At 36.0% G+C, this 123,681-nt stretch overlaps 13 protein-coding genes across 21 annotated transcripts in view; 7 read left to right on the top strand and 6 right to left on the bottom strand.

Annotated features, from left to right (window-relative positions):
• Positions 1-4,890: 4,890 nt before the first annotated feature.
• LOC137729960 (APO protein 1, chloroplastic-like) lies at positions 4,891-8,109 on the bottom strand. Of its 2 annotated transcripts, none has more exons than XM_068469011.1 (5): positions 7,954-8,109; positions 7,469-7,554; positions 7,300-7,373; positions 5,988-6,352; positions 4,891-5,856 (listed from the first exon to the last, which is right to left on the bottom strand). In XM_068469011.1, the coding sequence occupies exon 5, from the start codon at positions 5,571-5,573 to the stop codon at positions 5,019-5,021; it is 555 nt and encodes a 184-aa protein (XP_068325112.1). In that variant the 5' UTR covers positions 5,574-5,856; positions 5,988-6,352; positions 7,300-7,373; positions 7,469-7,554; positions 7,954-8,109; the 3' UTR covers positions 4,891-5,018. Both variants share the same exon structure in this region, with proteins under 2 accessions (XP_068325112.1, XP_068325113.1).
• Positions 8,110-9,332: 1,223 nt separating this feature from the next.
• Positions 9,333-17,001, bottom strand: LOC137727795 (uncharacterized). 2 transcript variants are annotated; one of them, XM_068466616.1, is made up of 9 exons: positions 16,851-17,001; positions 12,292-15,435; positions 12,117-12,197; positions 11,215-11,367; positions 10,697-10,860; positions 10,454-10,601; positions 10,163-10,285; positions 9,944-10,031; positions 9,333-9,756 (listed from the first exon to the last, which is right to left on the bottom strand). In XM_068466616.1, exons 2-9 carry the CDS (start codon positions 15,358-15,360, stop codon positions 9,554-9,556), a joined length of 4,029 nt encoding a protein of 1,342 aa, XP_068322717.1. In that variant the 5' UTR covers positions 15,361-15,435; positions 16,851-17,001; the 3' UTR covers positions 9,333-9,553. The 2 variants fall into 2 exon arrangements, with proteins under 2 accessions (XP_068322717.1, XP_068322718.1); XM_068466617.1 differs by having other exon boundaries at positions 16,897-16,959.
• A 3,688-nt stretch (positions 17,002-20,689) lies between these two features.
• Positions 20,690-31,907, top strand: LOC137727751 (protein CHROMATIN REMODELING 4-like). Of its 3 annotated transcripts, none has more exons than XM_068466568.1 (12): positions 20,690-20,951; positions 21,537-21,649; positions 21,813-22,040; positions 22,846-22,947; positions 23,066-23,875; positions 24,108-24,215; positions 24,345-27,215; positions 27,690-27,838; positions 28,031-28,145; positions 28,522-28,601; positions 28,983-29,601; positions 29,724-31,907. In XM_068466568.1, the coding sequence occupies exons 3-12, from the start codon at positions 21,822-21,824 to the stop codon at positions 31,731-31,733; spliced, it is 7,083 nt and encodes a 2,360-aa protein (XP_068322669.1). In that variant the 5' UTR covers positions 20,690-20,951; positions 21,537-21,649; positions 21,813-21,821; the 3' UTR covers positions 31,734-31,907. The 3 variants fall into 3 exon arrangements, with proteins under 3 accessions (XP_068322669.1, XP_068322668.1, XP_068322670.1); XM_068466567.1 differs by having other exon boundaries at positions 21,738-22,040; XM_068466569.1 differs by lacking the exon at positions 21,537-21,649.
• A 9,928-nt stretch (positions 31,908-41,835) lies between these two features.
• On the bottom strand, positions 41,836-43,608 carry LOC137729333 (uncharacterized). Of its 2 annotated transcripts, none has more exons than XM_068468253.1 (2): positions 43,503-43,608; positions 41,836-42,902 (listed from the first exon to the last, which is right to left on the bottom strand). In XM_068468253.1, the coding sequence occupies exon 2, from the start codon at positions 42,791-42,793 to the stop codon at positions 42,146-42,148; it is 648 nt and encodes a 215-aa protein (XP_068324354.1). In that variant the 5' UTR covers positions 42,794-42,902; positions 43,503-43,608; the 3' UTR covers positions 41,836-42,145. The 2 variants fall into 2 exon arrangements, with proteins under 2 accessions (XP_068324354.1, XP_068324355.1); XM_068468254.1 differs by having other exon boundaries at positions 43,508-43,592.
• A 123-nt stretch (positions 43,609-43,731) lies between these two features.
• LOC137729650 (urease accessory protein D) lies at positions 43,732-46,453 on the top strand. Of its 3 annotated transcripts, XM_068468644.1 has the most exons (8): positions 43,737-43,858; positions 43,991-44,056; positions 44,158-44,232; positions 44,487-44,531; positions 44,697-44,930; positions 45,314-45,396; positions 45,547-45,715; positions 45,957-46,453. In XM_068468644.1, exons 1-8 carry the CDS (start codon positions 43,757-43,759, stop codon positions 46,068-46,070), a joined length of 888 nt encoding a protein of 295 aa, XP_068324745.1. In that variant the 5' UTR covers positions 43,737-43,756; the 3' UTR covers positions 46,071-46,453. The 3 variants fall into 3 exon arrangements, with proteins under 3 accessions (XP_068324747.1, XP_068324745.1, XP_068324746.1); XM_068468645.1 differs by lacking the exon at positions 43,991-44,056 and having other exon boundaries at positions 43,739-43,858; XM_068468646.1 differs by lacking the exons at positions 43,991-44,056; positions 44,158-44,232 and having other exon boundaries at positions 43,732-43,858.
• Positions 46,454-47,161: 708 nt separating this feature from the next.
• LOC137728806 (UDP-N-acetylglucosamine diphosphorylase 1-like) lies at positions 47,162-52,239 on the bottom strand. Its single transcript, XM_068467578.1, has 15 exons — positions 51,964-52,239; positions 51,648-51,702; positions 51,415-51,566; positions 50,282-50,321; positions 50,062-50,154; positions 49,875-49,987; positions 49,681-49,755; positions 49,372-49,411; positions 49,191-49,273; positions 48,895-48,972; positions 48,255-48,398; positions 48,019-48,086; positions 47,798-47,912; positions 47,546-47,702; positions 47,162-47,432 (listed from the first exon to the last, which is right to left on the bottom strand). The coding sequence occupies exons 1-15, from the start codon at positions 52,111-52,113 to the stop codon at positions 47,335-47,337; spliced, it is 1,461 nt and encodes a 486-aa protein (XP_068323679.1). The 5' UTR covers positions 52,114-52,239; the 3' UTR covers positions 47,162-47,334.
• A 4,971-nt stretch (positions 52,240-57,210) lies between these two features.
• LOC137728474 (serpin-ZXA-like) lies at positions 57,211-58,079 on the top strand. The gene has a single exon (XM_068467253.1). It carries the CDS (start codon positions 57,211-57,213, stop codon positions 58,069-58,071), a length of 861 nt encoding a protein of 286 aa, XP_068323354.1. The 3' UTR covers positions 58,072-58,079.
• Positions 58,080-59,269: 1,190 nt separating this feature from the next.
• Positions 59,270-63,834, top strand: LOC137729124 (phenylalanine--tRNA ligase, chloroplastic/mitochondrial-like). The gene is made up of 10 exons (XM_068467960.1): positions 59,270-59,548; positions 60,100-60,290; positions 60,545-60,751; positions 60,846-60,963; positions 61,216-61,292; positions 62,010-62,189; positions 62,347-62,391; positions 62,874-62,978; positions 63,443-63,556; positions 63,643-63,834. The coding sequence occupies exons 1-10, from the start codon at positions 59,341-59,343 to the stop codon at positions 63,691-63,693; spliced, it is 1,296 nt and encodes a 431-aa protein (XP_068324061.1). The 5' UTR covers positions 59,270-59,340; the 3' UTR covers positions 63,694-63,834.
• A 12,310-nt stretch (positions 63,835-76,144) lies between these two features.
• Positions 76,145-79,403, bottom strand: LOC137728473 (protein RGF1 INDUCIBLE TRANSCRIPTION FACTOR 1). Its single transcript, XM_068467252.1, has 4 exons — positions 79,197-79,403; positions 77,792-77,866; positions 76,903-77,052; positions 76,145-76,487 (listed from the first exon to the last, which is right to left on the bottom strand). The coding sequence occupies exons 1-4, from the start codon at positions 79,401-79,403 to the stop codon at positions 76,152-76,154; spliced, it is 768 nt and encodes a 255-aa protein (XP_068323353.1). The 3' UTR covers positions 76,145-76,151.
• A 13,220-nt stretch (positions 79,404-92,623) lies between these two features.
• LOC137729283 (thioredoxin O2, mitochondrial-like) lies at positions 92,624-95,070 on the bottom strand. Of its 2 annotated transcripts, none has more exons than XM_068468158.1 (7): positions 94,799-95,070; positions 94,623-94,688; positions 94,478-94,528; positions 94,288-94,367; positions 94,004-94,048; positions 93,683-93,777; positions 92,624-92,842 (listed from the first exon to the last, which is right to left on the bottom strand). In XM_068468158.1, the coding sequence occupies exons 1-7, from the start codon at positions 95,043-95,045 to the stop codon at positions 92,833-92,835; spliced, it is 594 nt and encodes a 197-aa protein (XP_068324259.1). In that variant the 5' UTR covers positions 95,046-95,070; the 3' UTR covers positions 92,624-92,832. The 2 variants fall into 2 exon arrangements, with proteins under 2 accessions (XP_068324259.1, XP_068324260.1); XM_068468159.1 differs by having other exon boundaries at positions 92,671-92,901.
• Positions 95,071-102,849: 7,779 nt separating this feature from the next.
• LOC137727979 (copper-transporting ATPase RAN1-like) lies at positions 102,850-108,931 on the top strand. The gene is made up of 9 exons (XM_068466842.1): positions 102,850-103,281; positions 104,629-105,243; positions 105,506-105,935; positions 106,114-106,439; positions 106,673-106,731; positions 106,840-107,182; positions 107,512-107,712; positions 107,800-108,057; positions 108,344-108,931. The coding sequence occupies exons 1-9, from the start codon at positions 102,982-102,984 to the stop codon at positions 108,818-108,820; spliced, it is 3,009 nt and encodes a 1,002-aa protein (XP_068322943.1). The 5' UTR covers positions 102,850-102,981; the 3' UTR covers positions 108,821-108,931.
• Positions 108,932-116,903: 7,972 nt separating this feature from the next.
• Positions 116,904-118,009, top strand: LOC137730136 (VQ motif-containing protein 22-like). Its single transcript, XM_068469199.1, has one exon. It carries the CDS (start codon positions 117,191-117,193, stop codon positions 117,893-117,895), a length of 705 nt encoding a protein of 234 aa, XP_068325300.1. The 5' UTR covers positions 116,904-117,190; the 3' UTR covers positions 117,896-118,009.
• A 4,119-nt stretch (positions 118,010-122,128) lies between these two features.
• The window catches only part of LOC137729615 (glycine-rich RNA-binding protein 4, mitochondrial), a 2,142-nt gene continuing 589 nt past the window's right edge, over positions 122,129-123,681 (top strand). The window contains exons 1-2 of the mRNA XM_068468593.1: positions 122,129-122,341; positions 123,519-123,587. Coding sequence (XP_068324694.1) covers positions 122,197-122,341; positions 123,519-123,587 — 214 coding nt within the window. The 5' untranslated portion in view covers positions 122,129-122,196. The remainder of the gene's footprint in view (positions 122,342-123,518; positions 123,588-123,681) is intronic.

Genomic DNA, 123,681 nt, shown 5'->3' with positions numbered 1-123,681 from the left:
GGGATTTGCGTATTGGCAATTGTGATTAGAATTGTTTCTTGTGGAGGATGACTGGAGGAGACAATAGTCTTGTCTTCTTTAAGCCAATTTTCTTTGGTTATTGCCTCTGATTTCTTTTCAGACTCGTAATACTTTTCAACATAATCAAAGAAAAATGCTTCAAATCTGTGGGTTTCCATGAAATTAATCCATTTATGGTAAATTTCCAATTTTTCATCTTGATTATATTTATTTCTGAAAATATTCTTTCTGGGAATATTCTTTTCAACCTCAATATCATCATTGAGATGTTTCTTGTTTCTTTTGAAAGGTTTATTTAAAATTAAAAGTTGATGGTTAGTCTGACCTACTTCGAAATCAGATTCTGTTTGAGAAGTTTGTTCTCCTTGATCCTGGGTATGAGGTTGGTACCTAGGATGTGTGACTTGAGAAGTTGTTTCAACTAACTTTAGCTTGATGTTAATTAAGTCATTAATTAACTCTTGCTAAGTGACAGATGAACTGGTTTCTACTGATTTTAATTTCTTATTAGCTAATGAATTGATTAACTCTTGATCTTGACTCATCCTATCATTTGGCATGGATCCAACAAAAGAATTTCTGCTAGGAGCAAATGATTTGTGCGAATGGGTAAACTCACATTATTTTCTGGTCAAAATTGATTTTGACAGTTCCGTCAAAATATTGTTCTATGTTGTCTAAATTGACTAGACTGTTTTGGATGGCTATTGGCTTGCTTTCATTAATCAAACACCAATCTGAAGGTAGACTGATATTTGACCAACTAGACTGTTCTGGGAACTTTAATATTTGCATTTTCTTCGTTGGTTTGGATTAAGAGTGTATGGTCTCTATGACTCTTAGTTAAAGCTTGAAAATTCATGTTTGTACCAGTGACTTTGTAGTACACTAGGTATATTAATGCCAATGGTTGTGTTTCTTTAAGGACTTGATATCCTGAAGTTCTGATATTTAAAGTGAGTGCTTTCAGCATATATGGATCTGAAAGACTTATGGTGAGATCGAAAGACTTATGGTGAGATTTGGGAAACAATCAAAATGGATAGGTCCATTATAAAGACTGGATTCGATCATTCCAAGTATGCTATCACTAAAGTTAGTGAATCTAGCATCTCGGAGACACAACAAAATAGAGGTATTAAGGCCTCTACGTGTTAGTGGTTTTACCGCTATTTGAACTTAGCCAATATGGATGTAATTATGACCACCTTTTCTATGTGTTTTAATCTGTTCTGAAGAGAACAATTGGCAAGTTTCATGTTCTGTACTAAGACCATAAGCTTTTTCTACAGTTTTAATATGGTGTTCACTTCTAAATGAGGCTACTGATCATTTCTTTTTGTAAATATTTTTACTGGAAACTCTAGGGATATTCCAATCTCCAAAGTCTACACTATCATCAGTTTGAAAATCAAGTTTTTGTTCTTCATGAACAATGTCTGGTATCTCACCTAGACTGGATTTAGAACTAGTGTTGGCCATTGAATTAGATCTAAATAATCTACTCATAAAGTTCACAAATCAAGCAATCAAAATACAAAAAACTTATATTGATTCACCTTCCTCGCGTATCTGCTAAACTCTTTCCCCGCTCATGTGATCCGTTCATGCCTCTCCAGGAACTTATTGTTTGGAGCACGCCTTATTGTTTGGTTGGGGAGTAGAACAAACAACTTAAAGGACTGACAGATAAGTTAGATCGTAAATCGAAAGACTAAAAAATGAACCTGACTTGCAGATTAAGAAGATGCTAATTCAATTACCACTCACTTGGCTCTGATATCAAATGGGGGCGGAAGCTTACCTTCTATTGAAGATGGAAGAAAATATGAGGACAACAATCAAGACTATAGTCATTATGATGAGGAGGTGTGCAGATATCAAACCAAAGGCCATAAACACAAAGAAAGAATTAAACAAATGATTGATCGGTGTTTACCTTGAACTTGAGAAACTCAATGAATTGTCTAGGAGTAAGAGAATCAAAGTCAATGGTGGTGAAAATATTCTTCATAATGAAAATAATAAATTAAAATTAATGATGCAGATATATTTGAAAATAAGTTTTATTGAAAACTTAACTTGAAACTTGCAATTTTGTTTATTAACAGTTGATAAAAGAAACAATGGAGCTCGCATGCATCCTTGATGATGAAATTGTATATATAGTAAACTGTCGATTTACCCCCTGAACTTTCACCTAACTTTCGATTTCCCCCCTGAACTTTTCTATTGGAAAATTAAGGACTCAAACTAATCTTTTTAGCCGATTTGCCCCCTACTGTTAGTTTTTCATATATTTCATCCATATTTCTGTTAAGTGAGACCATGTGCACAACATGTCAACATGTGAGGGTAGTTAAATCATTTCACTCTTAAAAATGATTATAAAACTGAATATAAATAAATAAATATATAAACTTTCCCTCTATTTTTTCCTGCTAATTCCTATCCTCAATTTTATTTTCCCGTCTCATTCCTATGCATGAGAAATGATATATGTTGTTATTGTCTTCATAAGTAGCTAAGTTAGTCTTTTTCTTGAAGCATGCACTACCATTTTTATTTTCTCTAACAAATTAATAATTTGACAAATGTTCACGGAGTTATTGTCTCCAAAGCAGTGTATTAATATAAGAAACATGTTCATAATACTCAAAAAAAATGCTCAAGATAATTACATATTTTTCATAATGTCGTAATAATCTCAATACAATTCCACAAAATGATCCTTAAGAAGTTGGAAAACATAAGAGATTTTACCATCCATAAGGTATATAACCCATAAAATCTCGATTACAAAATATGGGCATTCCACTTAACCAAACACAAGCAAAATAAGGTTTTAGTTATCAAAACAATAGCACAAACATTATGCTTGAAACGCACATGACACGTGGAGATCAACTACACTTTCCATGGCCTTCCTCGTTTGGTTGGAATCTTGTACCTAAACCTATTTTCATTTCTGATGCCTGAGTAAGGTTGAGGGTGTTATGTTTTCCAACTTCTTAAAGATCATTTTGTAGAATTGTATTGGGATTATTATGACATTATGAAAAGTATGTAATTATCTTGAGCATTTTTATAAGTATTATGAACATGTTTCTTATATTAATGCACTGCTTTGGAGACAATAAAATCATGAACATTTGGCAAATTATTAATTTGTTAGAGAAAATAAAAATGGTAGTACATACTTCAAGAAAAAGACTAACTTAGCTACTTATGAAGATAATAACACCATATGTCATTTCTCATGCATAGGAATGAGAGGGAAAAATAAAATTGAGGATAGGAATTAGCAGGAAAAAATAGAGGGAAAGTTTTGTTTTTTTATTTATTTTCAGTTTTTTAATCATTTTTAAGAGTGAAATGATGTAACTACCCTCACATGTTGTGCACATGATCTCACTTAACAAAAATATGGATGGAATTTATGAAAAACTAACGGTAGGGGGCAAATCGGCTAAAAAAAATTAGTTTGAGTCCTTAATTTTCCAATAGAAAAGTTCAAGGGGAAAATCAAAAGTTAGGTGAAAGTTTAGGAGGTAAATTAACAGTTTACTCATATATATATATATATATATATATATATATATATATATATATAATGTGTGTATGTATAGGTACATGAGAGTACTCATACGTACGCAAACTCATCATTGGACCAAAAATAGTGTCATGCATGCATGCATGTTTCTTTTTTAGTCGAACCAAGTTAATCACCAAATATCCAAAAATATTATTCTTACTGTATGTTTGTACCATCATTCTAATAAAGGTGGGACCCCAATGGGATGCTTATGTATTGTGTCCTCTACTTTTCTACTTTTTCTTTTATGTGTTTTTTCCCCATGTAGTAGGCTAATTACTTGAAACTAAGAGTATAATATTGATGACACAATTCAATCTACAAATGACTGGTTTCTTATAGCATGCATATCCATATATAGCAAGCAGAGTTTCACTTCATTGGTTCTTAGGTACTAGGCCATCTTTTTAGTTACTTTCTATAGAAATTATTCATGCATGTTGTGGATAATGATTTCAAAACCAGCAGTAAAACGTGAGCACGTTTTCTAGTATTTAACTATTGTAATGTGACAATCGGAATTGAAAATTAATGTCAAAATCAATCTATATATATATATATAATGTGTATATATATAGGTGCAAGAGAGTACTCGTACGTACGCAAACTCATCATTGGACCAATAATATTGTGTCGTGCATGCATGTTTCTTTTTCAGTGTCCATTAATTCGAACCAAGTTAATCACTATTTTGATATCCAAAAATACTATTCTTACTATATGTTTGTATCATCATTCTAATAGAGGTAAGACCTCCGATGGGATGCTTATGTATTGTGTCTTTTACTTTTCTACGTTTCCTTTTTTGTGTTTTTTCCTCATGTAGTAGGCTGATTATTTGAAACTAAGAGTATAATATTGATGACACAATACAATCTACAAATTAATAACATGCATATCCATATATAGCAAGCAGAGTTTCACTTCATTGGTTCTTTGGTACTAGGCCATCTTTTTAGTTACTTTCTATGGAAATTATTCATGCATGTTGTGGACAATGGTTTCAAAATCTGCAACAAAACGCGAGCACATTTTCTCGTATTTATTTATTGTAACGTGACAATCGGAATTGAAAATTAATGTCAAAATCAATCTGATGTTCATTTGGCTTGCTAATTAGTAAATTGATGTGGGACCAGATTTAAAGTTTGAACTCCCCTTCCTCATTGATAAAAAAACACACTTTGTACCATGGATGCAAAACGAAAGATTTTGGCTGACTAGACCTATGAAAGAATCAAAGAAATAATATGCCCAAAGTGATGAAGAGGGGGTGATGTGATAGGTCTAGAACAGGTCCAGGGTTCGAAACCATCCAAATGTAACAAAAAAAAAGTTTATATACATGTTTTAGCATATTTAGAGCTGAAGGTACGTATATAACTCATTAGAAACTTAATCCTCAGGCAACTAATTGTGCCTCCTCACTTTCTGGGACTACAATGTCAAGCCTCATCATGGGTTTATATTTCTCAGGGATCTGTGCACCTGCCTGCAAGCAAACCTCTACCACTGCCGGAGCCTTCCCGTAGAACTTCCTGAGTGCACCGCCTTTCAGTGGAGGCCCTTTGGGGTCTTCGACGTGCCATACATAATTTGGAGGGAAAACCTCGTCCACGGTAGCATCCTGCCAGCCATGCTTCCCATCCCTCCATTGGTGCTTGAATTCCCCACAAAGCTTTGCATTGTGACCCCAAGGTCCCACGTGAACCTCGGAGCAATACCCGCATGCCTTCACAGTGTATTTCTTCATCAGCCTTGTCACCCCCAACCTAACAGTTTCATATGCATCCATTGTCTCCTGTGCAATCCTGGGAATATCCACTGGCAGTGGAGGTGGAAACCGCTCACAAGCCCCATGTGTGTCGAGATCAATAAAGGAAGATGGATCTGCAGAGCACCCTGGTTGAGGCTCCTCAAGCAATCCACCTCGATCTATCACTTTCCTTCCAATCATCCGGATGGGTTTGGTCCTTCGACGTGAAGGGTACTCAGGGATCTCAACACCAGCTTGGATGCACAGCTCCACAACAGCTGGAATCCTGTCGTATTGAAATCTAGTTTCATGCTTAATGCGTCGACCAAAAGGGTCAAAGAGATGATATGCCTCGATGGGTACAAGTACGTCATTGATGGAACCCTTGATCCAGGAGTGGAAGCTTCGGCGTTTAGCACTGGTTGAACCAAGACAGTCCTGTATGTGATGACCAGAGTGGCTTACATGAACCTCAGAGCATTCACTGTAAAAGAACAAAACCAATTTAATATTCCAATTTAAAACCTAGATTGCTAAAAGTTTTTTTTTAAAAGGTTAGTACAAAGCCATATACAATCTGAAAGATGGACACCCATATAAATAAAGCATACTTACGTGCATCCGTATACAGGAACGATGTGCAACAGCTGCGCAATGCCTTTAATTAAAACTTTCCAGGAATCTAGTACTTGGCGAGCAACAGGAATCAGATCAGTGGCAAGTAATCCATTTTTTGGAGGTTCAAGGGGCTTCTCTATACCCAATTCTGCAAGTTTCTTGTCCTCCTTTGCGAACTACTTGATCTTCTTTAAGGGAATAGGATACGGTTTCTTCTTATTCTTAGGTAGTACAGGTGGAAGATCCACATTCTGGGGATATGCTTCTTGCTTCCTAGAAGTTGGTTCTACTCTGGTCTTCCTACTGGCAGCAAAGAAAGTTCCAAATATACTTCCTCCTTTATGAAGTTTTCCATGCTCAAACTGCATTTGAATAAAAGTTCAGTGTGAGATTTAAGGATGAGACTCGAACTCACGAGTACAATATCTAGTTACAAATACGAAGATATTCTCAAAGCACCTGTACAGTCATCAATTACAGTAAAATTAGCCTCAGATATTCTCAAATCACAGTAATACCACTAGGACACATGTAAGAAACTAGTTAATTAGTTGCGAGAAGCACAATGTTTCTCAACCACTCCAGCTACTCCAGGAGCAATATTATTGTAATTTTTTGATCTCTTGTACTTTATATGTATCTACTTTGTTGTAAATTTCAATTGCACACTCACAAGGAAACAATTATAACTCGGTTGTGGGTTACCAACTACCATAAATGACAATCACGAAGTTGTGAACCCCAAGAAAATTCCATGAAAAATGTACAGTACAAAAACATTTTTAACCATTTCCAAGAGTTACATATGATCATCCACTACACTCCAGTTTTTGCTGCAGTGCACCACATCATGGTGAAGGACAAATGCTAATCTCCTAAAATCATATTAGTAATTTACTACTCAGAGGTTTCAAGGTATTTCCATAGTCCACAATGAATTTTAAAGACTTTTGGATGAATTTATCAATGGCTGCCTGCAGATGCAAAACTGATTGGTACAGTTCACTAAGTTATATACCACTTAGATGACTGATAAATCGCAACCAACATTGAGTAGGTCTAATAATATAATATATAAATAATGGCCCTCAAATTTTTCATAATTATGATGAGGAGTGGTTTGCTTGCTCTCGTATGAACTTGTACACAGCAAGCTCAAACAAAAAAGGTGATGGCATGGTTAAGGAACTGGCTGGATAAGAATTTGTGCATAATAATTCGCCAGATCTATTATGCATATTTGTAGTACAGTTCCATAAAAAGCAACAAACAAACAAGACCAAAAGGAAAATAAAAGAGAGAATCAAACCTTCAACCCAAGACTGTACGATCTTGCAGCTGATAACTGAGGCAACTTGAACTCAACGGTACAGAGGCAAGCACCTACAAAAGTTGAGCAAAACCAACACATGTTATCCATAAACTTGTTTCTAAAAATCCAAGCTTGAAGATCGAAGATGAAAGAAGAAGTGGATCACCTTTCGGATATGGCTCCCGCAAAGCAGAGGATACTGTTGGAGGATTCTGGAACATCTCACCAATATTAATATGATTCTGCAGTCTCCTGGTAAAACCAATTACCCAATAATCATGATTCCATTACAAAGCCAATATATAACACTTGAGAAAAATTGCTAAAGAAAGAACATGGGAATTCTACCAAAAGGGAAATCATTTCCGGGTTGGAACAACATCCCCATTCCCCACCGGAATGCAAAGCTTATTTGTTCTTGGTTGGAGGCCAAGGTTAATACAAATGTTGTTACTTTCACACCCCAAATCCCAAATTTCAGCCCATCTCACTCGGTGGTAGATTTCTTTGGGACTGTTGAATCTACAGAAACCATTAAATTGACATTTGAAATTTGATGTGTTCTCTGAGGGTTTTCCTCAAACACTCGGCGTGCACCAGCAAAACAACAACCCAATTCACAGTTATGCGTACGTGAGAGAAAGAGCTGACCTTCAGCAATTTTGACAAGGAGAATACGCAAGTATCGCAACTGCTAGCCTGCTACTGTCAAGAGCTTCATTATCTCTTGATGAATGGACATGGTTGTCAATATCGCATTTATACAAGGGCATAAATATGAAATAAAAAGGATGATTTTGTTCCTCGTACATCGAGCCAAGTTCCATTTTCGTCACGTTTGCTATGTAGTCTCAGTTTTGTTGGCGAAAACAAAAGGTGTCAACTTCGCTGGGTACAAAAGAAATTTACATTTCAAACTTCATCCAACATGTTTAAACATGATTAACATTCTATTATAATACCAGTTACAAAGTGTCGAAATATAACGACATAACGAACTCACAACAAGCATTACCACAATAGGATTAGACGTATATAGTTATTAAATTCAAAAAAGATGTATATTGTCATTGCATTCAGTGAAACGAACTTGATATCTCCTTCAACTAAGTGGAGACAACTATTGAGAAATCAGAAGCTAGTTGATCTTTCTTTTTTCTACTCTCACGTATAAATTTTTTCGAACTTAGTTCTCAACAACGAAACCTTACTCGAGTTTAACCTCAAAAAAAAAAAAAGAATTAAGAGATGGATTACTCTTAAACAAATGATGATTCAAGTTAAAATTGGTTGGCGTGGCGCCAAGGGATGTCATGACCTAGCATATCCTCCAAAACCCTAATCCTAACATGGAGACAATAGCTTCACACAACGCTTGCCTGATGTCCCCAAGTCCACATGTATTTATTGATGACATGAAAGTGATTTGCTTTTTATGTTTTTCATACAATCGATTTTGAGAAAGATGGTTTTCAGGGAGGTGAATTAGAGCACAAAATCTCGCAACTTTAACACGTTAAAATGTTGGAGTAGGAAATTTTTACTCTGTTTTTGTCTGGTTGAGAATATATTTTACTACACAATTGTGGTCTGATTAAGATGCAAATTTGAGATGTAACAACCACGTTTAAATTTCACCTTAAAACTTCGGGAGACAGAGATATTAGTTCCTCTCCTATAAAAATATAAATGTGAGAATTCACTATTTTCTCTCTTCGACTAGCAGAGCCCACATTCTAAAGATGGTATACATATAAAAATATATACAACATAAATTTTTTTATTTTTTTTGTCACATATACATATATATACAATATACATACATATATATGGATTAGGGTGGAGACACATGTTTCTAACATACATTTTAACACACGTTTTTGTTTGGTAGACGTTTCAGAATGTAATCAAATAGACGAGCAAATGATCATGAAACAATTGCCTTTCACAGCTTTTTTTTTTTTTTTTTTTTTTTTTTTCATTTATTTCGTTGAAATTTGAAAAATAAAAGTTCGTGCAGCACTATGAACACAAATAAAAAAGATTTACATATAAACCCAGTTCTTCCCTTTTATGCACCTAAATACACAATCATTCCGTTCTGTAAAAAAGTTCGTTCCACAATTACACTGGGAGCCCTTCTCCCCAGTCGTCATATAATACACACAACCTATACGGAGTATAAATAATTTCTTGTAATCGGCTCTCGTGCTAAGCCAAGATTGAACGAGGGGATCATCGTGGAACCCTGCTACTTGGGGACCTGGTTCTGTGGTTGAACCTGTGGTTTGGTAGGTCGGCAAGCTGCAGTCATCACCTGCAAGCGTTTGGTTATTTCGGTAAACGATGGGCGAGCAACAGGATCGCCGGCCCAGCATTGCTCCATCAGCAACTCCCATTCAGGATCACAATAGGGTGGCACATGTGGCCTCAATGTGTTGTTCACAATGCCTCCTGCAAGCAACAAAGTGTCAGTACAATTTCCGGTTTCTGTCTCTATTCTCGACTCCATACACGAAAAGTCAGCAGGTGAGCAATGACACATGCAAAGCCAGTAGGACTAATTAACAAGATATTAGATGTGCTTGAATATCGGACTGAAGCCCAGTTAGACATCGTGAAAAGAGAGCTTAGTACGCACCTATGATTGCTCCGTAATGCATGTTGGCATAAGGCTCCTCACCAGTTAGAATCTCCCATAAGACAATACCAAAGGAGAATACATCAACCTGTCAACAGGCATAAAGTGGCTCTATGACATTGCATCAACGTGTGGGGAAAAAAATAATCAGCAGAAACTGTGCGGCAGTAACATTCTTTTTCTGCCACTAAGCATTAGATATGAATTGTAGCATCATACCTTTTCAGAAACCTTACTGCTGCTACCATTAAGAAGCTCCGGAGCCATCCATGGTAGGGTTCCCCTAACACCACCAGTAACCAAGGTGTTTCTTTTGATTTTTGACAAGCCAAAATCTCCTACCTGTAAATTACATAATTCTCTGCTAAATACGATGTTTGATTTGGAACATAGTAACTGTTTGGCAATGAAGAAAGGACGATAAGAAAGGCCCACATAAAAGCAAGATTCTATCATGAATTCCTGCTCAATTATAAAATCTTATATAGACAACAAGAATTATACAAATACCTTGCAAATGGGTCGTTGAGGGTCTTTCAAATTTACAAGTAAATTGTCGCATTTCAAATCAAAGTGCACTATGTTTTTTGAATGTAGGTATTCCATTCCAAATGCTGCATCCATCGCAATAATGAGCCGCTTACGACGATCAAGATGTCTGGGAGTTCATAAAACCAACATAAGGTGAAGGTTGGAGTGCCTGGACAGTGCTAAGGATTACATCATTGACATAACTAAAGAGAGCAATGTTACCTTTCCTTGCTAAGTAAAACATGCCTCAGAGAGCCATTCACCATGAACTCTGTCACCGTGGCTAGTGTTCCTCCTGGTCCATTCTGAACAACACCATAAAACGCCACCACATTCGGATGGTGAAGCTTCGAAAGAATTTCAGCTTCGCGCCAGAACTCATTAGTCTGAACCAGATTAGGGGGGGTGGAAGAAATAGGATCAATGGTTATTGTTATTGATATGTCACACAATGACAAGTTAATGAGCACAATGCTGTAGGTGAATGCTACCCTCCACCAGCCATGAGAGGTTACAGTAAATATCTGAAATAACGATCACTACCAGACTAGACGATGGAGGGATCACAGCCATCTAAATTTGAATCGATGGATTGTTTATAGCCTTCAATTCCAACTTGCTTAGTATCACAATATAAATATTCTTCACCTTTGACTGGAAAAACATATTCACCTGACATGACTCACTCTAACCTCTAGCTTAGTGAACTATTGAACAAGAAAACTGTGTGTTCTACTCACCAGTCTTTCTTGCTCTGATGAACGCCCCGTGAAACAGCTCTTTTTTATTCGTTTAATGGCCACATCTGTTCCCCTCCACTTTCCATGATAAACGGTTCCAAATGTGCCAGAACCCAATTCCCTAAGCTCTTCAAGATCTTCATTCTCTATGATCTGCAATGAAATACATACATGGCCAACAAAAGAATCAACAGACTTCAAACATCTCCAATTTGCATCAACTGAACAAGGTACGGATGATAACAATTAGGAATAAACGTATGTCTGACACTACATAATGAACATGGCAAGATGTTCCATCAACAAATTTTGCTGTGCAAAAGTTGGGATGTTTGATATTAGCATCAAAATGAAGCTTCTACTAAAAAAATCAAAGTAAAAAAATAACCAGGATTCATGTAGCATACACACAAGGCAGAGCTTGGATGCAAGATATTCTATTGGGAAGTCATTTAGGTTTAACAGTTGTAAAATAAGAGTTGGCAAGATGCCAGAAATGGTATGAAGAGATTAAACTGTAAGTTAGTAATGGCAGTGCCATGGTAGTTAGGGAAGTATAATACCATATATTCTGATGTTCAAGTGATTGGTGGTTTCCATAAAACAGAATTACAGAAAAGGAACATGGTGGGAGTGGCAACACCGCTAATAAGCAGGCTGTGCAGGCAGAATTCTATGATGGAAAGGTAAAATTTTGCTTCCAAATGCAACCCAAGTACTACTAGCTTTACTCAAATAATTCCTTGACTTTAATTGAACAAGAATACCAAAAATTCTTATGCTTGGAAGAACAGAAAGAAAAGAAAAACAGATCCATATAGTTTATTGATAGGTTACAGAGAAGAGCACTAGTTAACGCCTCCGTAATGCAGATAGAAATTGTAATAAATAAACTATCATACCTGCAAAGTACTAATATCAAATTCTTCCAGAGAAAGATCGACAAGAGGTACACCTGTGTTCTGAACATTTAGCTCACCATTCTGCAAGAAAGAGCAATCGAAAATTGGTCAGAGGCAATCAATATGATACGTTGAGAACAGTGTGATTTACTAGTAAAAGATACAGCAGAAATACCTCATACTCTGATTCTCTTACTCCATGATTTACCCCATCCAGCTGCTCACTTTCAATTCCCTTGAGTGGCGTATGATTGTAAACTGAACCTAAATTCACGGCGTTTGGTCCAGCTACACCAGGCAACCCTTGCCGAATATCTTCATCAAAATTTATTTGGGAGTCAGTGTGACCAAAAATAACTCCATCAGACTTCAAAGGTGGAAAGCTGTAATCTACTGGAGTCTCTGCTCCAATATCGGTCGGTGGGGATGAGAAACCCAGATGGTCCTGATCCATAAGGGAAACATCTTTTCTTACAAATTCATTCTGAGCCAAATTTCGGAAATATGACCAATGCTTAGGCTCGGGATTCTCCATGTTCAAGCTCAAGCCAGTACCATCGCCAGGAAGTGAAGGAAGGTCAGAAAGATCCCCTGAGATTGTAGCTTTGGAAAATATATCAGACAGGAAATCACGCGGAAAGCGGTCATTAATATCAATGAGAATGTCTCCCTGCTCAGGAGTGCCAGCACCAGCAGCAGACTCCTCATGAGCAACACCTCTGGGGTTCTCTGCCCTAGCCAATGGTTGTCCATGACCCTTGGCATGATTCTCATTGTCCTTACTGCCAGCAATCTCAGACCATTTAAATTCAGGTGGAACTGAAGCAGAATCATGTGTAAGCTTCCCAAATGTTTCCGGATCAGCAGTTTGTTGAGTCAGCACTACCGCTTCTTTATCTTTGTTACTTGGGTCTTTGTAGTTATCTTTTGGCCGGCCCATTTCCTGATCCGATTTTTGTACCTTTGACTCAAGCCCCTCATGATAAGCATCAGAACTCATTTTACTAATATTTTCCGCAAATTCTTTATACTTTCCAAATTGTGCCAGTCCATCTTCAACGTGCAATAGTTTTGAAGGTAAGCCAGGCTGCACAGACTGCTCAGGCTGCAAGGGGACATTCTCACCATGCAATTTATCCAAAGAGTCCGTGATTGGTAGTGAGTGATCTGACTGTGCTTGAGTTACCATAAACTGGGAACCATAAGAATCACCAGATTTTGATAAACGGTTCAATTCTGCTTGTTCCCTGGGGATCCGCTCAGAATGATAGACACGCTGAGGAGCCACAGGTGGGTCAAGGTAGCTAAAGTCCATAGAATCAACCTCAGAGCCACCATATCTAGAATCAACCTCAGAGCCACCGTATCCAGGATTAGACAGTCCACTGGCTGTGTCAAATCGGTCATCTTCATTGATCTTTTTCCCATCATTTACATCTTCAGAGGTCATTGGATTTTGTCGAGGTTCCTGGAGCTTTTTGCTGCTTCTTGTAGCCAACAAAGGTGACCCTGTCTCTGCAGCTGAATTGGCAACTGAAACTTCATCCCTAGAAATATGATTGGGAACTGAACTGTCAGATGGAGGTAGAGAAACAGTGTTGTCATTTACTAAATTCCTAGGCTTATTGCTTTCATTTATCTTCTGGAGAGAGCTCTCTCTCTTCATTCTTGCTTCCTTTGGTGGAGCTTCCTTCTCTGAGGATCGAATTTTCTCAGGTTCATTTATCTTTTGTGCAGAGCTGTTTCTTTTCAATTTCATCTCCTTTATGGGCAATTCTGAACCTTGCCCATGCATGCCACCACATAGCTGCTCTTCAATCAATCCCCCCTGTTGAGTGGATTGACCGTATATAGGCATTGAATCTATATTTCCTCCAGGTGTTGCATAGTGAGAAGGGTGAGAACCAGAATCATATTGCAATGGAACCGATGAAGGCACATGAGTCAGACCATCTTTCCCAGGGACAGGGTGGAAAGTTGACACTGGATGCTGTCTGGCTTCCACACTATGCACCTTCTGCCCCTGGTATGGTTGTGAATTGGATTCATAAGCCCTTGAAGAACCTGGAAGTACTGATTGAGAAGATTGATTAGCGGAAGGCACATTTGGTGCTGAGGGTGCTGCGCCAGCACTAGCTGTATCAGGCACTGCTCGAGTGCTCTCCCTTACAACATTTAGACTGAGCAACTCTTCCAAGTTGTTGCCTGAAGAACTTGCCAAAGCAATAGAATTCTTTCTTGAACCTAAGTCAATACCATTTACAGCAACTACATACTGAACCTCAGAATCACCGTCCATGCTTTCTACACCATACTGAGAGTCCTCCAAATCAACATGAGAAAACAGGAACATCCTAGGTTTCTGTGATCCCCCGTCTTGTAGCACATTGCATTCATCCATCATGTTTTGCAGATCTTCATCACATGAAACAGAAACAAGTGCATCAAGATCCTCACCAGGAAGCTGATACTTTATTGCACGAGTTTCATCATAAATTGTCAACATTTTCTGCATCAGATCCTGCCAAAAGATATCCCTGTTTAACCGTATAATACGTGTTTCACCTCCAACGTATCTAAGCCTTCCATCACTCGGACGCGGCAAAATTTTACCACCAAAGCTGCAGAGAAACTTCACTTTCCTCACTGAGCTATCAGACATTCCTGAAGAAGCATAATGAAGTCCTCGATTGCTGTCATTTCTTGATGAGGTTTGTGGTAATTGTACGGAATCATAGTAACTCTTATCTTCATGTGCATAAGATGCCTTTCTTTCGGATTCCTGGGCACGCCCTTTATCTACCGAGTTCAGCAACGAAGTATCAGACCCACTTTCTGAACCTGTATGGCTAATTCCCAGTATGCCTTTTAGATCCATATAGCTAGGCGCACTATTAGGATCCCCAGAAGCTAAATGCTGCCTTGGGTTCACCCTTTCCCTCATGAATTCAAGAGCAAATTCCTCACCAGTCTGAATGGAGTAATTTAACACAGGCCTGGCTCCAACAGCAACACTGTAATCTGGAGGTCGCATGTTAGTATTCGCATTACTTGATGGATCCTGGAAGTACCTTTGATTGGATGACCCATTTCCGTCGTTTCTAGTTTCAACATTATTGTAGCGTACACGCTCATAGTTTTTATGTTGATCCATTGTACCTTTACCCAGATTTCTATCCATGCAGTCTAAATTCACATGGATAAACATCCAAGCAAAAAAACAGTAAATAAGGCACGTGGGCATGTTCCCATGGGTAGGCAACTGCAATCTTTGCCAACAGCAAACATTCTTCCAACAAAGCAATCCTTAACTAGTAACCTAAGGGAGTAAATGAGGCATCACTAGATCAGTTAGCCGTAAGGATAATTTCTAAGCATGAGCAACATATAAAAAAACAACCTTCTCCAACAAGACAGCAGTCAGAAACTTGAAGCACCCTAAACAAATTACAAATTTGAATTCAAATGCATCTATGATTTGTGAAACAAAAAGAGTAAATCCATACATAAATAATCCAAGTCTAAAGTGCAAACTACATAATCAAATATTTTAACCTAACAACCTCTCATAATTATCCAATTTTCAGAAATGCAATGATATGCACATACATACTTGAAGCACCTTCATACACTTTGAAACAGGCTTCTCTATAAACAATACAAAAGTTGGAAAAAGTCGCTTATAGGATTTCCGAATTGCTCAATTATTTAAAATTACAAAAATATTAGCTTTAAGTCCTATTTTCCTTCCTATTCCCAGTGACCAAACAGGCAATAAATCAACATCCCTAATGACATCCTACAATTCACATTGTTTCGATGAACTTGAGACTGCACCATCGATGATCAACGCGGTCTGTATCCATCTCCTCATCTTTTTCAATCATTTTCTCATCATGCAAACAGTATATAGATGTCCAACAAGCACACGGCTAAAACTGTTCGGTTTCGCTACAATCAATGTCAGTAACACAATCTTAATAAAATTAGACAATCCATGAAAAATTAAACACTTTGTGAAAGTGACTAAAGGCTGGTTTGGTATTGTTGTGCTTTGAATAAAAACTGTTTTTGCTGTGCTGTGAGAATAAGCAGCTGAGAAATAAAGCAATAGAATGTTTGGTAAACTTTTTTTGTAAAAGTGTTTTTGAAAAAAAAAAAGTATTATAGTGTTTGGTAAACTTTTATGTAAAACAGATGTGAAAAAAACCGATTTTTTAAAGTTAGGTTTTGCAGCTTCTTGTTTTTTGCTTTTTTTATCCAAAACTGTAGAAAAAAAGCTGAAGCTGAATGTTTACCAAACACAAAGACAGCTTCCCAACTTTTTTTTATGCCAGCTTTTTTTCAGACCAATCCAGACCTAAATCAGAAAATTATTGGAGTAGAAAGGACTAGAGGAGACTTCAGATAAACTTGAAGGGTGCCGGCATACAACTCAGACTCAAGATCCTAAACCCACAAAATCAATCCCCAAAAAACCCTAATTGAGTACACAGAAACACTATAAAAAACGAAAAACCAAATTTCACAACAAAAACGTAAGATTCAGCAAACGAACTCCGACCCAGTCAACCTCACACAAAATTAGCTCAAAATTGAACATCTAATCCCCAAATTAACAAAAAAAGACAAAATCTTTCCAGCGATCCAGCTGAAATCAGTACAATAATCGGATAAACAAACACAAAAACGATCCGAAAAATAAAAAATAAAAAAGATTAACATAATGATTACCTCCGAAAACACTAACAATCGATCAATCAAGAGCATGAACACTCACTGTGATGACCTCTCTGATGATGATAGTTGAACTCTCTGTGAGCTCAAAGACTCCGACCTTTTTTTTACCTTTTTTTCTTCTCTTACATCGTTTTTTAAGAAGATTTGGGAGTCTCTCAATTTTTGGCCTTTTCAGCACGGTAACGATTTTTTATTTTTCACGGCAGAAAAAAAAAATTAATTAAGAAATTAGAAAAAAAAAACATAAAAAATGCTGTGTTTAGAAGGTATTGGAGAGGATATCCCACGCTATTTATGGCCGCGTGTCTTACACTGTCCAGTTGGAGGTGGAGGTGATGCTGTCACATATGACCCAAAATTGGGTGGATTAAAAAGGGGTTCTCTCTCTTTTGTCAAATATTCTAATTAAGACGTTTTGTTTCACGTAATTTGTCGTCTAAGTAAATCGAATAGGAGAGATTTAATTTCAAGTAAATAGAAAATATGACTACTTATAATTATTGGTTTGATCCTAGTTAGGAAGATTTTTTTAAAATGATTGACAACGTTTTTAGAGAAATTATGTTCTTTTTTTAGAAAATACTTAAGTGTTTTTCAATAATCTACTTACATTTCTACTAAATATTAATTTTAAAATATTTTCACAAAAAACGTTTTCAACAATTTTATAAACAATTTTAAAGCTCACATGTTAGGAGTGACTTTGAATCGTCAACTTTTTAATAATTGTTTCTAAAAATTCCATGGACTTATGCTTGGAGGGGTCAAAAACTTTAATAAGGTAAATAGGTAAATTGTCAAGCAACTGCCATCTTGTCGAATTGTTCCTTCTCACCCTTCAAAACTGTTGCTTCTTTTTTCACAAACTTCTGCAGAATAAGTATTCATCGTACGATTTTTTTTTTTTATTTAGAAAGAGATCAGTTGGTGGTTTTGCCTTGAGCCCGTAGTTCGGCTGTCGATTAGGGTGCCTCACCTCGAGCGACATAAGACGTGAAACATTATGAAGGCCACCCCACTTCTCCAATCCACGAGCAATGTGGTAGTGCCCTGTTAAATGTTTACAACAAAATTGGTTTAGTATGAACATGCAGTGATTAAGCCATTGTAAAACGTCTAAATATGAGATCATGATCTCCTTCTAACTAGTACAAGCCATGCCCGAGGCCCCAAATGACAAAACGATTAGTGGTTTGAGATAAGTTTTACGTTTAAATGTTGTCTAGTTACGTGAAATTAAGAGAAAATTTACCACATAAAAGAGAAATGAATATGTTCTATAGCATATACAACAAATTTCAAGTTGTTGGCGATCACTCGGGATTATCAGGATCCTCTCCTGATTTAAGGATGAGGATCCTCCTGACCAACAAGTATGGACTGTTGGATGAAAATCCAACGGCTACAAATAAGGAGTCTCTTTAAAGTTATAATAATTATAACCGTTGAATTTTCATCCAACGGTCCATATTCCTTAGTCAGAAGGATCATCATCCTTAGATCAGAGAGGATCTTGATCCTAGAAGTTGCAACATTAGTCTTACTTCTTCCTGCATATTCTCGAGGCTGTCCCCATCATTTGGTTTTCGATTCTTGTAAGCAAGAGAGAGGTTCATCGATGATGTGATCCTTCCGAACAACGTAACAAGTATTTCACAAACACTTAATTGGGAGAGATGGTTTGAAAAACAAAAAAAAAAAAAAAAGGAAAAAGAAAAAGAAAAATATCTATAATTCGATTTGTATCCATATCAGTAAACGAACTGCATATAGTATATTTGAAAGTCCAATCTATTGGACACAACATTTCATCCTTAAGGCTCCGTTTAGCGGGCAGGATGAGATGAGTTATTCTAATTAAATTAGACTTGTAACCAATTAATATTTAATGAGAAAAATTTCAACTGGAAAAATAGTTTAACGATTTTTTATAAAAATGACAATGGTGTGGTGAAAATGAATTTCTATAAATTAATAGTTGTTGAAATTCTATTTATGTTTGAGGTTTGAAAGAAAGATAGACATGTTTAAGATAATGACAAGAATTAGATATGATTAGCTTTAAACAAATAGTGGAGTACAAATTTAGTTAGTTTATGGTAATACTTTGCATTTACGTTACGTTATAACAATCGCTTTTGTCATTATAAAAAGTAAAAAAAGATACTTAACTCTACAATCATGACAAGTCTTGTCACATTAAGTTTTTGTATTATTCACGCTCTTTCAGTGTACTCCTGCACTTTGAAACAGATATAAACAACATACATCATAAATACGATCCAATGTATAATGTAAATGCAATTCTATACCGAATCTCAAAAATAGTTAGACAACGAAAGATGTGATTTGAAAACCAAACAGGAAAGTATCTATAATTGGATTTGTATCCATATGAGTAAACAACCACCACCATAACATTTGAAACTCCAATTCCATTGGACACCATATTCATCCCTAAACTTGTCTATTTTTAGTTGTTATCCCTTACCATTTGTCTAATCCTTATAATATCCTTCAAAATTGTAACAAATTAAATTTTAACTGAAACAATAAGGAAAGGTAGTTTAGTGATTTTCTATGACAATGACAATGGTTTGGTGAAGATGAATTTTAATAAATCAAATTGTCTTTGAATTGTACCTATGTTTGAGGTTTAACAGAGAGACAAATGTTTAAGATAAATGACACGAACTGGTTATAAAAAATTGGAAAACCCAAAACCTGTTTTCCTTTGGTTTCGTCTTTTTTTCTTTGTCATGGCAAAAATTGCGTGACATTTAATTAGTAAAATTGCAATCATGGTAAAATCTTGGTTTATTTAATAATTAATCATCAGACCCGCTCATATCCATTTGTGAACGAAAAGAGTAGAATGAGAATGAATAATAAATATAACGAATTTAAGATTTTGTTATTACGATGTGTTTGACATTATAAAGGTCGCTCTTGTCATTATAAAAGGGAAAAAGAAGATAAACGTTCGACAAATAACAATAACGACAAGTCTCGTTAACGGTAAGTTTTGAATTATTCACGTTTTTTTAATGTATTCTTGCGTTCCGAAACAAATACAAGTGACGCACATCATAAATATGACCGACACCTAGCATAACCATACTTTCACACTGAATCTCAAAAGTAATTTGAGAACTGTGAGCTGTGATTTGAAAACAGAAAGGGAAAGAATCTATATTTCACAGTTCAATTCCATTGCACAGAAATATTCATCACTAAAACTTGTCTGTTTTGGTTCAACATCCCTAATCTTGTTTAGCTCCTCAAACAAGCATAACCAAATCCTAGCTAATTGAAACATGCTACGGAGTTGATTGGAAAAAATAGAAACAAAAAGCCAAGCAAAAAAGAAAAAGTATGAAGCAGAAGAAAGCTGCAAATGAAGGAAGATAAAGGAAGGAGAAACAAAAAAACACACTCCCTCTCCCTCTCCCTCTCCCTCTCTGTAAGCACTCTCTCTCTCTCTCTCTAAAAAAATTACATAACACAAAAGAGAGTGAGTCGTGGAGGTGGGATGGAAGAGAAGGAAAAAAGCAGAGAGAGATGATGAGGGAAAGAGAGAGAAAAAGGGAGGAATATGGGCAGTGAGAGAAAGTGCTGAAGAGCCTCTGGACCCGACACGTGGCGATTTATGATTGGTGGTGAGCTTTCAACTACATCAAATAAGCTACTACAACAACAACATCACAAAACCAAAAAGCAAGAACAAGGTGAGAAGAGGAGAGAGAAAGTACCCACTTCTCTCTCTCTCTCTCTCTATCTCACTCCTGCCATGTCAGATTGTAACCCCGTTCCTATGACCCCGGCGAATCCGTATTTGTATGCTTTCTCTCTCTAGAAAAAATATTTAAAAAAGGATAAATGAGTAAGATTGGAAAAACCAAAAACTCTCTCTTTCCTCTCTCCCTATTTATATCCTTTGTCACCCATTCGCTTTCTCTCTCCTCCTCGTATCTCCCCACAGCCTGCCTTCCGTGCCCTAAACCTCTTCCCCCTCCACCTCCCAGCTCTTCCTCCCAATTCAGCTGCCTCATGCTGCTGCTATGTTTCTTGGGTTTTTAAACCATTACTTGATTGGTAAGCTTCTTAATTTACCTGGGCAGTCTTTATTTCTCTGTTTTTGCTCATTTTTTGGTTGTTTGTTCTGGGTTTTTTGAATTTGTGTGAGTTGAAATTTGCCCATGTGTGTTTTTTTGGTGGTTTTGATGTGGGTTTTGTTTGATTATCGAAAGATTGTGTATTTTGAGCTTTAATTGCGGTGGAAAATGGTGGGGTGTTCTTGTTTAGTGGAATCTTGGTTATTGTAGAATCTAGATTGTGTAATAAATTTTTAATAGGTGTTGAAATGGGGTTTTGTGTTTAGCTGCAGCTGAATGTGTTTGCATGTTTAAGTTTTTGTTGATTGGATTGTTAATTTTATCATTGTTTTGGTAGATTGCATTGGGCATTTGAAAGTGGTAGATTGGAAAAGATGGTTAAATTGTTCGATTGTCAGGTCTGTAGTGTGTCGGTTTTGCAGTAATGTTGCAGTATATATGCTAGTTTGCTTGGCGTGTTAAGATTATCTTGTTATCTCATGCTGCTACGGAGTTGGTGTTCGGCAATGTACCTTATAACTGTTAATCCAATATCATATTCAAGTGACTTATGCTTTTGTACCAGGTGCTGAGGTTGAATTATTTGAGAGCCGTCACTGTGGACCGTGGTAGCTGATAAAGATTTCATTTTTAGGAATTCCAATTTGCTTAGCCCTACCAAATCTAAGTATTATTCTGGTAGATCACTTGCATCCATTATCCTCGATAGTTTTGTGTTTGCTTCAAACACCTAATTAAATAAGTTTTATGACGTTTTTGCATGTAGAACCTCTGATGTGTTGACTAATTCATGGTTCCTGACGTGCTTGCTCTCACTCTTGACTATGTATGTATGACCCAGGTCTAAAAGATGAAGGAAGACAGTTCGTCACCTAGTAAAATGATAAACAGGAATTGGGTCTTGAAACGAAAACGTAGAAAGCTTCCTCATGCACCTGATCAATCTAATGGCAAAGAAGACGCTTCAGTGGCCTCAGAATCTCCAGGGAAGACTTCTTCATCTAAGCGCAAGCTGAAAAATGAATTAATTTCTGAGCGGTTTCAATCCAAGAAGAAAGGAAATGACGGGGTTAGTTTTTGCATAATTGAAATTACTCAACTGATTTCTTTAATCTGAAAAGTTCATGAAGAAAAACGTCATTGGAATAATTTTATCATTGGGTGAAATTTGTTTTCAATTTTGTTCATTTTATATTATTCTTCAGTCACTCTAGTATGTGCTTTGTTTGCGATGGTGGTGCTGATGTTTTGATTCAAACATTTTCAACCTGTGGTTTCTAGTTCTTCATATAAAAGTTATTCTGCAGCCTACTTAAGTTCTTTGTGATTCAAAACGCTGTACTTGTTCCACACACGAAGCTTTTAAGTGGAATAGTGGCTTAAAATTTAAATATACTCGAGTCTGTTCAATTGAAAACTAGAGATAGGTATAGACAGTTAAATTGATTCCTGGGTAGATGGTACGTTGATGATAATCATTTGAGATTTGATGGACTCAAGAGTGAAAGTTAAATTCTGACGGAAATGGAAACTTTTATTTTAGAATAGGCAACTGACAAGTTCACTTTAGTTGCTGAACTGTGAGTTCCTGGTCTGCTGAAGGGTTAGAAAAACATAAAGAATGGGCTCGTATTTTTTTGGGTTTAGTATTCCTTTTGAGTTTGTTGGCACAACATATTGTCAGATACAGTAACAGCATTTGTACTGCAGTTTATCGTATCTGCATGGAACATAATATTTTGCTCGTTAGCAGTCCGATGTTAGCTTTGAGCGATAAGTAGATACTTATGTTTTATGCCTACTCTGTAATATTAGTTTTTTTAGTTCTCTGACTTCATGCAACTTTTTGTCTAATCTAATTTTCTCTCATCCAGTATTTCTATGAGTGCGTGGTCTGTGACCTTGGCGGTAACTTGTTATGTTGTGATAGCTGTCCCCGAACCTATCATCTCCAGTGTCTTAATCCACCTCTTAAGGTAGATATATTTTGACGGTAGTACGATAGCTTGTTTTTCATGATCCCCCTTTTTTTATTGCAATTATGGTTTTTCCCTTTCTTGTAAAATCTTTAATTGTTATATTCATTGCGTGAAGCGCATTCCCAATGGGAAGTGGCAATGTCCAACTTGCTGTCAGAAAAGTGATCAGAAAAGTAATCTGCTTGAACCCAGAAACTTTTTGACGGATACCATTTCAAAACGAGCAAGAACAAAACTTGTCACTACGAAGTCCAAAACTGGAATGAAGTCATCTGACAGGGAGAATGCATCACATATTTTTGGAAACTCCATTGTTGCAAAGAAAAGATCCTCAAGCAAAGGAAAAGCTGTTTTAACCCATGGAGTCAAATCCTTAGAGAAGAACTCACAGATAGATATATGTAGCACCAAGCCGACTCATTCAACAGTTGGTGGTTCTGCAGACGGTATTTCATCTTGTGTGAATGTTGATGATGAAAAGAGATCCAGCATTGTCCCAGAAGAGGATTCCACAGACAGAAAGTCGAGCTCTCCTGCTAAAGAAGTTTCATCTCATTCTAAAGTTATAGCGTCAGAGCAGAAGGAAGAAGCTCCTGAGGTATCTGCCTCTCCTGATGTGAAGCCTGATATGTCTTGTACTGATGGATCTCCACGCAAGACCATTGTTCTTGCGATCAGTGCTACAACTGACAAGGCTAAAAAGAGAAAACACAAAGGAAATAATGATAAGAGTAAAAAGAAGCGCAGGAACGATAAGGGGAAGTCTGTTAGTATTTCTGAACAATCTGGATCTAAGGCAAATACTGCAAAACTGAGGGTTGGTAAAGCTCCTCGTAAGCATAAATCTATTAACCATGGGGTTTCTGCGTCTTTGCCAAGAGAAGAAATTGGAACCAAGAAGTCAGATATTAAAAGCAAAGACGAGGTATCATTAAATTTTTTTGATTTTATATTGGACCCATGTTCATATGTAGGAACCATCAATAGGCTTTTGATGACTTCTTAATAGTTTTCCAAATCATGCTGGTTTTTATACTGTTATCACTGTTATTTCCATCAAATAATTTCATGTTCTTGATGTCCATAGGCTGGTGTTATCGGGATAAGTCCTTAGTTATGTTTATTTATACGTAGTAAACATCATTGATTTGTTTCAGGAGCTTCCTGAGGGAGCAAACGACTCAGCACATAATGCAGATAAAGCTGGAAGTCATGTAGTTGAAACACCAATTTGTAGAGATAGTTTTACTGCTCAACCTCTGCAGGTAAATGAGTTTTCTAGAGTGTCAGAATGTTTTTATTACTGGATGTGGATATATAGAAAATATGCTCTTGTTTTGGTTACTTGACGTTGCTATACAGATTAATTTGTTTCTTGTATGCCCATGTCACAGGTTGATCGGGTTTTGGGATGTCGAGTTCAGGGTGACAATGCTGAATCTTCTCGTCAGATATGTGTGACAGCTGCTCCTGACCTGTGTCCTGATGATTTGCAAGTTTCTGAGACTCAAAACAGACTAGCAGATGGAAATTCTGTTTGTGATAACGACATGGATGTCGGAACTGCTGACAAAATTGTCAATGGTGGTGATGGGGATGAAAATCTTACTGAGGGTTGTGAAAATGTTGTCAGTGGTGCTGATGGGGATGAAAGCATGAAGGATGATAATCTCGTGGAGGGTTGCGAAAATGTTTTCAACGGTGCTGATGGGGATGAAAGCACAAAGGATAATGTTATAGTGGACAAAATACATGTGTACAGAAGATCTGTGAACAAAGAAGGTAAAAAAGCTAGTTCCATGGATGTGTCGAGGATGGGTGCTAAGGATTCGATTCCTGCTAACAGAATTTGTAGAGATCAAGAGGAATCTGCTGTAGCTGCAGATGATTCAGTAAAAACCCCTGAAAAAATAGTGACTGCGGAGAATACCGAAGTTAGTCTGAAAAGTCCTGATAATGATGAGGTTCGTGAAATTGAAATGCATGTGTCCCTTGACACCGAAGACAAAAAAGATGCAGATACAGAAACTGGACTCAGTAGCAGCCCTCAAACCAAAATTCAGGGGCCCTCACTGGCTGATCTTGCAGGTGGAAGTGATGGGACTGTATCGTTTGAATTTTTAGTTAAGTGGGTGGGTAAGTCTCATATTCATAATAGTTGGATCTCTGAATCTGAGCTAAAAGTCTTGGCCAAGAGAAAATTAGAAAATTACAAGGCTAAGTATGGAACAGCTGTTATAAATATCTGTGAGGAACGGTGGAAGCAACCACAGCGGGTGATTGGTCTACGTGGTGTTGAAAATGGTTCAGGTGAAGCTCTGATAAAGTGGACTGGTCTCCCGTACGTCGAATGCACTTGGGAAAGATTGGACGAGCCTATCATTAAAAATTCTCAGAATTTGATCGATCAATTTAATCAGTTTGAGCGCCAAACACTGGAAAACAATGCTTCTAAGGATGGTTCGTCAAAGGGGAAGGTTAGTTGTCAGCAAAGTGAAATAGTTACTCTGACAGAGCAGCCTAAGGAACTGAAGGGTATATTGTTTCCTCATCAGCTTGAAGCACTCAATTGGTTGCGTAAATGCTGGCATAAATCCAAGAATGTAATACTAGCGGATGAGATGGGGCTTGGTAAAACTGTGTCAGCTTGTGCTTTTATTTCATCATTATACGTTGAGTTCAAAGCCACTCTGCCTTGTTTAGTCTTGGTTCCACTTTCCACAATGCCTAATTGGCTTGCTGAGTTTGCATTATGGGCTCCTGAATTGAATGTTGTGGAATATCATGGGTGTGCTAAAGCACGAACCATAATTCGCCAGCATGAATGGCATGCTAGTGATCCAAATTCGTTGAATAAGAAAACATCTGCGTATAAATTTAATGTCCTTTTAACTACATATGAAATGGTTCTTGCTGATTCCTCACATCTCCGTGGGGTTCCTTGGGAAGTTCTCATAGTTGATGAAGGCCATCGTTTGAAAAATTCAGGAAGTAAGCTTTTCAGCTTGCTCAACTCCTTGTCTTTCCAGCATCGTGTACTGTTGACTGGTACCCCTCTTCAGAACAACATTGGTGAAATGTATAACTTGCTTAACTTCTTGCAGCCGGCATCATTCCCTTCCCTTTCTGCATTTGAGGAAAGGTTTAATGATCTTACAACTGCAGAAAAAGTGGATGAATTGAAAAAACTTGTTGCTCCACACATGCTTCGGAGGCTTAAAAAGGATGCTATGCAAAATATCCCCCCCAAGACTGAACGGATGGTTCCTGTTGAGCTGTCCTCTATCCAAGCTGAATACTACCGTGCAATGCTGACAAAGAATTATCAGATATTGCGGAATATTGGAAAAGGGGTGGCACAACAATCCATGCTGAACATCGTAATGCAGTTAAGGAAAGTCTGCAATCATCCGTATCTTATACCAGGCACTGAGCCTGACTCTGGGTCTGCAGAGTTCCTTCATGAAATGCGGATAAAAGCTTCGGCCAAGTTGACTCTGTTGCATTCTATGCTTAAGATTTTGCACAAAGAGGGTCACAGAGTCCTCATCTTTTCACAGATGACCAAGCTGCTAGATATCCTCGAGGATTATTTGGCCGCAGAATTTGGACCTAAAACATATGAGAGAGTAGATGGCTCTGTTTCAGTGACTGATCGCCAATCTGCAATTGCGCGTTTTAACCAAGATCAAAGCCGATTTGTCTTTTTGTTATCAACACGCTCCTGCGGCCTTGGTATCAATTTGGCAACAGCTGACACTGTCATTATCTATGATTCTGATTTCAACCCGCATGCTGATATTCAAGCTATGAACCGAGCACATCGAATTGGACAGTCAAAACGACTTCTGGTATATCGGCTTGTAGTTCGTGCTAGTGTTGAAGAGCGCATCTTGCAGCTTGCAAAAAAGAAACTTATGCTTGATCAGCTTTTTGTGAATAAGTCGGGATCACAAAAAGAAGTGGAGGATATTATAAAATGGGGAACAGAGGAGCTTTTTAATGATTCTCCTAGCACTGATGGAAAAGATACCGATGAAAATAACAGTAGCAAAGATGAGGCAGTGGCAGATGTAGAACATAAGCATAGGAAGCGGACTGGTGGCTTGGGAGACGTTTATACGGATAAATGCACAGATAGCAGCAACAAGATTGTATGGGATGAAAATGCAATTTCAAAGTTGCTTGACCGTTCAGACCTTCAGTCTAGTTCAACTGATATTGCTGAAGGAGAAATGGAAAATGACATGCTTGGCTCAGTAAAGGTGCTATTAAATTTATCGAATGCATTGAGTTTTTTTTTTCCCGATTAGAAGTCTTTAAAGTGATTTTATATCTGATGCCACTTGAAAGCATGACTGATAAGCCTCCCTCTCGCTCACTTTCGGATTAAAACTAAAACTACAATTTTTTGACCCAGATTGATATTATTTGTCCATTTTTCCTTCCTTCATCGGGTCAGTAATAATTAGTTGACTAGTTTTTGTGTCAGTTTTGTTATTGATTAGATTGGATGTGATCACTCTAGTCCGGGAAATTTTTTCGTTTCTCTCAATTTGCTATGTGTTCAGTTGAACCTTTTTTGGAGACCCTATTTTGGTTTGATGCTTCTCATAGTTGTAAAAGAAAGCAATCATTCTTTTCATCTTTTGTTCCATGCATATTGTTTTTGTTATCCTACTTTATGCTGCCTTTATCATTCTTTATCTCATAAAGTTTCTAACTAAAATTTTAATCAGGCCACCGAATGGAATGAGGAACCAGCTGAAGAACAGGGAGCTGAATCACCTCCAGGTGCAAGTGATGATACCGGTGTACAAAATACTGAAAGGAAAGAGGAAAACATGGTTACTGAAGAAAATGAATGGGACAGACTTTTGCGCCTTAGGTAACAAATTCTTCTACTTCACCCATGTTCAGTGTTCCATGTGTTATTACCGCTGCTCTTCTAATCTGCTAATTCATATTATCTACATTCAAACATTAGTGTTCTGATGAGGTTTTCCTGTGTACCTTTTGCTTTCCGTCTCCCGTTTTCTTGATTTATTAAGGACTTATTTGTATTTTGATGGGTTTGTAGGTGGGAGAAATACCAAAGTGAGGAGGAAGCAGCTCTTGGTCGTGGGAAGCGCCAGCGGAAAGCGGTTTCGTACAGAGAAGCATATGCTGCACACCCAACCGAAACATTGAGTGAGGTACTTCAGTTAGACATGATTGAATGAAGCATGTTGCTTTTTCTAGGCTACCTTTCTTTTGTATCTGCACTTTCACAGTGCTGCTGAAATTGTCGCTAAGAAAAACTTTCGTTTTCTTTTTCAACTGCAGATAGACTTTCCTGAAAATTACTGAACTCCTTCTATAACTGAATTCTATGTGGTTGTAGATTGGCTGAACTTGTTTCAGGCCTTTCGCTTCTAACTTGTCTTTTGACTTGCATGAATTCATATATGGTGCAGATAATTTTTTTTTTTTTTTCCTTAGGCTCCTGGACTATCTGGGCAGGAAGTTACTGCATAATTAGTTTGGTTAAGTTGCTTATCGGCAGTTATCTAATTGGTTGCATGTAAGCAGGGTGCTGACGAGGAGCATGAGCCCGAACCAGAGCCAGAGAGGGAGTACACACCTGCTGGACGAGCTCTAAAAGAAAAGTTGTAAGTTCAGATTTCCTTCAAGTAGTTATACTGTAATTGCTTTAGTTCAGCATTTTTGCGACATACCTAGTTGTGTTTTGTAAAAGGGATATACGTGTGTACCTCTCACATTTTCTGATTTGAGTTTAATTGATTTTAGAACTGGAGCCTTAATATATGGATTATCAAATTTGAACTTAATCTCTATAAATAATTTGGTGGATTTTGGAGTATTTAAATATTTCAGATATTTAGGCAGTAACAAATTTATTGAGTTGTAGGCATTTAGATTTGGTCGGTAGTCCTGAATAAATGGTTCGTGTATAATAGTGATAAGTTTTTATGCATTGTCTAAATTTTTGATTGTGGATGTCGTTAATTACTTATATTTTTACTCTACAGTGCTAAGCTCCGAGCTAGACAAAAAGAACGACTTGCTCAGAGGAATGCAGTTGAAGAACCTCAACCTAGTGAGGGACTACCTGTTGAGTCACTTCCTCAGGGTCCTACCAACACTGCTAAAGATGGGGATCAAGCGACTGAATTAGTTCAGTTTCTCAGAGAGAGGCCTTCTGTAATTGACTTGGAGGACGATAAGTTAGATCCCCCTAAGGCCAAGACTGATTCTCCTTTACGATTGGCCCGGCTATCGAAGCATAAAAGCAGTCACCTTGATCTTTCTGTTAATTCTCTTGACTACATGTCACCTGATATTTTCCTTCCCAGTCACCAGGTTCCGGGAACAAGCTCACTGCTCTCAAATAATTTATTACCTGTTCTGGGACTCTGTGCTCCCAATGCTAGTCAAATAGGATCATCAAATAAGAAATTTTCAAGGTCAAACGGTAGACAAAAAGGAGCTCGGCCAGAGTTTCCATTTAGTCTGGATCCTCGGTCTGGGACTGTGAATGAGACAGAAGTAAATGGTGATGACATGAAACTATCAGATGCACCAGCTGAAGTATCACGTCTCAAGAATAAGTTGAATAACATCCCAAATGGTGGTTTTCCATTTAGGCCGGTAAAAACTCTCTCCCTCTCCCTCTCTCCCTCTCTCCCTCTCTACATATATATATATATATATATATATCTGTGGGTGAAATTTTTTTTGATACATGATCACTATGCTTGGTCTGTTTGCAGTATCCTCCGCCTGGTCAAGGAAGCAGTCATGATTGTCCGGAAAGTTCCGGTGCTTCCTTTTCTGATTTCCATGAAAAGATGGCATTGCCTAACTTACCATTTGATGAGAAATTGCTACCAAGATTCCCACTTGGAGCAAAGAACATGCTGAGCCCCCATCTAGACTTCTTACCTAACTTGTCATTGGGTAGCAGACTCGAATCTGCGAGTGGCTCCTTGCAAGAACTTCCAACAATGTCATTGTTTCCGAATTTAAAATTTCCGCCAGATGCACCCAGATATAATCAGCAAGATAGAGATGTGCCTCCCTCCTTGGGTTTGGGACATATGCCAACTAATTTTCCATCTTTTCCTGATAACCACCGGAAGGTGCTCGAAAACATAATGATGAGGACTGGTCCTGGATCGAGCAACTTATTCAAAAAGAAATTTAAGGCAGATGTGTGGACGGAAGATGAACTTGATTTTCTATGGATTGGTGTTCGTAGGCATGGAAGGGGCAATTGGGATGCAATGCTGAGAGACCCGAGGTTGAAGTTCTCAAAGTTTAAAACTTCAGAAGATCTGTCAGCTAGGTGGGAGGAGGAGCAACTCAAGATTTTAGATGGGTCAGCTTTTGCTGGGTCAAAGTCAATAAAAAAGACTGCCAAATCCTCACAGTTTCCAAGCATATCAGATGGGATGATGGCACGGGCACTGCATGGAAGTAGACTTGTTACACCGCCAAAATTTCAATCCCATTTGACAGATATAAAGCTGGGTTTTAGTGATCTTTCATCTGGCTTTCCGCATTTTGAATCATCTGATAGACTTGGTTTGCAGAATGAGCAATATCCCCCTATTCCATCTTGGTTTCATGATAAATTCAGGACTAATTTTTCTGAAGATTCTGCTGCCGGAGCTTCTGACAGAGCAGGTACGTCTTCCAGTGTTCCCGCTGAGCAGCCATTTGTTGTCACTTCTTTTGGTACCAGTTGCTTGGGTTCATTAGGCTTGAATTCCGCTAGCAACTATGATGTACAGAAGAAGGAAGATGAACAGGGTGCTCATAGGTACGGCAAGTTGCCTTGTGTGCCCGATAGGTCACTGAATGCTTTACGTGATATGAATAATAATTTGGGAAGAGGTGAACCCTCCAGTTCAGGATTGCTGCCTAATCTCAAGAGTGGGATTTTAAAGGGAGAAGATGTTGCTGGAAGTAGTTCTTCGAAGGACACGCTTCCCCATTGGCTACGGGAAGCTGTAAGTGTTCCTGCTAAACCTCCAGTACCTGACCTGCCACCCACAGTGTCCGCAATAGCTCAATCTGTCCGGTTGTTATATGGGGAGGAGAAGCGAAGTATTCCTCCATTTGTGATTCCTGGTCCACCTCCTTCGCTACCAAAGGATCCAAGGCGAAGTCTAAAGAAGAAAAGAAAGCAGAAATCACGTCTATTTAAGCGGGTTAAACTAGACATTGCTGGAAGAGGCCGGGACTTTCATAGCAGGCACGCTGGCGACAATGCTTCAAGCTCCATTCCTATGGCCCCATCATTTCCATTGCTTTCACAAGCAATGGCTGCAACTTCAGGCCTTTCACGGATTGAGTCCGGCCTAAGTGCGCCTCTGAGTATGGTAAACCCATCATCCTCAGCGCCACATCTGAATCAGCAGAAGAAAACAACCATGGGATTGTCACCTTCCCCTGAAGTGCTTCAGTTGGTAGCATCCTGCGTTGCGCCAGGTCCACATTTGTCAGCAGCTTCTGGCATGGCAAGCACAAGCTTCCGTGACGCAAAGCCCTCATTGCCAAACTCCGTTGACCAAGTAGAACTCTTGGACTCGCAAACCGCAACTGCTAGGGTAAGAACGATGGCTAAGCAGGGATCGCCTGTTAGAACATTTGATACTGTCAGCGGGGATTCCAGCAAGACACAGTCGGATCCCCCTAGGACAGAACGACCCGCTGTAGAGGAAATTTCTTCTGAGGGCACTGTCTCGGATCATCCCGTGAATGATCAGGAATCTTAGGTGTAATACGCGGAGCGAAGATTAGAACACAGCTATTCTTTTGTGTTGTTCATGGCTCCGACGTGATTGAATTTTTGTAGGTTTCGTGTAGTGCATGATAAACTAGGGTTGTTAGGATATATTGTGTAAAGCTTATGTAAGAGAATGAAAGTATAGTGTTGTTTCCTTCTCATTTTTCCATGTGTGTATCCATGGAAGCTTTCTTCTTCCTCCTTGTGGTCTCATCAATGAGGTCTGATCAGCGGCTCCGAACCGATTGGTTTTGCTGAAAAAATGGCTGGTTTGGGACTTAGAATTTTCTGGTGGCCGTTTCCGTGTGGCGGTCTTGTGAACTGTTGATTTGTTTACAGTTGAAAGAGGAGTTCTGCGTTGAGCAACCAAATCTCAACTGGTTTTGTGTAAGTTTGTTTTGATAGTCAAAGATTTGGTTGTTTTAACTTTTAAGTGATTAAGGTTGATGCAGATGAAATTTGGTCCAACTAGAAGTTAAAGCAGTGTCTCTTACACACTTTTTTATTTATGGTCATCCAAAGAAATAAATTAAACGAAAACCACAGAATTTACGGTCATCTAAAAAAATGAATTAAACGAAAACCAAAGAGTGTGAGGAGAAAAATAATGTGCGGTTACCATTTTCCTTTCTTTATCATGACTAATTGTGGACAGTAAGTTATTTCTGCATATTTTGTCGTCTCATTTTTGTTTTGGGGGTAAAGATTTTCATGTCCCAGGATAAAATTTTAATTTGGAACCTTGCTGTCTTTTGTCCTTGTAAAATGATATTCTAACATCAGCGATATATCATAAAAATAACAAATATATCTGAAAACAAATAAAAATATAGAACGAACACAAAAAGAAGGAAGAAGAGTTTTTTTTAGCCAAAAATGATCCCAAGAATGGGATAATTCATCATTTTAATTTTTAAGATTTAAAATCGATGGAAGTGATCTTGAGTTTGTATACCATCAATCATTTTGATCATTTCACGAAATTTTTTGTTACATAAAGATCAAAATCCCTTCAGTTTAATAAACAATAGACCAAAATAATTTAACAAAAATTAAAAATATTTTTAACAGAATAATTAAAATAATTAATGATAAACAAAGACCCCTTCTCTTGATTATCATTTTGAATAAAAAGCCAAAAAAATTATGAAGAAGAAAATTGATAGTCAAACTATTATCTATTAGTCAGCACAATAATTAACCACTGGTACAAAAATGTATTAGCTTAGCTTGCTTCCCCCATCATATCAACCTCTCACTCTCTCTCTCTCTTTCTCTCTCTCTAGAAATCTCAGATGCCAACCTCTACCAGACTACCACTATACAAAATACCCATTGCATCCTAATGAAAGATTACAAGCTCAACATAATATATATATATATATATATATTTTTTTTTTTTCCTTTTTCTTTTCTTTTCTAGTGAGGAGTGGTGGTGTCTAGCCTGGGAGTAGAAGCTGCGTTTCCTGACGGGTTGGCCACAAACCTGGAGGAAAATGCACAGAACTTGAAGTAATCTTGGTCATCCAACAAGTTCCCACACCCACTGGCATCAAAGTTGAGAGAATAGCTCAGTGGATCATAGTGGGACTGCAATGAACTTTGCCTGTTAGCTGCAGCCCTTACCCTTCTCCTATGTTTCCTAATTAGCTTCCTCACCAGTTTGGTTAGACAAGTGCAGTGGGATGATAAACCATTCATACACCTATTGGCGGCGGTTGTGGTGGTGGTGACACCTTCAGGACCACCGGTCTTGGTGGGGCAAGTGGTCTTCGGCCAAGAAATAAGCCACATCGTGGAAATATATAGGTAACTTCTCTAGCTTTTTTTTTTTTTTTCGGAGAGATTTGGAGTGAGTGAATTGAAAATGATTACAGCAAATGGTCTGGCGATGGAAGTGAGTGTGGAATGTGTATATATAGGAAGTGGAGGGGTGAGGGAGGGAGGTGTTATCTCACCTTTAAAAGTGAAAAAAATAAGATAAATTAAGATTAAAAGTTGCATGCAATGCCAAATTTTGAATGCTTTTGTTTGTACTTCTCAATGAATAAAAAATGTATCATCCACATGACAGAAAGCCAATGTGAGCCTTTTTAATTTGGTTTCAAACATTATTTCTCGAGCACACTGTCTAAATCACAATTAAATTCTTATTTTAAAATTTATTAATTTTCTTGTTTTGTTAATTTAAAAAATAATGATATTTAAATACGAAATTTGTTATTTTTAAATTCTCATTCATAGAAATTATGAATAATACTTATTTACATGGAATTTAGTACTGGTTTGGTACTGACGTGCTTTTATAAAAAGTGGGTATAAAAAAAACTGAGTTCAAAAATGTGTTTGGTAAGTACTTAAAAACAACTTATGTTTACAGTTTTGGGTGAAAAAAACTGAAAACGTGAAGTAGAAAAAATAAGCTTATTCTCACAGCACAGCAGAAGCAGTTTTTTTCAAAACACAGCAATACCAAACTAATTAAACTTCGAAATAAAACTTCCAAATTTCTATATTTATGAATTCAAATAAGGAATTAGCGTAAACATTTTTTTAGTATAAATGGAGAGTTCGTTGGTGTATATTCGGTGTCAGATTCATTTAACAAAAATACAGTTAAATTGAGAGAATGCCTAAATCTATTGATTATAAATTTATTTATGTAGAGTAATGTTTATTCTCGTGAAAGATAGTAAACTCGACAATCTAATGACTACAACGTGCTTATCTAAACTGTGTTGTAGAGAATGTGTGTTAACTATATTTTGAAACTACTGTCCCTATTTTGAAACTGAGGGTTTGGCAGCGATGAGAACGACAGAACTTGTGAATGCATAAAAATTCTGTTGAAAATGAATTCTAATGATTCATTGAATAAGATGGTGGAACGAATCAGAAATTTCTTTGAGCGTAAAAGCAAGGTTAAGTTAATTAGATCACTAACCACAATGATTAAGAGAAAAATGATTAAAGCAAGTGCAGGAAGTGACGCAGTAAGGCAGTGGCATCCCAATCTAATCTTTGTCAGAGAGCAGAGAAATAATTTGACTGAAAAGACCCAAGTGGCCACCCGGTTGGTATAATATTCTTTGCATATGTCCCACACCTTTCAACTAAACTGTCAACGATCAATGATCTGAATATGTAATTTTATACTTTGATACTGAAATTAAAAATCAATAGAAATGGTCTTTGAAATTGTTTACCATTCATCATTTTGATCATTCTGTTAAAAACTCCGTTAAGTGTCCCAGAGTTCTTGGTCGAAAGTTTGGCAATTTTCAAAACTTCGTAACTCAATCGTTTCTTAACCAAATTCGACCCATAACATATCAAAATGAAGATAGAAAAGTGTAGAACAAAATTATACCTATTTGGAAGCCCAATGGTTGCCGGAGATGACCGGAAAATAGCCTCAAAGGTGATTGGTCCGCAGGAAAACTGGAAAATTTGCAGGAAATTAGGTATTTAAACGTTCATAACTTCTTCAATACTCAACGAAATTGAGTGATTTAAAAACGAAACTCATACTACTCGACGAGATGAAGAGAATGGTATATTTTCTTGATGGCTAATTCGCCGTATATTGGCCGGAAAAACGGTTCGAAAGTGGCTAACTATTTTCGAGTTAGCTACTTTCTAGCCGTTTTCCGGCCAAACCATGGATATTTAGCCGTCGAGAAAGGTGCCTCGTTGAGAAGTATGATTTTTGTTTTTGAATCACTTGATTTCGGTGAGTATTGAAGAAGTTATGAACGTTTAAAGTTGACATAGTTTTCGGCGAGTTTTCCAGTTTTCCCGCAGACCAGTCAACTTTGAGGCTATTTTCCGGCCATCTCTGGCAACCATTGGGCTTCCAATTAGGTATAATCTTGTTCTACACTTTCCTATGTTCGTTTTGATATATTATAGGTTGAATTTGGTTAAGAAACGATTGAATTACGAAACTTTGAAAATTGCCCAAACTTTCAGTCAAGAGCTCCAGGACACTTAACGGAGATTTTAACAGAAATGCCAAAATGATGGATGGTGGACAATCTCAGGGACCATTTCTATTGATTTTCAATCTCAGGAACCAAAGTGATATGTTATGCAAATCTTAAGGACTATTTTGACTATTTAGCCTAATGTTAGTAAAAAAAATAATTTATAATTATCAGAATTATAACTGTTTGATTTTACACATAAGAACTATCTTTATCGGCTTTGTAGAACAAATTGTTATATATGCTTTCAATGGTTAATTACAATCCCATCGGAAGAAAGCCAGAAAAAAAATAGATATTAACTTATTGATGTGTATGTAAAATACACATTTAGCAACAGATATTGTATGCAATTTGTGCATGTGAATTTTTCCTCTCGTGGTTCTCATCTCATGAGGGACCTCTCGTCATTCTCTTCTCTCTTTTTTGACCTCTTGTTATTGAATAATGGAAAAGAGCATGTTACCAATTCATTAGATTCTCTGATTTTACCTTTGTTTATGCCAAATTATTTTGCCTAATTAATGTTAAACTTATATCTCTCTCTTCAAATATTACTACAAAGTTGAAAGTTGATGACACAAAAATCCAAAAATCCATTGAATAATGGAAAAGAATACGTTACCAATTCATTAGATTCTCTGATTTTACCTTTGTTTATGGAAAATTATATTGCCTAATTAATGTTAAACTTATATCTCTCTCTTCAAATATTACCACACAAAGGTGAAAGTTGATGACACAAAATCCAAAAATCCGTGTCATATACAAGTGTGTTTAGTTTTTAGTTTTGGGTACACACCAAAATCCACATGTCAGCGGGCATGCAAGTCAATGCGCATGTGTGTAAAGACTAAGACCAAAGAAGATGGGTGTTTAATTTTTAGTTTTGGGTAGACACCAAGATCCACATGTCAGCGGGCATGCAAGTCAATGTGCATCTGTGTAAAGACTAAAACCAAAGAAGATGGGCGACCAGAGAGACAGAGACAGAGAGACAGATACAGAGAAGAGCTAGGGCGTCGTCGATCACGTGGTGACCCTGATCAGCCATCGGTTTATACAGAAAAAGAAAGAGGAAAAAGTCGAAGAGCATGCAAAGCCGCACATGGCCCTCCCTTTATGGGTACGTTTTTTTTTTTTTTTTTTTTTTTAAAGAAGGATTCTCTTTTTTTTCTAATCTCTCTTTTATTTTATTCTTTTTTATTTAAACGATCACGGTTAAATCACGTTAATATTTTATATTAATTTTTTTTAAAAATAATAAGATAAAAAATAATATGTGAGAAAAAGAAAAAAATAAGATGGGAAGAGGAGGGAAAGAATCATATTCCCTTTTTTTAACGCATCGTTTCTGCTTAAAACCTATTTCCCTGCCTTTCTCTGAGATCTGAGAGGGAACTCTGATCACTTGGCCACTATGCACAGTAAGATTTGTGTAGTATCAAATCTAAGTGTACTTTCTGACCTCTGTTATGGACCTTAATACCCGGGCATTGTGGTGTCCTGAGCATTTCTTAACCTGATAAGATTCTGAGATCAATGAGAATCCTACTGCAAGAGTAGTGAATTGTGCAATGGGTTTGTACTTTGTAGGTCAAGTCCTAAGGAAAACTTATTAGGGTTTTGTGCACTCGAAGTTTTGTATTCTTGACATTTACATTCTCAAATATGGCTTACAAATTTGTATATATATAGTTATTTTGCGTAGTGGTTAAGTACCATTCGCAGATTAATTATCGACAATTTTAAGTTTATAATATTAACAAATGCTACAAAAATATACTACCATGACAACATATCTGCATTTTAACTGATCATAGAAATACTATAAACACAATATATAAACTTAAGCACCAATCAATGAAATAAAAGTCTAGGCCGTACTCGTCGGTATTGTAGATATAATAACCTACCAACGGCTGAAGTTCTTGTTTTGTTAACTTTTACAGCAATTCCCTTGAATTTTTTACCTTTCGACAAATGATAACAATAGTAGGTTAAATTGTTAAATTTTAAGATAAAGAAAGATCGGTAAGAATTAAACTCGTACCAAAATGCATATGCATTATTGATTTTCGCTATTACGATGAAGTGTCATGTGCTATTACTAAGGATTTTTTCGAGTGGCTATATATGTCTAGGGTGTTAGACAAATAAGGAATATGGTTGGAGTTCTTGTGTAATTGTATATAATATTATTATTGGAAGAATAAGTCGTCCTACAATCGTCAAGCCGTCCTACCTTGTCCTACCTACACACTAGCCGTCCTACAGCCGTCCTACCTTGTCCTACCTACACACTAGGACGGCTACCTTGTCCTACCTACACATTTGTATCATGTATATATATCCTTGTAATCTTGTAGAGAAAAATTAATGAGAAAAAGCATTCTCTTCCATATTTTCCACAAAGCATTCTCTTCCATATTTTTTACATAGGGCTTCGCAAAGTTTATGTGGCCATATATTGTAATCTTCTCCACATGCCTTGGGGTAGGCCAGCAGCGCGCGCGCATATATATATATATATATATATATATATATATATATATATATATATATTTATATTTATATTTATATTTGGTGGTACCAAATTCAAATGGGAGTATACTAGTTATATAAACTGTGTGGAAAATTTCAAAGATTCACATTCCAAGCCAACCGACCACTATTGAGTAGGGTAATATATATTGACCCTTAATGAGAGGGTATATAGGTGCGTCGTGCATGCCATACTGACCCTTCCCGATATAGATTTTTGAAATCCATCAACTGCTTCCTGCTTCCTGCTTCCAGGAGAAATTCAAATAACGTAAGAAATAAATTAGGTTGCTCATTGTCGATATCAAAATTAAGTTATTCATTGTGTAATTTAGTAGAACTCTTACTCTTCTTAATATAAAAAATTTTGATGTATTAAAATTTTTTGAATTTCCTTAAGGTTAATGCAGCATTTTATTTTTAGAGCAAAGTTTTAGGTAAGATAATGATATCAGTTTTGTATTTAAGTTGATATTTTACACAACCATGTTGCCTAATAGAGCAGTTCGCCATACAGAATATTTGTTTTATATCACTTTAATTAAGTTAATAAATACAATGCAAACAAAAACATATTGGTTAAAATGTGATAGTTGCTGAAAAGCATGGTATAATAGGGACATTATTTTGGTGGTCCAGAATACCGAATATTCTAAGTATTTTAATCGTCAGATCTTAATTTTTATATTTTAAACCATTTACACATTTATTTTTATATTCTAAACATCTTTGTTAATTTTTATTCATTGATCTTCTTCAATTCATTCGATCCGATGATTAGAAATTAAAAATAAAAATGTGTGAAAATTAAAAACAACTATGTAGATAACATCATCCTTTAAATAAAAATCTGACAGTAAAAATATGAATACACTCCAAAGTACCAAAGAATTTTTCGACATAATAACACTATCAATAGGCAATACCATGCGAGAGGCTAGCTAGACCATGGTATTAGGTTTCAAACCCATAAAAAATACATCAATCAAACGTTCAAAACTGATGAGACCCAGCAGCAAAACATAAAGAGGCAGAATAGTATATGTATATGTGAGTGGCGACAGATATATATTCTTCAACCTAAACAATCTTACTTTAGGAAACAGTACATGAACATCGTCATCCATCTTGCTAGGCACTAGACCAGTAGACATATTAGTTAATGGGTTATTTCATTTCTAGGGTTTGTAAACCATGTTTATGAAAGATAATCATCCTAATTAACGGTTAAGTTCTTCAATATAATTGGATGCCGGTGGAAAACTTTGAAACCTATGCTGCTACGCAAATGCACATGTCTTGGTTTGAGTCGCACCTTGAAAAGTGAAAACAAAACAATCGAACCCCAACCCCTCTCCCTAATTGACTGAAAACTATTAGTTAATGATTTAGGGTTCAATTCACTTGGAAGTAGGTTAAACCTTCTGCAAACATCCATGCAACTGTGCAATGCATATTCATTGATCATGATATTATATAACTTCAATTCAATGAATTTGCTTGAATATGATCTTCAAACACAATGTATTGATCATGATATAATCCCAATTAATCAAAGGAAAACTCATGACTCATCATGCGGTTTTACATTAATCCAACTTCTCTTTTCCTACTGCTTGTTCAACATTTGGTTTGAGTTTATTTTATTTAATATAATATCGATGCCAAACCTTTCGTCACTTATAGCATGTGGACTAGTTTTATCAAGTGACGATGTTTAACCATATATAACTTTGTATGGTTTTGGGGACAATGAGATGAGTCATGTAGTAGTTAATTAATAGCACCATGTTCAAGGTAGCCAAAGAAATACAATGTAAAACAGGGGTGATGAGTCATGAGTTTTCCTTTGATTAATTGGGATTAATAATTTGATATCATGAACAATGCCTTGTGTGTGAAGTCATTTCAACCAAATTCATTGAACGGAATTGGAGTAATATAATGATCAATGAATATGCATTGCATAGTTGCACGGATGTTTGTAGGAGGGTTGACCTACTACTCCAAGTGAATTGAACCCTTAATAATTAGAAAGATAATGATCAAATTGCTCTCAAGGCATTCACATTTTATGCATGTAATTATATTTGGAGAAAATTTAGGCGAAATGTGGAGAATAGACAACGATGGGAAAATTAGCTAAATAATTTAATTTGAGTTCTTAATTCTATAAAAAAGAAATTTCGGGAAATGTTTAGATTTACTCGTTCCAATAAGTAAACATAAGATAGTTAACATAGTAGCAAGTGACCCTCTACCACAGTGATGGAGAGAAGTGTTGCTCTTGCACCATGGTGTGGGTTTGAACTACGTCGAATCCTTCATATAACATCTAATCTAATAAATCTATCGTCTCACAAAAAAAAAAAAAAAAGTAAACATATTATATTAAAGTTTATAGTTATGAGATATTTTAAGTGTTTTAATTGCTAGATTGTTTTAAATATAAAAATTAAAATTTAACAGCTAAAAGATCTGAAATATCTCATACGCTCTCAACAATTTTTGTATAGTTTATATGTGAGGTGAATAAAGATATAGTTACTACTTACTAATATAGGAGACGACCAAAATCATCTTTTGGTTTACCGCAGTGACGAAAAACAATAATGCATATGCACTTTAGTACGAGTTCTATCTCCACCGATTCTCTCTTTACAACATTTAACTATTTAACATTTGCATTCAAAACACCCTTCTCATCAGTAGTGACTAGCGAAGCATTAGCTCCTGTCCACCAAAGGTGAGTTACAACTTACAAGGGATTTGCTGCCTGGTCGCAAACGTTCAAAACCAACCGTCCTTGGCCTATATTCCATCATAGTTTAATTGTATACCAACATCAGTTCGTAGTGCAGACTTTTCTTTGATTTCTATTTTCCAGAATCATAAGATAATAATGTAAAGCAAATCTATTATTTCACAGGTTAATAATCTGGAGATGAAGCAACGTACTCCGCAGCAAGGGTGAAATCCAAATGGAAGGACTCAAACAACGTTAATTCTTTCGGAGAACAAGGAGTGATCCGACCTTGATCATGAAGACAGAAACATTGTTGGTATTTGTCCCAGTTCTTCTCTTTTTAGCTACAGCTATTCTGTATGGGTGATCATCTCCCCCTTGTCAAAGACAGATGTACAATTTCTTCAGTTAATCCAAATTCCAAGTTGTACTAATCAGCCGAGTTCATCATTTTCTTGTGTATCTTAATTCCATTTAATAATTTAGATTTCTAATTATCTTCTTTTCGGTCAATAAATTAGTTTTCAACCTCTAAGCATTAACATAAATCAAGCATTAGAAGCTTAGAAGTGCAAACGGTTGCTGATTTCAGCTTGGCAATGTGTAGCAAACCAGTACCATCCATGTTCAAAACACGTGACTAAGCGCTATCAGGAGTTGAGGGAAGTGATTTCCGCACTCTACTACTTTCTTCCAATGCACTCATCTCTTTTTATCTAGTTGTTGAATTGAACAAATCAAGGAGGATTGAGCGAGGAGCGCATAGAGAAGAAAACAGAAGGGAAATAATTTCCCGTTATTATAAACGCTATGAATGGCAGGCACCATGCTAATAGAAATGATTAATAATGAAGAAACTAGACAAAGGTCCAAGAATTATGGAAATCGGCCTTCGTCTGCGGACCATTCTTAATCAAAATCTCAGCTTTACCAGAATCGATATCAATAGAGTAAAGAAATCAATGGTGAGCAAATTTCTGAACATAAAACAGTTGGAGGAAATCTGAGATGCGATTCATAAGGATTGATAAAACTCCGAAAAGCTGGTCACCTGGTATTCCCAAGGAAACATTGACTAATCTCGCAATATCTCGAAGAGGAGTACATCTGGATCGTCTTTTTATTTCATTCAAGGGAAACTTTTGCGCCAAGAGCTTTCAGCTTCTCTACCAGTTGCTCTCCTTCTTCCTTTGACACTCCTGTCTTTAGCACCGATGGCGCCTTCTCCACTAAATCCTTTGCTTCCTTGAGTCCTAAGTCGGTGAAGCTCCTTACCTCCTTGATCAGTTTTATTTTAGAAGCTGCCTCAAATGACTCCAATTTCAATTCAAATACAGTCTTTTCTGGTTTCTTCTCCTCCTTAGCTGCCGATGACGGCCCCTTCATTGCCAATCCTAATCCAGCAGCTCCCGGCTTCATAACTCCCACAACTGGTGGTTCCGTCATTCCCTTTTTTCTCATCAAAATGGAACCCAGCTCAGAAACTTCAACCAGTGTGAGTGACGATATTTCATCTACGAGCCTAAAAACCCGATCAGTTGGAGGACTACGATGCTCTGTGGGATCAAATGTTGCTGGATCATAATCAGCAGGGAGTCTCCTTTGGTCAATCTCCACTTCTTCCTCCTCTTCCTCTTCTCGCCTTGCAGGTTGACCAAAGTTCCGACAAAACCCATTTAAGCTACCAGTATTCAGTCCTCCAAGGGATGAAATAAATGGTCTTCTGCAAAGCCCATTAGGCAAATGATTCCGTAATCTCAAGATCAAACTCATCTTTTCAAGGTTTGCACAAGAGTAGGTTCTCTAACAATGGAAATCAACCTATGACAAACCCATTTCAATTCTCACAATCGCTTATCTGGATCCGGAATCTACACAAAACCTGTCAGATACAATTGTTAAGGTTAGTCGAGGTACGTTAAAGCTAACAAAACAAAAAAGGCTTGCATCAATACACTTATGGAAACAAACGAGAACTATCATTCCTATACTTGCACATCATCTCCTAATTGAAAAAATTCATCTCCGCCGACTCGTTGTAAATTTCTACCATTGGGAGGTAGTGATATCCAAATTTTTTGTCTTCAACATCTTCACATTAAGATTCAACAAAAAAACTAAAAAGGGGGTAGGGAGGGGAAATGCTCGGTTTCTGAGAGCAGGGCAGAAATTCGAATCCCTGAATTCAATCATTTGGATTCCGAGATTGGTTTTGTGTTTTCCAGGTATGTTTAATCACAAGATTCAGACTTTGTCTTCAACAATCAAAAGCAGAACAGACAGGAAGCAAGAAATCATTAAGGTTTGATATTTTCTGATCCCATTTTCTCCGCAACCAAACAGAAGGTCAATAAAACTAATAAACAAAGAAGAGCCCAATTTCGGAGCTCGATGGAAATTCAATTAGGCAGACAAAAATACAACATTTCTGATTCACAAGTACCAAAATCGATCATAGAGAGAGAGCGGAGAGAGAGAATACCTTACAAGTTCTGAGCTTGTTGAAGCTTGAGGTAGAACCCTAGAGAGACTGAGCGACTGAGAGAGAAGGGTTTTTGTTTTATGATTTTTAAAAGGAAAAGAAAAAAGAAAAAAGAAAATGGAAAAACCCCATTTAAACACGGTTTTGACCCGACCCAATTTGTGAACACGTGCTCCCTATTCACTATTCAGCCTTTCTTTGTTTTGTATACAGGTTACAGCTCGACACAGAGAGAGAGAGAGAGAGAGAGAGAGATGGAGAGGGAGGGAAGGGTGGAGGTGGAAAAAGTTGGAGGAAGGTCAACAGTGACAAGATGCTTCTCAAAGTATCCTCTCAAGTTCATCATCCCCAGAAAGGTCTCATCTTTTTTCTCCACTTCATTATTTTTTTCCTTCTGTTTTTGTCAACATTTTCAGATCAAATTTCACGTTTTGATGATAATAATGTGAAATGGTCCAATTGGGGTGTTAATTTTGATGTTTCCTTAGGTGGGTCCCTCCAAAACTGATGCTGTTTGGGTTTACAACCTCACCTATGGTGGTGGTATTGTTTCTGTATGTGCTTTCTTGTTCATCAATCTGTATTTGCTTGTGAATTGTAATCCGTTTTGTTTTCTGGGTTTTTTTTTTTTTTTGAACTTGTTCTCTTGTTTTAGGGAGATTCTATTTCATGTGAGTTTAACATTGGAGATGGCTGCACCACTGTCTTAACAACCCAAGCTTCCACTAAGGTTACTTAAAAAACGAAATCTCTTCCTTGGATTTTAGGGAACTGTTATTAGCACTTCAGAATAGTCATTTTGTGCGTCGTTCTTACTTTTTTTTTATCTAAGGAGGAGTGCAAGATAACGATTGTGGAGTGCCAATAACATCTCGTGGATTCACTATCGTCCTTCCCTTTTTCGTATGTGGAAGATTGACTTCAAGGAAATGTACTTTGTCTGGATTATATGGATTTCTCAAATAGATTTTGGTTGTTGCATAGGTTTACAAGTCTGTGGGATTCAAGTGCTGTGAACAAGTCTTGGAGGTAAGAATCTAGCCTAATCAAACATATAGCAGTTCGATGCCGCACATTTTGGGGACGTTTTTAACACGCAGTTGAAGCTAAATATGTGTTGTTCGGATTAGTTCATGCTTTCTGTCAATGGCTACATTACATGTGAATCCTGGAAATCACATTTCTGTGCAGTAGGCAAGAGTTGGGAGCAATGCCCTTTTGGCGGTCATTCCTGATCCTGTGACATGTTTTTCCACGGCAAGATACTCTCAGAAACAAGTCTTTAGGGTAGTTTCCAACTCAAGTTTGGTCATTGTGGATTGGATTACCAGTGGGCGTCACGAAAGTGGAGAAAAATGGGATTTCGATCTTTACAAGAGCATCAACCACATATTTATGGAAGATGATGAACCTTTGTTTCTTGACGCGGTAATCTTTTTCTTTTCATTTCATTTTTTGTATGTTTCCAGTCTAAACATCCAAATGCTTAGTTCTTAGGGATGGTAATTCTACCAATAAGTTTTCTTTTCCCCAAGGGAATTTGTGAGCTGCATATTTCAGGTTCCCTATATGTTTGAGGACTAGATTTAAAGATGGGATGCCCTGTTTCAACCTCTAAGCACAATATTTCAACCTTTATCAACTTGGTAAATTTAAACGCCTGAATATGCCCAGTGATGTAATATGTATTGCTCGTCCTTCATTTCATCCCTATGTACGCGTGCACTAGGATTTTGAGAAATGAATGCTTGCGCGAGTCCTGTTGTCTTCCCTTCCTCTTCTTCTCAGATGGTTCAATGTTTTTAGGACAGGTACACCTCGAGCGTGGAAATGTCTCTTCAATTGCAGAACGAATGCAGGACTACCAAGTAATTGCAATGGTTGTACTCTTGGGGTGAGTATTTCATGATTCATAGACCATTTGCATCTTCTCCTAAACCTTTATCGAATGTTTTACAGTGGTTTTAATTTACTCATTTTAATACGGAATGGAAGTAATTACGTGAATAAATCAATGTTACACCTTGCGGTTGCTTCATTATAGGCCAAAGATCAAGCACATTCAGAACCTAGTTCAAGAAAACGTGAAGAGGATCATGTCTGACCAATTACACATTCCTTCCACCGTGTCAGGTCACCAAATAAAAACACATTCCGATAATCGATTCGCCAAACCAAGCTTTATTGCTTCTTCAAGTGTTTTTGGTCCTAAGGTATATTGGTCAGGTGCTGCTAAGGGGCCTGTTCATGTTCTGGTGTAAAACCAATGCTTGCCACATATTGTGCATTTCATATTTCCTCAATAAGATAAATCTAGTAATTTCTATGACTTCTTGCTTCAAATATGTTTTCGATTTTTAGAACATTGGAGTGATCATATGATGCTGCATGATTCTCTACTGTATTTCGCAACCATCTGAGGTAAATGCGAGCTAATGGTTCTTTGTTCTGCAGGGAATCGGGGTGGTTGTTCGTATAGCTGCTACAACAACTGAATCAGTTTATAAGTTCCTGCAGCATCAATTGGCCGGCATGGAGCCACTACTTGGGGTATCGCCATATCACTGAACCTGCGTGGAGAATACGAAACTTCAAACACTTTGTTTTGGTCTTATACCCGGCGACCTTTGTCGGAATCTAGCTCTTGCTTTCCTTGCCCATCCTTTCCAATGACTCAGTGGCTCGATGGAGATGGTTTAACTGGACGATAAGCTTCTCGGAGTAGCTGGATAAAAATGCATTGTAACCTGGACGGTTCTTCCAATCCATGATTAAACTACATTCCTAGTTACAATCGTTGTCCGTTAGAGTGAATATTGGCTGATTATCCTTGACATTTTGCTAAACATTTGTTATGCTAGATATCCCACATTGGAACGCTTGTAACTAAGCAAGTTAGCAACGCAAGAATAGCTAAAGTTGACGGGCTCGTCATGTTGTTTTGAGGTCAAATTGAGCACGTTATAAGCCCTCGGTTAGTAGGGCATCCACGTAAATCCAAAACTCATAAAACCCTAATTATTCAGGTTATCTACAAAGGGAATTGTTATTAGCACTTGAAAAATCTCATTCTACACTCCAAACTTTCTATATTAGGAAAGAAAAATACATTTGTGAAAAGTATGCAATGAGATTTTTGGAGTGCCAATAACACTTTCCATCTACAAAATCGGTTCCAATTGAGGCTAATCAAGCTTTTCAAAGATAAAATAAAAACAACCAAATAATAGAAGGGGAGTAAATTTTGCGCTGTCTGTTTTACCTTCCACACTCTTTTCTCTTAATTTTGTTTTTGGTTTTCTTTTGATTTGTTCAACGTATCTTAACTAAGCATTCAAAACTCAACGAGAGAAGTTTGTACCATCAATGACTATTTTCATGCGTCAAAAAATTAAGAGGCTAGAGTCCCACATGGGAAAAAAGTTGATTGACTGACTTTGCTAATCCTAGTAATGTAGGCTTGTAATTAAGTAGGACATCAAAGTAATTCAATGTACAAGAGTGAATGAAAGTGGGTGAATGATTTAGTATCCTCACGAAAGGTCAAATTAAGCACGCCTTAAGCCCACTAGTTAGTAGGGAAACCCCACCACCATTATGTGGGTAGCAATTCACACCTTGACAAAGCAAACAAAGGTGGCCGCCGAGACATAGAACTGAAGCGTGACAAAAATACGTATATATCTCAAAGACCTTCATATTATACACAGAAAATCATCCACTAATCAATCACAAACGTTGAAGATATAGGCGGAGCCAACTCACACTCTAGGTTTTAGTACAATACAGCCGCACAAATTAAGGGTAAAAAAACCACGATTCTGTCAACTGATTAGAATGTAATCTCGCAAGGGGCATGGAAGGTTCGTCCACGGCAAATAGCTTCGAGGTTTTCTCCGGCATACGAACAAAGAGGTGACACCTCCACACCTGCATTCAACATCAACTGTGTCAGTGCAACTTTCCCTTATTTTTGTTTCCTTCCCTTGCGTTTATGCACATACTCGAACGCAAATAAGAAACGAAGTGCGTGTGTGAGTTACCAGTTGCATATAAAGGCACTGAATGTGTTAAGAATCCACCAGCGGCAACTACCCAACGAGCGTGGAGTCGGAGAACAAGAAGCTTGGCACTATCCGGAGTGTCATAATTTGACCCGTTTGCATTTTTTACCGGTGCAAACTCTTCTTCGCGCAATACCTGAATATTTGGCAAACAAATGCTATCCTTAGCACTGGAAAGTCAAGAAAGGAAATTGTTGGGATTAGAGCAGACACAGGGGGTAATGAAGTCACCTCAAAAAGCGCAGTTGAGGGTGCATAAGGAAATGCATCGAATATGAATTGCTCTAGTTTGAATCCCATCGACTGTCCATGGATAGAAGGAATTTTCTTCTCAGCGAGATGGTAACTGCATTCACAAAAGCATGTTTACAATAATATTGTTAGAATATCGAAAACTAAAGATGAGAAATTCCAAACGTAAGGCAATTGGAGGGGGAGAGAGAGAGAGAGACATGCTATCCTTCTCAAGGCCATTAGCCACTTGGTTTAGAAAATCCAGGGTGAACATGTGCAAACACACCTGAAAAACACAATGTCGCAAGAGTTTCCATAACTTAGAAAGCACGAAGCTGCCATAACTCATAATTCAATCCACTAAAGAAAAAAGCATAGAACTTAGAAGACAAAATATTTATTTCAAAAGAAAGAAAGAGTAGATGATGAGATCAGAGGTAACAATAGACATTACATTACTCCAACAAAAACGAAGACGTCCAGTTTCTTGATTGATTGCAGATGCCAGAGATGAGTCCATCTCACTGTATTCAACCACAGTAAGAGGTCCTCCTTTTCCTCGACGTACAAACACACCAACCTTTTCTTGTGGGTATGCCTGTAACCAAAAACCCGAAGTATATCAAAATGTGATATATCAGAATAGTTCTAAAAACTCAATATGTATGGAACGACACAAACTTTCGGAATTCATGTGTAACAAACACAGGTGAAAAACTGATATCAGTAAAATAGTTATGCAGAAAAAAGGTATATTCGTCCAAAATATCGTCCATCTTTTTTCTGGCTTTACCAATATAGCCATACCCATATGGATGAAGATGAGCTAGTTCTGATGAGTTCTCCCCTACAGATGCATAGGCTGCACAATGGATATTTTGAACTATGAAAGACTCTGACACATACATTAAAATCCGCTATAAAACGGTAATATATCTTTACCCGAGCAAGCACCATAGCTCGTATCAAATCATTTGAGTTCTATCAGCCTATCACTATCCATACACTTCAGATACAAGAGCAGGAGCAAATGTATGTGTGTGTGTGTCAGAGAGAGAGAGAGAGAGAGAGAGAGTTAAATTCTTGTCAATTACCTTACGAACAACTTTTGCAGCAGCTGAAACACCTTTATCAATGAAATATCCTAAGAACGTTGGATCAGCTACACGAACCTGCTTTCAACAACCTAATCATTATAAGAAAAACCTTCAACTCTTTCTAAAAAAGAACATTTAGACTCCAGTTGATTTAGGCAGACATGAGAGGAGAAAAAGATGAGTATTTTCTTCCTTGACCAACCACATAATGGAATAGAAGGAATTTCAATTTCTGCCCTTCTTTTTCCCCTCCTTGCAGACTACACACGCCATCAGAAAGGAAGAAATCTCACCAGTGCATTGTCAACTCCATAGCAATCCACGTATTTAATTCCTCTTGTAGCCATATCTTCTAATAATCTTGATGATTTTAAAGCTGATAAAATATATGGGCCCAATTTATTAAGGAATGTCTTATCAGCAGTTAAGGAAAATTGAGGAAATTAAGCTCAGCCAAATCTAATGGGAAAATACCTGAATATACTCCTCCATTCCCATCCGGAGCCTTAGCTACCTGGTTTAGAAGAATAAACTGGCATTAATCATAGGCCTTTTTTGTTGGAGGCAGTATATCACAATCTTTATGGAATGGGAAATACACTGGCTGTGTGCTACACACACACACACACACACACACATGCATATAATATCGTAAAACAAAATTATCCTTTTGTTATATTCTGAGTATATCTAAGGTACGTAAGAGATTTATAAAGGCTTAAAAGAAGGAGGTAAAACAAAGTGAGGTTTCTGAATAAGTTACAGTTCAAATAGAAGACTTACTCTATACGGAGTTTCCATGATAAATCTGCCATCCTTTGAAACACAAGGTATGGTTCCTTGCTGAAAGAAGGTTATCTGCATCAAGGAAGTTTGAACTTAAGAAAAGTAAGCAAAAAAATCTGTTTTCTTCAGAGTAAACAAAAACACCTTGGCTATCCACAAAATATTAGAAAATAGAATATAAAATTTCTTACCTGGTCAGTGTCGAGACCAAAGTATTTATGACTTTCAAAAAATTTCCGTGTGGATTCATCAGTAAATGGGCTGGTCATGATATACCAATGTATTTGCAGTGAAGCAGCGTTACCTGAATAACTTAGCAATTAGTATGAAAACCCAAATTACTTGAGTCCATAAAGAACCTCTTGCAATGAAACATACCCTCATTTGTAGCTTGAGCAGCTAGTCTTTGGACACACAAAATCCGCTCAGCTTGGAGTTGAAAGAGTGACTTTCCAGATGGAAGCCCAATGTCTAAAATATAAGTATAAATACACACATGGGTAAACTTTTCCGGTAAATGTAAACATAAAGGTATGATACACACAATGCTTCACAATCAGGTGAAGATATGAAAAAAAAGGAAATGACTACTACTCACTGAAGCATCCCTTCGGATCTGAACTTCCAAGCCGAGTTCCCTACAAAATTAGCCAAGCTCACACTTGAAAAAAATGATAGAGCAGAACTGAAGCAACTCAAGTATGGAGAAAATGTCCTGAAAGAAACTCAGCCAGAAGCAGTGTAACAGATTCATTCCTGACTACATCCCCTCACATCACATCTTGATAGCCTCAAAACACAAACATTGTCAAACGGGTATAATCATTTTATTCATGACAAAAATTTCTAGTTGCTTGTATTACCCCAACATGTATTATCCAGAAAATTACTAGGCTTGAATAGTTTACTGTTACTATGACTTGTGCACACAACACTTCAAATGAGGTTAAGTGAGCAAGGAAGCTGAGAAAGATGGACCCCTGACATGAGCATCGAATTCTTTAAAAGCATTCACCTAGACGTGGAACCCAAAAATGTCGGTATTTCACGTTCCAAATGTGACAAGAGATTGAACTACAGTGTAAAACATTTTCACTCTGTATCATACATCCCCCATAACCCCAAAAAACAAAAACCAGAAAAATAAAAGAAAGAAAGAATAAAGATATTGGAATCCTACAAAGCAATTTTGCTGTAAATGATGCTTAAACACGGGGAAAACCATATTCCAATGCTTTTTCCATCACTAAGTGCCATCAACATTGTCCCAAATGAACATTTAGAAAATAACATCCTACCAACCAGAGAGAGGGAGAAACACATTATTCGTAAAACTACCAACAAATCCATAAAGCAACATCATAGCAAAATAATAGTTAGAGAGAGAGAGGGAGAGAGAAGGAGAGGATGATTAAATACATTATGGACTAAAAAAGTTTGCTTTCAACATTAAGCGTACAAACCCATCTGTAATCAAGTTGTCTTTATATACACAAAACCCCGAAAAGCAAATCGATCCCGGAAGTCATAGTTTGAAGGACAGAGAGAAAAAGGGACACCAAATGTAACACCCCACTTACAAATAAAGAAGCGCTATTAAACTTAAAATTCCCTTTTGATGCAGTATAAAGTTAAACATTGAGCAAAAGCAATGAGTGCCAAGCAATGCCACATTAAGCAAACATATCTATTAAAAGCTACAAAACATGATTGAAAAAAATTGGACCTCACCTGTCCACCGGACAAAAGTAGGACAGCCAACTTTCCCTCATAGATGGCTTTCAGTCCCATCTTCCACCACCTCTCTCTGTCTTCTAGCGTTCGTTCCTCCACCGCCGACACATTGCTCTCCGGCACCGGCTCAATCGCCGCCGTCGGCAGCCCTGTCAAACCAATCAAAATCCATCGGAACTACTAATCATAGTTTGATTATATTTTCTGCGTGTAAATAGCAAGATACTGACCGTGAGATCGAAGCGAACACCGTATGATCCGATCGATTCTCGAAAGATCCAAACTCTAAGCAAAAATGCAATACAACATGCATCAATCTCTTGATTCAGAAGCAAAATCAATAATGCAATCAATTCAACTGTACCAGATTGGCATTGAAATCCAATAAATTTATGAAAAATCAGATGAATTATCGTTACTGGTCCCGAATTCGATCACTGCCGAGCTCTGTTTTAAGAATCTTAACTGTTTGGTTGCCGAGAAAATTAAAACCAGAGGGGGTGAAAGAAAGAGAGAGATATATATATAGAGAGAGAGAGAGAGGACCTCGATTTCATTGACGAGAAGCTGGCGTTCGTCGGGGGAGAGCTCGTCCCAGAGGGCAAAGGCGTCTTCTTGGCCGTAATCCTTGAGCCTCTCCAGCAACGCCTGAGGCGGCGGTGGCGCCAACGACACATCGCTCGATGGCTCACTCATTTTCTCTCTCAAGAATTCTGAATCTCTCTCTCTCTCTAGATCTCCCTATCTCTCTCTCCTCTCTCTGCAAGCTTAACAGAGAAAACGAGGGAGTGAGCGTCAGAAGACAGCTAACAGTAGTAGTGGCGAGGAAGACAAGAATCATTTACCAGCGGGCAGAGTAACCACCCACTGTATCGGAATGACGAAAATGCCCTCGATTCCGGACTTACCAGTTGGGTCATGGTCCATTGGGTACTTGCGACTGTGCCAAGATTTGGGTTGTGGGGCCCGGCTGGGTGGGTCCCATTGGTTGTACGTTCAGTTTTACACTCTTATGTTGGAAATCTAGGACCCTAGAGATAAAGCTTCAACTACCGGTATGGTCCCTCTACCGATTTTGACCCTGTGACCGGGTGGGTGCGATCCGAACCAAACCGTTCCGGCAATGGGTTGGGTCTATGGAAGGAAAGAATCTACTTGGTATAAACAATGGAAATTAAAATTATGGAATAGAGATTTGTCTTTTCAAGGATTATAAAAGAAATTTTTGATTTTTGGTTTTTGATGAGCCAATGAATGAGAGATGACGGTGGATTGTAATCTAGACAATAATATCATTATTCAATTAGGAGTCCTTCATGACAATTGTCGATTTTCGAGGGAAATTTTTCATTGTATCCAAAATACGAGCGATGCACCATATGTAAGTAGAGTGAAGTTTTATTTTTCAATACAAATATCCCACCACTTATATAAAGGCACGTGATGTACCACATCGTGTTCTGAACACACTGAAAAATCCCTCGATCTCCAAGACATGTTGATCCAATCTCATATTGTTTTCATTTTTCTTATTTTTAATTGTTTCTGAGACTAAATGTGTCTATTCTTCATATAAACAAGCGATGCTGTAAACTAAACTAAAGTATAAGCAGCAAAAAGAATGACAAATTTAGGCGTAATTCGTACATACGCACCCTCTTATCTCAAGTTCATTAAGAAAGTATAAGGTGCATGAGGATAAGACTCATGGAGCCCTATTAACTTGAGAGTCTAGTATTACATAGACCAAACATTTATATAAGATGCTTACATACCAACCTTGCCAAACTCTGGTGGAAAAGTTAGGGCGATAGACGTAAAATTTCATTCATAGCCATCTTGCAAAAGTTTTGTAAAGAAAATGACATGGGAAATTTTGGCTTTCGCAACATGGAAGCATTGAATTAGGCACTAAATGGGAACACTAGAGTGGAGAGTCCTCTAGTGGTTAGAATTTTCGAGTCACACCGCATAACATTGGTTATTCTCTAATTTGGTAGGAAGGATCATTCTCAATTTCAATGTTGAAAAGGAAAGGTGGTTGAATTCTACGATATGGGTGAGTTTTCAATCCCTTGATATACTGTCATTTTGTCACATTTGTTGACATACTTATGCTAAGAAGACTTTCTCAAAGTGAGACTCTTTATGAAGTCCCTGTCACCTCACAATTTAACGTTAATTATCGTGCCAACATTATAATTAAGACATTGCGCAAAAAATATAAGATGACAAAAAGTTCATAAAGAGTCCCACTTTTCAAAGTCTCCGTCGCATTTATCGTAGTTATATATATAGGTCATATATATAAAGGTAGGACTCATGCGACATATTACCATCTTCCTTAGGTCTCCAAGTCTAGTGGATTTGTTGTCCTCAATTTAGTGTTTTCTTCATGTTTTATGTTTTGAAAAACCAACAGTGTTAATTCTAAAATGAAATGAAAGAACAAGTGTCAAACTTCATAAAAACGAGATACCAAATTAAAAACAATAGATCTGCAATCAAGATGCACCTATATTAAAAAGTGCTTGTTGTGTACACTAATAACTATAAGTGATGGTGCACTCGTCATACCATAAAAGTTTAACCAAATCAAGTGTTACTAGCAAGACCGTAATGAAAGGTTGGACACATGCACATTACTTCTTTTGTTTTCAAACATTGTGATATAAATATCTCCACTGTCCCTATCGTGTTAAGTTGTGGTTGACATTTCATGCGAGGTAACAATCTAACAATTGTTGGGGTTGCCAAAGCCCTAGGCCCCAAGTGTACTGATTTCGTTTCTCTTTTTGTATTTTGACAACCTCTTCTTTGACTACTATAAACTATTCGGGTTCGTTATTATTTGTACAAGCTTGAAATTCTTTTTTTTTTACAAGAATATATTATTAAGAAAATAAAAAAATAAATTCATATCAAATTCATTATTTATAAAATTAGAATTTATGATTTTTTACTCACAAATAAAAACCGTAATTCTACATGAAGTTGTGAGTTATTAATTTTAATATAACATAAAGAATAAAAAAAATGATAAGAAATAGGATCATCTTGATAGGCCATAATTTGATCCACGTCTACTACTAATCAATATAGTACGTATACTTTTCAACCCAAAAAGAAAAGGATTTTGATCCTTTCCGGATCCTTTCCTTTGAGATCCCAGGAATCAAGACATAAGAACCGTTCATTAAAGATTGTACGATTATAATTAAATTTTTTTACGCAAAGCGAGATTGCGTTACTTTTAAAAATATAAAAAGCATTTAATTGTGGCCCATGATCTTTAATGAACGATCCTTGTGCCTTGATTCCCGGGAAATCCAGGAAGAGGATCCGGAGAGAATCCAAATCCAAAAGAAAATGAACCAAAAATATGATTATCCTGCCTCCGTTGGCTCTTATTACGTAATCATACATCATATAATAATAATAGTAACAATAATTAAAATAGTTTAAATAGTAATAACTAATAAATAAAAAAGCAATAAACAGTTTTTTTTAATTTATTTATTTAATAAACGTCAATTTTACTATTGTAAAATACACTAAGAATAGAGAAAAATTTTTAACGTGAGACGCATTAAGTTAAGAGATGATGGAGACCTTATTTTTGCAATAGATCTACAATTAGTAATAAATGACTGCCATAATAATCACATAGATCTAATACCTGGTTGCTCATTTTACTTATGGCTGGTTTAGAAGTGTTTTTAAAATGATTGAAAATACTTTTGAAAAAAATGTGTTTTTGAAACCAATTCTTAGTAACTAATGCTTTTTGCAGAAAACGTTTTAAGTACGTTTGAAATCTAAAACTAATTTCATCAAAAACGCATTTAATCATTTTAAAAACAGTTTTAAACGAGTTTTAAACCAACTGCAACAACAAAGGTTGCTTGCTAGTTTAGTATTAGGTGAGCAGGTGGTTGGGAAAATAACATGCGACTGAACATCAATGCCTACCTTAATAGTAACACCTTATTACCAATCAACCTTAATAGTAACACATTATTACCAATCAACTCAAAGGTATTGTATTACTGCCCCATCCTTAAGTATTTTTTTAGTGATAAAATCATTAGTTTTAACTGGCCAAGGTTCTTCTCAAGGGTTACACACGCAATGTAACGAAATGACATCATAACAAATTTCAATCAAAGACATGAGCCTAGTCCAATCTAATCTCAACTTTATTCATTTAAAGTCAAAGTATATATGCCCCTTCAAATTGACCTTATACCATCATTCACAGACAACCAGTCTTCAATTTTCATTGGCACTATGTGCGGGGAAGAGATCTCTCCGGATCTCTCCCACCAAAGCCATCTCAATTCATTAATCCAGACCTTTAAAATTTGATTTAACAGCTAAAATTATTATAACTTTTAAGGGATCCTATGTTTGTAACCGTTGGATCAAATTTCAAAGACTCGGATTAATGAATTGGGTGGATTTGATGGGAGAGGTCCGGAGAGGATCTATTCCCCTATGTGTGAGGTGTTACCAACTAGTTTTTAGTTTAATAATAATTGTTTGATGGAAAGTAATCTTATAGTCGACTCATACAAATTCTTAAGTATGAAGATGATAAAAAACGAATTACAAATAACATTTCAATTTTATCACCCTTATCTTGTGTGGCCTCTCTGATCCCTCTTGAAATTTTGCCATATTTGTGTTGAACTATTCTGGCCATTTAATACTATAGGTTAGTGGTAAATGAGTGATTTTAAAATTGAATTGTTAACTACGTCGAAAAAGTATGAAGATTATCCATCAGAGTGGAATGGAGAAGAAGATGAGACTTTGGAAGAAAATGAAAGCTTGTATTGATATCTTCTAAGCTGAACTAATTACAGAAAATGAGAAAGCTTTTACAATTTATACTAGCCCACAAGGTAACTAACTGTAACCTTCTAACAAACTCTTCCTAGACCAATCTTCATCATTCAATTATAAAACGATCTCCATCATACATTCGTTACAAATCTCGTGGATGCATAGTGTAAATATATTGTTGTATAAAAGTAAATAGCGATTCTTGGCGAGAACCAATGGTTAGGGCTCCAGGTTTTTTGGATAATACAGTTCTATATAAAGTAGTGGCTAGTTTTGTTTTTGGTTTTTGCTTTAAAGGTCTGCAAGTAGGTTGAAGTATATATTTAGATACCAGGCGAATTACCATAGTGAAGTGATCAAAATTCACGAAAGTTATTGTACGAGACAAATATCCGTTGAGTTGAGATGCTAAAAAGAAAGTTTGAGTAAATCTTCTTCGCACTTTGTTATCTCCACAGTTAAAACTCCGTCACTAGAACAGTCAGTAGTTGCTATATTTACATCACAATTCTGACAGCCTGAGGAGTGAGGACAGTAGCATGTTCTTGATGGCCTCCAGTTAAAGCTCCGTCACTAAAACAATTACTCCACCCTGGAATGAAGACTCCTGCTAAATTTATGAATCAATAACTCCAGATTACTTTGTAAGAAATTATAATATTCTGGCAAAAAAAAAAAAAAAATATTGCCCACATCCGTCGCGGTTGCAATTGGTGGATCTTCTGGTTGATTTGAAATCTCAGACGGCAGCAGGTCGGAGGAAGAGGGCCAAGAAGCGCCCTGCGGTGGCATCAACTCCGGAGACAAGGAGAGAGAGAGAGAAAGAGAAACTCTAAACCATGTTCTCTATAGGTACGTACGTCGGAATACAGCCGTGAGCATTTTAGGGTTTGATCGTGGATATGGGTATTTTTGTTTCCCTTATGCATAAAGGACTTACCTTTTATGTTTTTCAAGGAGGTTGTGGACACAGTTCACAAGGCGGCTATAAAACAAGTTAACTTTAAAACCAACCCTGAGAAAGCGAGAGCCGAAGTGAACTCACGGGCTGAAAAGGCGACGAAGGGCCTTATCACTGAGGTTCTTGCTCCTGGGACAGTCAAAACCAATACCAGGCTTATATTTTCAAATGCTTTACACTTTAAAGCAGTTTGGAGTGACCCGTTTGATACATCGGAGACACTAGAAGAGGACTACTTCCACCTTCTCGACGGTACTTCTGTTGAGGCGCGCTTCATGAGAAGCTACGATTACCAGTTTGTAAAAGCCTTTGACGGCTTCAAAGTCTCGAAGCTTCCTTACGAACAAGGCGAAGACAATGGAAGACAATTTTGTATGTACTTGTTACTTCCTGATGCGAAAGATGGGCTCCCAGCTTTTGTTGAGAGAGTTTGTTCCGAGCCTGATTTCTTAGATCGTCATCGCCCTGAAACACGAGTCGCGCTTGGTTCCTTCGAAATCCCAAGGTTTAAGATTAGCTCCGGCTTTGAAGCTTCTAAAGTTCTCAAGGATGTAGGATTGGTGTTGCCCTTCAATGGTGAAGGTGATTTGACAGGGATGGTGGAGTCACGTCTAGGTAAGGCCAAAATAATTCACAAATCCTTCATTGAAGTTGATGAAAAAGGCACAGAAGCTGCAGCTGTTACTGTTTGCGACCTTGATGATGAAGCGGATGGTGACGATGAACCATTTATACAGAAAACGATAGACTTTGTGGCTGATCACCCATTTATGTTTATAATCAGAGAGGAAGTGACTGGAGCGGTTCTGTTCATTGGTCATGTTCTCAATCCGTTAAAAGAATGAGCTTTAGGACGTGACAAGGCAAGTAAGATCTACTCTTTATTTTTGTTTTTTTAACTATTGCATTGTGGATGACTGCCTGCGGGAATGGTTTTTAATTTCTTGTTTTGCTTTGCAATGTAACAGTTGAGGTTCAGTGATCGTTTTGTTTTTCGCAGTTGAATCCTCCTCTAATTTCTGCACTGTTTGTTCTTTTTGGTGTTGAGGTTCACTGGTTGTTTATTTCCAATTTAAAATAAAATAAAAAAGTATTCGTTTTGATATCCAATGAATGAGCATACGATGATGAAAATCTCATATGCATTTTTCAGTGTACCAGAAACACGATATGATACACAATATAATTATACAATTAGTTGGAAACGTAATCAAGTAAGGTGGTCTTTCTTCTTTTTCTAAGTCTATTCAGAAAGTACAAATCTAGAGATTCTAGTATTAACTGGACCAAAACATTTTATGCATTCAGCGTCTATACCAACTGAGGGCAACGAAGCCACTAATACTATCGGTATTAATTTTGGTTTGACTAATATTAGGTACGATTCTCATGAATTAATCAAATTTAAAGCATACTCCATGCCAATGACGAATTGGTTTATTAGCGTTTTAATCTCTACTTGTGTGTAAATAGGTCATGAGTCTAATTATTACGAACTATATTATTTTGCCGATGAAGAGAAAATATTTATCCCAATTGCATTCGTATCAAATAACAGTCACAATCGTACCAATTAGTCATATACAATATATCTATCAATAAACAAGAAAAGTTATCATTTTGCGAACATAATATTAGTTGAATAGTATGTAAAACTTTAGTAGGTTAGGCTTTCAGTTGTTTTTTCACACCCCTTCGATGGAGGGTTGCTTGTATTTATAAGATCATAGAGATTACATCAATGGGTTTGAAATACCCTATTTACACGCTAGTTTGAAATTCAAACTTTACAACAGCATAATAAACTTAGCTAAGAAACATTCAAAATATTCCTAGACTTATCAGACTCCCTTTGGGATAAAGAAAATCATGCACACAGCAGATTTGAAAATCACATAACTTATTCTGTTTAGAATGGGTATTACATTTCATTAGTGGGCTAGGCCATAATGATACATATATGGCTTTGGGCCTAGCTACGATGTTGGGCTTTTCAACCCAAATTCCGACCCGAGACAAATAAATTCAAGAAAGAAACCAAAAAGCAAAGCCCCAAATCATCGATAAGAGTACGGAGACTCTGCCGCGCACAGCTCTCTCCAGTCCCAACGAGAATGGCAACGGCCTTCTCGTTTGCGCAGACCACTCTCTTCTCCAAAACCTCACCTTCTCTCCGCACAGCTTGCCTCAGAAGCTTCACTTTCTGCCTGCCCTTCTCTTCTTCCTCTACAGATCTTTCCTCCGATAAGCTTCACAACAAGAAATGGAGGCAGCCGGTGGCTTCCGTGCTCGAGCTGGGCGGCGTCAAAATTGCTAAAGATGGTAACTTTGACCATTTCTCTCATTTGGGTTGCTCTCGTTTTTGATATTTTTGTTGTTTTTCTGTATTGGGTTTGCAGTGGTGGTGAAATTTTTGTACTTGGTTTGCATTTCTGCAACCTGAAACTGTGAATTTCTTCGTTCAGTAAGTAGTAGTTTTCTGTGAAATTGTAATATTTGAATTGGTTTTAAGTTTTTACAACTTTGGTTATTCCATTTATTCTATTATTCATTAACTTCTGCAGTATGTTTTGTTCGTAATGCAATTTGGTTGGTTGAAAAGTTTTGCATTTTGTTTTGTATACTTGTTAGAGAGAGAATTGTATCTCACATAAATCCATTGCACTCTGGAATACTTGTTTCCGGGTACATTCCATTTTGATGTTGGATGTCTGTTTGATGGCCTAAGTCTAACAAACATTTCAAAGCATGTTAGAATTCTCATCATATGTTGCTTTTGATGCTCTGTCGGATATGTGCAATTGGAAAGTTGCAGACTTGGTCTTCTGAAAGATTTGTTAGTGGCTTGATAGTTTTGGATTATGGGTTTGTAGATGTGCTGAGGGATGACCCCACAAACAACGTACCGGATACAATTTTTGCAAAGCTTGGACTGCAACTCCACAGAAGAGATCAGCACCCACTTGGGATTTTGAAGAATGCAATATATGAGTATTTCGACACCAATTACTCAAGTCAGTTCGATAAGTTTGATAATCTTTGCCCAATTGTCTCTGTGATAGAGGTACGAACTTGATTTTATTTTAAAAATTGGACCATGAAATACACCAAATGAAGGGGACAAGAATCTTTAGTTTATAGCATTTATCATTCATATCTCCTAGGTTCGTTTCTGGATTGTTAACCTCATTGATTAAGTCATGCATTTTTCATAAAAGAAGAATAGTAAATATGTGTTATCGCAGTGCTCCTTTATCCTTCTAAGATTGTAAGAACCCTGTGACTTCTTGACAGTGAATCAAATTTCAATTCTTTCAGAATTTTGACAATGTTTTGGTTCCTGCTGATCATGTAAGTCGAAGTTATAATGATACGTACTATATTGACTCTCAAACCGTTTTGAGGTGTCATACAAGTGCTCATCAGGCAGAAATATTGAGAAGAGGACATACTCATTTCCTTGTAACAGGAGATGTGTACCGTAGGGATTCCATTGACTCAACGCATTACCCTGTGTTCCATCAGGTTTCTTATCTCTAATGCTTAGAATAAGACTTCAATGCTGCTTAGCTTCTTGGAATTCTGCCTCAATGAATGAATTTATTTCCTGCCCATATAGATGGAAGGTGTTCGTGTTTTTTCTCCACAAGATTGGGAGGCATCTGGGACAGATGGCACATCTTATGCCGCTGGAGATTTAAAGAAATGTCTAGAGGGTTTGGCACGCCACTTATTTGGTAAAATCTATCTTGAACCACTGTGCTTCATATCTCCTAGGCAAGCTGTAATTTGGTGTGCCATTTGAGTGCTTTAGCATTCAACAAATAGCTATTAAGCATATGGAGTTTTATTTGCTTCAAAAATTCTTAGAGTGTTTTCTTAATTTTATTTAATTTATTTGTTTATTTATTATATGATACAATTTATTCTTTTTGGTGATTGATAGAGTTGTTTTGGAACATCTAAGTTTATCAGATTGAAATTTTCAGGTTCTGTGGAAATGCGCTGGGTTGATACATATTTCCCATTTACCAACCCATCATTTGAACTTGAGATATTTTTTCAGGTATACTACTGACACTGATCATTTTGGGACACGAAACAAAAATTCCGTGTTTCGTTGTGGATTGTGAATCTACTTCATGCTATTTCTGATACATATGGGTTAGGATCCTGGGACACACACTTTTGACACACATTTTTGTTTGGCCCACTTTGTAATGTATATCTTTTAGGTCTTCTCTCAAAGATCATGTCTACCCAAAATCACCCAAATCCGAAACCAACAGTTGGATTATTCTTTGTAGTATATTAGTTGCCAGTATGATTTTGTCTTTATCTGCTGCCTGTGAGATCTGGGAGTTTGAGTGGAAGTAATTGTTTACGCTAGATTAAACTTGATGGCTATCCTAGATTACATGTAGTGACCCTTGAGCCCCTTTCTATTCTGTAGATGAAAAAGTAATAAAAGTAAAATTTATCAAAAATATATCTATGCAATTCCTTGGAGATACTTTCTATTCTGACTGTTTCCATTGTTGATTATTACTGTTCATATCCAACTAGTGCTTTTGTCATGCTTTGAACTGGGACACCTGTTGATAATCAAATCTCACATTGAACTAGTGGCCACTGTTATAATTCGTGGTTCTTATGTTTAGGAAAGTTTTCTGTTGTTACAATTCATTCTTTGAAACCCCTTGTCGTACTTTTCAATTGATGCTTGGAGGCATGAATATTTTTAGCATTAAATCAATTTTATAAATGTTGAACACAATACCAGGAAAAATGGTTGGAGGTTTTGGGTTGTGGGGTGACAGAACAAGAAATATTGAGGAGAAGTGGCAAAACAGACAACGTTGCTTGGGCTTTTGGACTTGGACTGGAACGGCTGGCAATGGTTTTATTTGACATCCCTGATATTCGGCTTTTCTGGTCAACTGATGAGAGATTCACCTCTCAGGTGGTTCCTGAATCCGTTAAATATGATTTTTCCCCTCTCTTTTTTTAGATATGTTCTATTTGCTCAATTTTAAGTCTTGACAAGTGAAACAAGCAAGTATTAAAGTCCTTGGTTTTTTTCTAATCCATTATATCTAATTATCCAATTTTGGATATAGTTTTTGAGTGGCCAGTTGGGAATCAAATTCAAGCCATTTTCCAAGGTATTGTTGCAACTCACACATAGGAAATTAGCATGTTTACTTTCTGGTTACTGAGTTTTCTGGTCACGTATTATTGTGTAAAATTAAGATATAGTTTTGTGAGATATTTGATCTCCCTCCCTCTGCCCTCGTATGCTTAGAGCTTGTGCTGCCCTTTTGTTATATCTTGTATCAAAAGATAGAAAGCAAAAATTGAACCATGATAATGTTGAGAATGAGTCCCACATTGATGGGAGGAGGGACCTTGCATGGGCTTATAAGAGGTTGGGCTACTCCCCATATTGCCAATTGGTTTTATGGTGGAACCCCAACTTTCTTCAGTAAAAGAAAGAACAAAGAAATGATGATGCATGACTGGATTTTTTTTATTGCCTTGAAAGCCAAATGGCTTCTTAAGATTTTGTTGCTTGTGGATCTAACTATTGGTTTTAGGGTAAATTACTGCTTGCTAACAATTCTTATTAACTTTCTTTTCGTTTCAGTATCCTCCTTGTTACAAAGATGTCAGTTTTTGGATAAACGAGTCTTTCACCGAAAACAATTTATGTGAAGTTGTTAGAGAAGTTGCTGGAGATCTTGCAGAGGAGGTATGCCTGTTTTCACTCATAAATTTACTGGAGGTTTAGATTTTGAACATTGTGGTTGAACCTTGATGTTTATTGGAAATAAAGAGCAGCTCTAACTTGACGTATTCGGTGCAGCTAGTTTTCTGAAATGATTTTCTACTGAAGTGGCTTAAAATTGAAAGATTTGAAAGTTTTTAACCCCTCCACACCTGAACTGCTATATTTATTAACTATATCAACCTTACTAAAATGGTTCTGTGGAAGGATTCCTACACCTGGAAAGTTATTTGTAATCCAAGTCAGGAAGTTTTCGTACGCATTCATGGAAAATCTCATCTATGATTACCACCACTGTGTGATATTTGTTCATCAAGTATTTTGCCCCAACTTACTTTGTCGAGTCTGGTGAAGTGATCTCTATTACCTGACAGTATATTGGAAATGTTGTTATGCGTTTACTGAAATACCTGTTCCCTCATTGCCAGGTGCAATTGATAGACAATTTCACAAACAAGAAAGGGATGACCAGTCACTGCTACAGAATTGCATATCGATCCATGGAACGCTCGCTCACAGATGATGAAATTAATAAGTTGCAGGTAAGTCTTATAGCGAGACGATGTAATCATATCTTTCCTTCATAGGAGCATTCACACTTCCATAACTGTTTCAAATGTGTATGCAGTGGAATGTAAGAGAGTTGGTGCAGAGCAAGTTGAACGTCGTTCTAAGATGAGAGGTCTCGGTGCAGTAGCCTATTGTGGCAGTTCAAACTGTAAAACTTTTCACCTGATTCATGGGTGTTGAATTTTTACCTACATTGTGAAATTGTTTCCTTGTTTTTTAGCTGGCTGTGAATACAGAGTTTTAAGCCTGTCTTGGCAAGAGATAAATAGATCAAACTCTCCAAGAATTCAAGGGGTAGACACTGAAAATATTTTTTTTTTTTTACTGAGAAAAAAGAAAGGTGGTAGAATCGAAAGTGGTTTTGGCAAGCAATCTCTATTATTTCAGCAGTGCTAATTTGCTTCAGAGAGATATGTACGCCTTTTTTCTCTTCATGCACACCCTTACCCTTGTTTACTTTTGACCTTTTGGTTGAGTAAATCAAAGGTTACACAACCAAAAGCATTTAGGGTGCATTTGTTGTACTAGATTAACTTCAAGAACTAAACTGGTCTGACTTAATAAAGCGTTTGATGCATTATCAGACTAAGAAGCAAGATAATGGGAACTTACAGAGACAACCTTGCTATTCTATAGAGGTCAAAAGAACCCAATTTCGATTCAGCTGCAAGTTTTTCCTTCAATGGAACCACCTCTCTGTCCTCCGTTACTGACCCAACAATTCAAATCAAGACGAAAGTCAAATCCAAATCCAAATCAAGACGGAATCCGAATCCAAATCTTTATGTTTACCTTTTAGAATCCACACGAAACTACACGAATAAGTACACTAATAAGTAGTCCAATCCGGTGATGGCAAACAAACATACCTTTATGGATATGAATATCACATCTGAATCCCTAGCCAGCACACAAAATATGCCCTTTTGGTATTTTACAGGAAGTGGCAAGAACTCTATGCAAATGGGCTTCGATTATATCCAAATAGGAACCCTACTTCAACCCAGGATATCCCCAGACTTGTTTCTTCAATGCAGAAGCATGGCCTCCACAATTCATTTGGAAATTGCACGAATCCTTACTTAGCAAGCTTCTGGAGCTCACATCTAGTTCGTTACAGATTTGTGTGGCCTGTAAACTGGTTTGTTCGCATCCTCCTGCCAATGAAAGAGAAAACTCACAAGAAATCGAACACATCATCTTATATCTAAAGATAAACGCTCTTAATCACTCAACCTACAAATTCCTTGACAGGCAAATAACATTTTCGGAAAATCGCAAAAGAAGCTATATGAAGAGAAATACAAACATTAGTTGAAGAACCAATGCTAACATTCTTAATGCAGGAAAGTAAAACATTAATGATTTCTGCATACTTTGTTTTTCACATCTCTATTTTTTAACCTCTTTAATTTTTTTTCTTTATTCTATCCAAATGTTATACTTAAACAAAAGTTGCACAATAAGAGAAGAATGTAATCTTCTTGAACAAAGTAAAAGTTCTACACCGTTCATCTTACAAAATAATTACAACTTATATACTACTTATGTTAATTGGTTGCATTTCGAATTATATCGAAATTTTTTGCGTAAATACTCTGCACTTATTAAATACACGAATAATAAAATTAGAACAATATAAATAGGATTAGTAGTGAAATGCTGCCTTTCTCTATAAAACGTTTAACAAATTGTAAAATATGTGCCATTTTTGCCGACAGTATATAGCGTAGCCATGAGCCAGAAGGTAATCTTTCAGGATGGCATCAGGTCTATAAAGAGTAGGGGAGGATAGGGTCAAAAGGGAGGACAGAAGTAGAGTGCCATGAGTCAAACATTTGGGACAATGATGGCCTCTCGAATATCCTGACGTTGGGTCCCTTTCCACCACCACCATTGTCTACTCTCTTCTCAAGGAGACAGGGACTAAGTAATTTACCAGCTCATCCAACATTTTTCCCCCAAAATTTGTTTAAGTAATATAACCACATTTAGCGGATTAAGCACAAAGACAAGAGATGCTGAAGAGAACTAAGATGCTCCTGGTCCTCTCTCTATCTGAGTATCCATTTTCCATAGCTTATGTGTTTTCTAGTTTATCTTCAAGACATCAACTGTGTTGTGGTGGATACAACTAGCTAGAAAGAATTTGTTTTACAATCGTTTTGGGTTCATCTCTTTTGATCCCTGTTAAATAATGAAACATATAGATACATTGAAATATAAAATCTTGTTATGAGAGAGATAAATACAAAAAGATGTATAATCAATTAAAAAATATTATTTTTTTCCGTTGAGTTTAAGTGTGGTGATGAAGAAATTGAAAATAGAAAAATATAAAATCGCTTGCAAGCCAAATTCTCTCGTCTCACACAACTTAAATAAGCATGGTGTTAAATAACAACAAAATATAAAGTTATACTTTTATAAGCTACGTTATAAACGACATGGTCCGAGCCATGCACAAGGTTTTCTTATCTAGATCAGTAGAAGAGTGGAGCAATCATTTTCTTTCAGTGTTAATATTAACATCAAATGGATAATTGTATCGGTGGAACCGTTGGTGTAGTATTGAGGGGAGGTAAAGCTCTGTGTTTGTACAAATCCGACAACATTGATACCCCAATAATGCATGCAACCTGGGGACAGATATAGTATGACGTCTACCAAATGCTAGATGCATAGATACATAATAGGTCGATATGAACATCATAAGTTATCTAGGATTAAAATCGGTTGTTGCTGATAGGTTCCTCCTAGTTCTTTCTTGTATTTCTTTCATAACCCAAGCTTAGAGAAGGAAGAAATAAGAGGGTCATATAGACTATGAGGTTAGAAATCCATAATAAAGTTCGACCACAACAACCGAATGAATTATCTTCATGCATAAGGACCGAATGAATTATCTTCATGCATAAGGATACTAGATTACCTAGTATAAAAAAATTTAAAATCATCACAACCCTCCCTTTTTTCTTTGTAGAGCGCAAATATGCATGATCCAAAATAATATCTCATGCATGCTTTACATTTCTGCATAACCATAACAAATAATTTCTCTTTAAATGATGACGTGATATCATTTTACTGTACAAATAATCTAATTTATTACGTTCATTCAATTTGAAAACTATTTAGTTCTTCTTGTGTGTATTTAGAAAATGAACGATTAATCATCAATTGAGAGCAAGTCCACCTCTCATTTAGAGGCTGGCCCAAAGTCTAAAAAAATAGGTTGGCACCCCAAAATCCCACTCCACCCCACAAAATAGACCAGCCCAAAGTCCAACCCAGTATCTAGGTCGGCCCATAATGGGATGAGTGAGGAACTGGCCTATCTAATGTCAGCCACGACTAATTCTTTTTTTGCTGATAGCGCGTGGGATACAATTGAGCGTGGGTGCGCGTTCCAGACTTAAATAAATAAATAAATGATGTCAGAATCTCACCGTGGGCCACGTGTTCACTTTTTAAAATTCAATGGTTCAGATTAATTAACTTAAAAAAATGTTTAAAAATATAGAAAAAAAATTAAACGACATATATATATATACCTAACCATCTTCCACACAAATTGTAGTTTCGAAAAATAACACAAGGCGTGACAAGATTAGTTAAAATTTTTATCTAAAATTAAAAATAATATTATTTTTTATTATTTTATAAAAAAAATTAATAATATTTTAATACGAATTGACTAGACTTTGGGCCAGCTCATTTTTTTTAGATAAAAATGCATTTGACTAATTACTGTTCAATCAAGTTTATTACTATTTATTTGGGTGAATTAAATGTACTTTGGACCAGTTGATTTTTTAAGGAGTGGAGTACTAGATATCTCAAACTGAAAAGAGCAATATTCCTGCAATTTGTGAGAAAGTATTATCTCAACCCTGCCTCCTGCTGTCCTGCATGTGAGTGAGATGCCACATGACCTCCTGTAGAGCGCCTTAAATCGAATATGAATTTTCACATCAGAATTCAGAAAGAGCGTAGTGGATTTAGCTTTTTACAAACTCACCCAGGTCAGATGGAAGGGACATAATAAGCCGCCCAGAGAAAGATAAAGAGAGAGCGAAAAATCTGTAGTCATACGACTCATACCCATACGAATCAATCATTGCATGCTACAACAAATGGGTGGCTGGATTGAGTTGTCAATTGGAGAGGGAAAAGCCGGTGAACCTGCTAATATCTGGTAAACATCGGTCCCACTTGGTTCAACAATTGAGAAAAAAGAGAAGCAAGATGGCCCACTTTTGTCTCTCCACTCTCACTTTCTTCTTCTTCCTCTTCTTCTCCACCTTTCACAAACATTTGCATCTCCTAACAACCACCACCGCCTCGCCTACCGTCAAGACTTGGAGTTCCAATATAGTATATATATAGAAGGGAAATAAATACTTTATTTTTTGCCATTTTTTCGTCCGTGAGCAATGAAATCTTGCTCGACCATCAAGGGGAAAGCTTTGCCAGAAAAGAACTGCTGGCATCTGATGCTACGTAGTACAAAAGAAAAACCTGAGAGAGAGAGAGACGAGATGAAAGTTGAAAAGGCTGACAAGTGTGTGGAATTATGATATGGATGTGTGATCGATGTGTTAATAGAATGTGTTAATAGAAATGTTGTAATGGATCATGCATGCATCTGTCTCCCAAAGTCCTACATAAGTCCCAACTACTTCTCAGATTCTGCAGAGATCAATGGGGACCGTCATATGACCTCATCTCTTCGTAAACCTATCATTGTAAACTTGAAATCGTCCATGCTATTGAGCCTGTAGTTTTCCCCGCAACTCAATTATTGCCATGCATTTTATTTAACTCTCTACTGTTAATAAGTAGTTTGAGGAACTCAAGATTTGGGTGCCAATAACATGCCCTAACTCAAATTTTAGTAGTTACATTCTCTTGATAATTTTCATGCTCAAATTTTATAAATCAACTAGAAAATATCACAATGTGTTTTGAGCTTACATCAACAAAGTTTATCATGATTCATAATTAACCTAATTTGGTGTATGTATCGTACGTACAAGCATTAAGTGTCAACACAGTTAAATTAAAGGACCAATTTTACTTAAGTAGGTGTCGACAGTGATTGTATATAGATACTAAAAAAAGTCTATATTTTGAAAGGAGAAAAACTTGTCTTTACGACTAGTTATCAATGTGTGTACAACAAAAGGTTCTATGATGCTTCGGACTAAGATATTTCAAGTATTGTAAACTTGGATTTTAATTTCTATAATTAGAAAATATCAAATACTTTAAAACATGTTAAAAAATCTCATGGACATCAAAGTTTTTTCCAATTTATAAGCATTGAGAGTATGAATCTCACATCGAAGAAATGAGGAACCTTGAATGGGCTTATAACTAAGCAAGTTTATAGCCAGTTGGATTTATGATGGAACCTCAACTTTCTTTATGGTATCAGAGAAGGTTCTCTACTTGTGAAGCCCTACGGCCACACGTAATGAGGCATGTTAAGAGTATGATCCACATTAAGGAAAAAATGGACATTGCATAAGCTTACAAGTAAATTAAGTTATTCTCATATAGCCAATTAATTTTATGACGTAACCTCAATTTTCAGTAAAGTTTCAAACAGCATGAAGCAGCTCCTAGTATATTCCATTGGGCAATTAACCGTGCCCAATTGGAACTCTTTTCAATTGAATGTCACACTCTGCAGAGAAGATTTGAGGGCCAAGTGTCAAACTGATTCTTATCAGATTGTAGAAATTCAAAGTGAAATTCATTAACTAAAATTGATCTGAACGCTCCAAAAGTAAAATCGAAAGTGATTTCAGGTCCCCCACTGTGAATGGGTACGGTAACCTGCATCACGACTCACGAGCCTCATAGTCTATTTGCCAGATTTCACTTCACTATCGCAATCTGCACATCCAACTTTTTTAATTTCTTGGTTTTTTTCTCAACCTACACGATTATCACGTTAATTAGGTTTACAATATGATTGTGTTTTCAGTTTAAGGACGAGATGCATATCAAATGTCATGTGAGTTGAAAAGACACTTAGGTTCAAGCATTTGTCATTTTACCTATGCTATTGTTTCATTGACTATAACAAATTTACAGCATATGTAGTTATGTTTCAATGTAATCCAATAATGTAGGGTGTATATTATAATAATGCAATGGTCATATCAAAGTGTTGAATCTCTAATATGGTGTGCATGTCGTGTAATCTATAGTGGGTGCTGCTATATTCACACAGTCATTTTTATTTCTCACACATCTTCTAATTTCTAGTCGTTAGGTTGAATAAATTGAAGAAGATTAATGAACAAAAACGAACAAGAATGTGTGAAAGGTAAAAAAATATGTGTGAATGACACTACCCTATATTTAATGTAATAATGTAGTGTGCATATCAAGTGTTACGTAAAATGAAAAACAAAAATGGCAAGCTTTTTCAATATATTCAGCTATGCCATTATCCGTTTGAATTCTACGATATATATACATAGTTATGTTTTTAATAATAATGTGTAATACGAGAATTAAGTTTCAGAAAAATTATAAGAAAAACAAAAGCTGGGTTTCATATATTGTCATAGAAAGTTTGAGGGTTTAGATGGAGAAGCTCTAACATGTAACAAAGTGTATATTCTTATTAGTATCTCATTATATAATACATATCACGTGATAGTATCCAAAAATCTAACTTCAGGAGAAAGGAGGTGATATTGGTACTTGGTAGCATAACCATAACTGTAGTGCAATATATATGAAACTCCAAAATATCATATATGCGATAGACTCTATGAACAATCTTATTTTAAAAAAGTCTCATTAGCATGTCGCATCATAAAATTTTAACCATTAAACCTTCATCATTTTTTATCTTTATCCAAGAATCCATCTATTAAAAGTTATAAAATAAAGAATACCCCAAAGTATCCACGTTCAGAACACTTCTCTAAAAATGAAAGAACCTCAATAATGATTATCAGATTACCTCGAGCTTGTTCCTCCTTGGAAATCACACAAACCTCCCTTCCTTCCATCTCTCTCTCTCTCTCTCTCTCTCTCTCTCTCTCTAAAATTTAGATATGCAACACATTTTCACATTGGAATGCTCATTCAAGCCCATAATACAAACTTTCTGCACTGCATCCTGCATGGTAGTCCATGACTTCAGCCCATGGGCTGTGTTTCTTTTCTTCTTTCTTTATTGGAATTATTTGATCAGCAACTTCCACCTTCTGATGAAACAGAATAAACGAATAAAAACCCTTTAGGAAGACAAGAAGAACAACTTATGACAGAAAAAACATTTTAGTAGGAAAATGTCTTCTGCATTCTTTTGCAATTCATTTTTTTTTTCTTCATAAAATTGTGTACCTAGTGTAGAGAAAAGCTAAGATAAAGTTCAAATACTGTGGAAAGTTTGGAAAGTATTTACATGCAGTGTTTTTTTGAAATGAAAAAAAAAGGCAATATATGCAGACCAAACTTTACAAATAGCAGTTTTTACAATATATGCAGACAAAACTTTACAAATAGCAGTTTTTACACCTACATATTGGAGGATTCTTGATGAAAACTTCCACCTTGTACCTTTTTACTCCCAACTCATAACTTCATTCAAAACAATCTGCAGAAACTCAAATAACAAAACGATATCTGAGAATTCTCCCAGTAAGATCAACAACAGAGAAACCCTAGATGCAAACGAAGTGTAATTCAATGGACTTGTTTCTAAACCCTAGATGCAAACGAAGTGTAATGCAATGGACCTTTTTCTAAAGTGTAATAAGTAAAAAGAATTCGCGTCTACCATAATAGTTTATATACATTTTACAAAACTATACAATAATTGAAACCCTAGTTGCAATAATTTATCGTATACGTTGTGTGGATCTTTGTACTGACAAATACTTAGAGTATGATTCTCTTCTCTTATAATCTTTTTTTTCTTTCGTTCTTTTTTATTTAAACGATTGCGATCACGTCACGTTTACATCTTGTTTTGAATTTTTTTATATAAAGAATAAGATAAAAATAAGAGTGAGAGAGGAGATGATGGAAGGGAATGGTAATAGGATGGGAAAGAATTTCCCTTGGAAATACTGAGAGAGTCAAAATAGTATGCCAGACTTTCCACGTGTAACAACCCAAGGATGACAAGTAAGACACGTTGGCTCTGCCTAGGTTCGTAGGTTCCTACAATGGAAACCGAAAATAGAATGTGACATACCCATGTGACTAACCTGACTCCACATAACCAATAATGCGATTGTGATCCCACATCCTAAAAGCCATACACTAGTAGGTGCTTTTGTGGATATACTTGACTGGAAAACTGGATTCTTCTTCTAGGCTCACTTTTGGTCACACCATACTACCTCAAATCAAATGTATTAGCAGTGACGGAGCTAAGGTGGGATTACCGGATTGTCTATAAGTTTAACCATTTCAAAAATTTATGCATATTTGTATGTGTTGGATTTGATCCTAAAATGACCAAAACAAACTAAATTACTATCTCTTTTTTTTTGTTTTTTACTAGTATATGTCTACACACAAAGTGTCTGTGAAATATTTTATTTTATTTTTTTAAATTAAAGAAGAGAGGATGAAAGTGAGTGGGTAGAGAGGGAGAGAGATTTTTAACTTTTTATTTTTTTTTATTTTTTTAAAATAGCAATGTTAAAATCATGTGTAGGTGAGATTTAAACAAAAAATAGCAAAATTTTGTTTGTGAAATTACGTTACTGCCCTTAACCTTTTGTTATGATAGAAGACAAAATAGTCTTTTCATCATTTTTTAATTGACAAAGAGGGTTCTATTAATATGTAGTTTAGATAATTTGTGTCTTCCTTTTCTCTCTTCTTGTGTGCAACTCTATTGTTTATATCAAATGCTTAATAAAATGCCGCAGTTGACAAGCATTGACAATCTTCAGCGTTACTCTACAGTTTCATGTAGTCACCCTTGACAAACATCTACATATTATAGTAATTATTGACATATGTTGGCAAGAACCGACATGTTCCTACAGGTGCTCTACAAAATGGTTGAATGAAATTGTTTTGATCAAATTCATGACTCCATTATTTGAAAAGCCTGCCTTCATGTTACCAATACCTAAGCATCCCCTAATTTTAATACCTATCAATTATGTACGAGTCTATTACAACATACATGTTAAATTACTTTATGTCTTAGTGTTTGTTGTGTACATAGAAATGTCCTCTCGCAAGTTGAACACAACCAAAGGGACTCCTATAAAGAATGTAGAAAGATAATGCCCAGGATTCAAAAACCAGAAAAATGAACTTACATATCCCTTATTGTTATTGTATACCCCTTTTGGTCATCTTTTTCTTATCCTTTGTTTATTTCTCTTATATCTAAACTACATATTAATAGAACCATGATTGTCAGTTAAAAATCAATAAAATTACAATTATATCTTTTAAACACAAATGAAAGAAAATATTAAAAAAAGTGTGAGCATTAAAGTAATTTCACACAAACAAATTTTTACTTTTTTTTTTCTTTCTAAACATCACAACCATGTCACACTATCAGTATCCTAAACCGACTCTCTTTTCCCCTGTCTCATTTGCACCCCACGTCTAACTTTTTTTTATACTTTTTCAAACTTCCCCAATTCACTAATTTTTTTAAGCATAATTTGACATTAATTAAACTTAATTCTTTTAAAAAATTTAAATCAAACACAAAGTGTGTACTGCAACTAGTTACATATTATAGTTTTTATAAATAACTAAGTGATATGCAAGTGACCCTTTACCAAAGTGGTGGAAAGGTGTTGACTCCTTACATGACGGCGTGGGTTCGAATTCCGTCGGTGACTAATCTAACATCTAATTTAACAAAATCTATAGTTTGACCAAAAACAAATAAAAACTAAATGATAACAACAATGAGAAGTTATTTCCACGCACCTATTTAATCCTTCTACACATTTATCCTTTTGCTTATTCAATCAAATATAAAAAATAAGCAACAATGCAAAAAGTAAACTAATAAGTGAGCGAAAATTATTTTCCTGCAACAAATTATATGAAAGTTTTTGGTCAGTGAAAAAGAAGGTAATAATAAGAAAGAAGAGAACAGAAAGGCTGACAGAACTTTGCAAAAACTAAAAGATTCGAAAGGCTCAATTGTTGTGCAGCATGTGGTGTGGTGGGAAGCTCAGCAAAGCCTCGGGTTTATCATTGTCATCTTTTGCTGCAAAACCAGGTCACACTAGTACATTGTTGTAGACTTCTTGTGTCCAAGTCCTCCAGAACGATCCCAAACAAAATGTGGTCTCTTGGTAATCCCCACACCCCTTAAAACCCAAGATCCTTCTGTCGTTGAAGATCTTGACTACCCTAAATTTTTAGGGTAACTATTAACTAGCTAGTACCGTTGTGGTAGTACACTAGCTAATAGCTAGCCTCAGTCACTACTTTACGAGAACCTTAAGAGAGAAGATGCTTCTTCGATATCAAATCATGAGTCTTCTCCATTCTTATTCACCTTCTGAAATTATATGCATACGGGTTCCTTACAGAAATGATAGTGGTACGAAAAAAGATGAGAATAATCCACAAATGATATATCACAGTTAATTGACGACAGTTTTTCATAGGGGAGGAAATTTGAGCTTACATGCAAATTTACGTTGAGTGGTTTACTAATAAAGAAAAAACATAGGAAGAGTTGTAAATTCAAGTATTCGAATCCTAAATTTGACATATTATGACTTATGCGCGTAAATGCTACGAACTACTAAAGCCAATGCCCGTTAATGATTATGAGTCTTTTAAGCTGAATGAATCCCAAACAAATCAATGGATGGATGCTGTATCCAAAAAGAATATAAAAAGAGGAGTTTACAGGCTTAGCGTAGTGAAGTGGGAGCCTATGGAACCCCGTCCGATGGAGAAATGAGCTATTCTCTGCCTCTGCATCAGCCTATTCTAAGATACCACAGGGACTCACAGGAGACGTAGATGAAGTGTCACAAGTCGTAATGATATAATTAATATATGTGTCGGGTCAAGCCATTGCCAAAAAACAAAAAGAGCTATTGGCCATCACAATTCTTGAAAATGAGAAACTTACCAAATTTAGATCCCACCATTTACAGTAAACTTTTCTGCTTCCCAACCAAAGAGTAAATTTTTATTGTATTCGAAACACGAACACTACTTGTTATTATATGAATACATAAAAACAAAAAAGATATATTTTATTTATGTATGTTATGATGCGTAATATAACAACTCATATTCTGAATATATTGAGAAATCTCTCCCAAGAAATACACTTCGTAGGTTGCTTTTTTTGTTCAACGAGGACACCATTTTGACGGTAATCACAAATATCATCACATAGGAAGCTAACCGGAAAAAAAAAAAAATGAGAACAGAAATGGGCTCTAAAGAAAGGAGGAGCTCCTCCTACAAATTTGTGGCCTATTCACATAATTTTGTACTTATAATCAAAACCGTTCATATTATAAATTACTTTGTATATATCATTTCTACAAAAAAAATCAATCAAATCTAAGATCATTTAGTCATCAAAGTATATAAAAACAGATAGAAGGATTTGGAAAATCATTACGAACTGTCTATCTATTTGCTTCAATTGATTAACTAAACAATCTTAGTTTTAATTGACTTTTTACATAAATGATCTATATAAAGTGCTTTATAATATGAATGGTTCCGATAATAAACACATATTTTTGTGAATAGGGCACAAAGTACATTGAAAAGAAACTCCTCCTCAATCTTAAGGAGCCAAGATTTTCTAGAAAAATGCATGTGTACAATATATTTTGGGTATTTTTTAGGGTACTAGAAAAACTCAATATAATTTCTATATTAATAATAATAAAAAATTGTGCTTAGTATGAACGTAAATGAAACTAGAATCATAAGACTTAATTAAATCGAAGTAGAATCATAAGACTTAATTAAATCGAAGTAGAATCATAAGATTATTGCTAATTTTGCTGTTACATTTTCTCTTCTGCTTTTGCTTGAATAAATGAAAGTAGAATCATGAGACTTAATTAAATCAAAGGTAAATGCAAATGAAAATTATTACGGCCAACAAAAATGAGAATCGACCATACCATACTAATCAAGAACAACTATATGCCAAATATATATATATATATATATATATATATATATATATATATATATTGCAAAAAAACACACAATTTGGTAGCTATAGTAGCTTAAATAATTGAACGAAAACAAATATTATAGTATGTACTCGCAAAGCTCCATTACCTTCTTAGATACAAAATTGGTGGAGATGATGAGAGCCTAAACCCTTCAATGTGGTTCACTCTCTCTACATCCACCTAAGGTCAGTAATGGAAATGCCCCATGCAAAGTCAATACAGACAATGGCCATGCCAGAAAATTTCACAAATTGATCTAAATATTAACCGTGGCCCGACCAACCTTAGTATTAGTACCTAATATAACATATTTCATATGATGCCAATAACCTTAATCCTACAATTTATTTATTTTTTTTCCCGAACTCTCATTCTAAGAAAGAGGAGCTCTCTGAGGAGCACCCTTTCTCCTGCTGCTAAGGGAGAGGACAATCCCAGGGAGGAATCCACTGCTTTTCTTCTTCTTCTTCTTGATAACCTCTGGTTCTTGCAACATTACCGAATCGCTGGTTGCTTCATTGGAGCATGACGAAGCTCTGTATTGCTGAGGGTCTTCTACGGTGGAGCTAGGCATCATGTGGCCATCATCCTCGGACATCTCCAAGCCGTCCATGCGTAATCCTTCGAACTGAGAGATGGTGAAGTCGGATGCATCAAATCGGTAGAGTATACCAGATAAGTCTTGCCCTTGGTACACCAGATGATCAACCTGTAACATATATATTTGTTACTTGATATACCGCTAGATTAAGAGATATATATATCTGCCTGTAACGTAACCCTAAAATTGAGAAAACCCTTGATGCCTCTAATACTTGGATCAAAGAAAAAAAAATAATATCAAGATCATAGTTCAGGTGGAAACAAAAAGAGGCAGGAAACTGAATAAAAAGAGTATGTGCAAATGGGATTTTTCTTTTTTCTTACTTATCCTGAAGCCACACATAAAGCAGTGGAGATGCTTCCAAGATATATAGCAAATTAATTCAACGTTGGCAATGGCTTTAGAACCAGTGTGTGTCAGAAAATATGCAAAAGCCATCAAATAGGCAATTGGACAATGAGAGAGAGAGAGAGAGAGAGAGAGAGAGAGAGAGAGAGAGGAATATGGAGGTGAAATGGACCTTGCAAGAGAGAGAACAAAAGTGGAATGGCTCTTGGAGAATCCTGTCGCAAGTGAGGCAGATATTGGCAGAGCCCTGCTTACAAGTCCTAGACTGTGTCTGTGGCCTCTGATTCAAGAATATCACTTTGGCACCGTTAATTGTATAGGGCTGCCAAATAAGGAACAAACTTGTTATAACGGAATTGGAAAGATAAAAGTAATTTTCTTTTACACTCGATCACCTTTTCTTTTTTACTCATTTGTTTTTTTGTTTGATCATATTCCAGTGCGTTTGGTATGTATGGAAATTAATGTTATGAAAAAGGCGGAAAAACCGAACCCTTGAGGATTGAAGAGATTTTTTTCCGTTCATCTTTTCTAAGCCGTTGTCAAATTGTTTTCCCAAAACTTTATCCCATAAAGAAACAAAAATATTAATGTCTCTATCTTTTATATTTACTTTCTCAACTTTACCAAACTTTGTGTGAGAAAAAGTATTTCTGATCTCGTAGGAAAACACATGGAAATTACTTTTTATGAATTCCTCTTCGCATACCAAACGCGAGATCAAATCTTCTGCACTTAAAATGGATGTGGCCTCTCTGTGGCCTCAATAAGTGTCTGACACGTATTCATTATCTTAACCTTTCTTAATTTTGTTGTCATAAATTTAATAAGTGTCAGACATTTATTGGGGTCACAAAGAGGCTACCCCCACTTTGGGTGCAGAAGATTTGATCTCACCAAGTTGAAACTTAAATTAAACCACAAAATTAATAACCAGAATAATTTGATGTCGAACTCGTTATCTTAGTGAATTGGACTTTAAAAACCTTCTAGTTACAAGTGAAGAATATATTACTTGATCACCTTCTACCCCCATTATTGTTTTTACTTTGTAGTCATACCTGGGTATAGGAACAGTCGATCAGCTTTTCAAGATCACCCAATCGAACCACATCATGGTACACATATCGTCTAACCTGTCACATGGAGCCAAAACAATGTCAATTGGACTTGTTTACTGCCACAAATGGTGATTTACCCTTCAGTTAAATTTACCCTTATGACAACAAAGAAGATGAACAATGTTGAGGTAAATTTTCTGCAATGTGTGACTGAAAGTGATCAAGTAAATTTGCATAGTCCAAGTACAATTTTTAACTTCAAAAAGTTCAAGAGCCAATTATTTACCTCACCTGCAGGCAGGCAATTACCTGTTGGAAATTTAGGTGAAACGAGTAGCAAGGCAACCAATCATGAAGGAAAAATAAATGAACTGAGAGCTGAATTGAATTAAAAGGAGTGGGATCTTTTGAGAATATAAACACTATATGGTCAAAGTTTCGCTTTCATGGAAAGGAACAGCTGAGGAACCTTTGCAGGGTGGAAATGAATAGAAACAAAATCTTCCATTAGTAGGAAACAAACCACATAAAAAAAAGTGGGAATCAAAGAGGACATCATAAAACCTTTTTGGAATTCCAATTTATAATTTTATAAAAACAAAAACACATTCAATTGTAATTGCATGGAAAGATGACTAGAATTAGAATACTATTGAACAAGACAATTTTGACGGATTAAAAAAAATCAACAACAATTAACTTCATCATTATTTTCTTTCTTAATTTGTTTCTTTGGCCACAATCAAGAGAGTAAAAGTTTCACTTTGTTGAAAAATTTTAGTAAAAGTGAGAGAAGATGTAAAATTGCATGAAATTAATTATACTAAATTCTAGAGTATAAGATACCTTGGAGCATACTAGAAAATCTGAAAGTGCAAAGTACAATATTTCAGTAAGAGGTTTTTAGACAAGTTTTCAAATACAACCACAAAATACTTTCAATTCTTAGAGATAAGAAATGAGATGATAGAAAGACCTAAACATGAAGATCAAGGGTAAAATTTGCAATCACTGAGCTTTCTCTATGGTAGAATTTGTTAATTGTTCGAAGAACTAAATGAAGTATATAGAGAGGTACAAAATTTCAGGCAAATTACATATGTATCGCTACTGCACTAGCTGAATTCACTGGAAAGCAAATAAAAAGAGAATTAAGTAACAGACAGAGGATTCTACAGTACAATTCCACAATAATTTTCAACACACGCCCAGGAATCAAGGGTAGTTACAAACTTACAATTCATTAAAAAAAGTTACAACTTTCCAGCTAGTTAGCTAGAAGTAAAAGCCAACTGGAAGTAATTGAGCAACTTTGATCCAAAACTTGTGAAAATTCAAAAGGGTAGATGAATGGTGAAATTTGGTGACGTAATTTGATGAGTGAGAAATTGTAGTATCGGAGTACCTGCAGGAGAGGATGGAGGCGGTGAGAAGGGAGGCAGTGGGGGCAAATACTAAGGCAGCAGTGCAAACAGAAGACGTTCTTCTCGTTTTTCCGGCGGCTGTGGTGGACCCCGCACCCGCCAAAGAATGTCTCGGCCATTAAACGCTCAAGCCATGCAGGCTTAATGTTGTTTCCACCACCACCGCCACCATACGATTCTGTCACCATCCTTTAACTCTGTCTCTCTCTCGCTTTGTTTCTCTCCAACGAATTGTGTCTGTTTTTGAAGAAGTGGGAGGATGGTATGAAAGAGAAGAAGGCCTTTTAAGTTTAGCTGCTACTGTAGCAACAGATAGCTAGCCAATTACTACTGTGCGCCTTTGGTTTTAGTTCCTTTTTTTTTTTTTACCAAGTTGGGTTTCAAAAACCCTAACCTAAATGCTATTTTATATATAGCTGGTGAAAGTTCCAGAACTGTTGCGTTTTCAGACAAGAGAGAGCGTGTCTTTACTTGAGAGAGAGAGAGAGAGAGAGAGAGAGAGAGAGAGAAATGGATTGGGTGGTGAGGTGTGAGAAAAATGCCTTAAATAAAATATGTTCACCTTTGTTTGATGTTAGTCTAATAATACAATATCATGGTTTTCGTTACAAAAATTTAAGTCATTAAATCTAAACAGCGGTGAAGTGAGATTGCATGTGGTGTGGTGTAGGACGGGGGAGTGGAGCTAATGGCGGGAAGACAGCCCACCAGTGTGTATGTACTTTCTCTGCACTGCAACTAGTGCAACAATACTATAACACAATTCCTTTTTCCACAGTGATCTGAGCGCCTCCCATATTTCTGTTTAATTTACTGTGCATTTTTCTGCATTGAACCCCCCCTTCTGCTTAATCTGTTCTGGCTATAATATGCCCGGTTAATTTTGTTAATTCAAGATTAATGTTTATCATTCAGGTCAAAGTGTTAGGTTAAGCTTCTGCAGTAACTTCATTTTCAACAATATAATCAAATCGTATATTGCATAGTGTATAGAGATTGATGAACTTGAAACTGATTTGGTTGTCTTTTTAAGTAAAAGTTCAACGATCAAGCAGAACTCAATTCTGTGCCAATTCAGTCCTGTGGAACCCCATACGGTGGAGACCAACTTAGTATCCGATGTGTAAACAATCCGAGACAAATAAAAACGAAATCGTTCTCTACTTTTTTGGTATACAATTTTCTTAGTAACGTTAACATTTTTACAAATAAATTGCAACAAAAGTTTGGGTCAAAACCTTGCATCGGTTTTCCTGCCAGAATTGCATTGTACGCACTGTATATGTCTGCAATAGTAATAATGAGTATGAAAGAAACACTTACCTGGGACAACTCTATAAGACGTGTTGTCTTATATCCTTTAGAGTTATCGCATAAATTGAGATTTGGCTGTAGAATGATCAAATTATATTTCCTCCGTAATAAATTAAACCTTCAAGCCAGACCAGACATGTTTCACAAATAAGGAGGGCGTAGGCTCAAGCAGGGTTGTGAATGCATCAATTCAAAACCATTTTTACCCTAAAACAAATTTCAAATCTTAATCATCCTGTTGTAATTAACAGCTAAACATGATTAGCTAGGAGCACCCAGATTGTACAATATCTAATGCAGCAACATGAAAATAGTACATTGTTTTGGCTTACTAATTAGAATAAGAAATAATAATATGATGAGACCATTGTTTGTTTTGTCTGTTTTAGCTGTAGGTACAATCGCACTACCTCGGTTAAAAAGCTTTGTCATATGAGTCATGACCTACAGCTCCTTTGCTTGTATTTATGCATACTTGGTGTGTCCTTTTTTCTTTTCATTTTTGTTTATATATTAATACGTATATACGTTGTTTACAAGTTTAAAAGGATATATACACTTGGTCTGTGGATTATATGATTTTAAAAATTCATCGAATTACTCAAAAACTATTTTGTTATGTATTGAATGACTCAAAAACACCTAATTATGGTCATGTTTGTCCTCTCATTTTGGGAGGTGTGTCCCATTTGGATCCTACTCATATGCTCGAAGTCGAGCCCAGCAGTGAATCAGGTGGAGGGTTTGATTATAGTGTAAAACTTACCTAATGTGATTTTTAATTTTATCACGTGACGAGAGATATAAAGTGATATATAAAATTTGTTATGGGTAGCGATATGTGAAACTTACTCAGCGACTTTTGGGGGAGTCTTATTTTGCAATTGTTGTCCAATTGGTATTATATGGTGCCAGTGACAATCATTATGTTGGTGAGTTGAATCAAGCATGTCGTGCAATACATATTATTACGTGATTGGAAATGTAATATTTGATATATATATATATATATATATATATATTATGAAATGAATTTTGTTGCTGATGAGTTGGCTAACATAAGCCTCTCCCACCTTTTGGGTCTGGTCAATTTTGAGCAAGTTTCATCTTCCTATAAGTAGTTACTATTATATAATATTTTTGATATCTCTCCCGACCTTATGACATTATTTTGTAATTTCTCTTTTGTCGGGCTATTAGTCCCTTTGTTTAACAAAAAAAAAAAAGTAGAACATATATGTTTAATTAATTGAAAGATAAGCATTACAAACATTGAAGGATTAGAAGTAGAAAAATGGAATTTGAGAAAAATTTATGGTTATAGTTAAGGGTTTTAATGTGTTTAGAATAGTGATTAGTAGTTTTATATCAAACAACAAAACAAAGGGACTGGAAAAAGGAGACAAGAAGGAATGCATGCATTCTGCAAATTCACCAGCTGCATCAAGCAATTGTAGGGTGAAAAATTAGGCAGAGGTTCACGTGGAATTAAAGCGGACAACTAGCTTTCCAAAATATTCCCTAAAATAGTTAAATTGAGATTTAACACAATAACGTTTAACAATAACACCAGTTAGGTATTGTTTAATTTTTTAATAAACTAGGTTCATTCTCCTTCCAATAATAATGTCTAATGCTCTATTAGTGGATGCCATGGTAGCTTAAGATTCCTATTTAAGTCGTGTTAAATCTTAACTTAATGTTAGAGGTTAAAATATTGGAGATATATGATGTATTCGCATTCTTCAAAGGATTTGTTCGTGTTAAGTACATATTAAACGTTAAAAAACGATATGATCAATTTTAATGCTATTTGCTTGCACTTAGTTTGACATGTGTATTTTTCTACTTAATTATTACTCAGACACTTGACCGGTATTTCCTTCAAAGTTCGTCAATTTGGTTGAGGTAAAATTATAGTTTTATATTTTAGAAAGGAACTTAGTATGAGATTTTAAAAAGAATAGTAATTTTAATGCTCTCAATTTAAATACTGACACTTCTTGTTACAACCGGTGATGATTTTCGCATTTTTGTTGTTCTGTACTTGAGAATGAAGGAATGAAGAGAGAATTAATGAACAAAAACAAGAGAAATAACATACGATGAGAAATTTAGAGCATGGAAATTACATTTGAGTTTAGGGCCCCTTGGTATTCGGCCTTGTTATACTAAACAACCATAAATAACTGTGTTGTGCTTAATTGCCTAAAACATGCGGTCCAAACACATTGATGGACCTTTTCTCACTTGCAGCTGGATTTTTTTGTTTTTTTTGTTTTTGTTCAACGGAGAGGGATTGTTTTTGTATGTGTGTGTGTTGGGAGGGGGTTAGGGTGGAATCGACGGTGTGTACAGTGGAATAAATAAATAAGACACAAAATTTACAAAGTTCCTCTACAGTCAGTGTTTTGGGGGGGAGGGGGGGAAAGGAAATCGACGATGTCTATAGCGGAATAAATAAACAAGGCACAAAATTTACGAGGTTCCTCTACAGTCAGTGTGACTAGAGTACGCCCTCGGAGATAACTCTCTCAATTCTCTCCTCTCTTTTTCTTCTCTCTGCCGTGAGCCTTGTGGCTTCTCTCTTCTTCCTCTCTTCTTCCTTATTTCTTTTCTCTCTTTTCAGACATATGTCTATCTATGTATTTGTGTGTGATTTTATATGGAAGGATGAGGCAACAAGTGGATTAGTGGACAAACATGTAGAGTTGTAATGGATTGGCCATTCACACATTGAATGGCTTATAAGATTACAACACTCCCCCTTGGATGGTCACAAGTCTTCAATTGACTTGTTAAAAAATCTGGATCTGTTTTGGATGTTCCCCCTGATGAGGATCTTCCTCTAATTTCAAATTATTTAGGTTGATCATTGATCTTTCTGCTTTAATCTCTTAGCGGGGAGAGTTGCCAAATGAGGTGTTTTACTTGTTGTTAACTTTCCACAGGCTTTTTCTTGAACTGGGCTGTAGGACTTTCTGCTAGACTTGCACCAAATGTCTGAATTTACTCATTTTATCTAGAACGAAATTTGATTCAAGGATGGTAGACACTTGATCTTGAATCGGACTTATGATTTCTTCAAGATCCTTGGGACTTGTCCTTGAATGAAATGGAATTACGAGCAACTCCACATATCAAGTGATCTTCGGCTTTGTCTGGGATGAATCAATTCGTGTTTTGTTGTGCTGTCTTCACATGCTTCAATGTATCATTTTCGTTTGCCTTATATGTTCCCTTTTGCAGAAGTGGTATTTTCCCTCTACAGGTTTGACATCTTTTCTTGCAGTATTTGTCCTCTGATGTAGGAGTGGAATGCAAACCTTGCATTTGAAAGGTCCTTCTGAACATCACTTATCAGTGACTCATCATGCTTGGCAACTCCAATCATCATATCAGCAGTTTGAAAATAAGTATTCGAGAGCAATGTTAGGTAAGCAATCAGGAAAGTTTCTAGGCAGTCGGTTTCTGACTGGAAATCTGATTTCAAGTTCCGACTGTGTGTACAGTGGAATAAATAAACAAGACATAAAATTTACAAGGTTCTTCTACAGTCAGTGTTTGGGGGGGGGGGGGGAGGAAATCGACGGTGTCTACAGTGGAATAAATAAACAAGGCACAAAATTTACGAGGTTCCTCTACAGTCAGTGTGACTGGAGTACGTCATCGGAGATAACTTTCTCTATTCTCTCATCTCTTTTTCTTCTCTCTGCCGTGAGCCTTGTTGCTTCTCTCTTCTTCCTTATTTCTTTTCTCTATTTTCAGCCGTATGTCTATCTATGTATTTGTGTGTGATTTTATATGGAAGGATGAGGCAACAAGTGGATTAGTGGACAAACATGTAGAGTTGTAGTGGATTGGCTCCACACATTGAATGACTTATAAGATTACAACATTCCACCTTGGATGGCCACAAGTCTTCAATTGACTTGTTAAAAAATCTGGATCTGTTTTGGATGCTCCCCTTGATGAGTATCTTCCCCTGATTTCAAATTCTTTAGGTTGATCATTGATCCTTCTGCTTTAATCTCTTAGCGGGGAGAGTTGCCAAATGAGGTGCTTTACTTGTTGTTAATTTCCACAGGCCTTTTCTTGAACTGGGCTGTAGGACTTTCTGCTAGACTTGCACCAAATGTCTGAATTTACTCCTTTTATCTGGAACGAAATTTAATTCAAGGGTAGTAGACACTTGATCTTGAATTAGACTTATGATTTCTTCAAGATCCTTAGAACTTTTCCTTGAATGAAATGGAACCACGAGCAACTCCATATATCAAGTGATCTTCGGCTTTGTCTGGGATGAATCAATTCGTGTTTTGTTATGCTGTCTTCACATGCTTCAATGTATCATTTTTGTTTGCCTTATCTGTTCCCTTTTGCAGAAGTGGTATTTTTCCTATACAGGTTTGACATCTTCTCTTGCAGTATTTGTCCTCTGATGTAGGAATGGAATGCAAACCTTGCATTTAAAAGGTCATTCAGAACATCACTTCTCAGTGACTCATCATGTTTGGCAACTCCAATCATCATATCAGCAGTTTGAAAATAAGTATTCGAGAGTAATGTTAGGTAAGCAATCAGGAAAGTTTCTAGGCAGTCGGTTTCTGACTAGAAATCTGATTTCAAGTTCCAACTTTGTGTACAATGGAATAAATAAACAAGACACAAAATTTACAAGGTTCCTCTATAGTCAATGTTTGGGGGGGGGGGGGAGGGAGGAAATCGACGGTGTCTACAATGGAATAAATAAAGAAGGCACAAAATTTACGAGGTTTTTCTACAGTCAGTGTGACTGGAGTACGGCCTCAGAGATAACTTTATCTATTCTCTCCTCTCTTTTTCTTCTATATGCCGTGAGCCTTATGGCTTCGCTCTTCTTCCTTATTTCTTTTCTCAATTTTCAGCCGTATGTCTATCTATGTATTTGTGTGTGATTTTATATGGAAGGATGAGGCAACAAGTGGATTAGTGGACAAACATGTAGAGTTGTAATGGATTGGCCATCCACACATTGAATGGCTTATAAGATTACAACACTCCCCCTTGGATGGCCACAAATCTTCAATTGACTTGTTAAAAAATCTTGATCTGTTTTGGATGCTGCCCCTGATGAGTATCTTCCCCTGATTTCAAATTCTTTAGGTTGATCATTGATCATTCTGCTTTAATCTCTTAGCAGGAAGAGTTGCCGAATGAGATGTTTTACTTGTTGTTAACTTTACACAGGCCTTTTCTTGAATTGGGCTATAGGACTTTCTGCTAGACTTGCACCAAATTTCTGAATTTACTCCTTTTATCTGGAACAAAATTTGATTCAAGGGTGGTGGACACTTGATCTTGAATCGGACTTATGATTTCTTCAAGATCCTTGGGACTTGTCCTTGAATGAAATGGAACCACGAGCAACTCCACTTATCAAGTGATATTCGGCTTTGTCTGGGATGAATCAGTTCGTGTTTTGTTGTGCTGTCTCCACATGCTTTAATGAATCATTTTTGTTTGCCTTATCTGTTCCCCTTTGCGGAAGTGGTATTTTCCCTATACAGATTTGACATCTTCTCTTGCAGTATTTGTCCTCTAATGTAGGAGTGGAATGCAAACCTTGCATTTGAAAGGTCCTTCTGAACATCACTTATCAGTGACTCATCATGCTTGGCAACTCCAATCATCATATCAGCAGTTTGAAAATAAGTATTCGGGAGCAATGCTAGGTAAGCAATCAGGAAAGTTTCTAGCCAGTCGGTTTCTGACTGGAAATCTGATTTCAAGTTCCGACTGATTGCTTTGTCCTCTAGGTGATAACAAGAACAAAGAAAAGGACAAGGAGATTGCATGATATGAGATACTTTTGCTCTCGTCCCTGATGATATGAGATATTCTTCCTCTGATGTGACTTATTTGAAGAGGTATTCTCGGAGAGGAAGAAAACTGAGTATTTTGAGATGCTTTTTTGAATATGCATTCTACTAAGTATTTCGAGATGCTTTGTTGAAGATGCATTCTCGAAAAGGAGGAAGAGCTTAGGTATTTTTGTAGGTCTATCTTGCCATGGAAGACGAATGTTGACATATATAGAGTTATCTCAATAGCAAGTAGTGGTGCTGTGCATTTATTCTTATCAGCAACTGTGGTGTAATTAAAACAGTAAGATTCATGCGTTTTCAACTTTATCAGAGAACTTTGACAAAGTTACACGTAATATCCAAAAGCTGAGATTGCGTATGAGAAATGTTGACAAACTTTATCCTGAAAATCTGACTTTTGAAATTCGGAGAGCGGTGTCTCTTCGATTTTTGAATAAGTGGCCATATTGCTTCTTCCTTTATATAGGCATCAATTGTGCTCAAAATGTATGCTCGAAAAACTACTACATGTAGAATTTCCCTTTTCTTGCACTTCTGAGATTTTATCTGACCTCTTTTTTTCTTCATCATTTTTGAAAAATGGCTTGCCTATCTAACATTTGCTTAGATTTGAGTCTTAAGAGTGGTGCAGACGAGCTACGTGAGGATAATATATGACGCTCATCATTCTTATCTTCTAATGATCCTCTTACGGTTAGGAACTCTGTGATGAAGAATGACCTAACCACTACAGTGATAGCTAGAAATCTTCTCACACATAATCCTTTCAAACCGGTCTGATGAGTCAGTTGTTCAAGACTCCTTAACTCTCAGTATTCAGTATGCGGGCTCTGTTTCTAATATGGGTCAACGCCTACTTACTCGAACTCACCAAGCTAAAACATTGATAGCTGAGGTGACAAGTCATAAACAAAAAATTAAAGGGCTCAAACACGAGAATAAAGTGTTATACATGCTTGTAAATAATTATTCGACGAGCATGAAAAGAAAAGTCGACCAGTTACTGAAATTCGAAGGTCGGACTCAAAATGACAATCAGGGGTTCGAGTCTTTATTTCAAAAACACCCATTGTCTCAACCGTCTGGAGTTTCACCAAGTATTGAGGCTCCAAATAATCAAGCTCCAGTGCCTCCTTCTTCTGGGGTATTTCTTAGTACTGAGACTTCACATGAGCAGCCTTTGTAAAGGTTCCCTCCTGTTTTTTCATTTTAACTCATGTGTATGTACATGTCTGTAATTTCTTGAAGATATTAATAGATAAACTTCATTTCATTCAATGTATTGTGTAAATACAATAAAACATATCCTTCACTAAGATGTGGTACTTCTGAACCAACTATCAATTTATCTTTACCTTCACGAAGATAAATGATCATTCTTAGTCTAAATAATTTGAGTATTCAACTCATAATCTTCAATCCATATGATTCTTTATAAACATCATGGATAAGATTCGTGTTGGCATATTGTTCGATTCTGCAATTCGAGACAATATCTCTCTTAACACTTTATAAACTTTTTAGACTCTTCATGAGTCTAAATCTAATATTATCAACTCTTGCAAGAGATTTTGGTATATTACAACAATATCATAATGATAGTACTCATTGAGGCAATTTATATCATTCATTGGTATTTAAGTAAATACTTTATACTTTACCCTTCCAGGGTTTTCTTCAAGCAATCTGAATCCTTCATGGATTTTCTACACTTCATGACACATATTCCTTTATAATTTATACAGAGCAACTTGCTTCCATATATATTTGAGGGATTTATTTATGAAGATATGAAGTGGGCGACTCATAACCCTTCGTATATAATTCTCCATTCATATGAACTTATTTATAAGAGTATAATTTTAGGTTTCAATTAGTTACCTAATGTCATATCATGTGGGTGTAATTCACTGTATTACAAATGCCCATATGTAACATCATTTGGTTCACCATCCTTTGACTATTTGTATCACATATATATATGTCTATTTTTCCACATTCTTACAAGATTGTAATGGAATTGCCTTTCTCCATTTTTGGCAAATAATATTTCCTTTTGTCGACGAACAAAAAAACGTGACTCAATATCAATACAGCTCATTGATGAATTTAGTAGCTGCTTGTAAAAACCAAAATTATCATTGGTTGTCATCAATCATTGATCACATATTCTCATGTGCATGCACATGCATAAAAGCTTTTCATTTCTTTGGATATCTATTGCTTATTCAAGGGCATTACACAATTTCCTCTAGGATAGTCATAATTTAGAGAATGCAGATCATAACCTCCTCTAGAGCGTTATAGAGCTGGGATTTTAATCTCCACTTCCGGGAGTTGAGTCATTGGAACCTATATGTCTGTCATGCTTCATGCACGAGACATCAACATTCCCATGTCTGCAGATTGTCCTTTTTGAGACATGCATACGGCGACTGTCATGCTTCCGACATGCAACAATTATGCTTTGGGAATGCAATAATTTAATAGTGTCATATTCTTCTTCTTTAGAAGTACTGAACCTTTTGAATCTAAGGGTCTGCCACGCTTCAGGCGTGTAACAGATTTGTTACCACATTATTTTGTCCAACAAGAACATCAATTCTTGTAGGCACATTTGCGACAAGTATATGTGATTTTATTACTTTTGTTGCATCATTAAATGCATTTGACATTTGATTTGCATATCGTTGCATCATTCAATTATTCTCACTTCGTTTTTATATTGATTGCTTCATGAATCAAAATGAGACAAATTCTCTTCATTCTTCTGGAACGGTCTTTTCTCATCATTCTTATGAAATGATATTTTCTCATCATTAACGGCGGAAAAACTGTCTTATAAAAAATCCTAGTCTGCAAGTCGCGCGGTAAACATATCCCCAATCAAGAGTTCTAAATGTTGAATGATAAATGGTGAATTAAATTCAACATAAATTTCCAGTTTGCCTTCAGGTCTCATTTTTAGTACATTGTGGCAGTGCAATGGGCACATAAATAATATAATAAAAAACTTGTACATGTGTAATATTTGGCTGGTGCCCAAATACGAGTTGTACTGAGAAATATTGATGGTTGGTAATTAGTCTCAACCAAACTTAATAGTAAATTATGTATAATGGTATGTCCACATGTAGAAAAACTTGCAATCTCGTTTTTATGAGCAGAACGTGGGTAATCAATTTTATCTGCTTAATAAATGCTTATGCTAAATCATTTTTTAATATGAACATGAGGAACATGGTGTTCAACATCAATGCCCAATGACATGCAATAATCATCAAAATTTCGAGATGTAAACTCTCTAACAAAATGTATCATACATTAAGGAACTTATGGTCCTTATTTAATAGCCTATGAATTGGGACTCTCATGGTCTTTATTACAATTAAGTTGTGACACTTCGGCTTTTGAAACTTAAGTTACTTATCAAGAAACTTCATGTCCGATCTTGAGGATCTAGAGACTTCATTCTTGATCCTTTTGCATGATGGAATTTCAGGTCCAATCATTTTATGTGATGATGATCAAGAAACTTCAGGTTCTGATCTGATCGAAGAACTTCGGGTCCAGTATGTACTCATCGTAACAAAAAATATAATAAATAAATTAAAGCAATAGGCGGTAATTCCAACCATAGTAAATAAATTACTTTTAAGTAAATAAAACTTGTGACAAGGGTTTTGATTTAGCATCTTTCACATAAATATGAAAGCTTTAAAGCAAAGGGTAATAATTCTACCCACTATAAATAAATAGAACTTGTGATATGACTTTAAACCAATACCATGCACATAAATATGCCAAAACAGAAAATGCAATGATGAAGTCCTCATCTTTTGCTTTTTTCTTTTTCTTGGTCCGCTACTTCTTTTGTTTCATTCTTTTTATTTTATTATTATTATTATTTTATTTATTTCACAACTCTAAATCCTTTTAGTTACTCAGGAAGTAATAGTAACAATAAGTTCCAATTGTTGTTCCTCCTCCAATAAATTTCAAAAAAGTCGAAACGGTTCCTATAGTTTTGGAGTCAAGAGTGTCTGTAACTTATGAGAAGATCAAACTGTTATATTTAGTTCAAATGTTAGTATGATATGGATAAGAGGATACTGAACAACTTTTGTGAAGAAACAATTTTGATATGAGCTACCAAAATGGAGTTTTGGTACTCATAAGGTGCCTGCTAACTTTCTACGGAAATTGAAAACTGGTTTGGTATTTCAGGCATCTGCCATGATCGCACTGTTGGAATTTTCTGAAAATTTGATATGTTGTAGGTACTAGGCGTACAAACAACTTTGAAGAAGAAAATATTTCAATCCAAGGTCTGCAAGTTGGAGTTCCGAGGCTGTTTACATGGCTGTCAGATTCTTTACGAATTTTGAGTTTGTACTCTTTTACTTCTGCAAAGGATGATATACAGTTATACAACAACATATATACATTTGCTTTAGGGAAATCAGTAGTACAAAGATTTTAAGATGAAATGAAAATATTTTCTTATCTGTGAGATTCCAGGCGACAGAGGTGAACAAGATTTGTGACATTATGCTTTCCATTGACACTAGAACTTCTCGTGTTGATAACGTGTTGTAAAATCGACGGTGTATGCAGTGGAATAAATAAACAAGACACAAAATTTTACGAGGTTCCTCTACAGTCAGTGTAACTGAAGTATGTCATCGAAGTAACAGTGATGCTTTCATTTATAATATGAAGTAATAAGATTACAAAGATAACTCTTTCTATTCTCTCCTCTCTTTTTCTTCTCTCTGCCATGACCCTTGTGGTTTCTCTCTTCTTCCTTTCTTCTTCCTTCTTTCTTTTCTCTCTTTTCAGCCGTATGTCTATCTGTGTATTTGCGTGTGATTTTATATGGAAGGATGAGGCAACAAGTGAATTAGTGGACAAACATGTAGAGTTGTAGTGGGTTGTAATGGGTTAGCCATCCACACATTGAATGGCTTATAAGATTACAACAAATTAAACTATATAAGGAGTAATTAGAATCCCTCACATTTTTTCCAATTTGTTTAGACTAAATATTTGTTCCTTTATAAAATTTGATTAAGACGTTTTGAACAATTGTCAACTCAGTATTGTTTAATTTATTTAGTATATATCCACTTAAGCTAACGAAGAACTAATTTCCTACAATCTAGGAATTTTAAATTTGTGGTTTTATTGAAAATATGAATTTAACTAATTCCTTATTATCACTAAAAAAATTAATTTTTATTTATGTTATTATATTTGATTAGTCTCTTCCTTTATCTAAAAAGTCATTAATACTTTCATAAGAAAACTTCATTAATTTGTTAAACTTTTAAGTATAGTTACATAAAAAATGTATTTAAAACTTCTGGTACATTTGAAAATAAACGTACCAACTTTTGACACGTTTAGATTCTAAATGTACTAAAAAACAAAATGTACCCATATTATAGTTATCAAACGTACCAATATAATCAAATGTAAAATTGTAGAAAAGATGTTTAATCAAATCCTTAAAAGAAATAGATGATGTATAATCAACGAAATTGAAAAACGAGGCGCCTATATCAAAATCCTCCTTAATATAATTGAGCAACCCTAAAGGCTCCTACAAGATCATTCACTAAATGTTGCGTAAGCTATGGGAGGAAGCTCAAAAATATACAGACCAAGGTCCAAATTGTAGCTCTATTTGGCTAGCTGATATACGACATTGTTCAGTTCCCTAAAACTTGTTTCAACTCACAATGCACAATCCATCTCATCATTATCCCTGCAACTCTTCAAAAGGGTAGCAAGAGGGTGAAAAATATCTTGCACAGATTGATTCAACAATAACACAGCAAAGTCAAAGTCACTCTCAATAATTAATTTAGATATGCCTTCTTCAAGAGCAAGTTGGAGTCCGAAATACAGGCCCCAAACTTCAACTTCGATCATCTTCGATCATCTTCCCTTGCCCTAGATTAATAGAGAAACCTCCCTTGTAGCTGGATTTGGTTATGACATCAAATGTAGAGATTTTTGTGTTAATATTCAGAGTCAAATGCTAGTTAACTCCACTTGGCTGGAGTATGCTCGACTCACATATATGCGGGGAAAATATGTATAGCTTTGTTTTGTTAACCCATTGTGAATATATAGTTTATATCTTGGTAGTGATTCCAATTAAACTTCCATGTGAGAAAAACCCTACTGTCTATTCATGGAGGGTTTTGGATTTTAACTAATTACCATATAAACCAACACAAATTTGATAGAGCTTCAAAAACCAAACTTGTCGAACAAGTTAACCGTTTATGGTAGAAAAGGCAATCTTACAATCAGCTTGCTAGCACAAAAATAATTCTTACAATCTCCTTTAGTTTATTCTCCCCTTTGTCCATAAGTCTTTCTTGATCGTCTTTTTTTTTTTCGGGCGCAAATTGATCATCCTCACTCATTCCTGCCTGGAACACAAAACTACTGCTCAGCCATAATTCCAGATCATACAGCAGAACGCTAGAAACTATAAGGAAATGTGTCAGTGTCTCTGCGTTTGACTGAGAGTGAGGAAGAGCAATACAAAAGCAAAAGCATGAACGCTTTCTATTGTTAACATGCAAAAGCAATTCAAGAGAACATGAACTATCGATTCACAAGCATGTCCAAGAATCCTGAATTTATGCATCTCTTTGGAAACTACTTACACAAGTTAAACCAATTCAACAAGAGTAACCCAAATTTAACAGCATACAGATCCCCAACAATTGCTACACCACCAAATGTTTTCCTTTACGATTTTCTTTCTTTTTGCAAAATTTTTTTTTAACAGACAATCAAGTAGCTGGTAAATGCATAATTAAGTGCCGTAACCGTAAAAAAGAGACAAAATTGACATAAATGTAGGAGGAACACAGTTGACCACCTACACCATCATCACATAACAATAACACCAAAAAACCACAGAAGGTTCCACATTGCGGAGAGTTTTTTGGTTTTTGATTCTCAAAATGGTATATCATATGGTCCAGTAGTAAGCTCCAAAGATAAAGTGCAAATGAATTATGCAACTACCACGTTTTTCAATAGCTACTTTCTAAGCGTCATCAACACCAACAGTTTTAGTTACACACACACACACACACATGAAATGGAAATCCTACGAGAGGGTTTAATATAAATTGAGCTATAGAACTGATCGCATTTGGAGAAACTTGAACCGCAAAAAACTATTATGCATTTAATATAAACACCGCATTCACAAATGAGAAAGCACACAAGTGTAGTGTAATGTACTAAAGAATTACTTGTAGAGTTTTCCAAAAGTGTCTCTCAAGCGAGCAACATCAGCACCAACAACTTCAGCCACCTTCTTTCCACCTTGAAAGAACTGGAATGTGGGCTGCACCAAAATACACACATCAGATCACAAACCAAATGGAGCTTGGATTTCACCATATCCAAGTTAAAACATATAGAATTACTAAGAAGCAAAACCAGTAATAATCCATTCAAAAGACCATCCTAAAAAGATCATCCCACGAGTGCCATGAATAAAAGAAGCTATATACGAAGAACAAAACAAATTGGAGCATTTTCTTTCAAACATAATCAGAGCAATCATTTACCACAGAGGAAATATTCAACTTGCCCAAAGTGTTTGTAAGTCCTTCCTGTAGATAGAATAAACAAGGTTAGGTATGAATTAAAAAAAAAAAAAAAAATTCATGCTCCCAAATTAAAAATAAATAAAATTACATCAAACTAGCTAACCATTCCATGCCAGATGGCTATGAGCCCACAAGTAAAGTTATTGCTAAAACTAACTTGAGAATTGAAACCCGTAACAAATAACTAGATTTCATAATTAACAACACTTAACATATAACTAGATTCCAATGCGAATGCGCACCTCGTCGATGTCAATCTTATATGTTGTTACATGTGGGTATTGCTCGCTCAACTCTCCAATGACTGGAGATATGAACCTGCCTGCACAAGAGATCGCACCAAAGTACCAATTTTAAGTTCAAAACACATGATTACGCCACATTTCGTGCCAATGACTTCGTTGCTTAAAGGAAAACGTATTTCGAACTTACAAGGCCCGCACCAGACTGCAGTGAAGTAGAAAAGTGCTGGCTCAGCTCCGTCTATATGAAATTTAGCAAATAAATCAGATAACTTGCATAAATGTTTGATAAGTTTTCTTACAACAAAACAATTCGAAAAACCCAGAAAAATTACCTTTAGCTTTGCTGATTGCGCTGCTGTATTCATCCTCTGACTTAATGACAACAATGTTTGAGGAACCTGAAATTCAAGTTAATCAAGAATTCAATTTAATGAGCTATTCCAAAACCCAAAATTCAAAAATTGAAACTTTGAACAATGGCTGAAACAATAACAAAAAAAGTGAGTACCCGAGGGCGAGGAGAGAGGTCGAAGCTGCAGAAAGCGAGGGTTTGGGGAGTGGTGGAGGGAATTGGAGAAGGGTTGGGAGGTGGAAGGGGTTGCTGTGGGCGGCGGAGGTGGTGAGGTGGGGATTGAAGAAGCCAGGGTTTGGAAAGAACTGGAAGGAAGGTTGTGACGATGAAGAAGCGCGGCGCAGAACTTGCTGCGATTGCCGAGCAATTGCCGTGCCATGGCAACACCTGAATTCCTTGCCATTTTTGTCTCTCGATTTGGTTCTTTGTGTGGGGTTAAAGGCAAAAATAAAGAGGCCACAAATGGGCCAGTTGATGCGAGTATATAGGATTGGGCCATAAGTCCTACACAACCCATAAAAATTGTTATTTTTTGTGTGTGCAAGCATATAGGCTTGGAGCATCGGGTAAAAGGTGTGCTCATGCTCAGGGCGGATACACCTTGAGGCAATGTGGGTCAGTTTACAGAAGAGTTGTGTGCTGTTCTTTGAAAATTTAAGATGCCTTCGAAATTTGTCTTTCAACTGTTCGACGAATTATCTTTGTAGGCACTAAGCAGGGCAGAGTAGCTGCTAGCCTCATACTTTTGTATGCGTTGCTATGAACATCTTTTGATAGGATCATTCAATATATGTTTGCATCTGTTGGCATGCTCGCTCAAAAATTATTGACATCAGTCGATATGTTTGCTCGAAGCATACGTCGACAAGCGTGCAATATGACTTGGCAAATGACCTCAAGCTTACCAAGGCTCAATGAAATACCAATTTGCATGCTATTTCGTCCAAAAAAATTTGCGCCCTATTCTTTATTTCTTATTAGCATCCAAATAAAATAAAATAAAATAGTCACCGCTCATGTGTTTCAGTTTAGCTAATTATGGTACATACGTTATAACTCGTTTATAACAATCTTGGTCTGTCCTGCCAAGTTTGTTAATTAAAATTTTTATCAAATTTATAGCCAGTTAGCCAGTACCAGTGACTATAATTACAGTAAGCCTTGTTGTAAACACTGCCAAACATAAACCTTGCCAAAAGTCGTTTCAAATTGCAACCAAAACACACTAATCATGTTTTCCATGGGTCTTTTGACCCCCAGTTTTACAACAACAAAAAAAGAAAAAGAAAAAGAAAAAGAAAAAAAAAAAAAAAAGGTATCAAAATTTAATCTAGTCGAATTTTAGATAAATAACATGATGTCATGTATTTTAACTTTTTTACATAACACTACAATATTGATGACGTGGAATGCTAGAATGGTGGTGTAATAGAACGCATGTAAGTCTATCTCTTTTGTTTGTTGGCCTTGGTGAAATTAATCTACTAATACACATGGCCATAACCTCCTTCCCAATGCTTGTTAGTTTCGTTTGAGTTTTGGACCCTAAGTTTTAATAAGACTTGTGATCTATATCGTTAGGAGCATGTGAAGAAGTTAGAATCACATAGGGTTAACTAACTAATTAAGATTAGGTATAATATTTACATATATTATTAAGCATCTGCAACGCTATGTACTGAATGTATATACAAATGACAAAAGTTAAAAATTTAATCTGACATGAGAAATTAATTAAAAGAAATCACTTTTGAAGATTACAATCCAGCTAGTTCTTTAAATCATTTGATATCATAATATACAGTATTATTTGATAAACCCTAACTTAGATTTGGTAGCGGACCAATTAGCTAGCTAGTATAGTCACAGGTCAAGAGTCGCAATTGTTAATAACTAATGTTGGATGTTGATCATAGACGTTGCACCAACTATATATTCTTGTGTTTGATCACCTGCTATTCACCAAGAACACAAACATAAATTCAAGCCATTTGATAAGGACATCCCCAGTTTATATGTCCCAATCATCCATGGAGGATGGCATACACTTAAAGCAATTCGACTGCATTAGATTTTGATGGTTGTTTGTCAAACCTAGGGATATCACCTAATTCATACTGGCCAAAATTACCATAGTACCCTCACACACTCGTACCATAAAGTACAACTTGTATTCAAAAGTTGCCACGTCAGATGGCCACAGTTAGTTGTGTCATTCGGAGGTGGAGAAGTTCTTGTGTGAGGTCACAGTTAGTAATGAGTTATGGGTGTTGTGTGAGAGGGGAGTTGAACACGAATGAAACAGAGTGAACATTAAAAAAATTAGGGTGGGAGAGGTGTAGATGTTTGTGTGTGAGCTGTGTGAGCCATCTGGTCCGGTCTATGGACTTAAGAATTTCTCTTGGAGGTGGGTCGACAAAGCTATGCGTTTTGGTGGAAGGATGAGAAGTAGACCCATTGCTTGTTGCTTTGCATGAGCTGTCTTCCCATCCTGCTTATTCGTGCATGCATGCGTTATAGTGGAACATTATTTCATCCCTTTAATTTCTCTGTATTTTTCACAACTTTTTCTCCTGTGTCTGGTAAGTGGAAGCATGTCATCTTTCCAACAAACGCACTTATAATTACCCTCGCGCAAAACGAATGGCTCTCTCATCTGTTGCGAGTTTGCATGGCGATAATATGGCCCCGATAATCAATTGTTTTTTAGCTTTTAGGTTTCCTTAATGTGCTGGAGACGGAGCGAAGTACATGGAAAAGAAGAAGAATAGATAATAAGAGTATAGGAATAATGGTTGAAGAGATGTAGAAAAAATAAACAAGTATACAAATAAAAATTATTTGGGAGTTTTAACAAAAAGTCTACTATACTGTTCACTTTAACGAAAAACCACATTTTTACATTAAAATGAAAATTCTGGTACTATTCACTTTACCCTTTATTTTGTCCTTATTATTAAAACTCAAAGTTTTCAAACCTTTTTAATTAGTTTTTCTCAATTATTTTAAGTTATTTTCCTTACAAGATTTTGTTTCTATTCATTCTTTTAGTTTCTTCCCCTAGCTCTTTCCACCCACCATTCTTCATCCATCTAATCTCTTATACACTTCATTTGATCTCAAACATAAAAGATAAATACTAAAAACTTTACGAATCCTTAATTAATCAAGTGAATTTTAGTAACGATAAATGGTTTGCATTCGCATAATGATAATATGGTATACACACCATTCATTCAACCCTCCATTCAGGAATCATCTTTCTATCTGTTGTAACTTTTACTAGTCACACGTCATGTTACGTACCTTTTTTTATCGTTGTAATTTAGAAACCGACTTCTAGTTCGATTCTTTTGTTCTTTTTAGGTATTCAGCTCATTTGTTTACTGAGAAAAGAAAGAAAAAAAAAGATGTTTTATTTAAATTCATTTCATACCACGAATCAATCACATTTAGGAAACAAATTTAGTTTAGAGACTACATTACCAAAAGATTAAATAGATTACACACAATGTACCTCATTTTTATTTTCTGTAAAAATGATAAAATAATAGTAATAAACCAACTATTCTTTGTCTTTACAGTAGTTGTCTCTATTGGAAATTTTGAGTAGAAATTTCATTGTCCCACATTGGCCATTCCTAAAAGGTTTCCTCACTTTATAAGGTTTTGTCTCTTATAGATAGTGATTGGAGTAATGGATCTTTGAGAATGAAATTAGGCTCAACTTTAAGGTTAGACTTTGGGGCTCTTGGGCTTTGAAAATTAAATTCTTTAATTAATTATTATTTTTAATTAAATTCTTTTTGAATTTTTGAACAAACTCATCTTTTCAAATGAAGTCTGAAGCCAATGGAAAAACGCAGAGAGCACAACGCCCCTCTGAAGAGATGTCTCCCAACAGTCACATCTCATTCTTATACCTATTGCGAACAGGCATAATCCCACTATATATACATCCATCTGCATGACATTTATAACACAGAAAATATCAAATTCTTCTTCTACATTCCTAAACCCTCTTACTGAGAGAATTACATAGAAATTCGCCAAAAGTTAAGTTTTCCGATGCTGGAATTCTAACTTGATCGTTGAATTCTGGTGAAGTAGATGTTCGTAGAACTACAAGCACTAAGTAGAGACGAAATTTATGTTTCAAGGACATTACGGTACGCAAGCCTCGATCTTTAAGTTGTCTGTTTTATATTTTTATTTTGTTCATACTTTGTATTTTTTTATTCACATTTATTATTTATTAGCATATATAATTATATCACAGATTGTTGACATATATCCAACAGTTTCTATTTAGTTGAACGAGGTCTCACATTCAACCTTCACATGTTAGAAGACGATATATATATGTTTGTGGTAAGTTTGATATCTAATTGTGGTTTTTTAACTGTGAAGATGACATATATCTATATGATGAGTTTGTTATTTAGTTAAGTATGTTATTATATTCTTAAAGTAAAAGGCGTATCGTTGATAACATAGTAAAGGAAAAGATGTACTGATAAATTTGATTTTAGAAAAATATTGTTATTAGTATTCTAAAATTTCATCTCGGCTTTCCGTATGTTTTTTTTCTTGCTCCCTTATTATGCTTTTACAAAGGAAATCTGCATAATGGTATTTTTTTTGTAGTGCTGTTTGTTTATAAACAAAATCAAAAGTTTGTTAACTAATCACCTAGGTAGAAGACACTATAGGCTTGAGTAGAACATTGCATTTCGAAAAAATAAACCTAATTTACTATCGCTATAGTTACCGATCACGTGCTATGGCTTTGGGTCGGTGACAACTCCTCACTCTCTCCTTATCTCCTTATCTCCTTATCTCCTTATCCCCTTTCCATTCTTTTTAAGGAAAATTAATAAAAAAAAACTTGAAAACTTTGAGTGTTAACGATAAGAACAAAATAACGGATAAAGTATTAGTACCATGATTGATTTTTAGTATAAAAATGTAATTTTTCGTTAAAATGAACAGTACTGCAGGTTTTTCGTTAAAACTCCTTCTTTTTGTCCCACCATTTTGTACGTATGCAGCTTTCATGGATTTAAGCCTCTTATCTAAATCTGGGTCACGCCCCTCTCAAGGTCTCTTCTTTGATTGGAGCTTGGTTTGACGTTTAGGGTGGGATTTGTGGCTGCTGGTGGGTCGGATCCACTTTTGTCAGTGTGATTCTTTGATGATGATGCTCTCCTCGGCTGATTATTTGGTTGTACTGCCTTATGTGCCCAGATCTAGTGGCTCTGCAACTTTGTTCGTTCGAATCTGGTGGCTTTGCCACCTTGTATTGTATACTCAGAAATGGTGACTCCGGCAGCGTTGTGTAACTTGATCTGATGACTCGTAAAAATTTTAGATCTAGGTAATGCAATAAAGCTACAGATGGCGTTGGATAGAGTGTCCTTATCCTCCACTTAGATGAGCGGACCAGCGATTTATTTCTTAGAGTAACGTAGTTGTCATGTTGTTACGCTTCTATGATGACTGTATTTTGTCATTGTCATTGAGCGATGAGTAATGTGGTCTTGTTTTCAAATAATGACTTAATGTGATCTAACTCCTTTGTGATGACTTGTGTGGCATTGTTCGTTAACGATGACCTGTACGATTGTCGGTAAAGATCTGTTGCGTCTATAGTTATTTTGCGACAGATTTATCATGTGACGCTTGTATGTTTGTGATTGTTGTAGCAGTAAGGGCCCTATAGGAGTTTACTTAATTTGTTTAATTGTGCAAATTCATTCCCATCAATTTGTCGATCACTGAAGCTATATGTACCCAATTGAGACTATTATACTTGCTTGTGTTGATAAATGAAATATCACTCTATCGTTCTCATAGGAAAAAAAAAAATTGAATTTCCATTTTCAGAAAGTTGTTACGAAATAAGGGAAATTACGTGAACCCTAACCCTAAAATTGTCATGGCAAGATGAGAAAGTGATCTGCGTAAGCACCAACGTGCCTTGGGTTTCAAAACCGGTCAAAACACCCGACGGCTGCGGTCTCCGCTGAAACGTGGCGGTAAACAATGGCCACGCTTCTTCGTTATATCCAACGAAGACTCCCAAGCAAATTCACTTTGTATTTCCCAAAACTACCATCGTAGAAGGTCACACTTCTTTTCTTTTCCCTTTAAAATTGAGGCAGGATCTTTGGACCAAGTTGGCAACAAATTACACGTTTTCGACGACTGCTAGAAAAATGAACATGTTCTTATTTTTGACAAATTCCAATTTCAATTTCACATTTCACATTTCACAAAAGAAAGAATAAAGGAGAAAAATAATAGACCTTGGAGAGAGAGGAGCACATGGCCAGGTGACCAAACCAAAAACTGTGGACACACCATATCTTAATAAAATTTGCAAACCAGGTACGAAAAGACAATTGTAGCCTAACTAGTTATAGAACCCAGGGTAAATTTGAGGCTTTTTAGTCAAAACGGTTTTTCATATTATCATAACTCTTTAATTTGGTTTCTGTGATTTAAAATCGATAGACATGGTCCCTGAATTTGCAAACCAGGTACGAAAAGACAATTGTAGCCCAACTAGTTTTAGAACCCAAGGTAAGTTTGAGGCTTTTTCACCAAAAGCGCTTTCGGTTATTTTAAAAGCACATCCAAACGAGCTATACATCAATCATTTTGGTCCTTATATTAGAAATCTTTGTTAAAGAAGGACCAACATGACAAAAATACTCTCAATTTAGTAAATAATGAGCCAAAATGATTTGACAGAAATTGAAGATATTTTTTTCATTAAATCCTTATTTAACGGAGAATTTTCATAGCATGACCAAAATGATTGATTGTGGACAAACTCATGGACCAATTCTATTGATTTTAAATCTCAAGATCAAAATGAGGAGTTCTACCAATCTTAAAAACCATTTTGACCAAAAAAAACCTAATTTTTTCCCTCATAAGAGTCACATAGGTCAAATCATTACTTTTTTTTTTTAGCTAATAAAAGTTGAATATAGTTTTAGGAAAAGAAGGCACACAAACTCGATATGCATGCATTTGGTGGAAGTCTAGTTTGTTACCATTAAAAACGATATTATATTAGTAAAGAAGCATTATTAGCAAAAAGATAATTAACGCTAAAGTAAGGAAGAAAAGAAGATCGAATCATAAAGATCCCTTCAATGGATATCACATTTTTGTTTGGTCACTATGATGGTGTCACATTAGTATCATACAAAAGATAAATAATCATGAAATTTTCTTTTTGAGTAACCTATGTTAATTAATTAATTAAGTAATTCGAATTTTAAAGTTGATAAATTACTCAATGACAGTCAGAAGAATGATAAAATACCTCTGTGAGTCTGTTCTTTTCTCGAAAGGTGGATTGCCGAAAGTAAAGAAGAAAAGAAGATCGAATCATAAAGATCCCTTCAATGGATATCACATTTTTGTTTGTTCACTATGATGGTGTCTCATTAGTATCATACAAAAGATAAATAATCATGAAATGTTCTTTTTGAATAACTTATGTTAATTAATTAATTAAGTGATTCGAATTTTAAAATTGATAAATTACATGATGACAGTCAGAAGAATGATGAAATGCCTCTGTGAGTCTGTTCGTTTCTCGAAAGATGGACTGTCGTGCGAAACCACTGACTGGTCTCATTTTAAACAAATCAAAACAAATTTAATCAAGTTATTTTTTTTTATCACTTTGTGATCATTGACAATATTTTCATGTCAAACAATTTGATACGTTATGTCATTGTGATAGACTATTCGTAATTCATAGTCTGGCAACAAAATAACTGGTGTAACAAGAATATGTTACATTTACGCAATCAAAATTAAAACATATTTCAGGAGCTACGTCATTCATATAATTCATCAAGAAAGAAGAGAGACATGCGCAAACAATTCAAATCCGGTTAGGTATAGACAAAATTCCCTACGACCTTAAGACACGTTTTGTAGTATTTAGACTGATTCTTTTGGTCGTCTTCACGGACACACGCCACATTGGTTGCCCTAAAAGCCACCTCCTTCGTGTAGTACAAAAACTACCAAGCAAGAAGTACAACTCAGTAGGGCCAGTACCCACCCCTCACATTAGTAATTACCAAATACCTCCAAGGGTAAAAGAGTAAAATCGTCACCCTCCTTTCCCACCACCTCTCCCAGAACTTTGGTTAAAAAATTGCTGTCTCAACCATCTCCCTCGGAAAAAGTCTCCTTCCTCCTCCCTTTCTCTCTCTACAAAAACCAACTCTCGCTTTCTCTCTCTACAATTCGCTCCATTTTTTTTGTATAAATTTCTCGGGTTTTTTCTATTGGCTCGGTACCTTACAATGGCGCCGAGTCCCAGAGACCTCCAGCTTACCCAAGTCTCCGCCAGAGATCGGAAGTCGATGGTTGCCGCCGGCGACTTCGGTGATTCGGAGGACGTGAGGCTTCTGGATTCCTATGAGAATTCAGAGGGAGTTGAAGCGGGGATGAAGAGGGTTCAAGTCAGAGTCTCTGGTATGACATGTGCTGCTTGCTCGAATTCTGTCGAAGGTGCTCTGCAGAGCGTCAATGGGGTTCTCACGGCCTCCGTGGCGTTGCTCCAGAACAGGGCCGATGTGGTTTTCGATCCGAGATTGGTCAAGGTTGGTCAATTTTAGCTTTTGATCTCGTTTTTGAATGCTGGGTTTGGGTTTTGCTGGGTTTTTGGGTGTTTCTTGCTGAATTTGGCAATTGGGTTTGCGTCGTTTTTTCGAAAATTTTCGTGCTTTTGGTGGTTGTTTTTGGGTGTTTTGAAGTATGGTCTAGTCCCGGTTGCTTAATTTTCAGAAAGTTTGGTTTTTTTATTTTTAAATTGTATTTGGGTATTGATTTTAAGGTGGATTGATCATGGGTTTAGTGAAATTTTGAGGTTTGGTAGCTGTTTTGGTGTTCTAAACTTAACGTCTTATTTGCTAAGGGTTACTATGGTTTTCGAATAATCGTAGGATCCCGTTTTGGTTGGTAATGCTTTTCATTAATTTATTAATTTATTTATGATTTATGTTGGGACTGGATCATGATTAAGGGTTAATTATTTGGTAACTCAGTTATTTTGTAGTTGTACTTTATATACTTGGAGCTGCAATCATGATAGGAATTAGGCTAAAGTGACAGATTAGTCCTCCTCGCCCCTCTTTAATGATGGTGTATCCGATCTCTCTCTCTCTCTCTCTCTCTCTCTCTCTCCACCTGTATCTCTCTCTGTGTGTGTCTCTCTCTCTCACACACACAGAGGCAGAGACAGACACATTTACCTCTTGTTCGACTGAATTATATGTCCTAAATTGGTGCATTATGATAAAAAATTGTGACCGGTGGTACACTTTTCTTTTGAAATTTTACATAAGGTTGACTCAGATATAGCATATGCCTGATTTTGGGAGGTAGCCGTACTCAACTGGATCAGATAGCTTATGTAGATATGGGTACGACTTGTTTTGAAAATTAAAATAATGTAAGGATGTTCTCTATCCAGATAATGCAAGGAACCTGCATTTTGATCAGCTACTTTTGAAAGCAGTGAAGCTGCCGATGACATGCTATTAGTACTATAAATGTGGAAACTCTCTCTGAAACTCTCCTTGATCTTATGTAATCTTCAATAATTCGGATCCCTTTCACGTTTTTACTTTCAACTTTTCTAGGCTTTGCATAGTATCTGCACTTGTTGGTTGAATTGGTTTATTTTCGACTATTGTATTGGATGATGTTCCTATGAACTTCACAGAAAAGTTAGAACGATTTATAGGATTGTTAGGTTGGGAGTTTAATTCTAAATTTTCTGTTGCTGTACCTGGACATTTCCTGAGTAAAGTTCTAGTAAACTTACCTTGTATTCTTCAGTTGATTCCTTTTGGGGATAACCTTGATTGTATACTGTTTACCACCATGTTATTCAGAAGTAGGGTGCTCTAATAGTTACTGAGACAACTTTAGCTCTATTCATTCAGGATGAAGACATCATGAATGCAATTGAAGATGCCGGGTTTGATGCAGAGGTTATACCTGAGCCCAGTGCAAGCGGAACAAAGCCACATGGTACCCTGTTGGGTCAGTTCTCAATAGGAGGTATGACCTGTGCAGCCTGTGTGAACTCTGTTGAAGGTATTCTAAAAGGGCTTCCTGGAGTCAAAAGAGCCGTAGTAGCTCTGGCTACTTCACTGGGGGAAGTGGAGTATGATCCTACATTAATTAGTAAAGATGATATAGTGAATGCCATTGAAGATGCTGGTTTTGATGCATCACTTGTACAGAGTAGCGAACAGGATAAAATCATACTGGGAGTTGCAGGTGTATTCAGTGAGATGGATGCACAGATGTTAGAAGCCATAATTATCAACTTGAAAGGTGTGAGACATTTTCGTTTTGACAGGATTTCAAGCGAACTTGAAATTCTCTTTGATCCTGAAGTTGTTACTTCTAGATCCTTGGTTGATGGGATTCATGAGGCCAGCAATGAGAAATTTAAACTACAAGTGGCAAACCCTTATACAAGAATGACTTCTAAAGACATCGGTGAAGCCTCAAATATTTTTCGGCTATTTCTTTCCAGTCTGCTTCTCAGTGTGAGTATATTTCCTTCTGTCATTGAACAGACCACTTCTATCATTAGAGAAACTAAGTTAATTAATTATAAATTTCAATTTTCTAAACAGAGCATATTGTTTCTTATATATTTCACTCAGAATGCATCGAGACACTAGTCTTCAAGAGCTCTTTTAGACACCTAGTCGTTATATTTTCGTTTTTCTATGCATGCATGCATAAGTATAGATATGTATATATTACGTTTAAAATCTATTACTGATATCAATAAATTGTCTGCAGATTCCTATCTTTTTCATTCGAGTAGTTTGTCCTCATATTCCGCTTCTGTATTCATTACTGCTCCGGAGATGTGGGCCCTTCGTAATGGGTGATTGGTTGAAATGGGCGTTGGTCAGTGTTGTTCAGTTTGTTATTGGGAAGCGCTTCTATGTTGCAGCTGCCAGAGCTCTACGAAATGGTTCAACTAACATGGATGTTTTGGTTGCATTGGGAACTTCGGCCTCTTACTTCTATTCTGTATGCGCGCTTCTATATGGTGCAGTTACTGGGTTCTGGTCTCCAACTTACTTTGAAACAAGTGCCATGCTAATAACATTTGTACTTTTGGGGAAGTATCTGGAGTGTCTTGCAAAAGGAAAAACATCAGATGCCATCAAGAAATTGATAGAACTTGCTCCAGCTACAGCATTGTTGCTTGTCAAGGACAAAGGTACATTGTTTGGTTCTGTTTGTTTTTTCATTTTCCTTTTCACCCTTACCAATTTATATTTCCTTTTCCTGTATTTAATATCTGATATAGTTACCATTTTTTAACCACATCAAAGTTTTGGTCGGATTGATTTTAAACTTCTAGATAACTGACTAATTTCGATTATATTGTTTATTAGGTGGGAAAGTCATTGGAGAAAGGGAAATTGATGCCTTGCTAATTCAGCCCGGGGATGTGTTAAAAGTTCTTCCTGGTACAAAAGTTCCTGCTGATGGTATGGTTGTGTGGGGTTCAAGCTATGTCAATGAGAGTATGGTGACTGGTGAAGCTATACCTGTTTCAAAGGAAGTAAATTCATTAGTTATCGGAGGAACGATAAATTTACATGGCGCCCTTCACATACAAATTACAAAAGTTGGATCCGATACAGTTTTAAGTCAGATAATTAATTTGGTTGAGACTGCTCAGATGTCCAAAGCTCCTATTCAGAAATTTGCTGATTATGTAAGTGCTGGAAATGTAGTTTTCAATTAGTTTGTTTATGTGATACTTCTATGCTATATATGAATATCATTTCAAGGGTATTAGGAATTATTTCTTATAAAGTTGCTTGTGAGAAGATGCCAAGTGCCCCTATATGTTTAGCCCATCTTTATTTCCACTAAAGCTAATTCAGCAACTGCTGTAAAGTTTAAGGTAAAGTGAAATTAATGTCTTCCATCTCTTCATAACTGCAGGTTGCTAGCATTTTCGTCCCTACTGTAGTTGCCTTGGCATTGTTGACATTATTGGGTTGGTAAGTTCACCATATTTATTATGATCTTTTGCATAATTAGTGAATTTGTAAGTTGAGAATGTTTAAGCCTGCTGTTGATAACTTATATCTTCTATTGATTTGCTTTAGGTATACTGCTGGAGCCTTTGGAGCTTACCCAGAAGAGTGGCTCCCTGCAAATGGAAATCACTTTGTATTTGCCCTTATGTTTTCCATATCAGTTGTGGTGATTGCATGTCCTTGTGCACTGGGCTTGGCAACACCAACTGCTGTCATGGTTGCGACGGGGGTTGGCGCTAATAATGGTGTGCTGATAAAAGGAGGAGATGCTTTGGAAAGAGCTCAGAAGATCAAGTATGTGATATTTGATAAAACAGGTACCCTGACCCAGGGAAAAGCGACGGTTACTACTATAAAAGTTTTCACGGGAATGGATCGTGGAAAATTTCTTAAATTGGTGGCATCTGCAGAGGTAACTTTCTATTACCTGACTAGTTTCCACTTTTTTTCCAGTCTCGTTTCTATGTTCTTGTCCTTTGGATTTGAACTATTATGGTGCTTCAACATCTCCAGAGAAACCTCCTTTGTATATCATTATTATTTTATTTTTAATTCAAAATGTTTTCTTCTTTTTTCTTTTTTTTTTTTTTTTTTTTTTTTTTTTGTTCTTTTCTGGCAGTCCTTGACATCTAATATTGTTCCATGCTTTAATAGAAAGTTCTAAACATTCAGCTGTAGAAAGGTGACAGCAATTTTTATGTCCGCTAATATATTTTTCATATTTTCCTTGTGTTGTCTCAGGCTAGCAGTGAACACCCACTGGCAAAAGCAATAGTGGAATACGCACGCCATTTTCACTTTTTTGATGAGCCTTCTGTAGCTGATGATGCACCGAACAAGAGCAAAGACACCACAATTTCGGGATGGCTTTTTGATGCCTCAGAGTTCTCTGCTTTGCCCGGAAGAGGTATCCAGTGCTTTATAGATGGAAAACTTATTCTGGTGAGTTCTAAATTTCCATATGGCTTCCACCCTTATATGCTTTTACCCATCCAAGGTTGCTTATTGGAAGTATTATTTCCTAAACAGGTCGGTAATAGGAAGCTGATGACTGAAAGTGGAATCGACATTCCTACACATGTAGAGAATTTTGTTGTAGAGCTGGAAGAAAGTGCAAAGACGGGCATACTTGTTGCGTACGAAGGCAATTTACTTGGTGTTTTGGGGGTTGCAGACCCTCTAAAAAGAGAAGCTGCCATAGTAATCGAGGGACTTCGTAAGATGGGTGTCATACCAGTCATGGTTACTGGGGATAATCGTCGGACAGCACAGGCTGTTGCTAAGGAGGTGAGCATATTTCTGTTTATCAATTATTAGTCAACCTAATTCTGATAGAAAATATATGCAACTTTGAGTGTCATTTCGAGTTGAGAGTTTTCATATGAATTGAAAGTTGGAGAATATATTTTGATTTCAAGCATGTACGAATTTTTTACCAAAAATTAAAGAGTTTTAATAATGGTTTGGTAACATTAGAGTCATCGGTTTTTAAGTTCTTTGGTCAGCCACATATAATATAATCAGTTTTAGTTGCGTAGAAATTTGACGTTCGTGTGAATACATTGCTGGGCAGGTTGGCATTCAAGACGTGAGGGCAGAGGTAATGCCGGCTGGAAAAGCTGATGTTGTATGTTCATTCCAAAAGGATGGAAGTATAGTTGCCATGGTCGGTGATGGAATCAATGACTCACCTGCCCTAGCTGTTTCTGATGTTGGTATGGCGATCGGTGCAGGGACCGATATTGCAATTGAAGCAGCTGACTACGTGTTGATGAGAAATAACTTGGAAGACGTAATCACAGCCATTGATCTCTCAAGGAAGACCTTCACTCGTATTCGATTGAACTACGTGTTTGCCATGGCGTACAATGTGATCGCAATACCTATTGCTGCCGGGGTGTTCTTCCCATCACTGGGGATCATGTTGCCGCCGTGGGCAGCCGGTGCATGCATGGCCATGTCATCTGTTAGTGTTGTCTGCTCTTCTTTGCTCCTTAGGAGATACAGAAAACCCAGACTTACGGCCATACTGGAAATAGTTGTAGAGTAGAAAGAGAAGAAAAAAAAGGAAAACTCTAGTTTTCAACTGTGTAGGAAGCAAAAGTAAAACAGGATAAATAGCTCGAATTCGACTTTATCCCAATCTTGTGCTTTATGTTTTCTGTGATGGGGTGTAATTTTAGGACCTGGATTGTTTGCCCTTCTCATCCCATACCCTTCCCATCCCCTTTTATTTTTGTGATCACGATTAAGCCACATCAATATTTTATATTCTTATTGCTTTTTGTCTTATTATTTCTATAAAAAAATCAATATAAAATGTTGACGTGGTTTAACCTTGACTACATAAATAGGAAGGGATGGGAAGGTTATGGGATGGGGAGGGCAGACAATCTAGGTCCGTAATTTTATGCCTCATTCGTTGTAAATGTCCCTCTTCTCGTATATATCAAATCTTAAGGAGTGTGTTACTAAAATATACAAAATAAAAATTTATGCACATGTGTCAATTGTAAGTTTATCTATTGCGAGAGAGTTGTCTGTAAAGAGGTATGGTTCCTTGCAAATCACAATTTTGGGAATTTTTTTTAAATGTTTTATGAACTTGTACGCATTTTTCTGTTGGTAATGTGCGTTAAAATTTCAAGTGATTTGTTATTTCAAAATTTTAAAATCATTATTTTGTCTTCTCACTCTAAATTCGTTAAGTTTTTCATTCAAAATGAATTATGTGCAAGGCACGTGACTTGTGTTTAAAGTTATTTCGTCCAAAATAAATTATATGCAAGACACATGACTTGTGTTCAATGTTATTTCAGTGTGGCAGGAAAAATTAGTTTTTATTATATAAAGATATATTTACACAAGCCTTCCATTTGGATAAGAAAATAACTTAAAAATTTAGGTAGAAGTCGTAGAAGTTATAATTTATAAATTGATATGCACCAATTCTCTTGTTTGGATTCATAAACATAAAAGTTTAGAATTTTCGAGTGAAACAAATTTGAATTTGGGACCCTCCAATTATAAGTTTATATTCTAAGTAAATATTTGTCATTTTCAAATTGTCATGAGTGAGAGTTTAAAAACAAAAGGTAGAATAAAATAAAACTCAATTATGTTTGGCCATCACTACCACTTTCACCACCATTACCGGCACCAACACTAACCATTACTGCTGCCAACACTTACCCACGATCATCTTTACTGCTACCACCACCACTTCACATGATCACTAATATGCCTCCACCACCCAGCATCACCATCGTTGTTGCTGCTACTGCCACCACATACCATCGCCATTGCTCCCACTATCACCATAATTGCTATCGCTGCCACCACCACCACCATTATCATCGTTTGTTGCCGTCACCACACTAGCACACACATTTCCTAACTACTATCTCGTATTTCTCCACTTATAAGTGAAATGTCTTAGGTTCGATTATCGCCAAAAGTGAATTTGAACCACATTACTGTTAGCTCATTGTGAGGCTTAGCCCACTTCCCCATCCCTTAGTGTAGATAATATCGTTTGTTTTTAAAAAAAAAAAAAAAACTAATATCTCTTATTATATATTAAGGACTCTAGAATCATGTTAAATTCTATATTTAAATGTTGTTATTCTTTTAGGTTAGCCAAACAAGAAAGTTCACAAAATTATAGAAAATCAAACTCCGTCGTTTCAAATTTCATGATTTTGGAATTTCTTGGTAATCTTAAATTTTCTCATCCAAAATTAGTGTAAGATGTGAGAGAATAAATTAGCTTCAGACCTTTGACCTCAATCCCACAAGTTCTTTACTTTTCTTTGGTACTAGCCTAGGATTTTTAGTTTCAAAAGCTTGTGATGAACCACTAAAAATGTACATTAACTCATCATAGAGTTTAGCTAATTGCAATATGTTGTATGTGCTTGTAAGTAGTTCGACTACTCTTGATGTTGTCATATGTGAAGTCTAATGGGTACACGTGCTCCACATCATCCTGTTTACATTGTACACGTATTAGGCTTGAAAATTCGTCATACATGAGAGGGCGTGTTAAGAGTGTATCCCCACATCCATGAAGGAGGGATCTTGTATGCTTATAAGTAGTTGAGTTACTCCTTATATTACCAATTTGTTTTATGGTAGAACCTCAGATGTCTTCATATTATACGTCAGATTGCATTATCCTTTTTTCATATCAAGGAAAGTGGCAAGAAAATTGAACCTGCTCCCTAGCTAAGAAAAACAACTTACGTAAAATGAGTTCACTGTTACATGACTTTCCCATTTAATAATAAATTTGCCATATAATTTTTTTTTTCTTGATATATATTATTGAATACGGGACGTCGCAAAATGATATGATATCGTGAAAGTCCTAAAGCTAGGATGGTTAAAGGTTTACACTTCGAAAAAAAATATGAACTTTTATTCGTTGCAAGTCTCTCATATGTCAGGGTTGTGTGCGGAGAAAGAAAAAGACGAGTAGGGTTTGTGGCAAAGTTCAAATCAGTCTTGGCTTCTAGCACAGGTCATTGGTGACGCAATGACCAAGTCAAAACAAAGAAAAAAAAAACCAGATATGGTAGTTGGTCGAAAATACACATGACAAGGATAGGGGTTTGATTCTTGAAAGAATTAGAGATTATATTATTATTTATTGCTTCAATTATTTCCTTAATTTTGTCCATCTTTGAGACTTTGATCCAAATATTATCGGAAAAGGATTCTTGTCAGATTTTTTTTTTTTTTTTGATGATTCGGGAGATTTTGTGATCATGATCGTTTATCGTACATCGTGTGATCAGTTTTTGTTAGGTACTATTTATATTTAATTTTAAATTTTAAATTTTAAATAATTTATAACCGCATGATGTTCGATGAACGATCATAATTACATGATCATCTAAAATCGTCAGGAAAAGATCTGACGAGAAATCCTTTCCAATATAATCAACCTTAATTAGTCACTATCGTCTTCTAGTACTACTCTAGGTGTGATGCTCTTTCACACATACATCAAATAAGAGACAGATTAAGCATAAATAAAACATTTAAGGGTAATGCTAAAAATATTTTTTTAAAAGTAGGATTTTTTATAGACTAGTCACTTTATATATTTTACACAATATTTTATAATGTTGACATATAAATTTATATTAAACTGTTAAGTGATATTGAATCCATGAAGATTCCCACTTTAAGAGAGTCTCTGTAGCATTCTCAACATTTAATCGATTAGAGAAATGCTAAGGAAACCTTTCAAAGTGAAACTCTCTATAGACTCTTTGTTACCTCATAATTTAACGTAATTCTCTTGCCAACACTGTAAAATGTTATGTTAAAAATATGAGATGACACATGATTTATAGAGAATATAACTTTTAAGAGAGTCTCCTTAACATTTCTCATTAATTTAAATGAAAGGAAGATTATAACAACTTTATGCAATTAGCAATATAAACATCAAATAATAACAATAAATAAATAAATAAAACTTTTTCGACTTTCTCAACTTGGAAACTCATTTATAGCTTTATGCACTGTCAGCTCGCAAAAAACAACCGTAAAATATTTAATTTTGAGTATGCAACTAATTCTTTTCCAATTGAGAAGTTTATGTAACCTTGAACGTATGATCTCTCATTATTTGTGATTTTTTACCAAAAATTGTTGCAAACTAGTTGTATTAGTTTGGTTTAGTAAATTACCTCAACTTCCAAATCAAATACAGAGGGAAAATAATAAACATACACCTTATTTTTATTCTTACAACTCATTTTTAATCTTGTTCGTTGTTTTATTTGATACATTCAATTGAACGACACAAAATAAATAGAGGTGTATGAGAGACTAAAATGTGTATAAAAAACAACTCTCCATGCAAAAGAATGAGATTCAAAACAAATGGTAATTGGAAAATCATATCAAAGTTCATTTTAATTACAAAAATGGCCATCTTCAACATCCATGGAAAAGTGACAAAGGTGTAGGGTTCGTTTAGAAATGTTTTTAAAATGACTAAAGCACTTTTGGTGAAAGTGTTTTTAAGCTCTAAAAGCATTTTGTTTTAAGCTTTAAAAGCACTTGAAGTGTTTTATGCAAGAAGCACCAATTATGTGCTTCTTGCAAGAAGCACTTACTATTTTATGATTCACTTGTATTTTACTAAAGATTAATTTCAAAACTACTTTAATCAAAATCACTTTCAGTTATTTTAAAAACATTTTTCAAACCAACCTGTATTTCTTTTCAACAATAGAAAAGACATAAGACATGTTCAAAGGATCTGGAGTGTAAATTTTTTTGGTCAAACACATGTTAAACAACTTGCCCTACAAGCCAATCCTAGTGGATCAAGGGTGGGATAACTATTTTCTATCGTATAAAAAAAAAAATAAAAAAACACCAATGCGCATGTCAGTGTAATTGAATTCCAGAAGCTATCTATCTAATTCATTTCTATTGCAGTAGAAAGCTTCAAATGCTTGATCAGCAAGTAAGAAGGAAAAAAAAAAATAGAATAACGTTCACACCTGGATTACTTTTTTAGTATGTGGTCCAATATCTTAATGAATAGGATGTTGGGTTCTATATATGCATCTTGAATTTGAAACTCCTTCTCTAAATTAATATAATAGTTTCAAACTAGGGATGCAGGTTGGAAACTTGGAATGGTGTTTCAAATTCCAATAGTTAAATTTTCGAATCTGAACCTAAAAATTCCGAATTTGAATATTTTTTGAAAAAATTGGAATGCATTCAAAGATTTTGAGAATTCTGAATTTCCGATCTGATTTTTTCCAAACTTGTTTCGATAAAAACGTCCAAAAAAATCCGATTTTTATAGTTATTTTGTAACATCCCACATCGCCCAGGGGAGTGATCCTTAAATGTATATTCTCATCTCTACCTAGCACGAGGCCTTTTGGGAGCTCACTGGCTTCGGGTTCCGTAGGAACTCCGAAGTTAAGTGAGAAGGGGGCTAGAGCAATTCCATGATGGGTGACCCACTGGGAAGTTGCTCGTGAGTTCCCAAAAACAAAACCGTGAGGGAATGATAAGCCCAAAGCGGACAATATCGTGCTATGGTGGTGGAGCGGGCCCGGGAAGTGATCCGCCCCGGGCCGGGATGTGACAATTTGGTATCAGAACCTTACCCTGGTCGCATGTGTGCCGACGTCCTCGTCGGGCCCCTAAGGGGGGTGGATTGTAACATCCCACATCACCCAGGGGAGTGATCCTTAAATGTATATTCCCATCTCTACCTAGCATGAGGCCTTTTGGGAGCTCACTGGCTTCGAGTTCCGTAGGAACTTCGAAGTTAAGCGAGAAGGGGGCTAGAGCAATCCGATGATGGGTGACCCACTGGGAAGTTGCTCGTGAGTTCCCAAAAACAAAACCGTGAGGAAATGGTAAGCCCAAAGCGGACAATATCGTGCTACCGTGGTGGAGCGGGCCCGGGAATTGATCCGTTCCGGGCCGGGATGTGACATATTTACTCAAATTATATATTATGTAATTAACTTTTGTATTTTATCGTTAGTTATTGATACATTTTGTTCATTATTTTTATATTGAAAAAGATAACCGTACTAGTATACCAGAAAATTAATTGAATTTATACATAACCATATACCAAATATTAAGAAAGAACAATAAATTACATGTCTGAAAAAGTTAAAGAATATTCAAAAACTTATAAAATATATGACTTTCCAATTTATATTCTAAATTTTTTGAGATTATTCTAATTCCGAAATTTCCGAATATGGTGAAAATTTCAAAATTTGAAAATTGTGATACAATGCGATTTGATTCTGAATTTTGGAACAGAAGTTAGAAACATGATTTCCAATCCGATTATTCCGAAACACACTATATTTCAAAGTCTCCCCTTCCTGTAAATAATAGTGTGTGTGTGTAGGAAGCTTTTAAGGGAAGGGATCCCTATTTTAAAAAAAAAAAATGCAAACATCCTTTTAACCATTAGATTTGACCTTAATGAAATCATGTGGTTGATATTATGTCGTCTGTGATTTAATCGCAGCCACAAAATTTCATTAAAGTCAAATCCAATGGTCAAGAGGGTGTCCTCATTTTTTTTGAAAAATGAGAATCCCTTCTCTTAAAGGGCCTGTATATATGTATTTAAAAAAAAAACTAGCATCAACTTCCAAGCTGTTTTAGACAAGAAATACTGAAATGCAAAGAGTGAGACTTTGTCGTCGTTAAAAGTTTAGTGTTCATTTACTACAATGAAACCTTTCTAAAGTAATACTTAAAGGAATAACCTACTTAATAATGACAATTGACTGAGTAGTCGGTTGCCAAGTGCAAATATTGATTAGGTAATTGCAATGGCAATATCCCACTTTAATTCAGCATGTGTCATATTTGAAAAAAATATATATGAAAACCATGACTTGAAAGCGTTAAATTTATTAATGTTGTGTACTGTACTATACAACAAATATTATTTGTTGTTGTGACGTTTTATACTAAAAATATAGAAAATCCCTAATCTCAAAGTTACCGAGGAAACTAGACTCTAAATAAATATTCAAGTAATGTCAAAGAAATATAACAGTAGTCTTATAATGGTGATTTTCGTATTAGTCTCCCTATCTCAACGCACACACATGCATGCAAAGGACAACTGGTACTAAGTCACGGTTATTCATCTTTTTCGGAGCCTGGGAAGATCCACAGAGGCATTTCAACATCCCCCTGGCCAGTTCTGGCTTCCACACCAACAGCGGGATTCGAACCCGAGATCTTTAGTTAGCAGCGGGATTCGAACCCGAGAACTCTAGTTTTTAGTTTAAAAGAAGTCTCGTAATTCGCTATTTACCACTGGACCACCAGCTCATGGTTCCCGCACAGAGCCTTTGAGTATATTAACGTTTTAAAGGGTAAATTACAAAAAACTACCTCAACTATCGAGTCATTAACAGTTTCATACCTCGTTTTTAAAAAATTTCAATGTCATACTTTATCTTAGAATTTATTGCAATGTCATACCTTCCGTCAGTTGAATGTCAGTTTCTCAGTTAAATGCGGACGTGGCATGAGACGAGTCCTACTTTTTATTATAAAATTAATAAATATTATTAAAAACTTAATAATATGAAGACGTGGCATGAGACGAGTCCTACTTTTTTTTTTTTTTTCCTTTTTTTTTTTTTCGGGGTTGCAGGTAGGGGTTCAGGGAAGAAAATGAAGATGGGGGAGAAGAGAGGAGGAGAAGAGGGGGTAAGACGAACTGAAATTTTATTTATTTATTATTTATTTTCTTCTTCTGGGTTGCAGGGGAAGAAGATGAAGATGGGGGAGAAGAGAAGAAGTGGGGAGGGGGGTAGACGACTGATGGTTTGTTTTTATTTTTTTAAAATTAATTATTATTTTAATATTTAAAAAATATTACATGATTTTTTTAAGTTTTTAATAATATTTTATTAATTTTTTAATAAAAAGTGGGCCTATCTTATGTCACGTCAGCATTTAAGTGAGGAACTAACAGTATATTGCAACAAATTTGAAGATAAAGTATGACATTGAAACTTTTTAAAGACGAGGTATGAAATTATTAATGATTTAATAATTAAGGTAGTTTTTTGTAATTTATGCCATTTTAAATGTCCTTATCTGAAAACTTATTTAATGGAGCAGAAAAATGTTTAATTAATTAAGTTTTTCTAACCATGGTTAGCTTCTTTTTAACAATTTTCTGACCAAAGAAGCATAGACCGTCTCAAATTGGCTCCACCAATAAATTGGAGTCCAATTGTGATGTGGCTATGACGACCTCACTGATGCTAGCTAACCAGAAATTTTTCATTGTAATTGGAACACGAGTGGTATACCACGTGTTTTTATAGAAGTAATGAAAATTTTTATTTTTTAACTTATTAATTGTTTAACATTTTTATTTTTTAAGTTATTAATTTTTTAACACATATATTTTATCATTTGTATAATGATACGTGACGTATCACTCTATGTAACGGCCACTGAAAAAAATCTACTAGCTGACCGATGCAATTTCCAGGAAGCGTCGCCAATAAGCATCTTTCTCCTCTATGAATGGAAAGGTCAACAAAAAGAATTGTCTTAATATTGACCAAAAGTCACTCTAAATACAGTAGAGATATAAAGCTTATTTATAGTTCCCTTCACAACGTAATAGAGTGACATATATCGCCCACCACTCAAAACCATGAGGTGCCATTGTTGAAACTCTAACAGTGCTTCTCTACTCACTGTCCTAAATATGTTGAGATCTTTGGCCGATACCATACTGGTACTTCTTCAGCAACTGTCATCCTCTAGGGTTCCTCGGCATTCAATCACTCCAAGTAAGTAAAAATCCAATCAATTCCTATATTGTAAGTTATTTTACAGTTTTCAGGCATCAAAAAGGACAAATATGCCTGGTTCGAATGAGTGGGGGCAATACTACCAACACGCCCTCATGAATAATGGGCAGAGAACACCATCTAGTAGGGGAGGGCCTTCAGATTCCACCATTGTTACAACAAGTAGCCCTACTGTGACAGAGATCACTAGCAGCCCAGGAGGCCAGCTCACTCCAACAGGAAGTGTGTCAAAACCCATCAGAAGGAGGTCTAGGGTTTCAAAGAAGACACCCATCACCCTCCTCAACGCCAACGCTAACAATTTTCGAGCTTTGGTGCAACAATTCACAGGTTGTACTGCTTCTAGCACATCCCTTTCCTTTGGGAACCAAAAGGGTCCGATCAACTTGAGTTTTGGATCCAATAATAATGTGACTGGTTCTGTAATGACACCTTTTGTCAATCGCAACTATAACTACCAGTATCAGCAACAGTTGCAGCGGTTGGCGCAGCAGCCACTACAATTACAACAAGAACAACAACAACTACATCGACAACCGCTGCTACAGCTACGAGAAAATCAACAGCTTCATCAAGAGCATCAAGGCATGTATCCGATTGATAACGTTAGCGGTAGTGGTAACGATGTGTTTCAGTATTCGTCGAGCAGTGGTAATTATAATTCTGTACCAAGTATCGAGGTTGTGGATGGTTTTGTCATGGATCAGGAAGATATAGCTTTGTATGAACTTTCTGGGGAGTTTTTCTCCGGTTAGAACACAGGGTCACTACATATTCATGAAAATAAGAAAAGCCATGTAATTTTCTTATGATTAAGTTTATTGGTTTATGATGTAATATTAGAATAATTAATTAATATCTCATTTTCAGATATTGTTCATATGCATGATATTTTGTTACTTTCTTTTAAATATCAATCGATACTGAAGAAAGATGGGATGGAACACAAATATCCGATGCATGATAGACAAATGCTCTAACATCTGAGTTACAAATTACTTGCATGTTTTTCAATTTAATCATTATTTTGGTGTGGAGGAATCCCATGCATTCCCATCAGGAGCACGAAAATTCTGTATGTGTACATTGCTAAACTTTTATTCTATATACTAGTATAGTAGTATATGCCCACACAAAGTGTGTGTTAAATTTTTTACTTGTTTTCTTATAATTGAAGGAGAGTGAGAACGTGGGAGTATGAAGAGAGGGAGAGAGGTTATTTTTTTATTTTTTTAAATTAGAGATGATAAAATCAGTTGTGGATGAGGTTTAAACAAAAATCAGCAAAATTTTGTTTTGTGAAATTACGTTACTATCCTTAACATTTTTGTTATGATAGAAGACAAAAATATCTTTTCACTCTTTTTTAATTGACAAAGAGAGTTTCATTGATATGTAGTTTAGATAATATTTTTAAGGTTTTCAAGCAAGTAACATTTGTTAATTACAATATTTCAATTTCCTTATAGCAAGTCAAAGCAATGTAAACACTACAGCTTAATTTGAGATTACAAAAACAAATACCTACTTCATAAAAAAATTGGGTTTTGATCATCTGTTCTGCACCTAATTATATACTTACTAGTCTTGGGAGTCAAAAGAATTGATGGTTTGCCATAAAACTAATTGGTAATATACATGAAAAGTAGCCTAAATACTTATAAGTACATACAAAATCCCTTATTTCCCCGATGCGAGATTAATACTGTCAACACGTCCCCTCACGTGTGGCGAATTTTCAAGCCTAGCATATGGATAACACAAATCAAGTGACGTGAATGGATAACACAAATCAAGTGAAGTGAAGACGTGTAACTATTAAGCTTCACACGTGGAACAACTAGCTCTGATAGCATGAAAAAATTAACGTTCCACCATAAAACCAAATAACAATTTGAAAAATAGCTCAATTGTTTATAAGTACATGCAAAATCAAAATCGCTGTTTTCCTTGACTTGAGATTAATACCTCAACACCATGGAGGTTCCAATGTTTCATTATTCGTGGTGTGATGCAGTAGTGGTGCTAGCACAGCCGCAGTACTCAATTTAGTCAGGGGTATTGACTAATGACTTATAAGAGAATAGACTCAATAAAGAGTGAGAAAAGGGTGAGGGATCGGAACAAGAAAGTGGCATGTTGTTTAATTGAGGACCATTTTTTATGTCAATCGACTCTCAGTTGGTTGACCAAGTATCTTAGCTTGCTGATTGGCTTCTTGGTTGGTATACATGCGCCAAATGTAATTAAGAGACTCAATCTTTTTGTTTCCAAGCACTATTTTAAAAGAAAGTGTTATTGACACTCTAAAAATCTTATTCTACATTCTTCACAAGTGTATTTTTCTTTCATAATATAGAAAGTTTGGAGTGTAAAATGAGATTTTTAGAGTGCTAATAATAATTCCCTTTTAAAAACTTAGGAAATAAAAATGGAATTCATTTTGTTTTTAACCATCTAAATTGCATAAATTAACAATGAATCAAGTGATAAAAACAAGCAAGAGAATACAGGAACAAAAAGTGTGAAAATTATTAAATGCTTCACTAACATGCATGCGTCCAATTTTTTTTTCTTTTTGTGAGAGAGAATTTTGAGTACAAATTTCATAAATAGAATTATAAAATCAAACAAAAAAACAAGCAAATGAGAGTAATTGTAAATTAATGCCATATTATAGCGTTTGTGATAGACCGATGTATTAATATTTTTCGAACACATACTGACAATAAATGCAACAAATATATTTGCATGTATTATCTACTGAGGATTATTTTTCCTCTTTTTTTCTCTCCCATTCCTTCTTCTCCTGTTTGAATATTCAAGATTTCATTTTTGTAGAGAGAGAAAAAAAAAGTATAAAGAAAAAAGAGAAAAAAACTGTGAAAAGACAGAAGGAAGATGAGAGAAAAAGAAAGGAGAGGGCTAAAAACCACCAAAATAGGATGGTGGATGGATATTTTGAGTTTAAGCTTCTAATCACATGAATTCATTTAAGTCGCTTTTACTTCATCCTTTTTTTTTTGGTTCAAACTTCGAAGTTTTGCAATTTTCTAATATGTTTTGCGGTTTTCTATACATTGAGTTTTTAACTGTTAAACTATTAATAGAGAAATTTTCCTATGTGACTGAAAAAATTTCTCCTATTTAGTGAGAGACAAAATAAAAAAAATCACCAAAATCTAATATTTAAAAACATCAAAATATAAGATCTCCAGAGCATGATAGTATTTTCGTGCCTCTGTATACGTTGATGCCATGAAAGGAATATGTAGCAGGTTAGTAGCCCACGTATATTTTTGCTCACATCCTATTTATCATTACTATTACATGAGTTTAAATTTTTAGATCTTTATCTATTCATACAATTCAGATCTTTATCTATTCATACAATTCTTAAAATTTAAATTCATTAAACAATGATAAATAAGATAATAACCATTATCATCACTTGAGGTGATCGGCAAAATTATTTTCCATGTAGCCTTGTTTTACTTGGACTGGTTCCAGTCAATATGCTCTTTCCTAAGCATGGAGGAAAATTATTCAAGCCTGAAGCCGTCAACCCAATTGGACTGATCAGATCCGGTCAATCCAAGTTATTGTCCTTCTTAAATAGAGTGCCGTAATTAGCTTCAAAGACTTCATGGTCATGGGTCTTTGTCTCCCCCTTACCTTTTAACTTGTCCATCCCCACCACTACCAAGTATCCTGGTTCTTTGTGCACCTTTGAGATCTTTCAAGTTGGATCAGGATCCTCTCCTAAGCTAAGAGTGAGGATCCTCTTGTGCAAGTCCATCAGACCGTTAAAATTTTATTCAATGGTTACAATTATTATAATTTTTAGAGGAGCCTCCTGTTTATAACCGTTGGATAAAATTTCAACAGCTTGATGAACTTGCTTAGAAAGATCCTCATCCTTAGCTCAGGAGAGGATCCCCTTTCAAGTTATCAACATTTATGGTTTTTGAAATTTCCAAGCATCACTACTTAAAAGTTAAAATTCCAGGTTCATGAGCAATATTCGGAAGTCTGCTTTTTGACTTGTGACTTGTGAGTCTCCTGCAATTGAGGTTCATCACCTCTGTCAGGAACGTGCTTTTATTTGACCTGGTCTTGGATGTAAATGTGTTTTAGCCTCTGAACTACATGTTATTTATTTATAGAACAATAAGGCAGCGTGTTCGTCTTTTAAAGTTTGAGTCCACTTTCCATTAAGTAAAAGTTGTTTAGAATAACCACTCGCTCAACTTGTTAAAATAATCTGTCTATTATAAGTACGAGGTCTTAAGGTTTTAAGTTCATTTTTCATGAATTACGAATTTTGATATTTAATTGTGGCGGATCATACTCTTCTTCCAATATCGTTGTATGAATAAAAAGTAATTAGCATATCGTTTTGTCACTTTATTAAAAATAAAAAATAAAAAGAAATTATGGATGTTTAATGTAGACAAATGGTTTACTTATTTATTTCGCAACCACATAAAGTGTAAATATAAATTAGACCAGTTGATGAGACTTGAAGCCCCATTTGGTAAGCATGATGGGATAAGTTATTTCCAATTAAATTAGACTTGTAACCCATCTAATGTTTGATGAGAAAAATTGCAACACGAATTGGATTGGCTATCCCAACATATATAATTTGAGTTGTCTATGCCATCGATCCAATCCTATACAGTTTGGTGTTTCACCAAACAAGAATTGAGATTCAAAGCCTAAACAATTCCTGCCAATCCAATCCTATTCATGAGGGTCAATCCTATCTTGCCCACCAAACGGACTAACGGACTCTGAGAGTACAGAGTTTAGGATGTCTCATGGTCAAAAGACAAAAAAAGAAGGGAAAAAAAAAAAAAAAAGGAGTGTGGCATTGAGAAATGGGATGGGCTGAAAGCAAAGGGTTGAGGCTGTTGGGCTGGGAGCTCGGGTTAAGACCCGTTCTGAAAAACGGGTCGCGGGCTTTTTGCTGTAAACTGAAAAACGAAGCCGCGAAGAACAGCAGAAGTTAGCAGAAAACTCGACACTCGAAAAAGAAGAAGATTGAGAAGGCATGTGGGCGGCAACGGTCTCCTTCCCTTGTTACGCATACCCGAAACCGATTCATCTGTCGAATCGTACGGACTCCAAGCCTTTGAAGCTCCAAGTGAGAGCTTCCTTTTTCGACTATCCTCTCGCAAGCAAAATCTTGGTTAAAAGTACGCTTTTTTATTACTTTAATTCATACAATTACTGTGAGTTCGGTTGGTTTTCCATTTGGGTTTTCTTCAATCTGTGAATTGTGAGAAATACTGATTGATTTTCCACCTGGGTCTGCTTCAATGTGTTAACTTTCGTGTAATTCATGCAGTGGATTAGCTCTTGTCCTGAGTTTTTACTGTTTCACTATCTCGGTTTTTCTTGAAGTTTAGATTTTTATTTAGTTTATGCTGTATTTTAGCTCTTGATTGTTTAATTATGACTAACTTATCATTTGATTTTTTACTTAATTTATCTTCTCAATTGTGAATTTTGTGCATTTTTGTAGTGTTAGATTGGAAATTTATTAGCGGGTAGACATATTTTGACTACATTTTATTTGGATTGAGGATGGTTAGCACGCACTCGAATTTCGCTTCGATGTTTAAGATGGAATAAATGTAGGTGAGCAGAGGCACAATAATGAAATTTGGCATGTGGGTGGGATAGTTTAAGATGAGTGTGAAGATTAGGAGGGAGCAGTTTTAAGATTGATAACAAAGAGAAAGTCAAGAGTTTGGTGACTTATTTCATTCTTGTGGTTTAATATTTTCGAAGAGGAAATGGATTAAGAAGAGGTTATTGATTACAAGAGGAAGTGAAGGGGAAGATTTCGGTCAGTCCTGGACACATGAAGTTAAGTAGGCACCAACAAAACGCAAAAATACAGCTAACAGAGGTTGTTCATCTGCAGGGTGATAGTTAACAGTAACACGGTAGCATTGAAGGCAATGGATTGGAAAATTGGTAACATCTAATCCATTTGTGGATTTGTAGAATACGATTTGGTTTACTTAAGCTGTTCTTAATTGCGCAATCAAATGGTTTTCCATCCAAAGTAAGCTCACTGCAAGCGAAGATTGCTTGGAACGCAAATTAAGTACTACCAACAATGGAAAGAGCAAGGAGTTGGTAGCAGCTATAGGAATTTCTTCACTGAGGCCTCAGATCTTTCAATTTACAAAAGATGCTAAGTTTACAGCCTTTTTATGTACCTTAGTATAGGTTGGTAGTAGCAGCTATAGCGAGTTAGCACTTCACAAATATATTACTAGGTAACTGAAGATCCCCAAAAGTATAAAGATACCATGCAATTTGTCTTTAACTGTCCAAGTTCTAATTTGTTTTGAGCTGCAGATATACCATATTCCACCAGTGAAAATAGTTTGCAGCAGAAATTTTCGAGTTTCGGCCAGATAGCTGAAGGTACGTACCTTTATTTGCAGCAGAAAATAGTTCACATAGTCCGATCCTTTATTTTTCATGTACACCATGTAACTGTATTTACTGTGTTGATCAG

This window comes from Pyrus communis, chromosome 3, assembly GCF_963583255.1.
Source record: "Pyrus communis chromosome 3, drPyrComm1.1, whole genome shotgun sequence".
Classification (NCBI taxonomy): domain Eukaryota; kingdom Viridiplantae; phylum Streptophyta; class Magnoliopsida; order Rosales; family Rosaceae; genus Pyrus; species Pyrus communis.
This window is presented reverse-complemented; position numbering and strand designations above follow the sequence as displayed.

Bases quoted from the DNA above. Each gene is read 5' to 3' on its own strand.
- LOC137727979 (XM_068466842.1), top strand. From the start codon at position 102,982: ATGGCGCCGAGTCCCAGAGACCTCCAGCTTACCCAAGTCTCCGCCAGA. The intron at 105,936-106,113 runs GTACATTGTTTG...ATTGTTTATTAG, and splicing joins GTTGCTTGTCAAGGACAAAG to GTGGGAAAGTCATTGGAGAA. The intron at 108,058-108,343 runs GTGAGCATATTT...ATTGCTGGGCAG, and splicing joins CACAGGCTGTTGCTAAGGAG to GTTGGCATTCAAGACGTGAG.
- LOC137728473 (XM_068467252.1), bottom strand. From the start codon at position 79,403: ATGGTGACAGAATCGTATGGTGGCGGTGGTGGTGGAAACAACATTAAG. The intron at 77,053-77,791 runs GTATGACTACAA...CTTATTTGGCAG, and splicing joins TCGACTGTTCCTATACCCAG to CCCTATACAATTAACGGTGC. The intron at 76,488-76,902 runs GTCCATTTCACC...TATATGTTACAG, and splicing joins TTTGTTCTCTCTCTTGCAAG to GTTGATCATCTGGTGTACCA.
- LOC137730136 (XM_068469199.1), top strand. From the start codon at position 117,191: ATGCCTGGTTCGAATGAGTGGGGGCAATACTACCAACACGCCCTCATG.
- LOC137728474 (XM_068467253.1), top strand. From the start codon at position 57,211: ATGTTTTTCAAGGAGGTTGTGGACACAGTTCACAAGGCGGCTATAAAA.
- LOC137727751 (XM_068466569.1), top strand. From the start codon at position 21,822: ATGAAGGAAGACAGTTCGTCACCTAGTAAAATGATAAACAGGAATTGG. The intron at 27,216-27,689 runs GTGCTATTAAAT...AATTTTAATCAG, and splicing joins ACATGCTTGGCTCAGTAAAG to GCCACCGAATGGAATGAGGA. The intron at 29,602-29,723 runs GTAAAAACTCTC...GTCTGTTTGCAG, and splicing joins GTGGTTTTCCATTTAGGCCG to TATCCTCCGCCTGGTCAAGG.
- LOC137729333 (XM_068468253.1), bottom strand. From the start codon at position 42,793: ATGAGTTTGATCTTGAGATTACGGAATCATTTGCCTAATGGGCTTTGC.
- LOC137729960 (XM_068469011.1), bottom strand. From the start codon at position 5,573: ATGATTGGAAGGAAAGTGATAGATCGAGGTGGATTGCTTGAGGAGCCT.
- LOC137729650 (XM_068468644.1), top strand. From the start codon at position 43,757: ATGGAGAGGGAGGGAAGGGTGGAGGTGGAAAAAGTTGGAGGAAGGTCA. The intron at 44,057-44,157 runs GTATGTGCTTTC...CTCTTGTTTTAG, and splicing joins ATGGTGGTGGTATTGTTTCT to GGAGATTCTATTTCATGTGA. The intron at 44,931-45,313 runs GTAATCTTTTTC...TTTTTAGGACAG, and splicing joins AACCTTTGTTTCTTGACGCG to GTACACCTCGAGCGTGGAAA.
- LOC137729283 (XM_068468158.1), bottom strand. From the start codon at position 95,045: ATGGCAAGGAATTCAGGTGTTGCCATGGCACGGCAATTGCTCGGCAAT. The intron at 94,689-94,798 runs GTACTCACTTTT...CTTGAATTTCAG, and splicing joins ACCTCTCTCCTCGCCCTCGG to GTTCCTCAAACATTGTTGTC. The intron at 94,529-94,622 runs GTAATTTTTCTG...AATTTCATATAG, and splicing joins CGCAATCAGCAAAGCTAAAG to ACGGAGCTGAGCCAGCACTT.
- LOC137728806 (XM_068467578.1), bottom strand. From the start codon at position 52,113: ATGAGTGAGCCATCGAGCGATGTGTCGTTGGCGCCACCGCCGCCTCAG. The intron at 49,988-50,061 runs GTATGTTTCATT...TAAGTTATTCAG, and splicing joins TGCTCAAGCTACAAATGAGG to GTAACGCTGCTTCACTGCAA. The intron at 47,913-48,018 runs GTCTCTCTCTCT...TTGTGAATGCAG, and splicing joins GGCCTTGAGAAGGATAGCAT to TTACCATCTCGCTGAGAAGA.
- LOC137729124 (XM_068467960.1), top strand. From the start codon at position 59,341: ATGGCAACGGCCTTCTCGTTTGCGCAGACCACTCTCTTCTCCAAAACC. The intron at 60,752-60,845 runs GTTTCTTATCTC...CTGCCCATATAG, and splicing joins ATTACCCTGTGTTCCATCAG to ATGGAAGGTGTTCGTGTTTT. The intron at 61,293-62,009 runs GTATACTACTGA...ACACAATACCAG, and splicing joins AACTTGAGATATTTTTTCAG to GAAAAATGGTTGGAGGTTTT.
- LOC137727795 (XM_068466616.1), bottom strand. From the start codon at position 15,360: ATGCCCACGTGCCTTATTTACTGTTTTTTTGCTTGGATGTTTATCCAT. The intron at 12,198-12,291 runs GTATTTCTGCTG...TCTTTCTTGCAG, and splicing joins TAAGAGAATCAGAGTATGAG to AATGGTGAGCTAAATGTTCA. The intron at 10,286-10,453 runs GTATTTGTATAA...TGTAATTTACAG, and splicing joins CTCAACGACCCATTTGCAAG to GTAGGAGATTTTGGCTTGTC.